Source organism: Typopeltis vanoorti, chromosome 5 (genome assembly GCF_054136105.1).
Source record: "Typopeltis vanoorti isolate ZY-2024b chromosome 5, IOZ_Tvanoo_1.0, whole genome shotgun sequence".
Taxonomy (NCBI): Eukaryota; Metazoa; Arthropoda; class Arachnida; order Uropygi; family Thelyphonidae; genus Typopeltis; species Typopeltis vanoorti.
Window position 1 is genome coordinate 154,968,904 of NC_143553.1, and position 125,606 is coordinate 155,094,509.

Genomic DNA, 125,606 nt, shown 5'->3' on the forward strand with positions numbered 1-125,606 from the left:
GTCTGCTGATTTCGTCTTCAGTGTTCGAACCCACGCAAATCTGGAAAAACAATCGATGCATACAAGAAGGAAACGCACGCCTCCATTCTATTTTGCATGGGATGACATATCTGCCAACTCGCATTGAAAAGTGTGTAAAAGTGTCGGGACTTTGATTTGATTGCGTTTAAACTTTCTTCTAATGGGTTTATGTCTCACATAAGTAGGCTGTGTTGCTAACCAACTTTTCAAGGTTTCATGTGGCAAATTTGTATGTTTCTGTAAAGCTTTGATACTTTCAAAACTAACTACTGTATTAGGATTATAGTAGTCAGCTAACTTTTCCATCACTAACAATAGGTTTTTTTCTTTGCAGATGAAAATCAAGAACCATCGCAAAGGTGGTAGATGTTTATTATGGTACTATTTATACTTATGTATTTTGAACTGTCTATTCTCATATGGGAAGCAGTATCAAAATCACCCAATTGCACGTCTCATCAAAGAAATGTTACGAGAAGAAAAACATCACATGCATTAGTGATATCTGTTGATTCCTATTTCTGCATATTACATTGTAAATACTATTTGTGAAATAAATATGTAAACTTAAATGAAAAAACGTTTTCGTTGATGTGTTATGCATATTTAAGTAAGATTCACAGTGAATTCACACACAATATATTTATTGAACTTTAATATTTTAAATTTAGACAAATCAAAATATTTCGATGAATTATGAATAAAATATGAATTCGAATATGAATAAAGTATATGAGGTATGGGGAAAAAGTGTTTGAAGGACACCAGCATATAATTAAATTATTCAAAAAAGCCTAAACACTGCTGCCATCACGAATCTACTCTAAGAAATCCACCCTTTAACAGGAAAGAAATACCCCAAAATCTATTGGAAAATTAGTACAGCCATCAATAGAAAACCAAAGACAAAACATGATGGATGTGTGTCAAAAACATCGCGCACAATTCCATAGTCAAACCAAAACACCATGTGATATCACAGAGAGGCATGTTCCCCAGAAATTTCCAAACACATAACGTCACGATTCCTTATCTCTAAAAACACCCACAATGTTTTTGCGAACCCAACACACCACGTGATGTCCCTGACTGAAGTGGGGCTGCAACGAAATTCCAAACATTCCAAAATTTATCTTATCACTATCCATCACCCATAATGCCATATGAAAACTATTTACTTATCTACGACTCATAACAATATACATCCAGGACACTGACCTCACTTCTCCCCATTCACCCTACCCCTATTTTGTTCATAGTATTGCACCAATCACTACACGAATCCTTATCCACTAATATCTTCCTATTCCATTCAAAACAATAACGTCACTTATTTACAACTAACAAATGACGTCACTTATCTACATCTGATAATAACAAACATTCATGACACGATTCCTTATCTTGATCTTGTTCAGAGTGTCCCACCAATCACGACACGATTCCTTATCTCTAAACATCATCCATAATTCCATACGCCAACAAAAACAACGTGACCTTACACATATAAATGGTGCCCAGAAAAATTCCTAATATTCATGCTCAGGATGATGTCATCAGCTCAACAACCAATCACGTCATGATACCTTATCTCTGAACATCACCCATAATTCCATACGCCAACAAAAACATGACCTTACACATATAAATGGTGCCCAGAAAAATTCCTAATATTCACGCTCAGGATGATGTCATCAGCTCAACAACCAATCACGTCATGATACCTTGTCTTATCTTGATCTTGTTCAGAGCAACCAGAATACTACTGAGGTATACAAGATGCTAGAGAAATCTTTTTCGAAAACAAGAATATATGAAGTGAAAAGAGAAGTTAGGTCTATATATATATTTAAGTTGTAAATCAGCAATTAGAATTTGAAGGAGGTTCAGGAAGATGATTTAATGTAAAATCATAGGTAAGAAGAAGATGCAAAGTATCTTCACTCTTATTCATAATCTAGATGGATCACTGAAAGAAGGCGGCTTTAAATATATTACAATCGGAGATGTCACAATTAGTTCTTTGATTTATGCAGACTAGTGCAAGTCTATAATTCTGACTAAAATGAATAACAGCTGTTAAAAAATTGGGCAGGAAAATCAGCAATAAAGACCAAAACTATGAAAATATGTAGGAACATAGAAAACTACTTTCATTGGAGAAGAACAGGTAAAGCATTTCAGCTATTAGGAGCAGTTTTGTGAAGATGACAAATCAAATTTGGAAATAGATGACAGAATAAGCAAATGTGATATAGCGTGGAGTCACTTGAATAAATTTACGTGGAATAAGAGAAAAATTAGTGCGTTTATATTTCCACAAGTGAAGAAAGTCGACTGTAGAATTTTGTATTTTACAATATTAGACTCTGTTCATTTTGTTGTTATTGACAATTTATATACTTACAATTAAAGACTGGTACGATTGATTTAATTTAAAGTTATTTTAATTTAAAATCTTAAATATGATTTAATATATAAAATATGAGTTTGAACTAAAAATATTTTTAGTTTACTATTTTGAATAAAATAAAATTTCAAATAACCCGTATTGTACTGTAAAATGAATAATAGTTAAAAAGATACTGTCACATGTTTCCCCTTGATCTGCGCCAGCTTATAGCCACTAATAGATTAAATACTTCAATACTAATTTATTCGTAACATAACGAGTATTCACTTGCAGTAATGAAGTCACTTCAACTAATAAAGAGTGCAATATGAATTCATTCATTCATGGCAATATGAACCTTTATAGCCACGAAGATGATATTCATGATAGATAACAGAAAAAGAGAACATGTTAGTAAAATCGATGTAATTTGTTATGCTGACAAGAAGTTTCTGATTCTCTTAGATAACCAATTTCTTTATGCTGTGGTACACTTAAAAACAGTAAAGAGGCATTCGGAGTTTCCTTGGGGAGTATTATCAGTAAAACATCTGCAATTAGTTCTGATTTCGTTAATAAATTAATAAATTCTATGCCACAATTTTGTGTCCTATTTTATGTTTATCACTGCAGTTTTTATTTATTGAGATGCCAAACAGTTCAGATAAACGGCGCCTTAATCTAATAACAGCTTATCAAAAGTGGAGTTCCTCAAGGCTCGGGTCTAGGAACTACTTAATTTCTGATCTATCTATCTATCTGTCTAAGTCGCGACGCTGAAGTGTGCAGACGTGTCCAAGGTCGCTCTTGCCTAAAGTTGTATTTTGTGTGGTCGAATACGTCAATCAACTTCAAGATTTATACCTACATAATCGTAAGCACCTAATCTATCGCGTTAAAAAATTAGTTTTCTAAATTTGTGAAGCTAGGAAAAGTAATATTAATTTTTAAATTTTAAAATCTTCTTTGTTCGTGTGCTTATTGTTACAACGGTATGCCTTCGAGAACCGGGAATTTGTGATAGCTTGCGTTTCCCCTTATTCGCCCGAAGCAATGGCCAGTATAAACCACAGCATATCACCACCAGCAGCAGCCAGTCCACGCCCGAGCTCAGCAGGAATCGGTCAAAGGTCGCAGAATTCCGATCAAGGAAAAGACGCCAGCCACAGCTCCAGAGAAGGAAAAGACATCAGTCTCAGCCCCCCGGACAACAACGGACAAAGGTCAGTACTCTCTGTCTCCTATGCTAACATTGTAGCTAATACTTCCGCACGAATTAATACTACTGCAACAACGACCACCGCGCATACAAACGTTCACCTAGCCAACCGCTTTTCCCGAGATAACGGAATTGTAATTTTAGCAATCGAAAATACCCCACTGGAAAAGTATCTAGATGCAGTAGCCCAACATGTTCCCCCAAAAAATATAACTCACATTTCAAGAGTTGCCGGAACCGTACAAATGTACTTTAACAACGCATCTTGGTCTGAGACATTAATTGAAAAGGGAATAGACATCGGAGCATGCCACGTGAATGTCTCACCAATCGCATTTGCTCCCACAAAAGTAACAGTGTCAAATGTCCCACCGGAAATAAGCCATCAAATGCTTCGCGGATTACTATCAAAATACGGCGCAGTGACAGGTAAAATCCGAACGTTACGCGCCTCTACAACTAGACCTGAATTCGCGCACATCAAGAGCTTTAGAAGACAGGCTCTAATGCACTTTGGCGACAATACAATCGGCTCCATACCCAAAATAATCAACACAGAAATAGACGGAGTACCCTACACCTTTTATATTACTGTTGCTGCTCAGTGCTTTTACTGCCACGAAGAAGGCCATGTAAGGAAGTTATGCCCGTATATACCCAGAAATGAGAAACCGGTTAACAATACTACCAGCCCTAGCGGATTAGAGAATCAGAAGCAGCAAGCAGCCAACCCCAATAAACAGAGCATCCCTAACAAACAACAAAGATCTCAAGGAAACAGCTCTCAGTCCAGTACTGAGGAGACAAAATCAAGTGGTAGCACTAAAGAAACCCAACTTTCGAAAGAACCTCCACCAACATCGATTAAAAGCAATCCTAGAGAAAAGGAAACAGAACACAGACAACTAACTAACTCTGATAAAGATACAAATAACGAAGAGGAGCAAGAAACAAAAACGGAAAAAAAAGTCAAAGACAAACGAGTGCAGCTGCAGCAGGGAATCTTTGCCTCCAAGCATTCTGGAACCCTCCCAACAGCCTGTAGAGGGGGATGAAGAGATCGAGCTTCTTGAGTCCTCAGATGATGAAGAGGAAACTGGAAATGCAGGTCTTCCTCACACCGAAGGCCCACTTATAAGTGAGCAGCTTCAGAGCTTTCTTAAAAAAGTTCGAGGCTCTTCACAAAAACTGCTGACAGCCTAAGACTACACTGCTGACATCAGTGGCCTTATCACCCAGCTGGAAGAATTAGGAACTATTCTGGCAGGAAAAAGAGGGAGAAAAACCACCAATCTCAGGAAAAGGATATACTACCTGATAAACGGGCTTGAATCCCAGCGGCAGCGTAACTATCCGTAAAGGAAGTGAGGATTACCGCACCAAATAAAACTAAACCATAAAAATAATGAGCACCTCAATAAACCTTCTCTCACTAAACGCTAGAGGATGTGCCACACAACTACGAAACAGGCTGGTCCTGCAGCATATCCTTGCCCACCGGCCAGAAATAGTTATGCTGCAGGAAACAAACTTCCATTGCAACAGCAAAGCTTCATATCAACACTGAAAGAACTGGCCTTATACCATGCACCACTGTCCTGCCATACACCTTCATGGATCTGGAGTCAGCATCGGAATTCAAAACAGCGCTCTAAAAGTAGAAATAATCGATACCTTTCCTGGGTGTGCAATATATGCACTCATTACAACTCAGACAGGAAAGAAAATATATATCATTAACATATACATCCCACAAAATGACCAGCTTGCAGTGCAGGTACTGGAGTTTGTGCTAAACCACTTCAGCAAGGTCAATGACTACATCATACTGGCAGGGGATTTCAACTGCGCTCTGGATCCTGCAATGGACAGACAGCAATGCCAAGAACATCGACACTCACTAGCTCAGCTTCTCCAGGATGTAATAAATGACTACGAGCTGACTGACACCTTCAGACACTTGCACCCACATGAAAAAATTTTCTCCTGGAGAGCCAAAGGTGGTCCTACCAGTGTCCTATACCAGGCACGGCTCGAAAGATAATACACATCGATGCACACAATACCCTACATCAGGAGAGTCACATACCATTCATCTCATGCATCAGACCATGATTCCATCCTTCTTAACATTTGCTTTCCTGGACACACCAGATACAAAGGAGGAGCATACTGGATATTTAACAACAGCCTACTTAAAGGATACAGAATATCTCAGAACCTCTAAAATCTATATCGAAACTCTCATCATCATCACCACTCGGAAATTGATCTTCACAATCAATTTCCGAGTGGTGGTCGCTTTTTAAATCCAAAGTTAAGGTATTCACCCAAAAATATAGTCACCGAAGAAATTTGAATAAGCATTCAGCCCTTAAAAATTTGCAACAACAACAGCAATTGCATCATCCAGAATCTGAGGAATACCAGTCCATAGAAGCCACCATAAGCTCACACCTAGACCACTCTGCAAGAGGAGCACTAATAAGAGCACGACGCAAACATATTAACTTCGCAGATACCCATACAAAGTATTTATTTTCACTAGAAAAACGCCAACAAGAGTGCACCACTATATCTGCTATTAAAACAGATTATGGAAACATCATAGAAAATCATGACGAAATCCTCTTATATACCTTGCAGTACTACAAAAATTTGTACCAAGCCAACCCAACATCTATGGAGGTCACGAATATAATTCTGTCCGATGTGAAAAGACTCTCACCACCAACAAGGAGTAACACAGAACTCCCCATCACGTTATACGATCTGAAAGCTGCCTGCACCTCCTTACCTAAAGATAAATCTCCTGGCATAGGCTCACCACTGAATTTTATCAGTCCTTCTGGGAACAGCTTGGACCTATCCTCTACAGAGTATTTGTCGAAGCGAATACCAATGGCTTTCCACTCAATATGACAACATCAGTTATCAAACTCATTCCAAAGAAAGGAGACGCGACGAAACTAGGAAACTGGAGACCCATCTCTATCACAAACACCGACTGCAAAATTATATCCAAAGCCATTGCCAACAAACTTAAACCCGCTATGAGCGAAATAATAAATAGGCATCAGAGCTATTCCATCCCTGGAAGATCTATTCACGAAAACTTACACCTCATAAGAGATCTCATAAGCATAGCGAACAACAACAGTGAAACAATGGGTCTTGTAACACTAGACCAAGAAAAAGCTTTCGACCGCGTTGAACACCTTTACCTCTTCAACTGCTTGAAAGCATTTGGCTTTGGCTCAGGCATAATTCACTCTATTAAAATGTTGTATGCCAAGGCACAGTTTTGCATGAAAATAAACAACAGGCTTACCATAACTGCACCATACAGCAGAGGTATTAAACAAGGCTGTCCACTCTCCGGTCCTCTTTACGCAATTGCCATCGAACCCTTTTTGTGTAGACTCAGCATGCCGCCCTAAACTTCCCTACCAAACCATAACCCTGACAGCATATGCTGATGATATTACAATCATAGCCCGCAAAGAAGAGGACTTCCATAACATACAAATGGCATACCAACAATATCAGGCAGCTTCAGGAGCCAAACTAAACACATAAAACCATAGGACTATGGTGTGGCAAATGGAAAAACCGAACCGATTCCCCAATGTCTGGTACCTGGTCCACAGAGGGAAACAAATACCTGGGGATTTACCTAGGAAACACACCCTCTTATGTGGATAAGAACTGGAAAACACTAAACAAGCGTTTCATTCAAGTTCTAGGAAAGTGGGCAGCAATACGAGCCTCTGCCTCCACAAGAGGGAGAACAATAATCGTAAACCAAATAGCCACCAGTGTCCTTTGGCATACACTAAAGATTCTTACGCCACCAGTGCAATTCATCAAACAAATAAAGTCAACCATATATCGATTCATATGGAATAAAACAAACTGGCTTTCCTACTCCCAGCTATGTACTTCTCTCAAAGATGGAGGACAAAAGTTGGTCTCCATTGACAACAGGATAACAACGTACCGCGCTCGATTTCTCATAAATGCCCTACAACAGGAAATATCACACAAATGCACCATTGAGTATATTTTCACTTCTGCCACTAGAGGTCTCTCTCTCTCTCCACCACCTTAAGAATGACAACAGCTCAAGTGCCTGTAAATTTAACAAACTTCTACAAAGATGCCCTTCGACGATGGAAGAAGCTAAACCTCCAGCACACAGTGAAGGCAGAATCCCTACCTGAAATCCTCATGGAACCCATCTTTCACAACACGATGGTAAGAAGCCCGATCACTCAGAAAGAATTTTTCTTTCCTCCATGGAGCTGGCGAAACGTGAGCATCTTGGGTGACATTCTTTCTCCAAGCCTCACCTGGCGCTTTCCAAATTCGCTCGAAAACCTGGAATATGGGAATGAGTCTGAGCAGATAGACACCGTAAAGGCCGCTTTTCAAGCCGCTATGCCTGATAGCATAAGAGAAGTGGGGCTTAGCCCTCCAAACTCAGAAGTTTTGGCGCCTATCTTTCTGATAAAAACTAATAACTCATGGGAGAAACTTACACCCAGCACACCAACAAGATCTACAGCACACTAACACAACAGTCGAACCAAAGCACTTTGTTGGAAAATCCTGCATCATCTGATCTAACACTATTTCAATGGAATCTACCATACCGCACAAGAGCCATCAAACCTGACGCAGATATTCAGTGGAGAATGTGGCATAATATATAACCTACTCCTACTATATTACGAAAATTTAACTCAAACGTCTTAGATAACTACCTCTTCTGCTACCAATTAGGAACGGTCCGGCATATCTACATGGAATGTAATGTTTGGAATTTCCGTGTGGGCAAGTGTGTCACTGGCTTCAGTTGTTGTGTTTTGGTTCGCGTATGGGATTATGGATGATGGTAGAGATAAGGATTCGTGTTGTGATTGGTGGTGCACTAGTGACCAGATGAAGATCAAGATAAGATAAGGAATCGTGTCGTGGGTGTGTGTTCTTTTCAGAAGTAGATAAGTGAAGTCATTTGTTATTTGTAAATAAATGTCGTCATTTGTTATTTGAAAATAAGTGACGTTGTTGTTTTGAATGGAAAGGGTGATATTTGTGGATAAGGAATCGTGTCGTGATTGGTGGGACACTAGTGACAAGATGAAGATCAAGATAAGATAAGGAATCGTGACGTGAATGTTTGTTATGAGATGTAGATAAGTGACGTCATTTGTTAGTTGTAAATAAGTGACGTTATTGTTTTGAATGGAAAGGGAAATATATTAGTGTATAAGTAATCATGTTGTCATTGGTGGACACTTCTGACAAGATCAAGATCAAGATAAGATAAGAAATCGTGACGCGAATGTTTGTTGTTATTGATTTTGGAATTTCTCTGGGCCCCCTTCTGTCAGAAATATCACGTGGTGTGATGGGTGATATTTAGAGATAAGAATCGTGACGTTATGTCTTTGTGCGGTATTTTGGTTTGGCTATGGAATTGTGGGCTATGTTTTGAGATAAGATATCTTTGAATTTTCCCAGGGTGACACTTCCGTCATTGTCGTCTGTGGGAATTCTTAGAGTAAGTCGTGATGGCGGCAGTCTTTCGAGCTTTTCTGAATAATTAATTATATACTGATGTCACTCAAACACACATACTTTTTTTCCATACCTCATCTGTATTTTCTTCTATATTCATATTCTAATCAAGTTCATATTTTATTCATAATTCATCCGGATATTTTGATTTGTCTAAAAGTAAGATCTTAAAGTTCAATAAATAAATAAATAAATAAATAAATAAACAAATCGTGTGTGTGTATTCACGGTTATTTCAAAAGTGTTCTTACTTAAACATACATACATGACACATCAAAGACACTGTTTGTTCTTTTAAGTTTACATATTTATTTCACAGATATTATTTACATATGCAAGAAATAGGAATTGAATTTACATATATCACCAATGCAAATGGTGTTTTTCTTGGCATAACATTTCTTTCACATACACTTTAGACATGAAAACTCGCTAATGTGTCCATGTTGGTACTCTAATATACCCTGTGATTATTCTTATGAAAACAAAAAACAAAAAAAAAAAAACGTTCAGTTTTAGAATTACGTTTACTAAAAACATACGACCACTGATTATTGTATTACAATTATCAATTGTTATGTTTAAGTTAAAATTCACTTACATTTCTTTCCAGAATGAGAACATATTGGTACTAACTAGGTTTTCTGAATATTCCAAATTGTTGATTTTTAACATATATTCACAGCACAGAACACAAACACAACTCTGAAATCCATTTGACGTTTTCATTATAGGTTTTACTTTTAAAATTCAGTTAACTACATATTATAACCAGAATAACTGAGTAAAATAAATAAATTGTGTGTGAATTACTTTCCCACACTGTTAATTTTCATTAAGCTAGTTTGTAGATAACTGAGTGACTCATTTCCGGTCAGCCAGTCATCGTTCTTTTCTTAGCCGTATGTAGCGCTTACTTCAAAGGTAAAATATTTCCAGGGTAGTGTATTAGTCAAGCTTTCATGTGAGTAATGTTTACAATAGTATTAGGTAGCAAAGATTTGTAAATGACCTCATGTGATCTTTGAGACCTAACTTGTTCGCATCCCTTCCTATCCTACACATATTGCACTCAAGCTTAATGTTGTGACTAAGAGTTTTCGAGGTGTTACTCTACTGATGGGTAGCAAAGGTTCGTAATTTGACCTTGTCTGATCGATGAGAACTAAATTATTCATTGTCACATGTTGTGATTATTGGTTTTCCATTGGTTCTGATTTTTTCCCACACTGTTAGTTTTCATTCATTAACTTTGTTTCTAGATAACGAACAAATAAGACTTTTACTTCAATGAATCAAAAAAAAAAATTCTCTGGTTACTTTGTGGCATGAAATTTCACAAGGAAAAAAAAAATGTTATCTTCTTTCTTAAATTTGTATAACACATCTACGACACCCAATTTGTTCATTTAATTTACACATTTTATTGAACGAAATATTATTTACAAATTGTATTTACTGAATCTAACAATACAGAAAATAAATAAATTGAAAAATACATCAAAGGTTCTTCCATGGTTGTGGAATTACCATCGTATGGTTTTGACAATGTGATTCTCATCTGAAAGTTAATTTTCATTTGGTGGTTGTTTGTTGGGAATTTATTACTGTAGTAGTAAAATTAAGAGTTGCATATTTATATTTTCGAATCCAATACGTATACTTCAGAGAATTATTAAAAGCACAGAATCTTTCGTTATGTTTCCAAAAGCATTTAAAAGTACACATTATGTTTTCACGTTTTGGGCATCCAATTTCATTTAAATCAAGAACAGGCCTCCCTATTAACTTCGTTAATGTTTTTGATTTTTCTCTTCCTTTGGCAAGTAATATATGATATTTGCATGTTGATTCTATCATCCAATCTCTTAGTTTGTCCAAAGCTAGTGAACCAATTTCCCACTTCAGCTGATGGTTATATTTTATTAACCAAGAATTCTGTTTTTTAACTCTTTCAGGTAATTCTTTCCAACTACAAGGTGATTTTGTCACTGCATATCTTGCACTAAATCCATCAGAAATACAAATTTCTTTAGGAAATAAATTTGAACTGCTATTCAACAAAAATTTTACATCAATTATCCCAATGATAAGTGAAAATTCGTATTTTTCACCCACTGTCGATTTTTCATAATCGTTTTCCTTCATTCTTCTTCTTCGATTACTTCATATGGCACCACAAATAAATAGTTATTTATTATTATTTCACTGATTATTAGCTCTGATCGTATACTTTATGGTAACTTTCGTTTACAAAATTCTAAACAATTAGAACTTTTCACAAAGAAACTTTCAATGAATTTGTGGCTCACCCATTATTTTTGCATTACCAAACACAAATCACAAAACAGCAGCTGCAGTGGATGAACGATTACCTTAAGTCCAAACTCACTCGACTCTCTGGTATTTCCTTATAGTACTGTTTACACTTACCATCCCCTATCCTGACCGTTCCTTCAAAATGAACCTTTGCGCAGATGACTCAACGACATGTTTTCACATGCTGTTGGATATACTGTTGGTGTGTTTTTATCTTACTTTGTGTAGGGAAAGGTAAAATTTGTATATGTGTTATCTGTAGAGTACTAACATTTTCTCTATGCCAAACTTTAAAGAAGTGTTAAAGTCACGTTTTGTTGGTTTAATTAGATGCTTCTCTCTTTCTCTCTCTGTAAAATAACCAAATTCTAACAGTTTGGATTTTCAATAACTTTTTTGGGAAAAAAAAAAAATTTAAAAAACTGGTTTTTTATGATAACTTTTTAGGAAAAAAACGCGTTTTTTATGAAAACTTTTTTGGAAAAAAAATAAAAAAACGCGTTTTTTTATTTTTTTTATTGGTTATTTTACAGAGAGAGAAAGAGAGAAGCATCTAATTAAACCAACAAAACGTGACTTTAACACTTCTTTAAAGTTTGGCATAGAGAAAATGTTAGTACTCTACAGATAACACATATACAAATTTTACCTTTCCCTACACAAAGTAAGATAAAAACACACCAACAGTATATCCAACAGCATGTGAAAACATGTCGTTCAGTCATCTGCGCAAAGGTTCATTTTGAAGGAATGCTCAGGGTAGGGGATGGTAAGTGTAAACAGTACTATAAGGAAATACCAGAGAGTCGAGTGAGTTTGGACTTAAGGTAATCGTTCATCCACTGCAGCTGCTGTTTTGTGATTTGTGTTTGGTAATGCAAAAATAATGGGTGAGCCACAAATTCTTTGAAAGTTTTTTGTGAAAAGTTCTAATTGTTTAGAATTTTGTACACGAAAGTTACCATAAAGTATACGATCAGAGCTAATAATCAGTGAAATAATAATAAATAACTATTTATTTGTGGTGCCATATGAAGTAATCGAAGAAGAAGAATGAAGGAAAACGATTATGAAAAATCGACAGTGGGTGAAAAATACGAATTTTCACTTATCATTGGGATAATTGATGTACAATTTTTGTTGAATAGCAGTTCAAATTTATTTCCTAAAGAAATTTGTATTTCTGATGGATTTAGTGTAAGATATGCAGTGACAAAATCACCTTGTAGTTGGAAAGAATTACCTGAAAGAGTTAAAAAACAGAATTCTTGGTTAATAAAATATAACCATCAGCTGAAGTGGGAAATTGGTTCACTAGCTTTGGACAAACTAAGAGATTGGATGATAGAATCAACATGCAAATATCAAACATTACTTGCCAAAGGAAGAGAAAAATCAAAAACATTAACGAAGTTAACAGGGAGGCCTGTTCTTGATTTAAATGAAATTGGATGCCCAAAACGTGAAAACATAATGTGTACTTTTAAATGCTTTTGGAAACATAACGAAAGATTCCGTGCTTTTAATAATTCTCTGAAGTATACGTATTGGATTCAAAAATATAAATATGCAACCCTTAATTTTACTACTACAGTAATAAATTCCCAACAAACAACCACCAAATGAAAATTAACTTTCAGATGAGAATCACATTGTCAAAACCATACGATGGTAATTCCACAACCATGGAAGAACCTTTGATGTATTTTTCAATTTATTTATTTTCTGTATTGTTAGATTCAGTAAATACAATTTGTAAATAATATTTCGTTCAATAAAATGTGTAAATTAAATGAACAAATTGGGTGTCGTAGATGTGTTATACAAATTTAAGAAAGAAGATAACATTTTTTTTTTTCCTTGTGAAATTTCATGCCACAAAGTAACCAGAGAATTTTTTTTTTTGATTCATTGAAGTAAAAGTCTTATTTGTTCGTTATCTAGAAACAAAGTTAATGAATGAAAACTAACAGTGTGGGAAAAATCAGAACCAATGGAAAACCAATAATCACAACATGTGACAATGAATAATTTAGTTCTCATCGATCAGACAAGGTCAAATTACGAACCTTTGCTACCCATCAGTAGAGTAACACCTCGAAAACTCTTAGTCACAACATTAAGCTTGAGTGCAATATGTGTAGGATAGGAAGGGATGCGAACAAGTTAGGTCTCAAAGATCACATGAGGTCATTTACAAATCTTTGCTACCTAACACTATTGTAAACATTACTCACATGAAAGCTTGACTAATACACTACCCTGGAAATATTTTACCTTTGAAGTAAGCGCTATATACGGCTAAGAAAAGAACGATGACTGGCTGACCGGAAATGAGTTACTCAGTTATCTACAAACTAGCTTAATGAAAATTAACAGTGTGGGAAAGTAATTCACACACAATTTATTTATTTTACTCAGTTATTCTGGTTATAATATGTAGTTAACTGAATTTTAAAAGTAAAACCTATAATGAAAACGTCAAATGGATTTCAGAGTTGTGTTTGTGTTCTGTGCTGTGAATATATGTTAAAAATCAACAATTTGGAATATTCAGAAAACCTAGTTAGTACCAATATGTTCTCATTCTGGAAAGAAATGTAAGTGAATTTTAACTTAAACATAACAATTGATAATTGTAATACAATAATCAGTGGTCGTATGTTTTTAGTAAACGTAATTCTAAAACTGAACGTTTTTTTTTTTTTTTTGTTTTTTGTTTTCATAAGAATAATCACAGGGTATATTAGAGTACCAACATGGACACATTAGCGAGTTTTCATGTCTAAAGTGTATGTGAAAGAAATGTTACGCCAAGAAAAACACCATTTGCATTGGTGATATATGTAAATTCAATTCCTATTTCTTGCATATGTAAATAATATCTGTGAAATAAATATGTAAACTTAAAAGAACAAACAGTGTCTTTGATGTGTTATGTATGTATGTTTAAGTAAGAACACTTTTGAAATAACCGTGAATACACACACGATTTGTTTATTTATTTATTTATTTATTTATTTATTGAACTTTAAGATCTTACTTTTAGACAAATCAAAATATCCGGATGAATTATGAATAAAATATGAACTTGATTAGAATATGAATATAGAAGAAAATACAGATGAGGTATGGAAAAAAAGTATGTGTGTTTGAGTGACATCAGTATATAATTAATTATTCAGAAAAGCTCGAAAGACTGCCGCCATCACGACTTACTCTAAGAATTCCCACAGACGACAATGACGGAAGTGTCACCCTGGGAAAATTCAAAGATATCTTATCTCAAAACATAGCCCACAATTCCATAGCCAAACCAAAATACCGCACAAAGACATAACGTCACGATTCTTATCTCTAAATATCACCCATCACACCACGTGATATTTCTGACAGAAGGGGGCCCAGAGAAATTCCAAAATCAATAACAACAAACATTCGCGTCACGATTTCTTATCTTATCTTGATCTTGATCTTGTCAGAAGTGTCCACCAATGACAACATGATTACTTATACACTAATATATTTCCCTTTCCATTCAAAACAATAACGTCACTTATTTACAACTAACAAATGACGTCACTTATCTACATCTCATAACAAACATTCACGTCACGATTCCTTATCTTATCTTGATCTTCATCTTGTCACTAGTGTCCCACCAATCACGACACGATTCCTTATCCACAAATATCACCCTTTCCATTCAAAACAACAACGTCACTTATTTTCAAATAACTAATGACGACATTTATTTACAAATAACAAATGACGTCACTTATCTACTTCTGAAAACAACACACACCCACGACACGATTCCTTATCTTATCTTGATCTTCATCTGGTCACTAGTGCACCACCAATCACAACACGAATCCTTATCTCTACCATCATCCATAATCCCATACGCGAACCAAAACACAACAACTGAAGCCAGTGACACACTTGCCCACACGGAAATTCCAAACATTACACACCCATGAAGCCATGCACACAATGACGTCATCAACCAATCACGTCACGATTCCTTATCTTATCTTGATCTTGATCTTGTCACTAGTGGCCGCCCTACTACTCACCAAGAATGGAATCCACGGAATCAACTCCTGGCTGAGCAGGGCTACTGCATTATAATCCACTTTCCAGCATAGAAGTGACACCTTTACCCCCTCTCCCAAGAAAGGGGGAAGAAAGAAGGATTGTTGTGGTTAACAGTGCGAAAATTAATCAGCTAGCACTCTCATGTAAATAGATAATATTGTGCAATAGTAACTCCTATGTTCTTATACAGTATCATGTTAAAATAACTCTTAATGGCTTTAATTTATTTAAAAATATATATATATATATATATATTTTTTTTTTAAAATACTTTTAAAAAAAATGTAATTAGCCTTATAAGTGACTTCGATGTAACATACCTCAACAAGAGTATGAGCATGTAACCTCTCTGTCTGACTGCAGAGAACCAAAAACAGGTTAATCCTGTATATAAGATTGTTATGTTCACAATATTAAAAAAAAAATCTATCTATCTATCTATCTATATACAGTGTGTTCGGGATAAATTTGACATATTTATAATTAATTATATTTTTCCGTAAGTTACATGTATTAATACACACTTCTCTTCATTTAAAAGTTCGGTCCCTTCTTCATTCATATACAAGATGTCAGAAAGGATGGATAGCTGGAACCCACCTGAATCATGGAAGAGAATAACTTGTATCATGATGATTCGTGCCCGCCATCAAAATAAGGATATTACGACTGCTGCCCAATGCTCCCTGAATACAGTAAAAACAATCAGACATGAACTAGAGACTTGCAATTGTGACTACGAGGATGTAGCAAGAAGAAAGATCCCTAGCAGACGATCTGATTGCGTTCGTACAGCAGAATTCCTCGCAAATCTGCAGGAACAGGTGTTGAAGAACCCTGGCATTGGAATTCGGGCTTTGTTCATGGAGTTGCTAACTGTAGTCAAGCCCTGGATAACAAGGGTAGGCAATGGTAGGCCGTATGTATGGCAGCAGGATTCGGCCCCTTGCCACACCTCTGGGAAAAGTCAAAAATGGTTGTCTGAAAATTTCTACGACTTCACCAGTCCAAATGTTTGGCCTCCAAACTCCCCAGACCTTAACCCCATGGATTATTTTGTATGGGGCGCAGTTGAAAAAGACACCAATCGCACTTCCAGTAATACAAAAGCCCAGTTAATGGATAAAATTAAAACAGTTTTTGCGGCCCTTCCCAGGGAGACTGTAGCATCAGCTTGTTCGAGGTTCCGAAGCAGAATTGAAGCTGTGATCGATGCTAATGGTGGTTATTTTGAGTAAATCTTGTTGATAGTATTGTAATTAACTCTGCCTGTAATGTTTTTTTGTCAATTCATTAAATTTAATAGATACAAAGAAGATTTTCTTTTTCCTTACGAAACTGTCAAATTTATCCCGAACACCCTATATATATATATATATATATATATATATATATATATATATATATATATATATATATATATATATATATATATATATATATATATATATATATATATAAAACGACCGCTGTTCAACGGAATTTAAAGGGAACCTAATCAGCTTTTGCTACATCAATACTTTTCTCATCAATCAAAATTACCATTCAGAAAACTGAATTTACGTATTTGAACTGAGCGGGCAGAGAATCAATCCAGCTAATTAAATATCATATCATACCACTTCCTTCAATCCCAGAAGTGACTATAGTTGCGAAAGCATTCCAGAGGGTCCACACGCACCAGTATTTGGGCATGCACCTAGATCATAATTTAAAACGGAAAACCTATAATCAGGCAGTTATAAACTAAGGTACATTGCATAGATTGCATAATAATATTAAACGATTATTATCTCCTAAATTTTTATAGATCCTATATATTATGCAGTGGTATATTCAGGAATTCGGCAAGGAATTTTTAGCTGTGGAAGGGATAGTTGTGGAAGGCACAAAAATATCCTTGTCAAATTACACAGTCTACACAACAGAATATTAAACAAAACCTTCAGTCTTAAACTTCGTCCGCCACAATATCAGCAGGCATACCTTTATAGCATGCTTATCTGTTACATCAAAATAAACATTGGATAAGCCTCAAAGATCAGCACTATTGAAAACACCTGCGTTCGATTCCCGTCAGTGAAGTCTTTATCTGGTCTCTTTCGACGAAAGGGGAGTTAGTCGGTCTCATACGTAGGTAGGGTTTTTTTTCAGCCCGAAACTCGGGTTTTTCGGCCCCCGAAACAGGCAAACCGGTTAGTAGAACACACGCAATTTACAGACAAGAATACTTATATTGGGGTTAAGCTTCAAAAAAGGAACACTGTTATCAGACATATAAATACAAAATTAATAACGGAAAACTCACGTAAAAAGATTTTTTTAATAGTATAATTTTCGCCTGTGTGTCACAGGCATCTTCAGTACATTTTAAGCTCAAATAAAACAATAACTGACAATTTCAAAAAGTGCCACCGAAGTATGGTGTAAGGTAACTTGTTAGGAAATTTATTCACCTTTTTAGTTATCTTACACCAGCTACTTAGGTGGCGCTTTTTGTAATTATCAGTTATTATTTAATTTGAGCTTAAAATGTACTGAAGATGCCTGTGACAACAGGCTAAATTATATACTATTAGATAATCTTTGTACGTGAGTTTTCCGTTATTAATTTTGTATCTATATAGTGGTTATCTCCTTCTATTCGTATTACGGTTAGGAAATTCAAGGATACTTGGAAGGCTATGGGCGCTTAAATGCCTGTTAAAAGCCACTGATGACGATGATATATATATATATACACGAGTATATAATGAAATAAGTATTGTCATTTCTCAAAACATTTATCATATTAGTGAGCAAAGTAATTAAGTTTCTGTCATTAAATTGTTATTATTATATATTAAATTAAGTAATACTACACACACACAATGACACACATGAATGTTGGACGGATTATTTGATCCCTTAGATTTATTATGTAGTACCATAGAGATCACACCAAGATGGGGTGCGATAATCAGCGTAGAATTTTATAGAAAAAAAGCAAAATATATATAAAATAAAAGTAAATAAAGTAAATAAAATAAAGTAAATGTAATGCAAAAAGCAGCAAATACAAAATTTGTGAAACAGTAATACTATATTAAAATTTTATCAAAATATCATTGTACTTATGTACCCTGTATATTTACATATACAATATTATGAAAGGATGATGCATTTAACCTCCATACTATGTACCTGTACTCTCATCAGTATACCTACGCATAATACAAACAGCAGAATAAAAAATGCATAACAAACTATTTCGAAAAGAATTTTCGATTTTTAAACTTCTACATTATTAATAATAAACGAAAATGAAATAAAATTGCTATTTTTGAAAAACAATTTTTAATTACAGTATGATTATTGGAGAAAACAAAATAAAAAATACTGCGTAATAAAGTGTCACATAATTAATATTCCTCTTTCATAATCAGCCATTTCGAAAATATACACTTTCCTGATGAGGTTGCAATCCCTAGACAAGGCGTTTTCTCTTGCACAAAGAAAGCTGTAACCAGGAGTTCGTTAGCTTGTCTGACAACTCAGTCACGAGTGTCTATATAGTTCGTTTCTTCCCTCAAGGCACAGGAAAAAACGCAACGCACTTAGAAGCCACAGCTCTTTTCATCCTTACGGTGTGTTTTACAGTGCGTCATTTCAAGAATATTCTCTGTAAGTAAGAAATGCTCTCTCTTTTTTATATCAGATTTCTAGTACTTTAGTTAAGAATTAAGATAAATCCGGGAAAAGAAAACTAAATTTATAAACGGATAAACCTTAGATGACGATATTCGAGCTACTGAATTAAGCTTTCACCGATTCAAACTACATTGAGCTCAGGAAATACATCTGACGAATGAAAAATTGGTTTGCGAACTCGCGTGGCTTTACAAAACATAACGAAAATGGGTTTTTACAGACCATTACAAACATCCCCTTTTGGTTTCTCCCCGATTCAAATAACCCTTATTTATTCAAATCAACTCTGGATAGAGCATTACTGTTAATAATATGGAAGAAGTGTTAATTCACGTGAAGACAGAATCGAGTTTCGACACACACTAGATTATATAACCTCAACCAAAATAGGTAGGTAAGTGATACATTTGCAGGATGCAGTTTTCACCGCATCCTGCAATGAAATATTATTTTATTCTCCGCTAAAACGATGCTCACATCGAAAGCTTTAGTCACTTTTGTCAGTTATCTCCAACAGCTCTCATCGAAATGCATGTTTAAGCGACTGCTCACTCAGACTCGAATTATACAATGTCTAGTTTCATACATTGTGTAGTTAAATAAAAATAATTCAAGTGCAGAAAGAAAAGACAAACAAACGATTGCGTTTGTCTTTTTTCTTTTCGCAGCTTAAAACAGGTGTTGTCAATGAAGTTTGGCATTGGAAAATAAATTGCTCCATTCTTACTGATTGTAAAAAGTAAGGCTTCGTTCGACAACAAAAGAAGAAAAGAAAACTTGCAATTTGGCTATTAGTATTTTCCAGCACCGCCAGAAAACGACGATCTTGAAGGTATGGATATTAAAAACATAGCGCCATGTTTCAGTCGGTATCGATGACGACCTTTTGTTTAAAAGTAGACAGACCGGAATATTCGACTGGTTTTTCACTGAAGGTCATCATCATCATTATCATGCGTGTGAAGGATGTAGGCCTAGTATGGCCTGTTCCGGTCTTAGAAGTCATCGTTGAATCGTTTAAGAGGATGTCCTGGTTTTCTTTTTCCTAATGGCTTGTACTTTAAGGATTGTTTTGGTAATCTTTCTGTTTTCATTCTTTGAACGTGTTCCATCCATTTATGTTTATATTTTTTAATTTTATCTATTAATGGTTCTTGGTTTATTCTTTCATAATTCCTCCGTTTCTTTTGTGATCAAATAGGGTATGCTTTGCTTTGCAGTTTTCCTCATAAACGTCATTTCTGCTGTTATTTATTTATATATTCACTGAAGGTAAATCAGTTTTTTTTTTATGTGCATGTGGTGCAAAATTTTCTTTCCACAATTTTTATATACTGTTTTAAATATTACAATAACTGAACGAAGCTATGTTTGCAAATATTTTATTTTTCGACTTAACCCAGCCCATGATCAGCTGGAAACATGAAACCTCGTGATTCCAGTTAGCGAATCATAAAATCCAAAAATGCCTGCACTAAACAAAAGCAACTTTACAATAATAATTGGGGTCTTATATACGAATACGATTTTGGTAAGGAGGTCCAGAAATTCATTTTGGACCTCAAAATCGTGTTCTGATTACGATTTGGTTTAAACACCGCAAATATCGCACCACTCCTTCAGAGTCTGATGAAAAGCCACACCTTTTCTGATAAAAGGATTGTCTACTTGTGAAATTTTCGTTTTTATCAGAATACCTCAGATAAGTTTCGTTGATTAATGATTTCTGGGATTTTATTTTGTCGCTTTCGTAAGAAAATAGGGTATACGTGTGAATGTGTGAATAAGTTGACAGCTTGTTTGGAGTTCACTCCTTTTAGATTTAATAGCTGATATCATGCATATTATTTTCTATAATGTAGGTTCTGCGTGCAGTGTTAGTACAGAGTGTATTAATATTTGCTTTCTCTAATATTGTTACATACAATTTATATATATATATATATATATATATATATATATATATATATATATATATATATATATATATATATATATATATATATATATATATATATATATATAAATTGTATGTAACAATATTTCTATTTAATTTTTTTATTAAACGTTTACGAAAGGTGAAGCAATACCAAGTAATTCTTTATCCTTGGTTTTAATCCTTTTTTCCAAGTAAGCAAACAGACAAGTAAGTCAAATTTGCGCCTGAACGTGGTTCAAGACTTGTGGTGGTGCAACACAAAGGCAACTATTGATGGTGCAACACCAAAACAACTCTTGGTGGTGTAACACCAAGGCAACTCGTGGTAAAGATGGATTAAGTTCTGATCACTTTCCTTAGTATTTCCCATAAATGTAAAACATCTCCTAGGAGATGTATGATGTTATACATTATGGGTGGAGATCACTACACTGACCGGTTTCAACCTTTATTGAGGTCTCGTCGGTGAGTAGGCAGACCCTGAAATGCCAAGGTTTAAGTAATACAGAGCTTATCAATTTTACATATGCAAGTTGCCACAAGGTGCTTTGACCTTATTAATTAAGAATCTCCGGATGAGAGAAAGATGTGAGAAGTTTTTTACCTTGGGTATAACATATGTTAAAGACACCAAGTTAATCCTTTTTCATAAGTAAGCAAACAGACAAGTAAGTCAATTTTGCGCCTGAACGTGGTTCAAGACCTATGGTGGTCGTGGTGCAACACCAAGGCAACTCTTGGTGGTGCAACATCAAGGCAACGTTTGGTGGTGCAACACCAAGAGTTGCTTGGGAAAAAGGATAAAAACCAAGGTTATAAAATTACTTGGTATCTTAACATATATTATACCCAAGGTAAAAAACTACTCACATCTTTCTCTCATCCGGAGATTCTTAATTAATAAGGTCAAAACACCTTGTGGCAACTTGCATAGGTAAAATTGATAAGCTCTGTATTACTTAAACCTTGGCATTTCAGAATCTGCCTACTCACTGATGAGACCTCAATAAAGGTTGAAACCGGTCTGGATAGTGACCCACACCCATAATGTATAACATCATACATCTAATAGGAGATGTGGTTTATATTTATGGGAAATACTAAGAAAAGTGATATATATATATATATCAATTTACTATCAATTTTACCTATATATATATATATATATATATATATATATAGGTAAAATTGATAGTAAATAGTATATATATATATATATATATATATATATATATATATATATATATATATATATATATATATATATATATATATATATATATATATATATATAGAGAGAGAGAGAGAGAGAGAGAGAGAGAGAGAGAGAGAGAGAGAGAGAGGACCACATAGCCTATAAAGGATGCGGAGAACCGACTAGGGCTTCTGATCTAATATCCAATCCACACTTTCTCGTGGTGAACCCTGTTAGGTATCAACCTGGATACTGAACGAACCAGGATGGGTTGGTAAATTGTATTCTTATTGGCTTAAACCAAAATATAAAATAATGATTCAACATGACAGGATATCAAACCGGCTGGGGCGTCGCCCGATTCAATAAGATCCCTTTGTTTACGTCAGGGAACTAGGGTGAACAGCGAAAACTCAGCTACTGGATTAAATCCTAAAACACACCCCAGTTCAACATCATCAGAGTTCAAGATCGGTACTATCAACATTAGAAGCCTGAATGACAAAGAAATCGAGCTGGCTGAGGAATTAGATGGGTACCAGATCGACATAATAGGGGTGACTGAAAAAATAAAGACAAAAACTGGTAAGATATTTCTGAGTAATAAATACAAAATGTTATATTCAGGCAATGGCAGTCAAGGAAAAGAAAGAGCACCCATAGTATTGAACACTAAATACTAGGCTAATCTTCTTAAATGGCAGGAACTCTTAAGTAGAGTGATGTTAGCAAATACCAGAATGAGGAAAACTGAAAAATGAGACATATTTGTGCCTATGGTCCACATAAGGTTCCACTGAGGTAGAAGTGGAGGAATTTTTTGAGGCTTTAGAGATAGCAACTGACACCATTAAAAATGAAAAATTGGTCCTTGTTGGGGATCTAAATAGCAGAGCAGAAAATTATTGTCAGACATACAAATATATTTGGGAAAATTTGCAGAAAAGAGGAAAGCTAATAATAATGGCAAATACCTGTTGGATTTCTGCTCAGGACATGGAATGGATTGGTTATTACTAACGCAATGTTCCAACATAAAAATGTGCACAAATTCACATTGAGAGAAGAGGTAAAAAATAAGAAAAGTCTCATTGACTATGTTATTGTCAGTTTGATGAAGATAAAATTGCATTTCATATTGAAAAGAACATTTAAGAAAGTTTTAAAGCGAATAAAAGTTGAGGAGTTCTCGATGGGAACTGAAATACACGAACATTATTGAACAACTCACTAAAATACACGAACACTATTGAAGGAAAAATGATCGAATTTGAGAACAGGACCCAAACCTTAGAGATTTACTAGCAAATCCTGAAGAAAATATTGATTGATTAAGCCAGAGAGGCATGTGGTGAGGTTGTCTGTAAGGATAGAAAAATCAGAACTTCATGGTGGACTCAGGAAGTAAAACAGGCATTGAATGAAAAGAAGAAAGTATATCAAACGATCCTGGCAAATAAGTCAACTTGTGCTCTTAGAGAATACAGAGACAAATGTAAGAAAGCTGAACGCTGTGCAAAAGTAGCTAAATAAAAGTCATGGTAGTACTTTGGTAAGAACTTAGAAAATAAATATCAAGAAGGTGCAAGATATTCTGGAGGTTGTTGAAGTTCATAAATGGAGGAAAGAGTGCTGTAAAAAGGAATTATAGGTTATAAAAGTGACATTAAAACAGGAGAAAAAGATATCCTTGACGAATGGAGTAATTACTTCGAAAAATTGCTAAATGAAACAATCAGTGACAGCGCACTGGTAAAAAACACTCAACAGCATGCAATCAGGAATACATGTCCTTACTTGAATTAGTACAAGCCATCGTAAGCCATAAATGTGGCAGCTGTAGTAGATGATATTCGACCCGAAATGCTGAAGTATGGAGGTATAAACGTTTTACAGTGGCTGCACTGCATAGTTCAGAAGGCCTAGACAGAGGGACGATTTCCAGATGGTTGAAAGTAGAGCTTGTTTTGTACTCATACATAAAAAAGTGAATTAAATCTAAATGTGAGAATTACAGAGGTATTTCTCTAATGAGAGTTCCTGGTAAGATTTATGCAAATATAATTGAGAAACAGTCGAGAAAGTGAAGGATTGTGGAAGAGAAGTTTGGTGAAGAACAAGCTCGATTCAGGTAACACATAGAGGCTGTCACTGTCAGATTTTCATTTTACAACAAATTGTTGAGAAATAATGGGAATATAATGAAGATCTGTATTTAAGTTTTGTCGATCTGGAAAAGGCATATGACATATTGCCATAAATAAGGAACCAAGAAAAAAGAATTTTGGCATTTGTAAGAACTTGTTACAGGAAGATTCTAAGAATAGGATAGGTACAGAAAATCACAAATGAAAAGTTTTATCAGAAGATATAACCAAAAGAGATTCTAATGCAGAAGATTATAAAATGGACGCTGCGATTATTTGGATACATCTGTAGAATGAGTAAGTACCGGAAGATAAAGACATTTATATTTGATATTGTATGGTGTAAACAGAAGAGGCAGATCATCCAGAGAATGGATAGACGACATAAAGGACTGGTGTGGTATGAATGTACAGAAACTGCGACACTGCACTGGACAAAAAAAAAGGTGGAAGAAGATGGTGAATGAGGCATTGAACACCAGCTGGCAGTGAGCCCATGGCTCATGATGATGGTGATGAAGGTGCTAAGAGAGAAGCTTTTCAAAACGCTACAGTTGTATGCAAGTGGCTCGCAAATTTTTCTCAAATTTGCGAGCCACTTGTTCTTCTTCTTTTATAATCTTGTAGCACTAGAAAATACCACCGTGGAATGTATACATTCTACTATAATTTGCTACTTTAAATTCATATGGAATTTCTGATAACTATGTAAAAAATAATTTCATTGCATTTTGTTCTGATGGAGCTAGTGTAATGTTAGGAAACAAATGAGGTGTTACAATCAAACTTCTACAAACTTCTACAAAAACGATTCGATAAAAAACATTAAAGAAATAAATCATTTTGAAATATTTATGGATAAATTATATGTTTTTTATCATCAATCACCAAAAAATCAACGAGAATTGAATACGATTGCAAAGGACCATGGTATCGAAATTTTAAAGATCGGCGTGTGTTTGGACCACGATGGGCAGCATTCAGTTTACGAACGGCTCTTGCTTTGAAGAAATTACCGAGCTTTATGCAAGCATTTTGCATCGAACGATAAATATAAGGACTTTTTAAACCGACTTCTCAATTTGGAATTTTTAAAAGATCTAGCATTAATGATTGATATCCTACAGGAATTACCATATATCTGGCAGAAGTTCTACAAAGTCGCAATATAAATATTATAAGGGCTAAATTAGGCCTTTTTTTTTTTTTTTTTTTTGCTCGACGATGTTTTTTTGCCCGACGATGTTTTTTTGCCCTTTGTTAAAATTTCCATAGCTCACCACTGGTAATGTATGGTGTTAGTGGCGCATTATATCAAGCAATACGTAGTCTTTATTTGAGTTGTAAGTCGGCAGTTAAAAATTGAAGTACAGGAAGATGGTTTAATGTTAAATCTGGTACCAGACAAGGATGCACATTACCCACTGTGTTATTCATTATCCATATGGATAACATTATGCCATTTTGAAGGAAAGTGGTATTAAACCTGACATTAACATCCCAGTTTCAAAATTGGGGATGTTAATGTCAGCGCTTTGCTTTAATGCGAATGATGTCATACTTCCGCATAAATGCGCTAGAAGTCTGCAGGATTCCCTGACTAAATTGAATAACGTATAATAGGTAAGGTATGAAGGTAATCAATAACAAGAAAAAAACAATGAGAATAGGCAGAAGCATTGAAATTATTATCTGCATTTAGAACCTATAGAACAAGTGAAACATTTCAGCTACTTATGCACGATTTTTAGCGAAAATGGTAAATTAAATATGGAAATAGACAACAAAATCAAAAGCTCCTTTGATTACTTGTTTCGGGTCACACCACACCCGACAATGTACTGAACTGTTTTCAGTAAATACACGGAAGTTGAATTCTGATACAAGCTCGCAAAAATTATCTTCGATAAAAAGTAACAAGAAATCCATGCATATGATGACGTCTCCTGTGAAGGAAATGATCACGAATAACGCTAGCAACTAGTGTGCTTCAAATAATCATAAAGCCAAGGAAAATATTCATCGACGCATTTCAGTTCAGTTAAGTTAACATGAAATAATTTTTTAAACGCGTATAATTAATGGTGCTTGCTGAAAATTCACAAAAGTGCAGGTGCCCACACAAGTAAAAGTAGAGATTCTAAATAAGAATGAATGTGAAAGGCAAATTGATTTCTTGCCGTATGATTTACGTGTTTATTTTCAAATGCAACTTGTAGCATTTCGGTTAAGTAATTTGAATGTACTGCATGCGATGAAAGCCAAAAGCGTAACAGCTTCTGTTTATGCACATACACAACTTAAACCTTTGCCATTTAAGTTATTGTAAATGTAATTAACGATTCGTGTAGTCAGTGTGATACACACTTGATCACACGAGGAATATTTTTACAGCATCAATTAAGATTAAACGCAAATATCCTAGATCACTCAACATACTCCATGATATTTCGCACTGAAGGAATGAGGTTGGTACGATAAATGTGCAGCATTACTTGCGGTTATTACACAACTGCCTAAAGGAACAAAAGTGTGTGCTTAGATTTTGAGAGAGTTATTGATTTTTCATTCCCTCTAGTTCTTCCAGCCATTTTGTTCTGCTTTCAGTTCTTCCGCGTTTTCTACTTTCTCCATTAAATACAAAATTAATGATGGAAAATCTCACGTGAAAAGATTTTTTTTTAACAGTATAATTTTCGCCTGTGTGTCACACACATCTTCAGTACATGTTAAACTGAAATTAAACAATAACTGACAATTCCAAAAAGCGCCACCTAAGTAGCTAGTGTAAGATAACTATAAAGGTCAATAAATTTATATAAATTTTTTTAGGAAATTTTATTGACCTTTTTAGTTATCTTACACTAGCTACTTAGGTGGCGCCTTTTGGAATTGTCAGTTATTGTTTAATTTCAGCTTAAGATATACTGAAGATGCCTGGGATACACAGGCGAAAATTATACTATTACAAAATCTTTTTACCTGAGATTTTCCGTCATTAATTTGTATTCATGTCTACTCATGGCATTCCCATACTAAGAGTTACTTTCTCCATTGTTTCCAGCATCTTGTCTTTCTGCTGAAAGTAAGCTACGATTTCTATTCTGAATAGTCGAGGAACATTTCAATTAAAAGGGTATCACCTTTTAAGTATGTCCGGGGAGGGAAAAAAAAAATTCTACAACAAGACCAAATACATTGCATATCTAATTATAAGAATAGGCTAGGTCGTAATTTATTATGTCTATACGCAAATGCCAGCAGCATTGGAAACAAAGGGTTGAGTTTGTTGCTTTATTGAATACGATGTGGCCTAAGATTGTTGGCATTTAGTGAATCCTGACTATCAGAATCAGATATGGTAAGTGGGATCGAGTGTAACTGATATACCATTTTTAGAAATGACAGAAGACATAGGAGAGGAGGACGAGTGCTGCTAATGATATCAAATGACTTAAGACCAGTTAGGGTAGAAATACAAGAAAACAATGTTGGTAACAAAGTCCCATGTAGCGACGAGTTTGAGCCTATTTAGTGTGACGTGGCAGTTAACAGAATGAAATATATGGTGGGATGTTGCTACATACCTGGCGGCTCAGTTGTAAGGACGAATAAATTCATCGTCAATTTAGCCTTATGGGTACCACTCGAATGATCATTATGGGTGACTTTAATTTTCCAAACATTGATTGGGTAGAAGAGAAATCTCATAATAAGAACAGGAATTTATTGAATTGTTGGAGACAACAATTCAATAAATTGAACAGTTCAGCTGAATTGGCTAGGCCTTTAATATATTTGTAAAACTTGAGTCTCAGCTCAGGAATGATACCATAGGAATGGAAGGAATGTATGATAGTTCCATTGCACAAGGGTGGTGCAAATACTGAGTTGTCTTACTACCGACCGATTAGTAACTCTGTTGTGGTAGCGAAGATTTTAGAGAAGTTGGTAATAACTCGCATTCAGGAATGGGTAGACAAGCATTCTATACTATGCAAGGAACAGCATGGGTTTACTGAAGGAAGGTCATGTCTTAGCAATTTGCTCATATTTTATAACAATGTTACGGCCGAGTTGGATAAAGGGAATGGATACACTATGATAATGTTGGATTTTTCTAAGACATTTAATAAGATACCACACGACAGGCTGTTGCGTAAACTGGAGAACATGGGATTGGAACATAATCTATTGACTTGGATCAGGGGATGGTTGACAGACAAATATCAAAAAGTGGTATACAGTGGGTGTGAATCTGCCAGATGTAAGGTAACCAGTGGTGTATCTCAGGATCAGTCCTCGGGCCATTATTGTTCAATCTATACATTAAAGAGATCACGCAGGGTCTATCATCAGATTTTTAATTGTTTGCTGATGATGCGAAGATAGGCAGGGAAATCAGGGATGCTACTGATATTCAACAATTACAAAATGATTTGAATTGACTGGAAATCTGGACAAACGAAAATGGCTATCTGTTAGTGAGTGTAAAGTTATGCACTTTGGCGTGATTAGAGTTCCAGCGGCATATTATATTAGCGGGGTTATGCTACAAGAAACTGAAGAGGCAAGGGATCTTGGTGTATTGAATAAGTATTTAAAATTCAAAGGTCACATTGCAAAAGTTGCAAATACAACTCAGAGGATAATTTCTATGCTGAAGCGAACCTTGACATGTAAGGATAAGGAAGTAATTTTGCCTCTTTATAAAGCTAGCTTTGATAAGACCACACTTGGATTATTGTGCACAGATTTGGTCTCCCGGGTTCAAAGGGTGCAAAGAAGAGTTACAAAGACTATATGTGGATTATGGGATTTGGATTATGAGGACAGATTTCGAGTATGTGGATTGCAGACTCTGGTTAACAGGAGAAAGAAAGGTGATATGATAGAGGTCTATAAACTTTTGAGTGGGTTTTATAGCATTTTAAATGATGAAATGGTTCGTTATATGGAAGGCGGGGAGAAAACACGGGGGCATCCATGGAAGTTAAGGTTTTTCTCAGTAAAGAAAGGAATAAGAGCTAAGTTTTTCTCCAAGAGAGCAGTAAGTGAGTGGAATACTTTGCCTTTAGGAGATAGTGAGTGCATCTAGTGGAAATGAATTTAAGGGAAGGTATGATAGCTGGGATGGGTAAATTACCGCCTCTCTCTATGAGTCCTTGACTCACTGGAGGTCTCAGATAATAATAAACAGGAGCGACGATTGCAATGCCTTCCAAAGTCACATTTCTCAAGCTTTGGATCTTCGCATGTTGACGGTCATTTAGAATATACCAATAAAAACATCTTTACTTCGTATGATTTCATTTTTATATACATCCCATCTGATAAAGCAATTCTGATTATTTTTGTTGAGTAGCCGCGCCATGAGTTCTGAGGCTTCAATATCATGCGGGAAAGCAAGCAGATCTATTCGGGCATGTGACGATCCCAAGATCACACTTTCTGATATGGAAAAAGCTGCTGACGAACTTAAGGAGAATCCAAGGACAAGAGACAAACAAATCAACAAGCTCAAGGACATGTTGGCAAGTGAGTAATTTTATCAAAATGTTTTCCTTCAGGTAGATTGCTATGCAAGCATATTTATTAGGTGATTCATTCTTGCTTCTTTTTGTCTCAATGTTAGGTCCCATGTTACTTTTTTATCTCTCAGATGTGTTCATCATTTGGAACATTGCAAAATTACGATTTAAACACTGAAACAGACATTTTAATACTCGAATATCCGTTTCGGTGGTTAAATTATAATTTTGTTTAGCATTGGTCATTGGCGGCTTTTACATAAGCACTGCGACACTGCAGCATCCCCAAGGAAAAAACGAAAAAATAAATTTTGTTTGTGTTTATAAATAATAACAATGAATACAATATTATATAAATGCAATACAACATGTTAAAGGTTACAGCTTATGTTTCGACATTGACTGAATAGTTAATAATTGGATTTATTCGACGAACGCTCTAGATTACGAAACAAATGCACTGCGATCTAACGCATTTTCGGAATTATCGTGCTTGGTTATTTGCTGATAGACTCGCCGATACTCTTTTGCACTTATCACTGCACGTAAGCTCGTTGAGAAATGTCGCTGCAGATAAATTATACGCTTGCGCACTTTATTTCTGTGGAAAAATAGAAGTATGGATCTTATTTTCAAACAATATTTTTAATAAAGCAAATATTTGAATATGTCAATTTACGTATTAACAAATTGGTTACTAATTAGGATAAAATCGATTATTTTTCTTCTTTTGTATATGCAGCACCCCCCACTTAAAATTTTCACCGGCCACCACTGGCATTGGTGTAACTTAATCGCCATATAGATTCATATTCGTTCTTCAGAAGTTACGTAGCTCAATTTGTTTGTATGGGGTTCTTTGGTTGGAAAGAGCTCGGTTTGAATCTCGTCCATCACTTAAAAATCTTTATTACGGCTTTACAATCAGAAAGGGAGGCAGCTGGTATCATACGCGGGTGTTTTTTCCTCCCGGAAATTTGGATGTTTCATCCCTAAAAAGGAAAATCAGTCTCGTGAACACACAAGTACAGATATAAAATACTTGTCCTTGGCGGATAGATCAAAGGAATGGCATGCTGGCTGCATTAATTGCTTGTAACCTCTAACGAGGGGACTCAACTCTTCTTGGACGGACGAGAATTTGATGGAGGTGTTCGTTTCTCTCTCTCTCTATTTTTCCAATTGCTGATTAGGATTGTTTGGAATCTGGGAATCTGGGCAGAAGGAGTTCATGCTATGAGGGTAGCGTACTATATCTGCTAATTGCTTGTGTTTTTCTTGACGGTTTGTCTGTTTTTTGGAGGTAAAAAACCTACTACTTTTGTACGAGACCAGTTAACTCATCAAAACTTATTGCAGACTCTGGTTAACAGGAGAAAGAGGGGTGATATGATAGAGGTCTATAAACTTTTCAGTGGGCTTTATAGCATTTTAAACGATGAAATTTTCGTTACATGGAAGGCGGGGAGAGAACACGGGGCATCGATAGAAGTTAAGGTTGTTCTCTGTCAAGAAAGGGGTCTGAGCTAGGTTTTTCTCGAAGAGAGCAGTGAGTGAGTGGAATAATTTGCCTTTTGGGGTCGTAAGTGCATTTAGTGTGAATGATTTCAAGGGAAGGTATGATAGCCGGGTTGGATAATTTACAGCCTCCCTCGATGAGTCTTTGACTCCAGGGAGGTCTCAGATAATAATAATAATAATAATAATAATAATAATAATTTTTTTTTTTTTTTTTTTTTTTTTTTTAACATTTTATTATGTCTCAGTATAAATTACATACAATAATAATATTTACAATATTTAAAATAAGGTTTATACAGAATTTTTGAATTTAGAATATAATAATAATAATTTTTTTTTTTTTTTTTATAAACGACTTATTTGTTTTTGTTTTTACAATGAAAGTGATAAGGTTTACTATCACACAGAGTATCTGCACACACACAATGAAAAACATATTATCTTTTTTGTACAGTACGAAAATTTGATATACAAAATGCAGTGTACATTTTATAAATATGAGTATACATTTTTTTTTTAAACTAGCTAAATATGGATTGGCATCAATGTGCACTCAATTCACGATACAATGCAGTAATGCAGCGTACACTCACAATTCAATAGTAATAATAATACTTTTTTTTTTTACATTTCATTATGTCTCAGTATAAGTTACATACAATAATAATATTTACAGTATTTACAATATGGATTATATACATTTTTTTTTTTTTTTTTTTTTTTTTTTTTTATGTCTCAGATGAATTGCATACATAGTTGCTGTAGTAATTATATGTATATAATATTTATAACGCATTACAAGTGTATAACAGATACTTGCAAGTTAGTAATTTTCTTCCTCGAAGCTTAGCAGAGCTTATCTGAGGAAGATAATAGATGACAGAGGGTGATGGTTTTATGGTTGTGTTCCTATAGTGGTCACAAGCCAGGTGTTGATTTTACTGTTTGTTGGTACATGCTTAAGACTTCGACTGCTATTACAGTTTAACTTTTTTTTTTTTTTTGTGAAAATAGGGTTGGATTTAGACATGGTGTGTTTGTTGCTTTGTGTTCTTGTAGTGATAGTTTTTGGAGAGGGGGGGTTGTCATAGGTTTTTTTTTTTTTTTTTTGTGTGTGTGTGTGTGTGTGTGTGTGTGTGTGTGTGTGTGTGTGTGTGTGTGTGTGTGTGTGTGTGTGTGTGTGTGTGTGGTGGGGGAGAGAGAAACAGGAATTGCTCTAATTTTCATTCTCACTATAATATTTATATAGTGCCTGTTTCAGCTCTCTGTATGTTCCTAGGTTTCTGTTGTCGAATGGCAGTTTGTTTATCATGTCAGGTACGTAGAAGTTTCGGGTGGCTTTGCCGTGGTGATTGTTGTACTTATATGTTATGTAGTTTATTGACTGTGGTCTTGTTATTTGATATGTTGTTCTGGTTACTCTATATGTTGGACTGTAGTAGTGTTTTAACATGACTGTGTAGTGGCGTAATTGTTTCACCTTAAATATTTTGTGTTTTGTCCATGCTTCGTGCATAAGAGTGGGTTGTTCCCAGAATATCAGTTTTATCATTTTATCTTGCAACCATTGTAGCCTGTTAAGTCTGTAGTCTGCGCAGAATGCGTATGATGTGATTGCATATCTTAAAATGTTTTCACATAATGCTTTATAGATTAGTATTTTTATGTGGGTTGGGGCAATGTCTTTTAATCTGTATAGTTTGCTTGCTATTATCCTAAGCTTGGTATGTAGGTAGTTTGTATGGCTATTCCAACTTTGATCTGCATCGAAGTGAAGTCCAAGGTAGCGTGTTGTTTTCACCTGTGTGATGGTTGTGATTTTAGGTTCTGCACTTTGTGTATAGGAGGATGAATGTTTGATAGTGAGATATTTTGTTTCTATGGGCAGGGTTTGGGGGTTTTTGAATATCATTAGCTTTGTTTTTCCAGGGTTTATATATATGCCGTTTTCGGTTAACCAGTTAGTGATTTGATTGATGTCGTGTTGCATATTTTTGTAAGCGATATTTGCATAGTTGTGAATGGATACTATGGCCGTGTCGTCTGCATACTGGAAGATTTTACTTTTTAGGGGGAGTTGGCTTATGTCGTGTGTGTATATGTTAAATAGAATGGGAGATAGGACAGCTCCTTGCGGTACTCCACAGGTTACTTGTACCTCTTTGCTGTGTGCTGATCCTATACGTGTGATGTGCTTTCTGTTTTTCGTGTATGCTTTAAACCACTGGAGTAGACGACCTCCAATTCCGATATGGGTAAGTTTCGTTAACAAGGTTTTATGTGTTAGTGTGTCAAATGCTTTTGTTAGGTCAATGAATACCACTAATGTTATTCTGTTTTTATCCAATGCAGAGTTTATTAGATCTGTGAAATCTTCCAGGAGTGTTGCTGTTCCTTTATTTTTTTGAAAGCCATATTGTGTTTTGGGTATGATTTGAAATTTTTCAACGTATGTGGAGAGTTTCTGATGTACAATGCGCTCCATGATTTGGTTGATTACAGGCAGCGTGGCGATAGGTCTGTAATTACTTATTATGTTTCTTTTTCCCTGTTTGTGTATGGGTGTGATTAGTGCAGTCTTCAGTGTTTCAGGTATGTGTCCCGTTTCGAAGATTTTATTTAACAGTTTTTGTATAACTGGGAGTAGGTCGGTTGAGTGTTTCTTGATGTCTTTTGGTCTGATTCCGTCTATCCCCGGTCCTTTGTTAGGATTAATTTGTTGAATTGCCAGTGATAGTTCTTCTTTTGTTACTGTGGGGAACCACATCGACTGGGTTGCTCGTGGACCTTGTGGAGAATGTTCGTGTGTGTGAGGAAAGGTTGTTTCTTGTAGCTTTTGGACAGAGTTCACGAAGTGCTGATTAAAGTTGTTTGCCAACTGTTTGAGGGATTTGGGGTCGCAGGCAAAGCTGTGTTTTATTGTTTCTGTGGCAGTGGTTCTGTGTATATTGTCCAGCATTTCATTAATCAGGTGCCAGGTTTCCTTTATGTCGTTCTGTGCTGTTGTTAATTTGTTGCTGTAATAGTTTCTTTTTGCCGTTCGAATCTGGGTTGTTAGGAGATTCCGTTTTCTTTTGTATTCAGTTTTTAAAGCGATATTGTTCGGTGACTTCTTAAGTTGTTTCCATAGGGCATCTTTTCTTTGTATGTCTGTTAGTATGTTGTCTGTTATCCATGGATTTTGTTTCGTTTGGAGGCGTATTTTTATTTTTGTTAATGCTTTGTTGTATATTTTGTTAAATGCAAGTTTAAGATTATTATATACAGCTTCAGCAGAGTCTAAAGATGCTATCTGCATCCAGTCTGTTTTTCTGATTTCATCGTTCACTATTGCTTCGTTTACAATGCTATGATACTGTTTTGTAGTCTCAGTGATTTTTATGGGTTCTGGTTCAGTGTGTAACTGCAATGCTGTGAAATAATGGTCTGCTAGTTTGCATGTTATGACGGCTGCTGTGTGGCTGTTTGGAGGGGCCCTTATATTTATATGATCAATGCAGGTTGAGGTTGTTGTGTTTCCGACTATCTCTTCTCGTGTATACGACTGTATGGATGGGGTTATGTTGTATGCCGATAATAGGTCTAGGTATTGTTCTGTGTTGTTATTTATGTTCCTAATGTTTATATTAATGTCTCCTATTATTATCAAATATTTTGAGATGCCTACTTTCGTGGCTGAAAGCCATCTGTTTAGTTCTTCTAGGAATTTTGTGGTGCTTAAGTTGGGTGGTCTGTATATTGCGTTTAATATCACGGAGTTTTCTTGTTTGATGTTTTTAATTTCGATGCATATGTTTTCTGCGTATTCTAATTTATAGTTTATTTCTGTTACTTCTAGTTTATGTTTGGTAAATATTATTATACCACCGCCTCGTTTTGTTTGTCTGCAGTGTTTGTGTTGTTGGAAGTGTGGCATTTGGTAGGAGGATGCCTCTTCGTTTGTCGTAGATACTTCAGTCAGTATTAAAATGTCTATTTCGTCTATATCTTCCTTCAGATAAGCTTGCAGGGTCAGCCAGTATTTTTGAATGCTTCTGATGTTGATGTGGAGAATAGATAGTCCTTTTTTGGGGATTGTCAGTTGTTTCCATTCTGATATTGATTTCAGAATGTGGCAATTATCATGTTCCGGGGTGATTACGTCTGCTTGATGGTGTGCTTCCATGTTGGTTGGGATGCTGGTCCTTCTTTACGAGTTGTCAATATTCCTTTCAATGTGACAGCCTGTTGAGGTCATCTACGGATTTTATTTCGATTGGTTTTGAGTCTTGTGTCTTTCTAAGGAATATTTTGCTGTCTCTTATCCATATAAACTGGTAATTGTTTTCTGTTTTTACTTTCCTTGCTTGGTAGAATATTTTCTGATAGTGTGGAGTAAGGTATTCAGACAAGTATATTGGGGTGTTGTCGTGGTCTCCTTTCAGATCCTTTACTACTGGATTTTTAATCTTGCTAGCTTTTATAAGCGTAGTTTTTGTTAGGCTGTTGGTGAGTCGCACTACGACGGGAGGTGGACGGGTATTATTTTCTCTTTTCCTTTTTTGTGGTAACCGATGCACTGACTATATAATAATAATAATAATAATAATAGTACTTGGTTTATACATTAACCACAAGTCCTTATTTTTTACAGAGCAGAAAGACTTCGTTTCAAGAACTGACAACAATTTCCTTTTGGCTTTTCTACGTGTGAGAAAGTATGATGTCCAGAGAGCCTTCGACTCGATCCTACTGTATTACAAGATACGATCGAACATCCCGGAGTGTTTCAAGGCATCCGGACTTGATGAAGTCCGTTCTGTGTTCATGACGAATTGCATTACCGTCATGCCATGTCGTGCACCTGATGGACAAACAATAATTATTGCACGCATGGGTAAGTTTCTACTTCTTACTTTCGCTTCATGTAAAATACGATTCACGTGTAAGGTACAGTTTCGTGTGTAAAATTTAAAAATTTAAATGCTATTTAACTACTCTCTTTTATTTTGTTCCAAGGCCTTATTAATGTTATGAACCTTTTCTGTACATATTAGAATGTCTCCCGTGATTTTATTAAATTATTATATTATAATAATATAATAATATATAATATGTATATTATATAGATGTACATGTGCGTTTATATAATGATAATGCATTACATAATTTTTTGTAACTGTATGTATATCGTAACCTGGACAAGCTGCTGCTCTTAGATTTATAGATATGATTGTTCAAACGTTTGTACAATATGAAGCTTAAATTAAAAGAATTTTAATTAAAAATTATTTATTATCTCAGCAAAATTTTGGTATGATTATTGTACGCAAGTTGAAATAAAAGGTTATATCTTCAATGCCTCTAGCAGATTATGTCTTAACTTTAATTGACGACTTTTTTCGTCAGTTAAGACATAATCTCTCTCTCTCTCTCTCTCTCTCTCAGCTATGTAAACTGCTACGAAAGATGTTAAGTAGTGTCTTTCAGATTGGCACATGCTTGATTTTTCATTTTGTTCGCTCTACCGAAATGCTAGTTCTACCTGTAATAATTCGAGCAATTTAACAGCTACGAAGCGTAACATAACAGGACCTGTGGCAAGAGAAATATTCACTCACAATCAACCCTTGAATGTCATTTTCGAAGCCACTAACTGGAACTCACTTCTAAAGCAAAAATACAGTGAACATCTGGAAACTGAGATGAGATTTAACTGTGCTATTCAGGTCGTCCTTGAACGATCAGCATCTTCTAGTTTACGGTTGTATGAGGGCGGATCTGTCGGATGATTGCGCACGTTCATTAATCCAATCTTCGAGCTCGTGACTCCATGCATTCTGGAACATGCAAAGATTTATTATTTGATAGTATGCTAGCAGAGCTAATCTCAGGTGGTATAGTCACTTAAACAGAATGGCAGAGTAGAGATTAGCAAATTAGTGTTCTCTGCCAGGTTGGCAGGAAAAAGACCCAGAGGAAGACCAAGATATAGGTGGATCGATACAATAAAAAGTGCCTTACAAGATAGAAATATAAGATCTGATAATGTTGGAGTCTCGACAAGTAACAGATTGATTTGGAGGAAACTTATAGGACGTTAGTAATGATGTAAATTTTTCATGTAGTACTATCATATCCTGTACACGCCTTGAAGCTGCATGTCAGGAATTTGATGATGATGATGATGATGATGATAGCATGTTTTTAGGCATTGAACAGCATAAATACGAAACAGTAATTATATTATACTGTGTAAATTCTGTGGATTATTTGGCAGAATTACTCGGGATCTACTTTGTTTCTCATAACTCTTTATTTTCAAATATTTTTTATATTTTTTTTTATCAGAATTGCTCTTCTGGAATTATACTGAAATATTTGCTTGAAAGCGTCTTGGTTTTCTTTCGGCAAGCAGAACAAACTGCACAACCATCGTACACATTGAACTGAACCAGCTACTATATATCACACACACCACTCCGTTTTATCCTTGTGAAGGATGAGCAGTTTAATAAATGACAATGCTTCTGTAATTTATTAAACGTGACTAATGAGAGGTAGTTTAATTATTTAATGTTAATTTTAATTAGGAAATGCTAGTCTGTGTTGCAACTGGAACCTAATCGTTTGTACAGAAATATTTTTGTTATGAAATCAAGATGTAGAAAAGGGTCGTCTGATCGTTCACACCGTATAAGGTACACAGACACTTTATTATTGGAAATCACGAGATAATTTCGTTAATAATGTTATATATGAGATCAAGAGAAAAAGTAAACAAATTTAATAAAAAAATAAAAAAGTAAACTGTTTTATAACCTTTCTCGTTTTGTGACAATTACAGATTAAGCGATTATATTCAAGATAACTGCCAGCGATCCAAAAATGTTTGAATCCAATTTTACACAGTAATTTTGTACATTATCTGTCAATTACATAATCATATTATTATATTATATTATCTTCGGTAATATGTTATTTTGTTGTTATTTTTTAGGTGCTATTGATCCAGTCAATCATTCGCTAGCCATGTTTATACGAACAGGATTACTGTGCCTTGAATGGTGTCTAAAGTTTGAACCTTGTACAATCAACGGATTTCGTTGGGTTAATGACTATAAGGACTTTTCCTTAAGCCACTTAAAACAGTGGTTTCAGGTCGGCTTAGCTACGTCTGTTTTCCAGGTAGTTCAGGTAATGAAGACATAGAAGAAATACGACAAGACTGTAATATAACGAGTTTTTTTGTTTACTTTTTTTTGTTGTTGTTCTGTTTTTACGCGGATTGTGAAAATGCCGTAAACGACTCAAATTAAAAATGGGTATATCATGTGATAATATGATGAATTGATTAAGAAAAATTCACTGAAACGAAATCCGTTAGTTGAGTGTAACAGGTATTTCTACCCTTCTGTAGAAACCAGTTTATCACCTATACTGTCAAAATCGGGAGAAAAATTTTGATGTCTGTGAATTTATGCATTTATGGTTGTAGTTTATATATTTATTTTTATAATTTAATAATATATTTATCCCAACTTTTGTTTCTAATATATTTTGTTTCTCTTCACTGTTGTCGTCCTCCAGTTATATTTCATTTCATCTTCTAGTTTCTTTGAGAAAAGCGACGTAATGAATGCTGTTCTTTTTACTTTCGTTTCTTTATCTTGATTTCATCACTCCATATTAGAAATCCTTGTTTTGTTTTCTTTTCCATACTTTTCAGTTTTTTTCCCTAGATTTATTTTTTATCTTTTATGTATAACTATTTTTATTGTTATACATAAAAGATTTTATTGTTAAACATCAGGTTTTTCTATTCCTTTTCTGTTTCTTCTATCCGTTCTGTTTCATTTAAGTACACTGTTTGGAAAGACGTCGAGGAACAACATAATGTGAGAACCAACTAGCCATTGCGCCCAAATTAATAAGATGTAGAACCTCATGTTTCAATGATGATTGCAGCAGTGCTACAGAGCATAATTTCCACACGCCTACGATGCCGATCAATGGAAATTTTGGAACATTCTTCCTCTAGGCATGTATTATGGTCCTGGATCGTATAGGGCGGACGTTCTTTGACATCACCCGATGCTCCCGTTCATCCCACAGATATTCAGTTGCATTGAGATCAAGGATCTGTGGAGGCCAATCAAGTGTGTTGACGATCATGTCCATGAACCGCGCAGTTACAACAGCGTCCTTATGAAATGGTTTGAGATAGATAGATAGATAGATAGATAGATAGATAGAGAGAGAGAGAGAGAGAGAGAGAGAGAGAGAGAGAGAGAGAATGAGCAGACAACGCCCTATAGACAACGTCACAAAGTAGAAAGCATTCTATTGTCCAGAATGTTCACATACCTCTCGGAGTTGAAAAGTCGTGAACTTCATAGTTGGAGATACGCACTCTATTAAGATACAATAATCGGACTTCGCCACACCCACACCCATCCATCCGATTGGTGGAAGGTGTAACGTGATTCTTCTCTCCATAACACAGCTTTCCAAGCCTCCACATCGCAATATACACGCTCTATGCGCCACTCAAGATAACGCTGCATGATGGCTTAGGTAATGTGGAATTGCATATTTCGGTCCAACCACTGAAATCCATGTTGTGAGCCTTGGTTCTGAGTAGATTTGTGCGGATTCGTGGTCCAGTAGATTTATGGAACTCTGCATTCAAAGTGTAGGCTGACCAATGACTGTTTTTGCATATAATCCTTGTTAGCAGTCTACCACGTTTGGTGAGTGTGGTGCATCATCAACTTCAGGTAGCGCTTGCATTTCATCTGTTGATTTGTTTGTTGATAAATACAGTATGAGAAATAATATGAAAAGCTTGTTGAAAAAAGTGAGAGTGAAGAGTGCAAAAGTGAATATCTTAAGAATATTCGAAGATATGATAAAAATGAATTAAGGACAATGACGCTGATGATTTGATACGTAGATTGAATGTAGAAAGATTGGTTGCGAGTATTTGGATGTGTGTGTGGGGAGTGAGATTGATTTAAGAATGGACTTTTATGAGAGGACCTGCCTACACTTGAATATTGACAAGCAGAAAAGAAAATATTTGAATGAGTTTGCTATCAGAAGACTGAAAATATTATTAAATGGTATGAGATCTAACTCTCTTTCGTGCAGATTTTCACCATTTCTCAGAGAGTTAGATTTCATACCATTTAATAATATTTTCAGTCTTCTGATACCAAACTCATTCAAATATTTTCTTTTCTGCTTGTCAATATTCAAGTGTAGGCAGGTCCTCTCATAAAAGTCCATTCTTAAATCAATCTCACTCCCTACACACATCCAAATACTCGCAACCAATCTTTATGCATACAATCTACATATCAAATCATCACCATCATTGTCCTTCTTAATTCATTTTTATCATATCTTCAAATATTCCTAAGATATTCACTTTTACATTCACTTATACAGATATCTTACTTTAATTTTTTCAACAAGCTTTTCATATAATTTCTCATAGTGCATTTATCAACAAACAAATCATTAGTTCCTACCAAAACCACAATCTCTTTTCTTTTCTTTTCTGTTTTCAATTACATTCGTTGATTTTTTAAATTATTATTTTAGCACTAAACAAAATCGAAATAATTTTTCAGCCATCAAACTCATGATGTTTTATGATTGAATCGCGTACTATATTATATAGTATTTTAATTGATTATAATCGATTTTACCTACATCATTTTATCTACGTGATACTTACCTGAATCAATGATTTTTTTTTTGTTTCTTCTGTTGCTGTTTATTCTTCTTTCCCTTCCGATGACTCTCTAATTGCTTTTCAACCTTTCCCCAAAATCTAGAGTACATATCTAGGCCTTTTATTCACTTTAGGGAATAGGCGTGGTGCTTTTAATCCTTTCTAAACTTTTTGAGACTAAAGGGAAATCCAGTCTTCACCGGTAGCCAAACCAATAATTGACATACTTTCTTGTATCCAGTACCAGTTTGAAGACTTCTCTATCAAGATTAACTTAATAAAAATTTCGCTTGCCATGTGAGTGTGTATTGATGGACGAATGTGTGGATTTCACTTGAATTTATACGAGTTAAGGCTATGTTTTTTTTTTTTTTTGGGACATGCTATTACAGAACCTCTTATACTGACCGAACTCTGAGAGTTCGTTCAGTATAATAGGTTCTCCATGAGCAATTGGAAGTTGATATTTCCTTCAGGGTTTTTAAGTGATATGTCGGTGTTTTGCAATGGAAGATAAGTTCTTGGTTACTGAATTGACTAATTGTGCCTTTTTATTTGCTCAATAACGTTTCCCATGCATATAGAAACGTGAGAATTCAGAAGAAATGAACAGTTCATTTCAAAGAAAACGAAAATGATAAAATTATAGCTGAGAATAGTTATTTTGGTAACTATTAGAAATATATACGCGCTTACACAAGAATAATGTTTAATTTGCCAAATATTTCGGTCTGAATAGTACAGACCATCTTCAGTGGCTACATAGGAATAGTTTTAAAAAATAAGGTGGAATACGAACAATTTATCATTCACACATAGAACGAGCTGCGTGATGTCACATCGCTAAGTATTAGAAGAGTAAATATTTTTAAAGTCATAATTAAAGGTATTAATTCAGAAATTCATATAACAATCTTAAATAACATTAGACTAATATAGGAAATTTACATTAAAACAAATTAATGTGTTATCCTAATTAAACTTTCTCAAATTTTTGATATAGATATACCGTCATTACGATTCAAGTTAGGACGTTGAAGTAAGGCCTCCACACTTTCTTTAAATAAACGTTCAACGTTGTAGCGACATCTGTGTAGGAGGAGAGTCTTGGACCAAAGGATGTTGTGGCTTGTTTCTAATCCATGCTGAGGTAATCCAGATTCTAAGGTTTGTTGTGTTGAATTGATGCTCTTGAATTCTTTTTTCTATAGACGTCCAGTTTGTCCAAAGTAGGAAAGATTACAGTTACAAGGAACTTGATACACACCAGGTAGAGACAGGGTTGAGCGTTTATCTTTAGATGAAGGAAAATGGGTAGATAATTTGTTAATAGTGGCTGTTTAATTATATTTCTTCAGAATTCTTGAAATTGGTTCTGAAATCCCAGAAATGTAAGGAATTGGAACTCGACGTATTGAATCTTTGCTGTTCTGTGTTGCATTGTAAGAATCGAAAAGATGTTGTGTACTCTTTTCGGAGAAGCCATTCAGTTTCATATGATGTTTGTTAGTCGAGAGTTCTTTCTGTAATAAACGAGAAGTTGAACAATTCGTTTTAGCTCGTCAGATTAAACATTTTTTGATTCCTGTTTTTTGACAAGGGTGATGAGCAGATTCTTTGAGAATATAACGACCTGTGAAAGTTGGTTTTCTGTAAACTGTTGATGTAAGAATACCTGAAGGTGACCGGATGAGAAGTACAGGGTGTTCGGGATAAATTTGACATATTTATAATTAATTATATTTTTCCGTAAGTTACATGTATTAACACACACTTCTCTTCATTTAAAAGTTTGGACCCTTCTTCATTCATATACAAGATGTCAGAAAGGATGGATAGCTGGAACCCACCTGAATCATGGAAGAGAATAACTTGTATCATGATGATTCGTGCCCGCCATCAAAATAAGGATATTACGACTGCTGCCCAATGCTCCCTGAATACAGTAAAAACAATCAGGCATGAACTAGAGACTTGCAATGGTGACTACGAGGATGTAGCAAGAAGAAAGATCCCTAGCAGACGATCTGATTGCGTTCGTACAGCAGAATTCCTCGCAAATCTGCAGGAACAGGTGTTGAAGAACCCTGGCATTGGAATTCGGGCTTTGTTCGTGGAGTTGCTAACTGTAGTCAAGCCCTGGATAACAAGGGTAGCCAATGGTAGGCCGTATGTATGGCAGCAGGATTCGGCCCCTTGCCACACCTCTGGGAAAAGTCAAAAATGGTTGTCTGAAAATTTCTACGACTTCACCAGTCCAAATGTTTGGCCTCCAAACTCCCCAGACCTTAACCCCATGGATTATTTTGTATGGGGCGCAGTTGAAAAAGACACCAATCGCACTTCCAGTAATACAAAAGCCCAGTTAATGGATAAAATTAAAACAGTTTTTGCGGCCCTTCCCAGGGAGACTGTAGCATCAGCTTGTTCGAGGTTCCGAAGCAGAATTGAAGCTGTGATCGATGCTAATGGTGGTTATTTTGAGTAAATCTTGTTGATAGTATTGTAATTAACTCTGCCTGTAATGGTTTTTTGTCAATTCATTAAATTTAATAGATACAAAGAAGATTTTCTTTTTCCTTACGAAACTGTCAAATTTATCCCGAACACCCTGTATGTCTAAAAATGATAACTTGTTGTCTTTTTCAATCCCCATGGTAAACGTTATAAAGGGTTAATAAGGAATTGATACTGCTTAAAAAGGAAGGTAAGGAGTCTCTGTTGTGAGGCCACACAACAAAGATGTCGTCTATATATCTAACCCAAAAGGATGGTTGAAGGAATATGGATGAGAACAGGACTTCTTCTTTAAAATGTTTACTTTAAAAATGCTAACTCTTCTAATATCTAGCGATATGATATCACGCGGCTCGTTCTATGTGTGATTGACCAGTTGTTCGTCTTCCACCTTGTTTTTTAAAACTATTCCTGTGTAGCCATTGAAGATGTTCTGTAATATTCTGACCGAAATATTTGGCAAATTAAATATTATTCTTCTGTAAACGTGTATATATTTCTAATCATTATGTCACAAGTATCGTTAAAGAGTCATGATAACTATTAACGAAAAATATAAATGTTGGTGATTCTTCTGACACTAATCATATTGCATTTCTTTTGTAGAATGGTCTTCCTATTCGTCACAAGAGTTTCCATATTGTGAATAACACAGATCTCTTCGAAACCTTTTACAAATGTGTTATTAAACCACTGTTCAGTACGAAACTAAATCAGAGAGTAAGTATTTTTTAAATTGATGATATATTTGAAATAAGAGAGAGAGAATTGTTATTGAATTGCGCTTAATGTGCACAAACCAAACAATAAATATAATATTAACCCCTTAACGTATCAATTAAAAATCAAAAAGCGGTCGTTTTTCTGCAGTTTGTTTAGGCGCTTTTTGGGCGAGGGTGATTTGCTAGATCAAATTCATCATTGTTTGAAAAAGAATGATGAATGTGTGCAAACGCAAACGAAATAGCCGATACACGCCGTTGGCAACTTTTCCCGGCTGAAAGGAAACAGGCACAAGATTGTCTAGCGTCTATATTCGGTTGCATTTATATGTGAAACCAAAATTCAAAATCAATTTTGGTGCAATAAACAAAATCACAGACGTCTTTGTATGTTAAGGGGTTAAATGAATATTTTTGAGGGATGGTAGATTTGAAATGTGGTCTGTGGCTAGTTTAATATGATCAATTCAGTTTTTGTGGAAACCATTCAGATCGACTTATTACATAACTGCAAAGATGCAGCAAATAAATCAGATATTCATGGCGGTTCATTTGATATTAAAAAATACTTTGTCTTTTTTAATAATCGAAAAGCCGACAGAGAAATACAACGACAGGATTTTTCATCAATTATAACTGTTCTTTGAGAAACGATACGTTGTTCGAAATGCGACAACTGTTTTCTTGCATCTTCTGAAACGTCTCTGTGAGTGATCGTCGTTCTCATTAGAATTGTATTCAGTACCCCCAGGCAAGGAGTGGGTTTTTATTTTTAAGTTAGCCAATCTGAACTCATTTCATCCGGAGTGGCATGGTCTTTCTACTCTCCGGACAACCTAACCAGAAAATACACTCAATTAACAGACTTGCTGACTGAATTAACTATACTATCTTCACCGATACTTGCAACCAGTATCCGTTCAAAACTCATGGCGGAATCTGATTATAACGCTTTAGTTGGAAGTCACGAACGACAACAAAGAGGGCAACTACAACTGCAGAACTCAGAAATTTTTTAAATTAAAAATATCTGACCAAAGCAGGAAATGCGTCACCTCATTTCCGTTAATGATCGAATGCAGTACCATTTTTCATATGTTCGTGTTTATTTTTCATGTATTTTCTTCATAATAATTACAGTGTGTGCAAATGGTTTGCTTAAGGGTTCAGCAACAAAAAACCTAGAGGAGACCTCCTCATAGCGTTTAGGTAATGCGGAGAAACATATAGCGCTTCTGAACTAATGTCCAATCCTATATTCCCATGGTGCGTAACATGAGTACGTAACACAAGGTAATAAACGACACAGAATGGAATGGAAATTTAGGACTTAGCCTACCAAACTGTACTCTCTGCTGACTTAAACCGGACATAAACATGGTGGTTAAACATAATGAGATTTCATAACGGCTTGGGTGTCACTTGTAAAACACGACCACGTTTTTCGTGATGGACCCGGTACGAACAGTGAAAATCCAGCTACGGATGGAAAGCCAATGTCAGAAGAAATGAACATAGGAGCAGCAATGGAAGGAAATTCGAACTTGCAAAGGAACTAGGGAAAGTTCCACGTGGGTGGGTATTATCAAGAATGGGAAAATTAAAAACCAGGGAGAAAGTGCTAATTAATAAATTTATAATGTTATATTCGAGCAATAATGATCAAGGAAAGGAGAGGTCAGGGACTGCATTTAATACCAAACAAGAAGATATAATTATCTCATTTGGAAGCCATTTCCAAGTAAGAATTATCTGGCGACATTTCAAAGTGGGGAAAAGGACAATAAAATTTATTTTTGGCTATAGTTCCACAGAACGTTCATCTAATGAAGAGGTAATCAGAGAAGACAGCTGACACAAGGAAAACAGAAAATCTAGCACGTGTTAAGGAGATCTAATCGACAGATATGTATATTGAACATCTGTGGGATCAACTGAAGTGTCAAGTGAAGTCAAGGGACCTCTAGTACCTAATTAGATGTCTACCGGAATAACGGTCCAAAATGCCCATTCTCACTATCGGACGCTTGGTGAAAGATTGTTGCATTGTTGCACTGTAAGATTGATGCAGTTTTCGGAGCGAAAGGAGGAAAATCTCAACAACAAATAAAAACCATCAAATATGCGAAAACGTTTGATGGTTTACCTCGCTTAATACGAAATTAATCGATTCCAACGTGAATGCATACAAAAATCTGATGCGAGGTAGTTATATTTCTATAAGAATATTTGTTTGGAAAATTTGCTTTAGAATAAGTGCATGAAATGAGATTTAACAAATACAAAAACATTCTGTTACTTAGTGATCTACATTATTAATATTTTTATTCATTCTCTTTGTTCTTTATATATGTATACATATGAGTATTATTTATTTTTACGCTTTTTAAATTATATACTTCAAGGCCATTTTTCAGAAGAAGTATCTTTTGCTGCTTACGTACCGATTATCAGACTTTAGGAAAAGCAGCATCCTGTAAATATATTAACTGTGGTACAATATACTTAGTGTTAATTTATTTTGTAAAGACATTAGTTCTGTCAGTGTGGTGTGATATATTCCTCCCCAGCTTAATATACCGTACTCCGTATAACAGTTTGCATCCAGGCGAAATATAATATTCTTAACATTGTCACAGTTAAGAATCTCTTTAAGACGAATACTCATAGTGTAGAAATCTTACTCTGTTGCTTACTTCTATAATATGTGGTTTAGAGATTAAGTTGCTGTTAAATTTTAATCATAAATAAGTTATAATACTCATATTCTTGTATCTGAATGCATTTACAATTTAGATTACTTTTACAATTTTATTTATACAGAAATACAAGGATTAAAATTGATTTTTCTAATAGGAGTATTTCTGGTTTTAAAAAGTTTAATGTTTTTTTCTCAGCATGAAAATTTGTTTAGATGAAATTAGTTTACCTCTATTTTCAGATCCGTATCGACCATATTTTGAATTTCATTTTATACAATTTGCAGTGAAAATCGATGCAGTGTCATATGTGAAGATTCTTATTTTATTGGTAGATGTAGTTTTCACTAGTCATTGATGTGAATTACAAATAATACTGATCCAAGCGTTTCCATCCTTTTGCAGAACCATTTCTTTGCGCTGCCCCTAAACACCTCCCCAAACGGGTAGCGGGCCCATTGATGAAGTTTCCTCTAGCAGAGTGCTGAGGAGTGGTGTCTAAGGGAGACTGTAACATATTTTTCGAACGGGTCCCTCTGCCTAAAACCCGAACGCGTCCCTTGGTAACCCGCGCGACGGACGATTCGGTATAAACATCTTTTAATGGCCTGATCATGTTACAGTGTTTGATAATGTCCTGTTAGCACAAGACGAAATGACATAGAAAAATAGGAAAGATTCCCTTCGAATACTCTAATAGCATTCGAGGGAAGGAGCAAGAAGAGAAGAAAGAAAGAATCAAGGGAGGAAGAGGAGGGACCAGTCTACAGATAATATAACAGATGTATATTACATGAAGTAATTCATGGTCCAGCATCAGCTACCTCGGGTTTGCCACACCCGTACTCATTAAAGTGAGCCCCTGAGGAAGAATTTTGCAGGTGACATTTCCTCCAGGTTCAAAGAGATTCCCAAGCATACTGCAGATGTTGAGGAGGAATGGAAGCTGTTCAGAACAGCTGTCACTACCTCTGCACTCTCATGGTGTGGCAGAAAGCGGCTCGGCGTGGCAACAGGCAGCGAGAAAAGGACACCTTGGTGGAACCAAGAAGTCCAAAAAACTGTCCGGGAAAAAAAGGAGTCCTACCTAACTTGGCTTAGAGTCAGGTCACCTGAGATGCGTTTGCGGTATGCTGAGGCACGAAAAGCTGCTGCTAAGGCAGTAAAGACAGCAAAGCAGAAGGCTTGGGAATCCTTTGGAGAAAGATTAGATTCATCCTATGCAAATGCAAACAAACTATTCTGGCAGACCATCCGCCGCCTTCAAGGGAGGAAATCGTGCACAGCAAGGGTAATTAAAGCCTCTGATGGTGCACTTTTAACAACCGAGAAGGATATCCTCCACAGATGGATGGAATACTTTGAGAGCCAATACTTTGAGAGCCTTCTTAACCCGGGTAGCCCAGCAGTTATGGACATCCAAGAGGTGCAGATCGGGGCAATGACTAGTCTCACAGCAGAAGAGGTCCATTTAGCAATAAAATCGCTAAAATCGGGCAAGGCTGCTAGCGATGATGAAATTCGGCCCGAAATGCTAAAAGCCTTAAATCGAGACGGTGTTCTCTGGCTGACTCGAGTGTGTCAGGCTGCTTGGATATCTGGGCGAGCACCAAAGCAATGGCAGACAGGCATAATAATACCAGTCTTTAAGAAGGGAGACCAGAAGGATTGCAGTAACTATCGCGGCATCTCTCTGCTCAGCCTGCCTGGGAAAGTGTATGCTAAGTGCTTGGAAAGACGGTGCAGCAGCATAGTTGAGTCAAAGTTCCAGGAAGAACAATGTGGCTTTCGTCCTGGTAGAAGCACAACTGACCAAATCTTCACTTTATGGCAAATCTTTGAGAAATCTTGGGAGTATGCCAAGAATGTCTACACATGTTTTGTGGACTTGGAGAAGGCATATGACCGGGTTCCACGGGATAAGCTTTGGCAAGTAGTACAGGAGTATGGAGTGGATGGTCAACTATTAGCTGCCATCAAGTCCCTGTATGAATGCCCAGAGTTTTGTGTCAGGGTAAACAGCACAAAGTCTGAACCTTTCACAGTCTCCGTTGGCCTCCACCAAGGGTGTGTTTTGTCAACTCTCCTTTTCATAATATTTATGGACTGGGTTGATAGACACAGCCGAGGCAGTGAGTGTGTCAGAATTGGAAAATGTAGCATTGGACGTCTGCTTTTTTGCAGATGACCTAGTTCTGCTTAGCTCTTCCACAGATGACCTCCAGCGGACCCTGGATAGGTTTGTAGCTGTTTGTGCAGACGCCGGAATGAAGATCAGTGTGGCCAAAACTGAAACATTTGTGATCTCAAGACAACCATCCCAGTGCACTCTAAATGTAAGTGGAGTCCCAATGAGACAGGTGGAGAAGTTTAAATACCTTGGGTCCATATTCACGAATGATGGAAAATGGGACGTAGAGCTAGATACTCGAATTGGCTTAGCAAGCTCAATATTGCTGGAGCTTGGCCGTTCGGTAGTATTGAAGCGGGAGTTAAGCCAGAAGGCAAAGCTGGCTGTCTTCAATACAGTCTATGTCCCCATCCTCACCTATGGTCATGAGAGTTGGGTAATGACCGAAAGAATGCGGACACGAATCCAAGCGGCTGAAATGAGGTTCCTTCGAGGGGTTGCGGGGATGACAAAAACTCGACAGAGTCAGAAGCTCTGCAATTCGGGAAACCCTCAATACTCAACCGCTGCTTTTCCGTGCTGAGAGATCACAATTACGCTAGTACGGGCACCTGGTCAGAATGCCACAAGAGAGGCTCCCTCAGCAGGCCCTCTTTGCCAAGCCAGAGGGTGGGGGGCCACGAGGAAGGCCAAGGACTCGCTGGATAGATTATATCCAAAACCTTGGGTGGACACGTTTGGGAATCCCACCAGAACACCTGAGCTTGGTGGCAGAGGATCGTGACCATTGAAAGTACCTCTTGCAGCTTTTGCCCCCACAACCCAATTAGGAAGAGTTGGCCTTGAAGATGTATGTGTGTGTGTATGTACTGATCCAAGCACAGAACTTGTGGGACACTGGAGTTTAGCTGTACGAAACTGCTGCAGCCGTTGCTCATGTTTACTGAGGATTCTCCAATTCCTATAATCTCCAGTTTTTTAAAAATAAACTATCATGAGATACTTTGTCACAAGCTTTCTGGAGGTGCTCGTTACTTAGTTTCTGTCTTAATCCAGACCGATTCTTGGAGAAGTAGAAGTTTTTTCTCCAATAATTTACTAATCCTTTACTAATCCATGATTTTACTAATTTATTCCCTGTTTTATCGCACTATAATATTTAAGATAATTTCTGCATCTTTTTATTTTTTAAGAATTGTATAACTACATTAAATGCTGTCGATAACACTACAGTCATAGTCACTAAATATTTCTGGCAAACTCGCACAACGCCGACATTAATTGCCGGGAGCAGAAGACTTTTGAAGTCTCATTAAAATATTTTTTATTTCATCCTCAGCAGTAGGAAGAAAGTACATGGAAGAACTCTCATTTCTTTTAAGAGTGCAATTTACTGATGAGGTATTAGAGTTCTTTATAGTATTTTCATTGGCCAGTTGGAAATAATAATTAAAATTATCTTCTAAATTTCTTTCACTGTTTAAATTTATATGATTCCCGTTATTATTAATATGTCTTGGAAATGACTGTTCTCGAATAATTTCGTCAAATTTATTATTTACGAATATCCATTATGTTCTTGAGACCTTCTAGCTATATAAAGAAACAAACAAGCCAAAGCAATAATATGTTTTGGCTTGGGTTGTTTGTGCGTTATGGAGCCGGTGGACTGCGTGAATGTTCTTTTCATTAAAATCAACTTGAATGTTATGCTACTTGTTGCGACAATTCACATGTTAAAAGTCTTATCGATATTCGTATTTTATCAGAGTCTTATCGTCCTTTTCCAAGAGTAGAGCAAAGAGATGCATCAATCTTTATGCTACTTTATTCATTTTGTTCGAGTAGGTCTGAAGGATATTGCAACTGTTATTGACAATTGTAGGATTTGGTGATTCATGTACAGTTTGACTCTATCTACCCTATATATATATAAAATGATAAGCCTTTTAATGTCACGTTTTTATGTGACGTTTTTTGAAACGTTTTGAAACTACCCTGAGAGTGTCGAGTCTTCAAAATTCGATTCATCAGAATTCAAGGAGAACTGGCCTACCAGTCCGGAACTCGGGGGGTTGGGCGCCAGTGGGGAGTAGCCGCCTAGTAAGAAGTATACAATTGTAATTTTTATTACATTTTAGTGTAATTGATAACTCACGTGACACAACTATATAAACACAACTACATTAATAGTAATAATTCTGCAACTCCGTATGAGACCTCACATTTCACTTTACAGTTGATGAGTGCTCTTTACCCTATGGTACTGATTGACTTTTAATGTAAATCGATATTATTTTTTCGTTTGTAGATGAATTTTCACGGAACTGACTGGAACTCCTTACACCAACACATACCTCCTTCTTATTTGCCTCCTGAGTATGGCGGAACCACAGAAGCTATCAGTGGAATACAACTGTATGAAAAGATGGTGGAATGGAATCCTGAATATACTTCGTTTTCAAAATATGGTTATCCAACCTGGAAGAGCGGCAGTGATGGTTCAGAGTTTGGTCAGAAAGAGGTCTCAGAACCAGTACTCAATGGGTATCGAAAGATGGAAGATACGTAATCTCAAACAAACCTTAGTGAATACACCATAAAGAATTCCGTCTGGATTTGCCCTGAAAAAGAAGAAACACAACAACAACAGTAAATAACTCAATATTCTCCATTGTACCGTTTTCAGAATGAGATATATTAGTAAAACAGATTCTGATTTCTAAGTTCACAATGACCACTGTGACCTCTTAGAAATCCCCAATATTTGTTAAATTTTATTTTTATATCGTTCTTTGTCTTTAATGAGATATTTCATATTAGAAGTTTTATTATATTTCATTGTTTGTAGATATTCGTAGAATACATTGTTACTATCATTGTTTTTCATTAAATGTTTCCTGTTTTACGAATAAGCAAGCAAAAGATTAACTTGGAGATTTTCATGTCGAGGTGTATTAAAGATTCTAACAAATATGTGCAGGACTTTAAAATTGTGATTGGAAATAATATTGTAATTGAATAGCATGATTAGATGACTGGTCACTTTAAACCAGATGTAGATAAGATAAGGAGAAGTGACGTCATTGAGCTGAAGTCGATAAGCGACGTCATTGAGTTGAAGTAGATACGTGACTTCATTGAGGTCATTCAATGAAGGACATTGAGATGTAGTTTCGTGCCATTATTGTAGTGGACATCTGTGATGTCATTTATATCGTGGATGCATGAGTTGTATGAGTGCCCTCTTTTTGTTTGTTTGCAGAGGAGCATTATGGGTAAAGGCTTAAGTATGGAATTCTGGGTGATGGTTAGAATATGGAATCCTTGGAATTTCCTGGAGACACATCTCTCTACAACGTCACGATATATCTTTGATTCGAGTGTGGAATTCTGGGTAATGGCTATAGTATAGTATTCTGGGATGTGGTCTGTTAACCCCACTTCTCGATGACGTCATGTTATGTCTTTTGGTTCGAGTGTGGAATTATGGGTAATGGTTTGCATATGGAACTCTGGATGATGATTAGAGTATGGAATCCTTGGAATTTCCCTGGGGGGAAAACATCTCTCTGTGACGTGACGTTGTGTCTTTTGGTCCGAGTGTGGAATTCCGGGTAATGGTCAGAGGGTGGAATTTGGGAATGTGTCCTGATGCCGCCATCTGTCAGTGACGTGAGGTGAGCCTTTGGTTCGAGTGTGGCATTATGGGTAATGATTAGAAATTGGAATTCTGGGAGGATATTTGGTCAAGTGTTGGTACTTTGACTCGATTGTGGAACTATGGGAGAATATTTGTTTATAGGTGGCAGCATGAGTTTTTCAATATGAGTGTGTGGTATTTCATTCCTAATTTTGAATATGGGAATTTTTAGTTTAGAGTCAAGAGATAGCACCAGCAGTAATTATTTCTTTACATTCACGTCTTCCTGTCATTAGGTAGCACTTAGTTATTAATTAGTTAATTATTTTAGACATAATTTAAAATAATTAACTACTGGATAACAGTGGTGTTCCACCCTCACCCAACATAATCACACACACATACACTCACATTCGTTTTTACGTTTTCTTGTGAATAGGTAGCAGTAGACATTTTTATAAAATAATCCATTATTGGAATATCAGTTTTTCCCATTTTTGCATGCAGAATTAACCATAAATCTATATGTTTATAATTATCTTATATATATATACATAAAAGTCATGCAAATGTTTTGATTTCTCTATAATGAACAAGTGCTTCTATGTCATGTTTAACATCTTAAAAAGTTCATTACTTTTTTTCCTCTAAATAAATGTTAACTTTAATAATTGAGCAAAAAATTTTTTGCTCAATTATTAAAAAGTAATGAACTTTTTAAGATGTTAAACATGACATAGAAGCACTTGTTCATTATAGAGAAATCAAAACATTTGCATGAGTTATGTATATATATAAAAGATAATTATAAACATATAGATTTATGGTTAATTCTGCATGCAAAAATGGGAAAAACTGATATTCCAATAATGGATTATTTTATAAAAATGTCTACTGCTACCTATTCACAAGAAAACGTAAAAACGAATGTGAGTGTATGTGTGTGTGATTGTGTTGGGTGAGGGTGGAACACCACTGTTATCCAGTAGTTAATTATTTTAAATTATGTCTAAAATAATTAACTAATTAATAACTAAGTGCTACCTAATGACAGGAAGACGTGAATGTAAAGAAATAATTACTGCTGGTGCTATTCTTCCAGCACACAAGACGATTTCTGCCTTGTGTGCTGGAAGAATATTTAATTTTGAAATTGTTTGGAATATCTTTTTGCAAAACATTTTTTGTTTACACTCTTAACATTTTTGAATGAGATTAATAATAAAAATCCATCACTCACTGTTTTTTGTGTAACAATACAGCACAATACACAAGACGATTTCTGTCTTGTGTGCTGGAAGAATATTTAATTTTGAAATTGTTTGGAATATCTTTTTGCAAAAAATGTTCAACCTCGTCTAGTGATGGATCGATGATATTTGCTATCTATTACGACCCATTAAACATCATATTTCCTGACAGTTTTTGATATATTATTGTACCTCAAAGGCAGCGTTTCTCAAACTTTTTGCCCTTGCAGAACCCTTGAATCAATATCCATGTTATAGGAACCCCTACATAATAATTATTACATATCATTGTTAGTATCTTTCTTTATTATTTATGAATTTAAAGATCATTAGGAAAACAAATAATAAGTGCTAATTTTCAAAATAATTAGATAAATCAAAGTAAAATGTCATATAAACAAACATATATGCCAAAGAATTGTTCGTTTTGACACAAATATGAATAATAAAGTTCAATTTTTTAATGGGAAACCTGTGCTTGTCTTTTGGTACACAAATACTTAATTCGTGATCGGATTTTAGATAAACAAACACGGATTTCATCTTCAACAGAAAGGAGACGATTTCTGTATTTGCTCTTAATATTTGTCAAACAAGAAAAAGCTTGCTCACACATGTAAGACGTTGAAAATTGCAGCAATATATTTCTTGCTTTCCTATGAATAGTACGATACTCTTCTTTAACAGAAATCCAGAACTTGTCCAGGAATAGGTCAGTAAATCTCGTCTTGAATGTACGACCAGATTGCAGCCCACAAAGTTCTTCCTATTCACTTAAAATCAAGTTCTCAGGATGAGCAGAAGATTCCGAGTATGGATCTCTCACCCAATCAGACATTTGTTTTGGAAAGGAAGGAAAATAATGTTCGAAATTTATCATCAGTTCTTCCAGGTGGGTTGCTATAAGACTTGAAATTTGATGATATCCTTCTTTACTTTTAAGCTCCACGATTAATTGAAACATATCAAAATTCCCTTTTACAACATGATTTTTCCAAAGATTCAGCCTTCTTTTAAATCCAAGAATCTTGTCACTTGAAGTTAATATATTTTCTCCAGGGACTTGCAGTGACTTGTGTAGCATATTAACGTAATGAAAAATGTCGGCTAAATAGGCTAGCATCTGCATCCACTTTTGATCTTCAAAACACTTGGCAAAATCTTGTTTATTGTTTTCTTGAAAATATTTTTGCAATTCATCTTTTAGCTCAAACAACATATTTAGAACTTTTCATCTACTTAGCCACCGGATTTCTGTATAGAGCAGAAGATTTATATGCTCTTTGTCGAGATTTTCACACAGATGTTTAAACATTGTACTCACCTTTGTTAAATGAAGTTAACCATTTCTGTGGAATCATCGAAAACGTTTTTCAGTTCATCTCCAAGAGATTTTACATCTCTTGGAGATGATCTTACATCTCACCACACTGTTTTATTCACTTCTCTGTGAATAAAACAGTGTGGTGAGACAACATCAGAATTTGTTTTTTTTTTACATGAGAAACAAAACTTATTATGGAGACAACCATGGATGGAGCACTATCAGTACAGATGCCAATATTGTTCTTCCAAGAAAGACCTTTTGTTTTCAGGTACGAGGATAAATATTGAATATATGTATTCCTCTGCTTGTCTTTGGTAATTCGTTTCAACAGAGAAAGGTTTCTTGAATTTCACCCTCATTAACAAATCTTACAAAAGCTGCAATGTGACATTTATTGGTAAGAACTGATGACTCGTTAACTCAGATAGAAAAACTGCTATTTTTCAGTTTATCACACAAAACCTCCTCGACATCATTTGACATATCATGGATACGTATACTTATCGTACTGTTTGAAAGTGAAAAATTTTCAATTTCTCGTACTGCATCTTGTCCCAGCATTTTACCCACTATAATTTTACATGCTGGCATTAATAGGTTCTCACCAACTGTATGACGTTTCCTTTTCTGTGCAATAATTTCTGCTACCAAATAAGTTGCTTCCTGAGCCTTTTCACTGACACTGAATTTATTCACGAAAACTGCACTCTGGTTCTTTCGAAATTGCAATAGCGTTTATTTTCCATATCATTGTGATTTTGTGGCAAATTTCTCGTCTGTGGCAAACAATTTTCAATTTTGCTGGAACCATTGTTGTATTTGAAAGTTGTTTGCCACAGACGAGACACAGTGGAAGAGGACAATCTGGATCAAAAGTTAATGAAATCCCACTGATAAGTAATTTCCATTGTAAAGACGAGCGTATTCGTTTTTGTGTTTGTGAGGAATTCGCTATGAGATTCTAATTCTTCATCACTAGCCTCTTCAGAATTGTCTGGATTTTTTCTCTTCAAAAATTTCTAAATTTTAACGGTTAGAAATTTCTATAAAATAAAAAATGTAAAAAAGATGATAAATCAAAATTAGTCTAATAAAAGTTAAGCAAAAAACATGAAGAAAAACAAAAGAAATACATGGGAAAACGGGGGGAGAGAGAGAAAACGGAACAACTCCAGTATATGGTGGTCGTTGTTGACATCGCCAGAGCATTATTGCGCGATGTAAACATAGGATACTATTGGACAAGGAAGGAAACGGAAAAACAGATTTGCTCTATATAATTCCCTAGTAAACTAGCATTGTAATAGAAAATGTAAAAAAGATGATAAATCAAAATTAGTCTAATAATTGTAATAGTCACCATTCAGAACAAACTATCAATATATCGAATTGAAAGTGGGAATATATTTTCACGTAGGTTAGCTAACAGTAGTTGCCGCGTAACTCAAATTAAATTAGTCTTGACACAATAAAAATACTTAATATGTGCAACACTATCATTAAAGGTATTAGTTGTTTTTTTAAAAAAAAAGGTTAAATTAAAGGGCAAAGAAAATTAGTTTATAAAACAGATTCAGTTATGTTAGTAATATAATATTTAGCAAATTAATAAAAATATAATAGAAAACGTATAATAAAAAAGAAATTAAACAATCATGAAAAATCGGGTGGCCCCACGTCAATGCATAAGTACTAAATAATTAACGTAACATAATTTAATAATAGTAATTAAAGATAATTATTATTTATTTTAGTCTAACTTTTATGAATACATAACACCTAAATGCACAATTTGTAACGATATAACTATAAATTGATGAAATAACAAAATTCGATTGCTCAAACTATCGACTGCAACTTGAAAATAAAGGAGTAACCTTCGCAAAAATTACGATCACCATAAAGTGGAGTTCAGCCGAGAAAACATACAAATTTTTCATATTAATGAGTGAATACGTACCTACACGCTAGAAAACATAAGATTAATAAGAGTCTGACTGCACTTCTCGCGATTCTTGGTTCCGCTGTCTCATAAGCGACACTAGCTAGTGCTAGAACTAGCTCCAGTTTATGATGTTTTCATAAAAGGTTCACATCGTCTGAACCTCAGAATCATTCTGCTGACACAAAATTCATTCTGTCAAGGAACACATTTTCGGGCAATTTCTGTCAATAGACACTATGTTATTGCATTTAAAAATCGTCGAGACTCATTACAAATTTCTCATCTTGCTGTTCAAGTGTCTCCAGAGCGCTTGTGGGGTACTAGTAGACATTTATACCACTCGTATTTAATTTTAGACTTTAGACAGGAAACACCAGATATTTTAAGCTTTCCCTCACGAATTTTGCTGGAGAAGAACCCAACATAGTGTGTTTACCAGAATGGTTGTTTGACTCAAACGATATGCTTATCCCATCAAGTACTTATCTCATTCCTCTGCCAAACAGGTAAATGACGCTCTAAAACACTGCACCTTCTGCAAAATCACAACGGTTTGTGAAATCAGCACAAATGTTACTTCTGGCAATATTTTACTAAGTAATCACCAAAAGCTGTGCCTATGAAGGAAAAAAAAAGAGCCCAAGCAACAAATCTGTTCCATTCACTACTCGAAGAAAACTGGTTTTACAGCACGGTGGAACACTGCTCCCATTTTTATGTTCCCAATGTTCCCATCAGGATTTATTGAGTTCACTTATTAGAAAATGAATGTTGTGTTTAAAACATTTACACTTCTACAACCACCAGAGCAGTGTGAGTTGTACAATATAGATGATGAAATGAGCACCATTTTAAAAAAGGCTAATGACAATCCAGATGAAAAGGTCGAAGCATATTTAAGTGTTCTGCAGAACTATTTAGGCTTGCAAAACCAACTGGCTCACACAGAAGGAGAGCAACAGGAGCCGCAGCAGTCACATTTGGAAAAAAAGTACCCGTGTCCCACAGTGTACAAACAGAATACCCCCTCCCTTTCCCATCTTGCATCATCGGTCACAGCCAATGAGGAAGACGTTTCCATTCAACACCCCATTCACAGGAGAGGTCGAAGAACCAATGCCAATTTCATTTTTTTTCTCCCCGAAAACTGCGTGGGAATAAGAAACTGGTGTGATAAAAATGGTAAGTGAAAAAAAAAATGTTAAATATTTTTTTACTTTCAGTAAATGATCTGTTTACAGCATAGGTGACAACAACATAAATTAAAAACAAATAATTCGAATAGCATTTGATAATGATATTTCGCATAGAAACTCCACATCATATTAATATTAAAAAATATACAAAGTGCAAACAACATACGACAGATTCCTTAGCTTGTACAGGTGCTCTATTATAATGCCATATATTAGTGTTGAAATTCAGAAAGTTAGCAATGTCGTTTTAGGGTGGACGACCGAAGCCATCGAACAAATCGCCATGTTTATCTTTGATATGGATAGCTTGGCAATGTTGACCTGGCAATCAGGTAGGATCTGTGTTCATGATGAACATCGGCTGTTGTTGTCTGATAGGATGAAGTGGCAATTCATCATGAGCAGAAACTCCTAAAGCCACTTTTCTTGTGCTGGGTTCTAACCCTAGTATGCTTACTAGTTGTTCAGTGTTCATAGTCCAGTATCATAGAACGACCCTTTGTAATGGATAACGTGCATTCAAATTCTGCATAATGAACCACTGTGATATTTTCAGGAAGAGGTTGAGAAAATGTAACTTCGAGGCACTCACTTCCTGTTCTTAACAGGCTGACATATGGAGTAACAGTATTTTGATTATATTTGACCTATCTGGCGATAGGTCAAATCCATAGAGAACGCTTCCCTTACGAATTCGTCATAAGAAATATCATTAGCACAGTCTCTGTTCCACTTGCCGAGCGATGTGAACAGTGACATGAAGCATCTGCTGTAATGCCCTTCTTCGTAGTTCGGAGTCAATGGTTGCAAGTGATATTGAATACCATCAGCTATCAAAACGAGATAGTTCAGATTGAAATGATGAAAATTAAATTGATTTCTGTTAAAAGCGCCATTAAACCCATCACTAGTGACCAGTCCAATAATTAATCTAAATGGTATTTCACCTATATACAGGTTGTCTCCTGTGGTATCTGACATACCCTTGGGAATCGAAAAATAAGACACTTGCACTCGATTGATAGGATACATTATTTTTGACTTGTCTAACACAGACAGTTGAGCCAGTTGAATCTTTGGGTTTATTTTGACTTTGCAGACAAAACGTGTAGCCTCTCCAATCATATCTAATCAAGGACCGGTCTTGATGCTTGATATCAGTGTATTTTCCCAACCATCTCGACATATTTTGATTTGGTAATTCAGGTTTGTTGTAAACATATCGCTAACATTAACCACGTCATCTTTAACAAATAGCTCGCTTGTCAGTTGACTGCTTTTAGCATCTCTACCATAATTTAGCAGCTTTTCAATGTAAGCACTATAAGATATGTGTCTGATGCCACATTCGCTAGTTTGTGTTGGAGGAAAAAGTCAATTTGACTGAACAGGTAATGAAGAAAATTGTTCACGACACCAGCTGAAGAATCTTCAGTAGGTTTACCATCGATGTCAGTGATCCACACACGGATGCATAGATATGGTTTTTCCCAAATCCAGGTATTCTTCAGACGTACCTGGTATGCAAAATTCCACGGGAACTCCACTATCAATACTCAATATTGGTCGGTATGTGACATAAGAATTTCTTTCCGTACAAAAGGTGACCTGAGCGTGGGGAAAAAAATCTAACTCTGAAATCATATCCTCAGCAATAGATATCATCTCAAATGCGCTTTTTATTATCCGTCTTCCTCTTCTCGATTCCTTGACCTCTCTGAAGTAATCGAGTCTGAGATTTATCAGCAATGGTTTTCCCAGGTTTTGATGCTGCATGAAGGCGTGACGTAGAGCCACCCCTTAAAATACATCTCCTATCATTTGCTGACCGGCTTTTAAGGTTTGATGACTGACAAATTGAGCTGCCAGTTGTAAAAGTGGACTTAAAAAGGAGAAGGCACTTCTGAAAATACTACCTAATCCATACCCACACTGTATTGGTAGTCCCGCAAATACTTGCGGGACTACCAATTTATTACAACCAGAAGTGTAATTTAACTATTGTCTTACCACGACGAAAGTGAAATAATTCGCCACTGTCAGAACGAATTTCAATGCTGATTGAGTGATATGCTTGCGCTCGTAACGGATAATAATCAGGGTGATCATAAACAAAGGAACACTTGGTGTGCACATGTATCACCAACTATCGGCTCTTGGATTAAATCGGAATAAATAAAATATGTGGCTACATCCCTCTTTATATCAATCGGATATTTCCCAGTGATTGTGCCTTTCACTAATTATGCCTTATACCAATCTGATTAAAACCCAGCAGAAGGCCCAACCCTGGGGACTCCTTGGAAAACAAAAAGTAACAATCTTTTGGGACTGTCAGAGAAATGGTGTTGTTTGGGTTCTTTTTTCTGATAATCACAGAACTCACATCAAACACAGCTTGAAGAGGTTCAGAGGGTGATTTGTAAATGCCATGGGGAATCTTGTACACTTGGTAAAATCGTTCTTTAGACTTTTCGAAAACATTATTTCCTCTGATGTTGTCGTCGATGATATTGACTCCACCTACTCATATCATATGAAACTCATCGTAACCGACCGGATAGATGTTATTAAATTTTCCAGGAAGAAGAATTTCGGCAAGCTCAACTTTCCAGTTACCATTAAGTCTCATCCCGTGTGGTAATTCTACTTGAAATTTCATTTGGGTGTTAGTAGGAAACATCTTCATACTGGCATTACTGGGAAGGGTTAAGTAAAACACCTTCACTACGAGATCAAGAATTATATGAGGAGGGATAACCAAGCCACTTAACAAAATACTGAAGCTTTCCTTTGTGCTTTCGCTGCCTAATAACTCGTTCAATTAGATACACGTCTTTAGGAAGTTCATTGGTTATATCAGCCTTTTGCAGTTGGGTTCATAGAAAGTTTCCTCAGCTATCTACCCGTTTTGACCGCGGACTATATATATTACTGGGTTTTTATTAATAACTTGTGAACAATTATCGTCTCCAGACCCCAGAACCCTTTTCTAAATTTGTAGATATCATTGCATAAACCCACACTATCACCTATGTGAAATTGGTAGGTTCCTCTTGGGTTCCATACAAATATTTCCGAACACTAATCTCCTAGTGAATGTTAACTTCTGAAGGAGCCATACTGATCGTGCGATGTGGAGTAAGATTATAAGTACGTAAAAGGGTCAGAAATACTTTCGTATAACTTGTACGTTTAGTATATGTCATCTATTCGAAGATCTTTGTTTTCAATGTTCTGAAAAATCTTTCTGCAATGGATGCTTTCATTTTGCTCCTGGTCGTGTAGAAATACATATTATGGTTCTTAAATAATGCATGAACTTTCTTATGCAAAATTCTTTTCTTTGATCTTTGTTTATGTAACACGCCACTTATTTAAAAATAGACTCGAAAGCATTAATAACTGCGTCTGTTGATTTCTTTAGTGTTCAAACCCATGCAAATTGGGAAAAACATTCAATTCAAACAAGAAGGAAACACACTCCTTCATTCTCTTGCATGGGACGCCATATCGGCCATTGAGAAGTGTGTAAAAGTGTCGTGACTTTGATTTGATTGCCTTTAAATGTTCTTCCAATTGGTTTATGTCTCACACAACTAGGCTGTGTTGCTGACCAAATTTTCACTGTTTCATGTGGTAATTTGGTATGTTTCTGTAAAGGTTTGAGACTGTCAAAACTATCTACTGTATTAGGATTATAGTAATCTGCTAACGTTGCGATCACTAGCAATAGGATTTTTTCTTTGCAGGAGAAAATCAACAACAACCGTCGCAAAAATGCCAGCTGATTATTTTTATAGTACTACTGCTCATGTTGTGTGCTGTGAAATATGTATTCTCCTATGGGAAGGTGTATCCAAAATAACCAATCGGATATCTCATCAGTGAAATGTTACAACAAGAAAAAACCATGGGAATTGGTGATGTCAGAAAAAACCATATTTCGTATGTTAGATTCAGAAAAATACAATATTGTAAATAATATTTCAGTCAAACGAACTGTCTCTTTGTAAACTTAAATGAACAAATTTTGGTGTTGTTGATGTGTTCTCCATGTTTAAGTAAGACCACATCTAATTTTGAAGTCATTGGGAATTCACACAAAATATTTCTTTTTATTTTTGCTCAGTTATTCTGGTTAGAATTTGTAATAAAGTTAGCATTTAATCAGGAAAAAACTAATGAACTTTTTAAAATGTTACAACAGGTATAGAAGCACTTATGTTATGTATATAGTTATATATATAGTTATGTATATATATAAGATTAGTGGAAACATACAGATTTCTGGTTAACTATGCATGCAAAAACGGGGAAAACTGATATTCAGTATTTGATTATTTTAGAAAAATGTCTACTGCTACTCGTTGACAGCAAAACGTAAAAAATGTGAGTATATGTTTGTGTTGTGTGAGGTGAGGGAGGAGGACACCACGGATATTCAGAAGTTAATTATTTTAGAAAATGTCTAACTGCTATCTAATGACTAGAAGACGTGAATGTAAAGAAATTATCACTGCTGGTGCATTTTTTGACTCTAAAATAAACCTTCCCATAGTAAAAATTAAGAATGAAATACCATACACTCATATTGGAAAACTCGTGCTTCTACCTATAAACAAATATTCTCCCATAGTTCCACAATCGAGCCAAGGACCCAACACTTGACCAAATATCCTCCCAGAATTCCAATTTCTAATAATTACCCATAATGCCAAACTCGAACCAAAAGTTCATCTCACGTCACTGACAAATGGCGGCATCAGGGTACATCCCAAAATTCCACCCTCTGACCAATACCCAGAATTCCACACTCGAACCAAAAGATACAACGTGACGTCATAGAGGAATGTTTCCCCCCATCCAGGGGGAAAACATTTCTCTGTGACGTCACAGGGAAAAATCCAGGGAAATTCCTAGGATTCCATACTCTAACCATCACCCCGAATTACATACGCTAAAAAGTACCCATAATTCCATACTCCAACCAAAGACATAACGTGACATCATAGCGAAATATGTCAACTGGTATATTCCAAAGATTCCATACTCTACAAACGCTCACACAATACATCCCTGATGCAAATGACGTCACAGTTGCCCACTACAATATCGGCACGAGACAACATCTCAAAAATAATGTCACTTATCTACTTCACCTCAATGACGTCAATTATCTACTTCACCTCAATGACGTCACTAATCTACTTCCGCTCAATGACGGCACTTATCGACTTCATCTCAAAGACATCATTTATATTTATCTACATTTTGATCTGGTTTCAAATGACCGGTTATCTACTAGCATGTATTATTGAATTTCTATACAATGATAATAGCGATACAGTTTTAGAACCATGCGGGAAAAATTTATTGTAATAATTATGGTTATTGACCACTAGAATACGGCAATTATCTAGTAGTTGCAGATATTTTGCTATATTGGTCTGAATTGTTATAACTTATTTTTATAATATAAAAATAATGTTATGATATATTCGATATTAATTTTATAATCAATAATCCCAAGTTAGTAAACATATTTCAAACATTATTTCAAAGCCGAATGTTTGTAGAAACTATTAAACTTTATTAAGATAAGGTGAGAGCTTACGAAAATACAATCCTCAGCATCTCTGAGTTGCGTTAGCTTGCACTGCGTAAAAGGAAACATGAACGCTGTCCAAGCGTTCATATATTCGCCTTTTATTAGGGCATTTGGTAAAGGTTTCACTGACCTGACAGGTGTTTGAACGGGTTGATTCTCTTCAGAGAACAGGCCTGTTTATGTGCAGGGGTTGTCTCTCCAAAAACTTGCACGATTCCTCAGATCACACAACAATAAGCGAACTGAAGGATAATTAACTCAGCATCGGCTCTGCTCAGTGACAGGCTCACCCTACCACAGAACAGAACTGCTCATATTCCAGGGAAAATTATCGACCGTTGCAGCCCTAATACAGACCAACCACCTCAACGGAACTAAACCACGGATGCTCAATAACTCGCCCAAGACCTGTTTATGTGCGGGAGGTTTCTGAAGAGAATCAACTAGTACGAAACAGCTGTCGGACCAGTGACTTTATAAAATGCACTAATAAAAAGCCGAATAGATGGACGCTTCGAGCAGAGCTCATGGCTTTCAAGTAGTGCAAGCTAAGGCAACTCGAGGATTGTATTCTCGTAAGCTCTTAGATGCACTCACGAGCCTTTCATAATTCCTACAACCATTGGGCTATGAAATCATGTTTTATCTGGTATCCATTTTTATCTGTGTAATTTTACATCGCAGAAATAAAGCCTTACCGCTCTTCCATTATTAATTGCGAATAACTCCTGAATACTTCCATAATTATCTTGTATACATAATGCGATTTCATTTGGTTTATTTCTAATTCACTTCGAAATAACTGATATGTGAAAAACGAGTTTTGAATGTGCGCACAGTACTGTATTTACAGAATAACAATGGAAACGTATGGACAATCTGAACGTTAGCAGAATTGTAGATCGGTACATCATCACGAAAAGGAAGTCCAACTGCCAGAATAAAATACCAGATGGATAAAATTCATGTTACTCAGAAGATGGAAACTAAGAAGCTGAGGTCCTGCTAAATAATACTCATAAATAGAGATTGTTATATACGGGCAATGGTGATGAATAAAAGGAAGGAGTAGCGATAGTATTCAATTCCAAATACCAAACACCGATTGCATGATATTAATAGGCAGTTTCAGTACAACTATGTAAGCACTATGCATAATGAGGAATTGGACAATGAAACTTGGTTGTTCCTGTTTTTGACACCCTGCCCTAAACTGACAAAACATGGAACTTTGTCATGCAATTACATTGCTTCAATAAGCACGGCGATGATCTGACACTAGTGGCGAAATTCATATCTGCCGCAAGAATTGACAAACATCGATGCCTAGGGAAGGATGCGAACTTGCAATCTACCGGCTAGTAGAGCACACGCAATTTACAGAAAAGAATAGTTAGTAGTTAGAATTATAGGAGTCAACACCTTATCCAAGGATACTTAGCAGGCTTTGGGCGGTTAAGTGCCTGATAAAAGCCACTGATGATGATGATGATGATGATGATGATGACACCCACTGATGATGATGATGATGACGCACGCCCCCACCCACTCATTCCCCCCACACAATGTTATAAAAAAGCGTTTGATTTAGTACTGCAGAGATGGATTTTAAAATGAATAGAGCTATTTGGTATTAGCGAAAACATAAAAAACAATTTGCAATCCAGCATGAAAAATTGGAAAACAACGTTGGTTTTGAATAGAGAAGAAATTTGAGAGGTAAACATAAAAAGGGCTTTCAAGGAGACTCATTATTTCTTCTATTGTTTATCTTGACATTGATCCCCTTAACTAGATTTTTAAATAAAAATACTCATGGTTATCAAACTGCGCAAAAAAGTGCAAAGATATCTCACCTTTTATACATGGACGATCAAAAATTGTACGCAAAATCAGAGAATGAACTCGCATCACTGCTTAATACTGTGCACATATTCAGTCAATATATATCAATGGATTTTGGCGAAGACAAATGTGCAACTGCTGGAATAACAAGAGGAAACTTTAAAGATCTGAACGAAATCGAGCTACTCGATGGTGAAAAAATCAAAGCAATAAACTTCGAAGACAACTACAAATATTTTGGAATTTTAGAAGCATCAGAAATTCTGCACAATAAGATTAAAGAAAAAACTAGAGCAGAATATATAATACGACTAAGGAAACTCCTTAAGGCAATGTTTAATGATGGAAATTTGATAAAATCAATTAACACATGGACCATACCTGTTCACAGATATTCAGCAGGCATTGTTGAATGGACCCAGCTAGAGGTGGAGGATTTAGGCAGAAAAACTAGAAAATTAATGACAATGCACCATGCCCTCAATCTTCGCAGTGACACTGATATGCTCTATCTATCCGCAAAAAAGAGGTAGAGGATTATTACAAGCAAAGCAAGTTATTGAAGAAGAAAACGAAATCTGAATGATTATCTCCAGCAAACATTGGCAAAAGTTCTAAATGAGGTAAAGAAAGAGGGTTTATTTAAACCCATGGAGATAAAATTGGAATACAAAACCAACCAAGTAAAAGTGAGAACTGAAAGATAAAAAAATAAGGCATAGCATGGAAAATACCTTCACAGCATAGACAGTGCTGACTGCAAGGTCACCTGGTAATGGTTGAGAATTGGGGCATTAAAGAAAGACACAGAATCAGTCATTTTTGCAGCACAAGTGCAGCCATTAAAACCAATGTTATGAAGGCAAAAACACAAAAAATTCCAGAAGACAGTATTGAGTACCATAAAATGCATAATAACGTAGCTAAGATAATTCATTGGCATTTATGTAAAAAGTACCCGTTTAAAGTATCTAATGACTATTGGAAGCATAAAGTTTACCAGAAAGTGATTGAAAATAAAAAAGCTAAAATACTCTGGGATTTCAAAATCCAGACTGACAAAAGCTTGGAATGTAATACACCCGATATCACAGTGGTTGAGAAAAAAAAAACTGAAAACAAGGGTGTTCGGTTTATCGAAATATTAGTACCAAGAGATAATCGGATTGACGACAAAGAAACTGAAAAAATTACAAAGTATCGCGAGTTGCAAGTCGAAGTTGAACGAATCTGGCAAAAGAAAGCGAAAGTTGTTCCCATAATAATAGGTGCTTCAGGCGCCATTCCTAAAACATTGAAAAAAGCATCTAGAAGACCTCTAGTTAGATGGATTAAAAATCGGGCAGCTGCAAAAGGCCGCTATGTTTGGCACAGCTTTCATTTGCAGAAAGTATTTCCAAAAATCATAGGCCCTTGGGTAGGGCTCGAATTAGTGGAATATAACCAGCCCTTTCTTAAGACTGAGGAAGCAAATCAAGCTTTGATGAATATTATATATATATATATATATATTCAATAAGTATTCAAAAGCAAAATAATTATTAGGCTTTTATCATTAAATTGTTCTTATTAAATTAAGTAATACTCAACATCTTGGTAGGATTATTGATCCCTTACATTTATACTGTAGCACAATAGAGTACACGGAAAGATATTATTATTATTATTATTATTCCTGATACCTCCAAGGAGTCCGAAGACTCATCGCGGGAGGACATCTACAACTGTCTCTACACCTAACCGCTACTACGAATCATCTCCATCAACGCCATCTACCGCCCACCTCCAACACCACCACAACTAGTAAGTTTTGTCTGTAAATTGCGTGTGTTCTGAAGGGCCGATTTGTATGTATGCGGGATGAAAAACCCGAGTTTCCGGGAGAAAAAACCTTGCTACCTTCGTATGACATCGGCTAAGTCACCTTCAATTGAAAAAGTCCGCATAAAGATTCCTCCCGTCGCGACGAGAATCGAACTTAGGCCTATTCCAATCGAAGGGCGCAATGTACCGTCGTTCTTCCAATTGCGCTGCGGAGGCGCTGATCAGCGCCTGATATATTTTGCGATGATCAGCGGAAAATTTTGTAGGAGAAAGCAAAATGTATAGAACTGAATAAAATATGTAAATATAATGTAAAAAGCAACATAAATACAGAATTTGTGAAACAGTAATGTTATATTAAAATGTTATCAAATGTACAGTTTATATTTACATATGCAATATTGTGAAACGAAGAGGCATGTAACCTGTATATTATGTACAGGTATACTAATGAGAATACAGGTACATAATATACCTGTATTCTCATTAGTATACTTACGCATAATGCAAACAGCAGATATGGATAAAAAATGCATAACAAAAATTGTATTTTGAAAAGAATTTTAGACCAATTTAATCTAATGCAATTTTCAAACTTCTACATGATTAATATTAAAAAACGACTGAGAAAAATGAGAAACAAAATGCATTTTAATTACAGTATGATTATTGGAGAAAACAAAATAAAAAATATTTCGTAATAGTGTCACACAATCAGGAAAGAGTATATTTAGAAAATATACTCTTTCCTGATTGGGTTACAATTCCTAGATAAGGCGTATTCTCTTGCACAAAGAAAGCTCTAACTGAGAGCTCGTTAGCTTGTCTGAGAGCTCAGTCACGTGTGTCCTCATAATGCGTTTCTTCCCTCAAGGTCCAAGAAAAAACGCAACGCACTTTGAAGCCACAGCTGTCTTCTTCTTTACGGTGTATTTTACAGTGCGTCTTTTCAAGAATATTCTCTGTAAGTAAGAAATGCTCTCTCTTTTTTTTCACATTTCTAGTACTTTAGTTAAGAATTAAGATAAATCCGGGAAAAGAAAACTAACTTTATAGACGGGTAAATCCTAGATGGCGATATGCGAGCTAACGAGGTATGCTTTCACCGCATGTCGGAACGATTGGCTCTTTCTCAGAATCGATTAAAACTACAGTGAGCTCAGGAAAAAAATCTGGCGAATGCAAAACTGGTTTGCGAAGTGCGCGTGTGATTTTACAACGGATAACTAAAATCGTTTCACACAGACCATTACAAACATCCCCTCTTCTAAACTAAGATAACGAATATTCTATGATTTACATCATGGGTTTCTCTTAAATTGAAATACTCCTTATCTATTCAAAACATCTACCGGTGGTTCATTATTGTAAGTATAGAAGAAGTATTGTTTCATGCGCAAAAAAAGACTCTAGTTTCGAAACACACCCACACCCACACTGGATTATACAACTGCAACCAAAATTGGTAGGTAAGTGATACATAAGCAGTTTTCATCGCATCCTGAAATGAAATATTATTTTATTCTGCCCTAAAACGATGCTCACATCGAAAGCTTTAGTCACCTTTGTCAGTTATCTCCAACAGCTCTCATCGAAATGCATGTTTAAGCGACTGCTCACTCAGACTCGAATTATACAATGCCTAGTTTTATACATTGTGTAGTTAAATAAAAATAATTCAAGTGCAGAATAAAGGAAAGACAAGGCATTTATCTTTCGTCTTTTCGCCGCTTAAATCAGATGTTGTAAATGAAACTTATATTGCAAAATAAATTATTTCATTCTTATTGATTGTAAAAAGTAAGGCTTCGTTCGAAAACAAAAGAAGAAAAGAAAACTTGCACTTCGGTTATTAGTATTTTCCAGCACCGCGAGAAAACGATGATCTTGAAGTTATGAATATTAAAAACATAGCGCCAAGTTTTAATCAGTATCGACGACGACCTTTTGTTTAAAAGTAGACCGACTGGAATATTCGACTGGTTTTTCACTGAAGATAAATTCTTTTTTTTTTTTTATCTGCATGTGGCATGAATTTTTCTTTCCGCAATTTTTATATATTGTTTTAAATATTAAAATAAGTGAATGAAGCCATGCTTGAAATGTTTTATTTTTCGACTGAACCCAGTCCGTGATCAGCTGGAATCATGAAACCTCTTGATTCCAGTTAGCGAATCACAATAACCCGAAAATGGCCATTCTGCCCGCAACCTGCACTAAACAAAAGCAACTTTACAATAATAATTGGATCCTTTATACGAATACGATTTGGGTAAGAAGGTCCAGAAATTCATTTTGGACCTCAAAATTGTGTTGTGATTACGATTTGGTTTAAACACTGCAAATATCGCACCACTCCTTCAGAGTCTGATGAAAAGCCACACCTTTCCTGATAAAAGGATTGTCTACTTGTGAAATTGCAATTTTTAGCAGAATATTTCAGGTAAGTTTCATTTTTTTCGGCATACTTGGTGCTGTTGATTAATGATTTCTGGGACTTTATTTTATCGCTTTCGTAAGAAAATATAATATATGTGTGAATGTGTGAATAAATTGACAGCTTGTTCGGAGTTCACTCCTTTTAGATTTAATCGCTGATATCATTATATTATTTTCTATAATATAGGTTCTGCGTACAGTGCCAATACAGAGTGTACTAATATTTGCTTTCTCCGAAAACTTAAAGCCACACTTTATTATCTAGTTGGTACAGATAGAAGCTACACTAGCCAAGTTTTCACTGTGATAATGAAAGCAAGTGTTGGAATTAACAGAAGTTATCGACGATTTTTTTAATGCTATGTTATGAAAGTAAATTATAATTTAGTGCAATTTAATTACAAGGATTTCTAAAATACAGAATATATTCTGATATTGCTCCGAAAAATATAAAATCCATTATCTTCAAGAATATTCACTCAATCTTCGAATATATATATAAATTGCATCTCGTGAGGCACCCCGCTAGGTATCAACCTGGAAAATAAACAAACGAGGATGGGTTGGCAAATTGTATTCTTATTGGCTAAACCCAAAATATAAAAGAATATTACAGGATATCATGCCTGCTGGGGCGTCGCCCGATTTAACAAGATCCCGTTGTTTACGTCAAGGAATCCGGGTGAACAGCGAAAACTCAGCTACTGGAACAAATCCAAAAACACACCCCAATTCAACATCATCAGAATTCAAGATCGATACTATCAACATAAAAAGCCTGAATACCAAAGAAATGGAGCTAGCTGAGGCATTGGACAAGTACCATATCGATATAATAGGGGTGACTGAAACAAAAAAAGAAACAAACTGGTGAGATCTTTCTAAGCAATCAATACAAAATATTATATTCCGGCAATGACAATCAACGAAAAGAAGGAGTAGCCATAGCATTCAACACAAAATACGAGGCTAGTCTACTTGAATGGCAGGCAGTCTCAAGTAGAGTGATGTGGGCAAATATCAGAATGGGGAATTGGACAATGAGACTTATTTGTGTCTATGGTCCCACAGAAGGTTCTACTAAGGTAAAGTGGAGGAATTTTTTGAGGCTTTAGAAAAAGCAACTGACACAATGAAAAAGGAAAAGTTGGTCTCTGTTAGAGATCTAAATACCAGAGCAGGAAATGATTGTCATACATACAAATATATTTGGGAAAATTTGCAGAAAGGAGCTAAGCTAATAATAATGTCAAATACCTGTTGGAGTTCTGCTCAGGACATGGACTGGTTATTACTAACACGATGTTCCAACATAAAACTGTGCACAAATTCACATGGAGAGAAGAGGCAAAAATACGAAAAGTCTCATTGACTATATTATTGTTGAAAGTGATGTTTTCTTCCTGGTGCACGACATTAGCGTGTACAGAGGATTTGAAATTGGATGTGATCACCATTTAGTCTTGAGAAGGAGGATAAATTTGAATTTCATATTGAAAAGAACATTTAATAAAGTTTTAAAGCGAATAAAAGTTGAGAAGCTCTCAGATGGGAACTAAAATACACGGACTTTATTGAATAAAAAATTATAGACTTTGAGAACAGGAACCAAACCTTAAAGATTCACTGGAAAATACTCAAGAAAATATTGATTGAATCAGCCAGAGAGGCATGTGGCGAGGTTGACTGCAAGGATAGAAAAATCAGAACTTCGTTGTGGACTCAGGAAGTAAAACAAGCGGCGAAGGAAATGTAGAAGTCATATCAAAAGGTATTGACAAATAAGTCAACCTTTGCTCTTAAAGAATACAGAGACAAATGCAAGAAAGCTAAACACTGTGTAAAAGTAGCTAAACAAAAGTCATGGGAGTGCTTTGGTAAGAACTTAGAAAATATATATCAAGAAGGTGCAAGATATTCTGGAGGTTGTTGAAGAAATTCATAAATGGAGGAAAGAGTGCTGTAAAAGGAATTATAGATGATAAAGTTAACATGAAAATTGGAGAAAAAGATATGCTTGAAGTATGGAGTAATTACTTCGAAAAATTGCTAAATGAAACAATCAGTGAAAGCACAATGGTAAAAAACACTCAACAGCATGCAGTCAGGAATACATGTCCTTACTTGAATCAGTACAAGCCATCATGAACCATAAATGTGGTAGCTGTACCAAATGATATTCGACCCGAAATGCTGAAGTATGGAAGTATAAAAGTGTTACAGTGGCTGCACTGCGTAGTTCAGAAGGCCTAGACAGAGGGACGATTTCCAGATGATTGAAAGTAGAGCTTGTTTTTTACTCATATATAAAAAGGGGAATTATATCTAAATGTGAGAATTACGGAGGTATTTCTCTAATGAGATTTCCTGGTAAGATTTATGGAAGTAAATTTGAGAAACAGTTGAGAAAATGCAGAATTGGTGACGGATGTGGAAGAGAAGCTTGGTGAAGAACAAGCTGGATTCAGGATACATTGAGGCTGTGAGTGTCAGATTTTCACTTTATGATAAATGGTTGAAAATTCTTGGGAACATAACGAAGATCTGTATTTAAGTTTTGTAGATCTGGAAAAGGCATACCACAAGTTTTCATAAATAAGGAACAAAGAAAAAGAATTTTGGCATTTAAAAGAACTTGTTACAAGAAGATTCTAAGAATAGGATGGCTACAGAAAATCACAAATGAAGAGATCTATCAGAAGATAGAACCAAAAGAGAATCTATTTGGTTCTATACGCTGCAATTATTTGGACACATCTGTAGAATGATAAGGACCGGAAGATAAAGACATTTATGTTTGGTATTAAGGATTGCGTAAAGAGAAGAGGTAGAGGATACAGAGAATGGGTTAGACGACATAAAGGGCTGGTGTGGAATGGATGAACAGAAACTGCGACACTGTGCATTGGACAAAGAAAGGTGGAAGAAGACAGGGAAGGTGTCATCGGACATCAACTGGCAGTGAGTCCATGGTTCATGATGATGATGATGATGAAGGTGCCAAGATAGAAGCTATTCAGAACTCTACAGTTTTATGGTGTCAGTGGCACATTATATTAAGCAATACCTAGTCTTTATTTGAGTCTGCATGATTCCCTGACTAAATTGAATAACGTATAGCTTATTCAATTTAATACAATGAAAATAAGCAAAAGCATTGAAAATATCATCTGCATTGTGAATGAGAACTTATAAAACAAGTGAAACATTTCAGCTACTTAGGCAAGATTTTTAGCAAAGATGGTAAATTAAATATGGAAATATACAACAGAATCAACAAAGCTCTTTTGATTACTTGTTTCGGGTCACACCACACCCGATAATGTACTGAACTGCTTTCAGTAAATGCACGGAAGTTGATTTCTAAGACAAGCTCGCAATATATTCGAGAAAAAATAATCAGAAATCCATGCGTATGATGACATCTCCGGTGAAGAAGATGATCACCAATAACGCTATCAACAAATGCTTCAAATAATCATAAAGCAAAGGAAAATATTTATTTAAGCATATCAGTTCAGTTAAGGTAACATCAAATTATTCTTAAAGAAAGAAAAGACCCGTATAATTACTGGTGCTTGCTAAAAATTCACAAAAGTGCAAGTACTCACACAAGTATAAGTAGAGATCTTCTAAATAAGAATGAATGTGAAAGGCAAATTGATTTTTTGTCGTAGGATTCAGGTGTTTATTTCCAAATGCAACTTGTAGCATTTCGGTTAAGTAATTTGAACGTTACGCAATGAAAGCCAAAAGCGTAACTTAGCTTCAGTTTATGCACATACACAACTTAAACATTTGCTATTTAAGTTATTGTAAATGAATTAACGATTCGTGTAGTCAGTGCGATACACACTTCATCACACGCGGAAAGTAAGTTTTTTACTACATCAGTTAAGATTAAATGCAAATGTCCTAGATCACTCAAGACAGTGAATGATATTTCGCACTGAAGGAATAAGGTTGGTACGATAAATGTGCAGCGTTACTTGCGGGCGTTACACAACTGCCTAAAGAAAAAAAAGTGTGCGCTTCGATTTTGAGAGAGTTATTGATCTTTCATTTCCTCTAGTTCCTCGCCATTTTGTTCTGCTTTCAGTTCTTCCGCGTTTTCTACTTTCTTCATTGTTTCCAGCATCTTGTCTTTCTGCTGAAAGCTAAGCTACGAATGCTATTCTGAATAATCGAGGAACATTTAAATCAAAAGGGTTTGACCTTTTAAGTATGTCTGGGGAGATTAAAGAGAAAATTCTAGAACAAGACCAAATAGAATGCATATCTAATTATAAGAATAGGCTAGGTCGTAATTTGTTATGTCTATACACAAATGCCAGCAGCATTGGAAACAAAGGGGTTGAGTTTGTTGCTTTATTGAATACGATGTGGCCTAAGATTGTTGGCATTAGTGAATCCTGACTATCAGAATCAGATACAGTAAGTGCAATCGAGTGTAATGGATATACTATTTTTAGAAATGACAGAAGAGATAGCAGAGGGGGAGGAGTGCTGCTAATGATATCAAATGACTTAACACCAATCAGTGAAGAAATACAAGAAAACAATGAGGGTAATAATGTCCCATGCAGCGATGAGTTTGAGTCTATTTGGTGTGAAGCGGAGGTTAATAGAATGAAATATATGGTGGGGTGTTGATACAGACCTGGCGGCTCAGTTGTAGGGGACGAAGAAATGCATCACCAATTTAGCCTTATGGGTACCAAGCGAATGATCATTATGGGTGACTTTAATTTTCCAAACATTGATTGGGTAGAAGTGAAATCTCATGATAAGGAAGAACAGGAATTTATTGAATTGTTGCGAGACAACTTTCTCAAGCAGGATGTGAAAGAAGGAACTAGAGGTCACAGAGTGTTGGATTTGCTCATAGCTTCAGAAGGGATCTCTGTCAAGAACATTGCTATTTTACCACCAATTGGTGAAAGTGATCATGCTGTTCTTTCTTTCTTGGGAAGTATCTACTTTTATTGACGCTCCGATTAAAATAGGTTGCATGCTGAACTGCAAAGCAGGAAATTGTGATAAATTTAGAAAAATACTATCTTTGGTCCCATGTTATCAGTTACTGAATGGAAAAAATGTCCGCAACGCAAAAATGCTTGTATCCAAATGTATCCCCAGTGTTCGATGAACAAATAGGTCAGGAGTGAAATGGATGTGCAGCCTTATTAAGCAAGAGATCCACAAGAAGGAGATGATGGGAAAAGAATATCATGAGAATAAGAGTGAGAGGAGTTAGGAAATATAAAAAGCTCAGGCCAGAACAGTAACGAGTATTGTGAGAAAAGCTGAAACGGAGAATGAAAAATTTTAGTTTGGCCATGCAAGCTATAATCAATCCAAAAGAATTTTATCCTTATGCCGCAAGCAAAAGAAAGAATGAATGTGAAAGAATAACCTTATTGAATGCAGATGGTACACGAGTGTCGGAAACTAAGGAGATTGTTCAGTTAATAAGTGCTTACTTTGCTAAGATATATTAACCAGTTTTATATAGCATGGTGCACCGTGTAACTTCTACGTTGGATGAAGAGTTAGAGGTTCATGGAAATGAGGTCGAATAGCTCTTGCATAACTTGGATAAGAATTTTCCAATAGGAACTGATGGAATATCAACCCGTCTGCTAAAGGAATATTCAGCTGAATTGGCTAGGCCTTTCACACATTTGTATAACTTGAGTCTCAGCTCAGGAATGATACCATAGGAATGGAAGGTATGTATGATAGTTCGATTGCACAAGAGTGGTGCAAAAGCTGATGTGTCTGACTACCGACCGATTAGTAACTCTGTTGTGGTAGCGAAGATTTTAGAGAAGTTGGTAAGAACCCACATTCAGAAATGGGTAGACAAGCATTCTATACTCTGCAGGGAACAGCATGGATTTGCAAAAGGAAGGTCATGTTTTAGCAATTTGCTCATATTTTATAAAAATGTTACGGCCGAGTTGGATAAAGGGAATGGAAACACTATGATAACGTTGGATTTTTCTAAGACATTTAATAGGATACCACACGACAGGCTGTTGCGTAAACTGGAGAATATGGGATTGGAATATAATCTATTGACTTGGATCAGGGGATGGTTGACAGACAGATATCAAAAAGTGGTATACAGTGGGTGTGAATCTGCCAGATTAAAGGTAACCAGTGGTGTACTTCAGGGTCAGTTCTTGGACCATTATTGTTCAATCTATACATTAATGACATTAAGCAGGATCTATCATCAGATGTGCAATTGTTTGCTGATGATGCGAAGATAGGCAGGGCAATCAGGGACGCTTCTGATATTCAGCAATTACAAAATGATTTGAATAGAATGGAAATCTGGACAAACCAAAATGGCTATCATTTTAATGTTAGAAGTATAAAGTTATGCACTTTGGCGTGATTAGAGTTCCAGCAGCATATTATATTAGCGGAGTTATGCTACAAGAAACTGAAGAGGCAAGGGATCTTGGTGTATTGAATTTAACGTTTAAAAGTAACATAGCAAAAGTTGGAAATACTACTGAGATGATAATTGCTATGTTGAAGCGAACTTTGACATGTAAGGATAAGGAAGTAATTTTGCCTCTTCATAAGGCTTTGATAAGAACACACCTGGATTACTGTGCGCAGATTTGGTCTCCCAGGTTCCAAGGGGATAAAGAAGCAGTAGAAAGGGTGCAAAGAACAGTTACAAAGATTATATCCGGATTATGGGATTTAGATTATGAGGACAGATTGCAGGTATGTGGATTTCAGACTCTGATTAATAGGAGAAAGAGGGGTGATAATAGAGGTCTATAAATTTTTGAATGGGTGTTATGACATTTTAAATGATTAAAGTTTTCGTTATATGGAAGGCGGGGAGAGAACTCGGGGCATCCATGGAAGTTAAGGTTGTTATCAGTCACGAAAGGGGTAAGAGCTAGGTTTTTCTCCCAGAGAGCAGTGAGTGAGTGGAATAATTTGCCCTTAGGGGTAGTGAGCGCATTTAGTGTAAATGAATTTAAGGGAAGGTATGGTAGCTGGGATAGGTAATTTACAGCCTCCCTCGATCAGTCCTTGACTGCTTGGAAATCTCGTATAATAATAATAATAACAACAACAATAATAATAATAATAATAATAATAATTTTTATTGTTCTTTCAAATATTTACATATGTACAATGATCATCTATTCAGTATATTCTGTAAAGTCTTCCAAGAGAGATGTTGTTCCCTTATTTTTCTGAAAACCATATTGTGTTTTGGGGATAATATGAAAGATCTCAGTGCATGCTGTGAGTTTCTTCAGTATGATCTCCTCCATAATTTGATTGATAATTGGTAATGTTGCTATGGGTCTGTAATTGCTGATTAAATTTCTTTTTCCTTGTTTGTATATGGGTGTAATTATGGCGGTCTTTAGCATATTTGGATTCTGTCCTCTTTTAAATATTTTATTTATTAGTTTTAGTAGAATAGGACTTAAACTAGTTGCATGTTGCTTTATATCTTTAGGTCTGATACCATCTATTCCTGGGCCTTTGTTTGGTTTGATATAATGAATTGCAGAGAGAAGGTCTGCTTCTTTTATGGTCGGGAACCATAATGTCTGTTTTGATCGCGATTGAAGTGGAAGGTCTTGTTTTGTGATTGGGGGAATATTTCTGTGAAGTTCTTGGATGGAGTCTGCAAAGTATTGGTTAAAGTCATTTGCTAGTTGTTGGATAGGTTTTGCGTCTTTCATGAAGCTGTGTTTTATGGTTTCGGAGGCAGTGGTGTTGGGAACAGAATCTAGCATCTCATTAATCAGATGCCAAGTTTGTTTCATGTTGTTTTGTGCGGAGGTTAGTTTGTCTCTGTAGTAGCTTCTTTTTGCATTTCTGATTTGTGTTGTAAGGCGATTCCTTGTTATCTTATATTCAATTTTTAAAGGTGTGTTATTTGGATATCGCTTTAATTCTTTCCATAAAGTGTCTTTTGTGTGTATTTCTAGGATTAAGTTTTGTGTTATCCAAGGATTTTGTGTTGTTTTTGAACGAATTCGGATTTTCTTTGTAGCTTATATATTTCCTCCAGTGTGAGTTTAATGTTGTTGTATAAGATATCTGCTGAATCTGATGTCAGGTGTTTCTAGTTTGTTTTTCTTATTTCGTGGTTGACTATTTCTTCGTTTATTATTGTTTTCTGTCGCTTTTCTTCTGTTAGACATTGCAGGGATATTGTCTTGGTGTGCAGATTTAGAGCAGTGAAGTAATGGTCTGCTACTTTGCACTTTATGACTGATGCAGTGTAACTATTTGGTGGTGCTCGGACGTTTATATGATCTAGACAGGAGGCAGTGATAGTATTTCCGAATATTTCTTCTCTAGTACATGATGTTATTATTGGTATTAGATTATACATTGATAGTGTGTCTAGGTATTGTACAGTGTTGTTCTGGTTTTCATTTGCAATATTTATGTTTATGTCGCCAATTATCATTAGGTGTTCGGTTGAGCATATTTCTTGGCTTGAAAGCCAGCAATTGAGTTCGTGTAAGAATTTTATCATAAACATTTAGGTTTGGTGGCCTGTAAATAGCATTTAGTATTATGGGATGCTGTGTATTCGTGGTATTAATGATTTCGAGGCAGAGGGTTTCATCATGTTGAAACTGATAGGCCATTTCTTTTGCTATTAATTTTTGTTTCATAAATATTAGTATTCCACCCCCTCTTCTTGTTTGGCGGCATTAGTTATGGATACTTCTGTAAGAATCAATATATCAATAATATCAGTGTAATTCCTCAGATAAGCCTGTAATAATAACCAATGTTTTCGGATGATTCTGATGTTAATATGCAAGATTGTGAGACCTCTCGCTTGTACTGTATTTTGTTTCCATACATCAAGAGATTCGAAAGTACAATTACTGATGTATTCTGGTGTAATTACATCTATCTGATGGTTCACATTCATTTTTGTTGTGTTGAGATCTTCTTATTGAACTAAGTTGGAGTCTTTTGTTTCACTCTGGCAACTTGTCTATATCTTCCGAGCTTTTTATTTGTATAGACTTTGAAGTCTGTGACTTTCTCAAGAATATTTTGCCGTCTTTGATCCATAAAAATTGATACTTTTTCTGTTTTTTCCTTTCTTGCTTGGTACAAAAGATTCTGATTGAAAGGTGTTAAATACTCAGATAGAAAGATTGGCGTATTGTCTTGCGATGCATTTAAATCCTTGACTACTGGTATTTTCAGTCTGCTGGCTTTTATGAGATTGTCTCTTGTAGCCTTGCTTGTCAAACGAACTATGACTGGTGCCGATCGTGGCGAACCTTGTTTTCTGTTCTTCCTGGGAAACCGATTTATGGTCTGAATATCATTATGCTGTGGGGTGATGTCAATTGCATGGCCTAACTTTAGAACTACGTCTCTGAGATTTTCTGTGGATTCAGTTTCTGGAAGACCGTTTATGACAAGGTCTTCTTTATGTTGTTGTTGGTTTAAAACTTCGTATTGTTGTTTCAGGGAATTAAATTCTTGACGGAGTTCCGATGTGTCTTTTATCAATTTGTGCTGCCTCTCAGTTAATGCGTTAATGCTGGTTTTAATGTCTTTTACCTTTTGTAAGACTTCTTCGACTTTTGAATTATTAAATTAAACAAACTCTTCATATTCGCTAATTTTTTTGTTATTTCTTTATTCTGTTTATCAAATAGTTCTTGGACAAGATCTACTAACCTGGCTTTTATATTTTCTATACCTTTTTCTAGTAATAAATTAACGGAACTCAAATTATAAGACTCACCTGTGTGTTGTTGTCTGGTCAGTTCATCGCCCGATTCTGCCTCCGGCATAATCAGTTGCGTCGTGGGTGGTGACGTTTCTTAGTTCTCTCTACAGTTTAGGTACTTCCTTTCTTCTCGTTTGCCATTGGATTTGCGTTGCCAGGTTGTTTCAGAAAGTCCGGAACATGTAAAGTGAAGATTCCTATAGCATTTCCTGCAGGTTATGTAACATCCGTCGGATGGCAATTCCTTCTGACACTTGTTGCACTTCATGACTCTCCTTTCTTACTTTGGACAGCAGCAAAGATGGCGACGTCCTTTGTTCTGTACTCGTTAGCAACCGCGGTGTACGCTTCAATTTTTAGCACACTGAGATTTTGGATTCCACTTGGCCGATTTCGATGAATTATATGTCACTGTCTTCAGCGTGACAAGTAGAGTTTCTTTATGACACGTTTAAATTGAAAACAGGAGTTAGAACCGCATTGAAACTATAAAAACGGGACGAGCGATACGACCATGCAACCGTTCGTATGCCTACACAGCGCCCTCTATATGCGCCCTCTATAATAATAATAATAATAATAATCCCCCGAAGGAACACGGCCTTGTCGTAGCGGTGGGGTTTGCGTGCTTCAGTGATGTTTGAGAACTATTCAGCACGGCCAGCAGGACCACCCTTGTCAGGCAGGTCTCAACTGAGGAGCCAGACTAACAGTGTTCCATCCCTCATCTTAAGGATCCCCAACATATGAGGCAGTCCTTGATGACCCGGGCGTTGACTGATCAAAGACTGCATCAGATGTTGGGTATCCTGGGCATCAGGCAACAAGTGGGCTACAGGACCCAGCTCTCTTTGCTGGACAATCAGGACAGGAAGATGAAAAGCGACTGGAAGAAACCAAACGTAAAAAATGGACTGTAGAAGAAAACAGAGACATTATGAAATGTTTTTACAGATCAACGCCAAAAACACGAGGTTTCAGGAAGCGTATGCATTTAATTTGGAAACAAAAGTTCCCAGAATCTGCAATAACAGAACAAAGACTTATGGACCAAAAGAATTTCATTTTCCGTAATAAAATATTTACTGAAATTGAGCTGCAAGAGTTACGTAATAAACCAACAACTCCAGTAACAGAAACTCATCAGAAAGTAGCTATATCAAACTTTGGAATTCAACTCAGTAAACATCAAGCTGATGACATACCTCAGAATGTTTTGACAGAAGGGCAGTGTAAAATGAAGTCAGGGATATTGGAACATATGAACTCCATAAATGATCGTATACGACTACCACCATTAAAAGCTCTACAACAATCTAAGCTAAAACGGCTCCTCTTAGACGCAAATGCTGTAATTACAACCATCACAACCAACAGTATAAAGTTAACAAATCAGTTTCTATACAGCACAGCCTATATCATTTCAGTGAAGCTTGGTTGCAAACCCAAAGAGCAAACGCCGAGGATGAAACAATCTGCACCATAGAAAATCCGGTTAGAACGAAAGGTTAACAGGCTTCTAGCTGATCTAAGCAACTTCAAGTGTTTTAAAGAAGGACGGTTGAAAAATAATAACATCAAAAACAAACTTATTAACACATATAATTTGGCCAACAAAACAATTGCTGAAGTTACCGAAGAGCTAAAACAAAGAATTACAGCGATTGCACAGAAAATTAAAAGATATGAAGCAAGAATAAACCAATATGTACAAAATATGAAATTTCGACAGAACCAACGTCTGTTCTTCCAGTCTCTCCAGAGAAATACAAATGCAAACTATCATTCACCCGGGAAAGAAGACACACTCAAATTTTGGAAGTCAATCTGGGATAATCCTATTGAACACAATAAAGATGCTTCATGGATTAAGGAAATAGAATCAGAAATGAAACAAAAACAAATGCAAAATGTCATTATCACTAAAGAAATGGTCAGTTCTCAAGCTAGAAAATTAAAAATCTGCAGCGCACCTGGCAAAGACGAACTACATGGATTTTGGTTAAAACGTCTAACCAGTCTACATGATCGAATGGCAGAACAATTTAATTATTTGTTGCAGTCTGGTTCAGTCGAAGACTAGATGATATCTGGGCTCACTTTTCTCTTCATTAAAGATAAGGATAAGGATGCAGACCCAAGTAACTATCGTCCAATAACATGCCTACCAGCTACGCTTAAGATGTTCACTGCAATCATAGAAAATTCCATATACCGTTATCGGATAATCAGATTTATCCGATTGAACAAAAGGGAAATTTTCAAAAATCTAGAGGAACAAAAGACCAGATCCTTATTAATAAAATGATTCTCAGAAACTCAGAAAGACGAAAAACTAATTTAAACATGCATGGATAGATTACAAGAAAGCATTCGATTCCCTCTCACACTCCTGGATCCTAAAATCACTAAAAATATTTGGAATTAGCAAAAACATATGTTCGTTTCTGGCTACTGCTATGAAATCATGGAAAACAACATTAATAGCGAATAATGAACGATTTGGAGATATCAGCTTTAAACGTGGAATTTTCCAAGGTAATTCCTTGTCACCATTGCTCTTCAACATTTCTTTGATACCTTTGTATATGATTCTGAAGAAAACAAAACTTGGATATGAAATTCCTAAATGTAATATTAAAATTTTCCATCTGTTGTATACGGATGACTTGAAGTTATATGGAAAATCGGCCCAGCAAATAGACTCTTTATTGAACACAGTTCGTATTTTCAGTCTTGACATCAAAATGGAATTTGGTTTAGATAAATGCGCAATTTTATCTATTGAACGAGGAAAAATTAATGACACCAGCAATTTTAATTTTGATCAAGAGAAATATATAAAGGCAATTTCAGCTGACGAACACTATAAATATCTAGGAATATTAGAAGCCAATGATATTCTCCACTCGAAAGGTAAACAACAGGCAGCATCAAAATACATCAAAAGAGTTAGAAATGTTATGAAAACAAAACTAAATGGATTAAACAAAATTAGAGCAATGAATTCTTGGGCTATACCAGTGATCCGATACACAGCTGGCATAACAAATTGGGCAAAAGACGACCTGGACAAACTAGACCGCAAAACAAGAAAACTAATGACTATGCATCATGCATTATATCCACGAAGTGATGTTGACCGGTTGTACCTACCGAGAAGAATAGGTGGGCGGGGTCGGCTGCAAGTGAGACAGAATGTGGAAGAAGAAGAAGAAATTGGTTTAAGAAATTACATCGACAATAGCTCTCAGCCAATGCTTCAAGCAAAGGGACTTCTAAAAGCAACAGGAAACAAATCCGATTACAAAAATGAACAACAAAATATACGATATGTGCACTGGAAAAATAAACCCTTGCATGGCTAATTTCTTCGAGATACTGAGGACAAAATTGACGTGAACAAGACATGGCAATGGCATTCTAACAGCTCAAGAACAAGCATTACAAACTAATGCAATCAAAGCCAAAATTTGCAACATCAATAATAACAGCAAATGCAGATTATGCGATCAGAAAGATGAGACTGTAGAACATCTAATCATTGCCTGCAGCAAAATAGCTCAAACTGACTATAAATACCCCATGATAAAGTGGCCAAAATAGTTTATTGGCATGTATGCAAAAAATATGGCTTTCCTACTTCTGATAACTGGTGACAGCATAAAATAGAGACTAGATTGGAAAAACGAAACAGCAAAAATTCTCTGGGACTTTAGAATACAAACTGATCGGCATTTGGAACACAATACACCTGACATCACATTTATCGAACATCAACAGGTTTGGATTATCGATATTACAGCACCCAGTGATAACAACATTAACAACAAAGAACTGAAAAAAAAATACTAAATATCGAGATCTGGCAATCGAAGTTGGCCGACTGTGGTTTAAACACATCAAAGTCATCCCAATAATTATCGGTGCACTTGGTGCAACTTCAAAGAAGCTGTCCAACTATTTACAGCAATTAAAATCCTTGAAGTGATATGACCTACAAAAAACAGCATTACTTGAACAGTCCTTATTTTACGACGCTACCGGACGGACTATTCTTAGATTCTTGGGTAGAATCTGAATTGTTCTGAATCACCAGTCAAATTTTTATTTATATGATATCTTGTTTTGACCGTATATCAGTTATGTGAATAAAATAATAATAATAATAATAATAAACAGTAGCCTTGACTGCAATGCCTTCCAAAGTCATATTTCTCAAGTTTTGGATCTTCTCATGTTGAAGGTCATTTAGAATATACCAATAAAAATGTCTTTACTTCGAATGCTTTCATTTTTATATACATCCCATCTGATAAAGCAATTCTGTTTATTTTTCTAACTTTTAGAGTAGCTGCGCCATGAGTACTGAAGCTTCAATATCATGTGGGACAGCAAGCACTTCTATCCGGGCATATGACGATCCCAAGATCACACTTTCTGATATGGAAAAAGCTGCTGACGAACTTAAGGAGAATCCAAGGACAAGAGATAAACAAATCAACAAGCTCAAGCACTTGTTGGCAAGTGAGTAATTGTATGAAAATCTTTTCCTTGAGGTAGACTGCTATGCAAGCATGTTTATTAGGTGATTATTAGGTGATTCATTCGTGCTTCTTTTCGTCTCAATATTAGGTCCGTGTTACTTTTTTATCTCTCAGAAGTGTTCATCTTTTGGAACATCGCAAAATTACGATTTAAACACTGAAACAGACATTTTAATGTTCTAATATCCGTTTCGCTGGTTAAGTTATAATTTTGTTCAGCATTGGTCGGTGGTGGCTTGTACATAAGCACTGCAGCACCCCCAAGGAATAAACGAAAAAAAAATAAATTTTGTTTGTGTTTATAAATAATAACAATGCTTACAACATTATATAAATGCAATGCAACATGACAAAGGTTCTGCTTATGTTTCGACATTGATTGAATAGTTAATAATTGGATTTTTTTAGTTACTTAGTCACGTTTTAGTCACTTTTAGTCACTTTAACGCTTTAGATTATGAAACAAATGCACTGCGATCTAACGCATTTTCGGAATTATCATGTTCGGTCAATTGCGGATAGACTCGCCGATATTCTTTTGCACTTATCACTGCACGTAAACAAGTCATTCCGACAATGATCGTTGAGAACTGTCGCTAGAGATAATTAATCATATGCTTGCGCACGTTATTTCTATGGCAAAAATAGAAGAACGGATTTTATTTTCAAATAATATTTTTAATAAAGCAAACATTTTAATATGTAAATTTACTTATTAATAAATTGGTTACTAATTAGAAAAAAATGAATTATTTTTCTTATTTTATATATGCAGTATCTCCCCCCCCACTTAAAATTTTAACCGGACGCCACTGGCATTGGTCTAACACAGTGTTTCTCAACGTGGGGTGTACGCCCCACAGGGCGGCAATTTGAATATTTTGTGGGCAATTAGAAAATGTACACGTACATATTTATATTATACTTTTTCATAACTTGGCTTACTATTATGCTAGAGGAGCCATCAAAATCTTTGAGACGTTGAGGTGGGGAATGATCCAAAAAACGTTCAGAAACACTGGTCTAACATAATCGCGAAACCGATTCATATTCGTTCTTCAAAGCTTACATAGTTTTTTGTTTATTTGTTTGCATGGAGTTCTTTGTTGGAAAGAGCTTGGATTGAATCTCGTCCATGACTTAAAAAATCTTTAGCATGGTTTTAGAATCAGAAAGGGAGGTAGCTGGTATCATACCCGGGTGCTTTTTACCTCCCGGAAATTTGGATTTGTCATCCCTAAAAACCGGAAAATCAATGTGGTGAACACACGTGCACAGATATAAAATACTTGCCCTTGCGGATAGATCAAAGGAATGGCATGCTGGTTGCATTAATTGCTTTTAACCCCTAACGAGGGGACTCAACTCGTCTTGGACGGACGAGAATTTGATGGCGGTGTTCGTCTCTCTCTTTTTCTATTTTTCCAATTGCTGATTAGGATTGTTTGGAATCAGGGCAGAAGGAGTTCATGCTATGAGGGCAGCGTACTATATCTGCTAATTGCTTGTGATTTTCTTGACGGTTTGTCTGTTTTTTTGGAGTGAAAATATCCTACTACTTTTGTACGAGACCAGTTAACTTCAGATGTAAAAACTTATAAAGTTTCATTGCTTCGTAAATGTGATTCGAGCGGAGGTCATTTTATTCGACGGTCATCGGCGATAACTGACTTCCGAAACATCCTTATGCTCGTATGCTGGCCTATTTAGCACAACATATTCCATATGAAATATTATTATTTCCGAACTACGGCAGAGATCAATGGAAAAGAAAATGAATAGGAAAATGGAAATTATAATTCTCCCACATTGCAGCTGGGAAACAGTTGATGGCCACCATGTTGGACATGAGTTGTTTTGGTGTTGTTATTGCTCAACTTGAAAGACACAATCTCGGAAAGTACATATTTTTTGCTCATTATTTGGACATGTTAAAGTTTCTCAATTCACTACACTTCTTCATTCATTCCTTCTCTTCGGACTCCATCTAAAGAACATTAATACACTGAGCGTATCTTGAAAGGTGAAAATATTTATAAACGAAGATACAAGGAAGTTATGTAATTAATCTTATTTAAATATTCGCATGATTAGGAATGCTTGCTGACTATATCTATCCAAGAAAAACAGCCTAGAGTGATTCGATATTTTGTTTATGTAAAGGTAGAGCTGACACAAAACGTCTCAGTCTCTAGTTACATGAATGCGCAATAACACACGCACACCAACCATAATATTCACTAGCGAATATGCTGGCGTAAATAAATTGCAACTAGCCGGTAGATTAGTTTGTTTGTCTTTTGTCTTGTCAGAAAAATCTTCACCTTTCACAAATAACGATCATCATCGTTAATAAACAATATTTTAAAAAAGGCTTGTCAGAAAAATCTTCACCTTTCACTCACCTTCTAAGGTGAAGCTTCCTCTCATTTGGTTTTCCGGTTGTTTACGAGATTCTTTGCTTCCATGTCTTACGTTATTATGGACGGTCTGGAATAGCTGCTCTTACCCGTCACGAAGATCATAAATTTTATACCGAGTACCATGATTGTGAATTATCGGGGCTGGTTGAACTTGCAGTATCTACCAAACACACAGTTCTCTAGAATACAACCAATATCCTTCCTAACAATAGGTTTATTATGGAACGTCTTAAAAGGTAACTTCTGAAACGTTAGTTCGCTGCCCAAACTTAAATAGACCTGATAGTCTAAGTTCATCTCTTTAACGAGGTGATAGTACTTTTTCAATCTGCTGATCTTTCTTATTTACTTAGTCTTATAATTTGAATATTATTGAGTCTTTTTACCTTACTGAAACTAATATGGTGGCAGTTTTCAAATCTTTCTGTTATGTAAATAATTTTTATTCTGTTCTATTTCTTTATTGAAGATTGCTGTAAAACAAAGGCGAAAATTTTATAATTAAATTTCTGGATTTTTTAAGCGAAACTTTCGTCTCTGTTATTCTTAGTATGCCAACTCATGGTGTTCCAGATTTTAAACAGAACTCTTTCAAATTCTGGAAGTGCTCTTCCAGATTCTTCTGACAATGTTAAAATTTACAGTCGACTCTCATTTGAGTGTCTTCCTGTATGAATAATACAAAGGTGGCATTAATTTTTGTCCTGGAACATTTGATTGTTTTTTCCGCAAAACAGTCGCGCTTGCTAGAAGAACACATACGATTATCATCAACGATACTGTGGAGAGATCAACTAGCGAGAGTTTTAATATTGATTTTAGCCAGAAGTTTTATCCGTTACTTAATGAATAGTCGTCCTGGTTGACTGAATGGTTAGCGTGTGTGTGCTCTAAAGCCAAAAGACTGTGGGTTCAAATTTTGCCTAGGGCATGGATGGTTCTGGTTGTCTTCACCTTCATACAATCATTCTCATACAAATATATTTACATTTTCCCCATATCGAATGAATCACCGTAGAAGTGGACCTAACCCTTCCGCAATGACCATGAAAGGCTGATTATCATCATCGTTAATAAACAATATTTTAAAAAAGGCTTGGAATAAGGACGCCGTTTCTTTACCTATGTTTTAGTTTTGTTACGACCATGGGTTGTTCTACAACAGCCGATGTTGTATAACAACTCTTGCTCTAAAAAGCAAGCGGTAGTTTGATGTTTTCATTAAAGTGTTCGGATCGGTTAGAATAAACGACTCCTTGTACTATATTACTAAGCCCCTAGGAAAATATGCGTCTACTCGATTAAAAAACCAAATGCAAATCACTGGGTGTTTGGTTTCCGGTGATAGGCGATTACAAACTATAATCCTCCACTTGTTAAAAACTAGCATTGGGCTATGTGCCTTATTGGATGCCCACTCTCAATAGAAAAAGCTATAAAAATGCCAATTATATTCTAAAAATGATAACTATTATAATAGTGCTTGGTTTATACATTAACCACAAGTCCTTATTTTTTACAGAGCAGAAAGACTTCGTTTCAAGAACTGACAACAATTTCCTTTTGGCTTTTCTGCGTGTGAGAAAGTATGATGTCCAGAGAGCTTTCGACTCGATCCTACTGTATTACAAGATACGATCGAACATCCCGGAATGTTTCAAGGCATCCGGACTTGATGAAGTCCGCTCTGTGTTCATGACGAATTGCATTACCGTCATGCCATGTCGCGCACCCGAGGGACAAACAATAATTATTGTACGCATGGGTAAGTTTCTACTTCTTACTTTCGCTTCACGTAAAATACCTTAAAGTAAGATTTACGTGTAAGATTCAGTTTCGTGTGTAAAATGCAAATATGTAAATGCTACTAAGCTACTTTCATTTGTTTTGTTCCAAATCCTTATTAATGCCATGCAACTTTTCTGTACATATTAGCATGTCTCCCGTGATTTTATTAAGTTATTATATTATAATAATATAATAATATATAATATGTATGTTATATAGATGCAGTGGCGTATTTGGGTTATAGGCCGTATAGGCCCGGGCCTAGAGCGGCAAATTTTGATTGGCGGCGGAAATTTTCGGGCTCTCATTTTTGTAATTATATTTATATTAAGAATTTACGATATAAATAGGTTATGCATGTAAATCAACACGTTCATTAAATATCGGGCGGCTGCACTTTCGGCGGGTCTAAAAGCGGGAAATACCTAAATACGCCACTGTATAGATGTAGGGGAGAGTTGCCGAATGCGTACCGGTTGCCTAAATCGTACTTTAGGTATTTTTCATAAACCAATTAATATAAGCTGTATCTAGCGGCTGGCACATAAACTAAATGACTAATCTGTATTGTAGGAAATAAGTTGAGAGGTTACATTGTGATTTTCATGAGTTATTAAGGTCGAAAAAAATCAGGTAAGTTCAATGTAAATTTTGACTTTATTTATATAGATGATATTGATCAAATAATAACATTTCAAGGTACGTTACTAGAGTTTTGTTGATACTAGACTTGTTACATTGTTTTAAATATTTGTTTTATAAAAACCATTTAAGGTTATGTTAGTTTTTTAAACGAAATGCATAGTTTCCTAAATCGTATCACTGAAGTGTTTCTAAAATCGTATTGGTACGATTTAGGACATTACATGTACATCTTTATTATTTTGAAATTTAGAGGCATTAAATTTGGCACGTGCAAATGGCGTAATCCTTGTATAGTTTCCAGGACATACCACACGCAGATTACAGCCCCTGGATGTTGGTGTGTTTGGTCCCATGCAAACATACTACGAACAATCTCTTGACCAGTGGATGACAAATCATGCAAGCCCAAAACATTACTCAGTATGATGTAACTGAAATAATAACTGCAGCTTATTATAGAGCAGCGTCTGTTGGAAATGCAGTGAATGCTTTTAAAAGTAGTGGATCCTGGCCAGTTAATCCTCTCGTTTTTGGTGATGCAGATTTTGCTTCTAGTAATCTTTTAACACATGAGGAAAATGTCGAAAAAAATTCTCAAAACGATATTGCGTTTTCCGAAAATGAGTTAAATGAGACTGAAACTGAAGATCCTCAGGTTGCAATTGAATCCAACACTGTAGAAAATAATGAGATTGATGAATCAAAAGAGAATATTCAACCTAGTTCTTCTTTAAAAGTTCCTATTGCCGAAATATCACCGATTCCAACAAATACTAGTAAGGACCGACGAGCAGCTCAACTATCAACCGTGCTCACTAGTAGTCTTCATAAAAAATTAATTGATGCTCTGAAGGAAAAGAAACTAGCAAATATTGATTCTATGAGCAAGACGTTGCAACATCTAAAGAATTGCGTCCAAAAGACTTTGAAAACATCGGAGTTTTGATAAAGTTCATTTTAACGCTCCATCAACAAGTACCGTTCCAGCAATTAATACATCTATAAATGAAGAAAGGGTGGTTCTGTTTCCTTTGTCGACAAGTACGTTTAGAAAATATGATTCAATGCATTACTTGCAAATTATGGGTTCATGAAAGTTGGTGGTGTACTGAAAGAGGACAAAACATATTGCTGCCCCAAAAGTGATTTATAAAAATCCCTAAACGTTTTGTAATTTCTCAATTTTTTTTATAAATAAATTGACGTTCTAGAGTAAGTTTCATATTATTGTCATTTCCTTATTCACAAATATTAGGTACGATTTTGGAAACAGACCAGTACAATTTAAGCACCGAGTTTTCTAAATGGAACCGATTGCAGGGTCATAAAAACGTTTAAAACACTTGCAAGAAAGGAAAAAACGTGCTAAAAATACACACATCATATGCATAAGGAATCAATTCGTAGAAACAAACATGACTTATCATTTAAAAGCATTTTGGGCAATAAATATGTCAAAATGTCTTAAGCAGTACGATTTGGGCAACTCTTCCCTACATGTGTGTATATATAATGATGATGCATTACATAACGTTTTGTAACTTTATGTATATCGTAACCTGGACGAGCTGTTGCTCTTAGGTTTACACATAAGATTGCTCAAAATGTTCTGTTATAATATGAAGCTTAAAATAAAAGAATTTTTAGTTAAAAAGTGTTTATTATGTTAGCAAAATTTTGGTATGATTATTGTACGGAAGATGAAACAAAAGGTTATGTCTTCAATGCCTCCAGCAGATTATGTCTTAACTGAAGACGTTTTTCAACAGGTTTGCCTATTTCGGAAGATGGAAAACACGCTTTTCCAGGAAGAGCGGCTCTCCCCCCCTACGTAAACTGCTACGATAGGTGTTAAGTAGTCTTTCAGATTGGCACATGCTTGATTTTTCATTTTGTTCGCTCTACCGAGATGCTAGTTCTACCTGTAATAATTCGGGCAACTTGATAAGCTACGAAGCATAACATAACATGACCTGTGGCAAGAGAAATATTCACTCACAAGTCAACCTTGAATGTCATTTTCGAAGCCACTAACTGGCACTCACTTCTAAAGCAAAAATATGGTGAAGAACTGCAGACGGAGATGGGATGCGATTTAACTATGCTATTCAGGTCGTCCTTAAAGGATGAGCATCTTCTAGTCTACGGTTGTATGGGAGCGGATCTGTCCGATGATTGCGCACTCTCACTAATTCATCTTCTAGAGCGTGACGCCTTGCATTCTGGAACATGGAAAGATTTACTATTTGATAGTATGCTAGCAGAATTAATCTCAGGTGGTATAGTCACTTAAACAAAATGGGAGAGGAGACATTAGCAAAATAAGTGTTCTCTGCCAAGTTGGCAGGAAAAAAGACCCAGAGGAAGACCAAGATATAGGTGGATTGATACGGTACAAAGTGCCTCAGACGATAGAAATATAAGATCTGATAATGTTGGAGTCTTGACACGTAACAGACGATTTGGAGGAAACTTATAGAACATTAGTAATGATGTAAATTTTTCATGTAGTACTATCATATCCTGTACACTCCTTGAAGCTGCATGTCAGGAATTTGATGATGATGATGATAGCATGTTCTTAGGCATTGAACAATATAAATACGAAACAGTAATCTATAAGGGATCTACTTTGTTTCTCATAACTATTTATTATCAAATATTTTTTATATTTTTTTAACCAGAATTGCTCTTCTGGAATTATACTGAAATATTTGCTTGAAAGCGTCTTGGTTTTCTTTCGGCAAGCAGAACAAATGGACAACCATCGTACACATTGAACTGAACAGCTACTATATATCACACACCACTCCGTTTTATCCTTGTGAAGGATGAGCAGTTTGATAAATTAAAATGCTTCTGTAATTTATTAAATTACTAAATTAAATTAAATTAAATTAAATCACGTGACTAGTGGGAGGTAGTTTAGTTATTTCATGTCAATTTTTAATTATGCTAGTCTGTGTTGAAACTGGAACCTAATCGTATGTACAGAAATATTTTTGGTATGAATTCGTGATGTATAAAAGGGTCGTCTAATCCTTTACACCATATAAGGCACGGCATTTATATTGGAAATCATGAGATAATTTCGTTACTAATGTTATATGTGAGTTCAAGAGAAAAAATAAAACAAAACCTGTTTAATAACCTTTCTTGTTTTGTGACAATTACAGATTAAACGTTTATATTCAAGATAACTAACATTGATACAAAAATGTTTGAATCCAATCCTGCACAGTAATTTTGCACATTTTCTATTAATTACCTGTTAATTATATTGCCTTCGGTAATATGTTTTTTTCTTGTTATTTTTTAGGTGCTACTGATCCAGTCAATCATTCTCTAGCCATGTTTATACGAACGACGTTCCTGTGCCTTGAATGGTGTCTAAAGTTTGAACCTTGTACAGTCAACGGAATTCGTTGGATTGGCGACTACAAGGACTTTTCCTTAAGCCATTTAAAACAGTGGCTTCAGGTCGGCCTAGCTACATCTGCTTTCCAGGTGGCTCAGGTAATGAAGACAGAAGTAGAGACAAGATCGTAAAATAACGAGTTTTTGTTTACTTTTTTTGTTGTTGTTCTGTTTTTACGTGCATTGTGAAAATGCTGCAAACGACTCAAATTAAAAATTGGTATATCTGTGATAACATGATGAATTGATTAAGAAAACTTCACTGAAACAAAATCCGTTAGTTGAGTGTGACAGGTATTCCTACCCTTTTGCAGAAACCACATGTTTATCACCTATACTGTCAAACTAGAGAGGAAAATTTTGGTGTCTGTGAATTTATACGTTTATTGTTGTGATTTATATATTTATTCTTCAAACATAATAATATATTATTCCCAACTTTTTTTCTAATATTTCTTCTTTCCTTTTTCACTATTGTCGTGCTCCTCTTATATTTCATTTCATCTTCTAGTTTCTTTGAAAAAAGCTGTTCTTTTTACCTTCGTTTCATCATCTTGATTTCATCACTCCATATTAGAAATACTTGTTTAGTTTTCTTTTCCGTACTTTTCAGTTTTTTCCCTAGATTTATTTCTTATCTTTTATGTATAATCATTGCAAGGTTTTTCTATTCTTCGCTCTTCTGATTCTTCTATCCGTTCTGTTTCATTTAAGCAATGTTTGGAAAGACGTCAGTAGTAGTCCGGTCACTAGTGACCAAATGCTATCGGTGGGCGTGGCTTCATGAGTGAGGAATGTCAGGAATTTCCCAGGGGGCACTTGTGTCAATGGCTTCAGTTCTTGTGTTTTGGTTCGGGTATGGAATTGTGTGGGATTTTTTTGGTTCGCGTATGGAATTGTGTGGGATTTTTTTGGTTCGCGTATGGAATTATGGGTGATGGTAGAGATAAGGAATCATGTCGTGATTGGTGGGACACTTTAAACAAGATCTAGATCAAGATAAGATAAAGAATCGTGACGTGAATGTCTGTTGTTATGAGATGTAGAAGTGACGTTATTGTTTTGAATGGAAAGGAAGATACATTAGAGATAAGGAATCGTGTCGTGATTGGTGGACACTTCTGACCAGATGAAGATCAAGATAAGATAAGGAATCGTGACGTGAACGTTTGTTGTTGTCAGACAAATATCAGTCACGTCATTTGTTAGTTGTAAATAAGAGACGTTGTTGTTTGAATGGAAAGAAAGATATATTAGTGTATACGGAATCGTGTCGTGATTGGTGGACACTTCTGACCAGATCAGGATCAAGATAAGATTAGGAATCGTGACGTGAATGTTTGTTGTTATTGATTTTGGAATGTTTGGAATTTATGGGCCCCCACTTCTGTCAGAAACATCACATGGTGTTTGAGTTGGGCTATGGAATTGTGAGCAATGTTTTTGAGATAAGATATCTTGGAATTTTCCCAGGGTGACACGCATCCGACATTGTCGTCATGTTTTGTTTGGTTGTCTAATGATGGGTGTACTAATTTCCAATTCATTATGGGGTGTTTCTTTCCTGTTAAAGGTGGAAATTCTTAGAGTATGTCGCGATGACGGGTGTGATTAGGTTTTCTGAAAAATTTAATTAAAATAGTGTCCTTAATCACACACACAAACGAACACACACATACACATTAGACATGAAAAGTCGCTAATGTATCCATGTTAGTACTTTAATATGTATCATATCATTATTCTTATTAAAAAAACTATTTAGTAATAGAATTACGCTCACCAAAAAACATACGAACAGTGATTATTGTATTACAATTATCAATTGTTATGTTCAAGTTAAAAAACCCCCAAAAAACTTACATTTCTTTCCAGAATGGGAACATCTTGGTACTATCTAGGTTTTCTGAATATTCCAAATTGTTGATTAACATATATTCACAGAACACAAACACAAGTCTGAAAAGAGATTTCACTTTTTCATTATAAGTTACTGTGGGTAACATATATTCACACCACAAAACACACAAAACATAGGAGTTGAAAGATATTTCTGTAAATAACCAGAAAAGCAAGTGGACTACTCAATTTATTTTAGTATCCGATTGGTTCTCTGTATTAATTCTTTCCCACTGTTGCCCAACCTTGGTGGGAAAGTCTATGTGCCATTTTGTTTAGGGTAAGTGTTATTTCCGGTTTTGAATTCCGATTGCTGTTAGAGTATGGAATTCTGACAAGTGAAATTATTATATTTTTTTTCCAAATTAATTGGTTATTTCTGTATTTTACTTTTAAAGGTCATATTCTAACAGAATAACTGAGCAAAATTAATTCTGAATATTCCAAATTGTTGATTATTAACATATATTCACAGAACACAAATACAAGTCTGAAAATGCTGTTCACTTTTTCATTATAGGTTACTGTGGCTAACATATATTCACACCACAAAACACACAAAACATAGGAGTTGAAAGATATTTCTGTAAATAACCAGAAAAGCTAGTTGACTACTTAATTTAGATTACTATCCGATTCTTTCCCATTGTTGCCCAAGCTTGGTGGGAAAGTCTATGTGCCGTTTTGTTTAGGGTATGTGTTATTTCCGGTTTTTAATTCCGATTGCTGTTAGGGTATAGAATTCTGACAAGTGAAATGATTTTTTTTTTCAAATTGAATGGTTATTTTCTGTATTTTACTTTTAAAATTCAGTTTAATTACATATTCTAACAGAATAACTGAGAAAAATTAATAAATAAATAAAATGTGAATTTATTTTACAACACTGTAGAATTCTCAGTAAGTCTTATCTTAAAGATATCTCTCTTATCCGGTCGCCAATTTGTTGTACCTAAGTGAGAAATCGCGTGTGTGTGTGTAGTGACGTGATGGTTTAAAATATCTAATGGCTCTGTAAAATAACCAAATTCTAGCAGTACTGTAACATTTCAGGTGAAATCTTCTCCACTAAAATTCTGGTTATTAATTTAATATACCTGATTTCTTTTGCTTCCAACAGTTGACAGTTTCTTGATATATTTGAGGGCTTGCATGAAGAAATGACTTTTAATTCACTGAGTCAAAAAAATAAATAAATAAAATAAAATAAAAAAAATCTGGTTAGTTTGTGGCATTAAATTTTACAAGGAGAAAAAAAAATGTTATGGTCTTACTTAAATTTGTATTTTGACTGTTGTCCTCTCACCCTGACTCTTTTTTTTACAGTAGGGATATTTATATATTTTAACACAATTATTATATTAGATATTCTTTTCAACACAACAAATAATTATGTATTCTTATTTCAAATGAATATAGTTCAGAAAGAAAGAAAGAAAATTGTTAAGAAAAAAATGTTTACCTTCAAATAACTATTTTGGAATTACAGCAAGCAAGAAATTTATCACCTTTTCAAAGTTTTGAAATTCCTACCCATATTGTTTTCATCATTTGGTATCCTTTAAATGAAGAACGGTTCTGGCTATAAACTTTGTTAATGTTATTGATTTTCTATTCCAATGGCGGTCATTTTTTTTCGATACATTCATGCTGGTTCCTTGTTATCTGCACGCTATGATACCGTTTTATTTTCTACAACAAACGTTTTAAGAGTTTAAGTAACGTGATTGGCTAAAATATCAGCTGTTTGTCTCTGTAAAATAATCAAATTCTAACAGTCGTTTTGTTAGAATTTGATACGACTGCTTTTCTAGTCTGGTGAAGGTATCTACAGATGTAGTAACAAATTGTCACTTATCAGTTCATTTTTACTTTATTCACAAAACTACAAATACGTTATTTGGTATGGTCTCTGTTTTTAATTCCCCCGTTACTAGAATGTACGGGTGGTAAAGTTTTGAAATAAGTTTCGACACGCAAGAAAAATAAAATGTTTACCTTTAAATAAATATTTATGATCACAGTAAGCAAGAAATTCATCAGCTTTTCAAAGTTTGGAAATTCATATCCATATTATCAAAATGAAAAGAAAGAAAGAAAGTTAGAAAGAAAGAAAAATTGTATAGAAAAATAAAATGTTTACATTCAAATAACTATTTATGATCACAGCAAGCAAGAAATTCATCAGCTTTTCAAAGTTTGGAAATTCATACCCATATTGTTTTCATCTTTTGGTATCATTTAAATGAAGAACGGGTATGGCTATTGATGATTTTGATTTTTCTCTTCCAAAGGCGAGTATTATTTGATATATAGATGTTGATTCATTTGTTATCTGCATGCTACGATACCATTTTTATTTTCTACAATAAACGTTTTTAGAGTTTAAGTAATGTGATAGGCTAAAATATCAGTTGTCTCTCTGTAAATAACCAAATTCTAACAGTCGTATTGTTTGAATTTGCTACGACTGTTTATTTCTAGTCTGGTGAAGGTATCTACAGATGTAGTAACAAATTGTCACGTTTCAGTTCATTTGTACTTTATTCACCAAACTACAAATATGTGTTGTCAAGTTTTGAAAAATAGAAAAAAACTTTCGACTGGCAGTGATATATTTTCAAACTTTTATCATGTACAAATATTTGAAAAGAAAAGAAAAATGTACCTTCTTTTCTTTTTTATATCAAGCTTTTTTAAGAGTTTGGTAACGTGATGAGTTAAAATATCTGCACTCTGTAAAATAACCAAATTTTTATCTTACTTTGTGTTGGGAAAGGTAAAATTTGTATTTATGTTATCTGGAGAGTACAAACCTTTTTTTTCTATACCAAACTTTAAGAGTTTAATCACGTTTTAGGTAAAATTATCTTCTTTCTCTCTGTAAAATCACCAAATTCTAACAGGTAGGATTTTCGAGTATGCGAAAGAAATGTTTACAGATAACTCAAAAAATGTCAATAGGTAGCATTAGACAAATTTCTAAATAATTAATTACAGGATATCAGGTTTCCCATGTTCCTGGCATTGATTTCGTAGTAGTGATTTTTTTATACAATAATTAAACAGAATTGCATTAAGGTATAAAGTTATGAATTTAATTATCAAATTCCAAACTGAATAACTGAGTAAAAATTTCACTGTGGAAAACAACAACACACATCTTTGTTCATTTAAGTTTTACAAATGCTTATTTTATTTTGCTGAAATATTACTTAGATAAAAATTTGGTTATTTTACAGAGTGCAGATATTTTAACTCATCACGTTACCAAACTCTTAAAAAAGCTTGATGTAAAAAAGAAAAGAAGGTACATTTTTCTTTTCTTTTCAAATATTTATACATGATAAAAGTTTGAAAATATATCAGTGGCAGTCGAAAGTTTTTTCTATTTTTCAAAACTTGACAACACATAGTTGTAGTTTGGTGAATAAAGTACAAATGAACTGAAACGTGACAATTTGTTACTACATCTGTAGATACCTTCACCAGACTAGATATAAACAGTCGTATCAAATTCTAACAAAACGACTGTTAGAATTTGATTATTTTACAGAGACAAACAGCTGATATTTTAGCCAATCACGTTACTTAAACTCTTAAAACGTTTGTTGTAGAAAATAAAACGGTATCGTAGCGTGCAGATAACAAGGAACCAGCATGAATGTATCGAAAAAAAAATGACCGCCATTGGAATAGAAAATCAATAACATTAACAAAGTTTATAGCCAGAACCGTTCTTCATTTAAAGGATACCAAATGATGAAAACAATATGGGTAGGAATTTCAAAACTTTGAAAAGGTGATAAATTTCTTGCTTGCTGTAATTCCAAAATAGTTATTTGAAGGTAAACATTTTTTTCTTAACAATTTTCATTCTTTCTTTCTGAACTATATTCATTTGAAATAAGAATACATAATTATTTTTTGTGTTGGAAAGAATATCTAATATAATAATTGTGTTAAAATATATAAATATCCCTACTGTAAAAAAAAGAGTCAGGGTGAGAGGACAACAGTCAAAATACAAATTTAAGTAAGACCATAACATTTTTTTTTCTCCTTGTAAAATTTAATACCACAAACTAACCAGATTTATTTTATTTTATTTTATTTATTTATTTTTTTGACTCAGTGAATTAAAAGTCATTTCTTCATGCAAGCCCTCAAATATATCAAGAAACTGTCAACTCTTGGAAGCAAAAGAAATCGGGTATATTAAATTAGTAACCAGAATTTTAGTGGAGAAGATTTCACCTGAAATGTTACAATACTGCTAGAATTTGGTTATTTTACAGAACCATTAGATATTTTAAACCATCACGTTACTACACACACACGATTTCTCACTTAGGTATAAAAAATTGACAACCGGATAAGAGAGATATCTTTAAGATAAGACTTACTGAGATATCTACTGTGTTGGAAAATAAATTCACATTTTATTTATTCATTAATTTTGCTCAGTTATTCTGTTAGAATATGTAATTAAACTGTATTTTAAAAGTAAAATACAGAAAATAACAATTCAATTTGAAAAAAAAAAAAATCATTTCACTTGTCAGAATTCCATACCCTAACAGCAATCGGAATTCGAAACCGGAAATAACACATACCCTAAACAAAACAGCACACAGACTTTCCCACCAAGCTTGGGCAACAATGGGAAAGAATTGGATAGTAATCTAAATTAAGTAGTCAACTAGCTTTTCTGGTTATTTACAGAAATATCTTTCAACTCCTATGTTTTGTGTGTTTTGTGGTGTGAATATATGTTAGCCACAGTAACCTATAATGAAAAAGTGAACGGCATTTTCAGACTTGTATTTGTGTTCTGTGAATATATGTTAATAATCAACAATTTAGAATATTCAGAATTAATTTTGCTCAGTTATTCTGTTAGAATATGAACTTTAAAAGTAAAATACAAAAATAACCAATCAATTTTGAAAAAAAAAAATAATAATTTCCCATGTCAGAATTCCATACTCTAACAGCAATCGGAATTCGAAACCGGAAATAACCCTTACCCTAAACAAAACGGCGCATAGACTTTCCCACCAAGGTTGGGTAACAGTGAGAAAGAATTAATACAGAGAACCAATCGGATACTAGAGTAAATTAAGCAGTCCACTAGCTTTTCTGGTTATTTACAGAAATATCTTTCAACTCCTATGTTTTGTGTGTTTTGTGGTGTGAATATATATTACCCACAGTAACCTATAATGAAAAAGTGAAATCTCTTTTCAGACTTGTGTTTGTGTTCTGTGAATATATGTTAATCAACAATTTGGAATATTCAGAAAACCTAGATAGTACCAAGATGTTCCCATTCTGGAAAGAAATGTAAGTTTTTTTGTTTTTTTTTAACTTGAACATAACAATTGATAATTGTAATACAATAATCAATGTTCATATGTTTTTTGGTAAGCATAATTCTAATACTGAATAGTTTTTTTTTTATAAGAATAATCATATGATACATATTAAAGTATTAACATGGATACATTAGTGACTTTTCATGTCTAATGTGTATGTGTGTGTTCGTTTTGTGTGTGTGTGTGTGTGTGATTAAGGACACTATTATAATTAAATTTTTCAGAAAACCTAATCTCCCCCATCATCACGATATACTCTAAGAATTCCCACCTTTAACAGGAAAGAAATACCCCATAATGTATTGGAAATTAGTACACCCAGCATTAGACAACCAAACAAAACATGACAACAATGTCGGATGTGTGTCACCCTGGGAAAATTCCAAGATATCTTATCTCAAAAACATCACCCACAATTCCATAGCCAAACCAAAACACCACGTGATGTTTTTGACAGAAGGGGGGGGCCCGCGAAATTCCAATCATTCCAAAATCAATAACAACAAACATTCACGTCACGATTCCTAATCTTATCTTGATCTTGATCGGGTCAGAAGTGTCCACCAATCACGACACGATTCCTTATACACTAATATATCTTTCTTTCCATTCAAACAACAACGTCACTTATTTACAACTAACAAATGACGTGACTGATATTTGTCTGACAACAACAAACGTTCACGTCACGATTCCTTATCTTATCTTGATCTTCATCTGGTCAGAAGTGTCCACCAATCACGACACGATTCCTTATCTTATCTTGATCTTCATCTGGTCAGAAATGTCCACCAATCACGACACGATTCCTTATCTCTAATGTATCTTCCTTTCCATTCAAAACAATAACTTCACTTATTTACAAATAACAAATGATGTCACTAATCTACATGTCATAACAACAGACATTCACGTCACGATTCCTTATCTTATCTTGATCTAGATCTTGTTTAAAGTGTCCCACCAATCACGACACGATTCCTTATCTCTACCATCATCCAAAAATTCATACGCGAACCAAAAAAACCCCACAATTCCATACGCGAACCAAAACACAAGAACTGAAGCCATTGACACATGTGCCCCAAGGAAAATTCCTGACATTCCTAACTCATGAAGCCACACCCACCGGAAGCATTTGGTCACTAGTGACCGGCCTACTAATGACGTCGACGGACAACATAGTGTGAGGACCAACCAGTCATGGCACCCAAATTAATAAGATGTTGGATCTCATTTTTCAATGATGATCGCAGCAATCCTATCAGCTCACTTTCCACACCCATACGATAGCGATCAACGGGAATTTTGGACCATTCGTCCTCTAGCAAGTATTGTGGTTCTGGACCGATGTGGGGCGGACATCCTTTGACATCACTCGATGCTCCACTGCATCCCACCGATGTTCAGTAGCATTGAGATCAAGGATCTGTGGAGGAAAATCAAGTGTATTGATGTTCATGTCCGCGAACCGAGCAGTTACAGCAGCGTCCTTATGAAATGGTGTATTGTCTTGCTGAAAGAGAGACAATGAGCAGACAACGCTCGAGAGACAACGCCACATAGTAGGAAGCATTCTATTGTCCAGAATGTTCACGTATCTCTTGGAGTTGAAAATTCGTGAATTTCATAGTTGGAGATACGCACTCTATTAAGATACGATAATCGGACTTCGCCACATTTGCACCGGTCCATCCGATCGGTCGAAGGTGTAACGTGATTCGTCTCTCCATAACATGGCTTTTCAAGTTTCCAAGTTGCAATATACATGCTCTATGCGCCACTCGAGATGACGCTGCATGATGCTTTAGGTATTGTGAGTTTGCATATTGCGTTCCGACCACAGAAACCCACGTTGTGAGCCTTGGCTCTGAGTGGTTTTGTGCGGTTTTGTGGTCCAGTCGATTTATAGAACTCTGCATTCAAAGTGTAGACTGACAAATGGCTGATTTTGCATATAATTTTTGCCAGCAGCCTACCACGTTTGTTATCAACTGCAGATAGCGCTTGCAATTGACTCCCTGCGGTTTTATCTCAGTATGGTATGGTGTTAATATCATGTTTAGATTGTTCACCTGGGATTGCCCAAATTTCCAACAATTTGCCGAACAGATAAGCTTGCAACATGGAATCGTATCAGAACGCCTCTTTTAAACTCCGCCAGTTCTCCCTCACGCAGTCATTTCACCCGAACACGGTTGCATTGGCTTGAGAGCATCATATTCCTCCAATTTTGAGTTGTCATTAGTTTGTGGAGCATGTTTCTTTTCAAACTTATCACTTATCTTTCCATGCAATCGTTGTAACCCTTCTGGGCTACTCCTTATAATTTTCATAACTACCATCATCCTTATGCACGCAGTATTCCTTCCACGTGATATGTTTCTTATGAATCTATCGCTTAATAATATTACACATCTATTTCGTTCCTACCCGATTTTGTTTCGACGTCTAGGGACACACCGATATTGAATCATTTAAGTATATTTAAATGCTTCCATGAACTGCCAAAGTATCCTTTCCCTCTAGCACCCGATAACATCGGAGAGAACTTAGTATACTCTTTAGTTGTTAAAAAGCTCTTGTTTAGAATTTCAGCAAGTAACCTTTTCTAGATGGGACACTCATAAACGTAGCCACTTCCCAAGACAGTGCAACATGGTCACTGCCACCAACCGGAGGCATAATAGTAATCTCTTTAACAAAAACTCCCTCTTACGCTATAAGTAGATCTAACAATCTTTGAGCTCCCGATTTTTCTCATTAGATTTCATGAGATTGTATCTATACAATCAATATTCGGATAATTAAAGCCACACATGATGATATTCTTTTCTTACCAATCATGTCTATTTCCTTATGTATTTCGTCGTTACTAGCAACCAATCCACAAGATCTGTTACAAAAACTCGCCGTGTAGTTTATATTTATGGATTCGACTCACCCTAGATGGCTTCAGATTAAAACTCCACATTAAAAATTATTACTACTGTTGTTGTTATAGCTTTACACGTAGCTGGAGTCAAATCATCCAGTATCATTAGAAGCACCTTCGCCTCCTCGTTTCCTTTCTGCTTTTATCAATCCTAAAATTGCTGTACCCACTACACTCGATACTAGTTAGTATATCAACATGTTAATCAAGGCAACAAACTCTGCGCCTTGGTTTCTGATACTGTAGTGTTCGTCCGCACACCTAATAAGTTACTTGTGTGCTTTTTTGCATATTCACATCTGTTATCTGTTAGTTGGACAACTCGTAGATCTATATACTTGTCTAATACCTTGCTTATGCTAACATCTTTACTCCTGCTTAATAAGTAGAGTTTGATGAACACAATCACTTTTTCTCCATAATCGTTTCCATGATAATGCGCATTCCTCTTTTAATATATGTATATAAAAGTGTCTTTCTTTCGTGCAGATTCTCACCATTCCTCAGAGAGTTAGATCTCATACCATTTAATAATATTTTCAGTCTTCTGATACCAAACTCATTCAAATATTTTCTTTTCTGCTTTTGAATATTCAAGTGTAGGCAGGTCCTCTCGTAAAACTCCATTCTTAAATCAATCTCACTCCCCACACACATCCAAATACTCGCAACCAATCTTTCTACATACAATCTACGTATCAAATCATCACCATCATTGTCTTTCTTAATTCATTTTTATCATATCTTCAAATATTCTTAAGATATGCACTTTTACACTCTTCACTCTCACTTTCTTCCAACAAGCTTTTCATATCATTTCTCATACTTTATTTATCAACAAACAAATCATTCGTTCCTACCAAAACCACAATCTCTTTTCTTTTCTGATTTTCAATTACATTCGTTAATTTGTTTTTTTATTTTATTTTAGCACTAAACAAAATCGAAATAATTTCTCTGCCATCAAAATCATGATGTTTTATGATTGAATAACCTACTATATTATATAGCATTTTAATTGATTATAATCGAGTTTAACTACATCATTTACTTACGTGATACTTACCGGAATCAATGATTTTTTTGTTTCTTCTGTTGCTGTTTATTCTTCTTGCCCTTCCGATGACTCTCTAATTGCTTTTCAACCTTTTCCCAAAATCTAGAGTACATATCCAAGCCTTTTATTCACTATAGCGAGCAGGCGTGGTGCTTTTAACCCTTTCTAACTTTTTTGAGGCTAAAGGGCAATTCAATATCCACTGGTAGCCAAACCGATAATTGACACACTTTCATGTATCCAGTACCAGTTTGAAGACGTCTCTATTAAGATAAACGTAACCAAGATTTCGCTTAACGTGTGAGTGTCTAGGACGTGCTATTACAGAACCTAACCTACTGACCGAACTCTAAGAGTTCGTTCAGTATAATAGGTTCGCCATGAGCATATTGGAAGTTGATATTTCTTTCAGGGTTTTAAGTGATATGTCGGTGTTTTGCAATGGAAGATGAGTTACTGTTTACTGAATTGACTAATTATGCATTTTTATTTGCTCAGTGACGTTTCCCATGCATATAGAAACGTGATAATTCAGAAGATATGAACAAATTATTTCAAAGAAACGAAAATGATCAAATTATAACTGAGGGTAGCTATTATGATAACTATTATCGAAAAATATAAATCATGCTGATTCTTCTGGCACTATTCTCATTACGTTTTGTTTTGTAGAATGGTCTTCCTATTCGTCACAAGAGTTTCCATATTGTGAATAACGCAGAAATCTTCGAAACCTTTTACACATGTGTTATTAAACCACTGCTCAGTACGAAACTCAACCAGAGAGTAAGTATTTTTTTTAATTAATGATATATTTGAAATAAGAGAGAGAGAATTGTTACTGAATTGCGCTTAAGTTGCACAAACCAAACAATAAATATAATATTAAATGAATATTTTTGAGGGAAGGTAGATTTGAAATGTGGTCTGTGGCAAGTTTAATATGATCAATTCAGTTTGTGGAAACCATTCAGACAGAGTTATTATATAACTGCAAAGAAGGAAGAAATAAATCAGATATTCGTGGCGGTTTATTTGATATTAAAAAATTACTTTGTCTTTTTTTAATTCGAAAAGCCGAGAGAGAAATACAACGAAAGGATTTTTCATCAATTATAACTGTTCTTTGAGAAACGATACGTTGTTCGAAATGCGACAATTGTTTTCTTGGATCTTCTGAAACTTCTGTGTGAGAGATCGTCGTTCTCATCAGAATTGTATTCGTTCCCCCCAGGCAAGGAGCGTTTTTTTAAAAAGTTAGCCAATCTGAACTCATTTCATCCGGAGTGGCATGGTCCTACTCTCCGGACAACCTAACCGGAAAATACACTCAATTAACAGACTTGCTGACTGAATTAACTATACTATCTTCACCGATAATTCCAACCAGTACCCGTTCACAACTGCTGGCGGAATCTGATTGCAACGCTTTAGATGGAAGTCACGAACGACAACAAAGAGGGCAACTACAACTGCAGAACTCAGAAATTTTATCAATGAAAAATATCTAACCAAAGCAGGAAATGTGTCACCTCATTTCCGTTAATGATCGAATGCAGTACCATTTTTCATACGTTCGTGTTTATTTTTCATGTATTTTCTTCATAATAATTACAGTGTATGCAAATGGGTCGCCTAAGAGTTCAGCGACAGAAAACCTAGAGGAGACCTCCTCATAGCGTTTAGGTAATACGGAGAAACATATAGCGCTTCTGAACTAATGTCCAATCCTACATTCCCATGGTGCGTAATATGAGTACGTAACACAAGGTAATGAACGACACAGAATGGACTGGAAATTTAGGACTTAGCCTACCAAATTGTACTCTATGTTGACTTAAACCAGACATTAACATGGTGTTTAAACCTAATGAGATTTCATAACGGCTTGGGTGTCATTTGTAAAACAATCGACCACGTTTTTCGTCATGTACTCGGTACGAACAGTGAAAATCAGCTACGGATGGAACAATAATGTCGGAAGAAGTGAACATAGGAGCAGCAATGGAAGGAAATTCGAGCATGCAGCAGAACTAGGGAAAGTTCGACGTGGGTATTATCAAGAATGGAAAATTAAAAGCCAGAGAAACTGCTAATTAATAAATTAAGAATGTTATATTCAAGCAATGATGATCAAGGAAAGGAGAGATCAGGGACTGCTTAACTGGAAGGCATTTCCAAGTAGGATTATATGGGAACATTTCAAAGGGGGGAAACGGACAATACAATTTAGTTTTGGCTATAGTCCCAGAGAACGTTCGTCTAATGAAGAGGTGCAAAACTTTTCGAGTAATCGGAGATCTAAACGACAGATCTGTATATTGAACATCTGTGAGATCAACTGAAGTGTCAGGTGAAGTCAAAGTACCTTTGACACCTAATTAGATGTCTACCGGAAGAACGGTCCAAAATTCCCATTGTCACTATCGTACGCTTTGCGAAGTATGCCCTATAAGATTGATGTAGTTTTTGGAGCGAAAGAAGGTCTATAACTTATTAAGGTGGGCGCCATGGTTCTTTGCTTCTCACTCTACTGTGTTATATACAGTGTGGATCAAAATTCTGCGTACAAACTTTGAGGGGAAGTAGAGAACATCAAAATCAACCATATTTACACATAGGAAAGTATAACAGGAAACGCCAGCGGAAGGTACTAACAGGGACACGAAGATACAGAAATAACACAAGGCAGTAAGTAGTGTAAAAAACTTTATCCAACTACTGTTGAACAGTTCAATAGTAGTTGGATACATAATATGGTAAACGAGGTGCATGTCTACCATCTCAGTGTTCGTAAAACGACGCATGTTCTTCGTGCGACGTAGAAAGCTTGAATAAGGAAGCCCCAATTGCTCACCTGGAGCGCTGGCGAACAGCTCCACTTATCACTTTCGGGTTGCGTTTCCGGTCATGCTTTCCTATTTGAATATTCTGATTGGTTGATTTTGATGTCCTCTACCTCCCCTAAAATTTGTACGCAGAATTTTGAACCACCCTGTATATACTGCTTGAAAAGAAATCAACGATTTACATAAATAATTTTTATATACTGTGTTATAAATTTATTTTAAACACACACACACACACACACACACACACACACACACACACACACACACACACACACACACACACACACACACACACACACACACACACACACACACACACACATATATATCAAAAAATCTCAACAACGAATCACAGTGAAACATTTTCCTTATTTGCATGCGAAAATGTTTGAGGGTTTGCTTCGCTTAATATGAAATTATTCTATTCTAACGTGAATGCATACAGAAAAATCTGATGAGAGGTACTTATATTTCTATAAGAATGTTTGTTTTGAAAATTTGCTTTATAATAATTGCATGAAATGAGAAATAATATAATATTATATATATATATATATAATATAATATAATATATATATAATATATATTATATATATATATATATAATATAATATATATATAATATATATATATATATATTATATATATATATATAATACTCATATATATATATATATATATGAGTATTATTTCTTTTTGCGCTTTTTAAATTATGTACTTCAATCCCATTTTTCTGCAGAAGTATCTTTTCTACTGTTTTTACCTATTATCAGATTTCACTTTAGGAAAAGCAGCATCCTGTAAACATATTAGCTGTCTAAGTGGTAATATATACTTAGTGTTAATTTGTTTTGTAAAGACATTAGTGCTGTCAGTGTGGTGTGATGTATTCCTCCCCAGCTTAGTATACCGTACTGTATCATTCTGTTATCATACTGTTTGCATCCAGGCGAAATATAATATTCTTAACATTGTCACAGTTAAGAATCTTTTTAAGAAGACTCATACCGTACACATCTTACTCTGTTGCTTACGTCTATAATATGTGGTTTACAGTTTAAGTTGCTGTCAATTTTTAATTCTAAATAAGTTATAATACTCATATTCTTGTATCTCAATGCATTTACAATTTAGATTACTTTTTACAATTTAAATTTCATTTATAGAGAAATACAAGGATTTACACCTATTAGAAAATTGATTTTTCTAATAGGTGTATTTCTGAGATTAAAAAATGTAATGTTTTATTTTCTCAGCCATGAAAATTTATTTTGATGAAATAAGTTTACCGCTATTTTCAGATCCGTATCGACCATATTTTAAATTTCATTTTATACAATTTGCATTGAAAAACGATGCATTGTTGTATGTGAAGATCATTTTATTAACAGCTATAGTTTTCAGAAGTCGTTGATCTAAATTATAGATAATACTGATCCAAGCACAGAACTTTGGGAACACTGCAGTTTAGCTGCATGAATTGCTTTAACCTTTGCTCGTGTTAACTGCGCATCCAATAATTCCTATAATCTCCAGGTTTTTTTTTTAATAAATATCATGAGATACTGTATCATAAGCTTTCTGAACGACTACAAAAAATAGTAAACTTTGTGTTGATTATAGGATAAATAAATTAATTTTGTGAATTTCAGCAGCGCGTGTACTGTAGTTTCTGTGTTAATTCACACCGGTTCTTGGAGAAGTAGCAGTTTTTTCCCAAATAATTTACTAATCTATTTTTTACTAATATCACTCGTATTTTAGAGCAACCTGGTAGTAGGGAAATCGGACTATAATGTTTAAGATTATTTCTGCATCTCTTCTTTTCTTTTTAAGAATTCGAATTACCACATTTAATCCTGTCGGTAACACTGCAGTCATAGTCACTAAATATTTGTGGCATTAATGCCGACATTAATTGAGCGGAAAAGAAGACTTTTGAAGCATCATAAAAATTATATTTTATTTTCCCCACCAGTAGGAAAGTACTACATGGAACTCATTTCTTTTAAGAGTGCAATTTACTGACGAAGTACTACTACTCTTTATATTATTGTCATTGAACGCTTGGAAATAATAATTAAAATTATCTTCTAAATTTCTTTCACTGTTTAAATTTATATGATTCCCGTTATTATTAATATGTCTTGAAAGTGACTGTTCTCGAATATTTTCGTCAAATTTATTATTTACGAATATCCATTATGTTCTTTAGACCTTCTAGCTATATAAAGAAACAAACAAGCCAAAACAATAATATGTTTTGGCTTGGCTATTTGCGCGTTATGGAATCGGTGGACTGATTGGATGTCCTTTTCATTAAAATCAACGTGAATGGTATGTGAGATATAGTGAATAATCTCATACAAATTTTCATGTTGCTCTTGAGAAGCACGTACTAAAAAATTCCCAAATTTCTGTTAGCTGTCTGTTCACTGAGATCATCAACAGTTTGATTAAGCTGACGACTTAATTGTAATTAATAAATACTTATCAATTATAATTTACAATGAATATTTGGATTTGTTCTTTTATTTCTTCAGTTAGTCAAACTGTAATGAGTAGAAACTCAGCTAGTTTGACAGATGAGTAGTAAAAGTACTTTTTATTACGTTTATCCGAAGTCTCAGATTACAGTAGTTAAATTAGCAACAGACTGGTCTCATGGCTTAGTGACCCATTGTTTGCTAGGGCTGGTCGGCAGTGGATTGTAGTCCTCTTTGAAAAAAGTACTTCGTCACCATGTATGACTGCTCACCAAATTTTCATGAATTATATTTCCATTTCTTTCGTTAATGTTTTGAAGTGACTTTCACTCAGACCTACACTGTAAAATGCTACTTATTGCGACAATTCACACATTACACGTATTAGAAGAGTCTTATCAACAGTCTTCTTTTATCAGTCTTATCGTCCTTTTCCAAGAGTAGAGCTAAGATAATCATCTCTCTTTATGCTACTTTACTCATTTTGTACGTGTAGGTCATAAGAATATTACAACTGTTATTGACAATTCTAGGATATGTCCGCGCGGTTAGCTTAGTTGCTTTGCGCTTCGCAACCATATTCCTGGGGAAGGAGTGTCCCAGGTTCGATTCCCGTCGAAAATGTGAGGAAAATGTGAGGAACTATCGGCCATAGCCAAGTTAGCCGGTCTTGGGCGCGAGCAGTTAGGTTTTTTCCGCCAGTTTATCTGGCGTTTTTCATCCTGCAAGCAGGCAAGCCGGCCCTGTGAACATACACTACTACAGTCAGAAATATAACCCCCCCCCCCAGAGGCAGGCTAGGCGACATATCGGTTGGGGGTAGTACTAACATGACGTTGCATCTAAGTAACACGCGGACCCTGCATAGGAAGCGGGAATAATGCGTAGTGAAAGAAGATTGACAATTCTAGGATTTAAAGATTCATGTAGTGTTTGGACAATATAAGAACTATACAATTTAGAATTTATATTACATTTTATCGCACATGACATATCTATATAAACAAAACTACATTTGCAGGAAAAATTTGCCAACTCCGCATGAGACTTCACATTTCACTTTACAGTTGATGAGTGCTTTTTACCCTATGGTACTTATTGACATTTTATGTAAATCGATATTATTTTTTCGTTTGTAGATGAATTTTCACGGAACTGACTGGGACTCCTTGCACCAACACATTCCTCCTTCTTACTTGCCTCCCGAGTATGGCGGAACCACACAAGATATCAGTGGAATACAACTGTATGAAAAGATGGTGGAATGGAACCCTGAGTATACATCGTTTTCTAAGTATGGCTATCCAACCTGGAAGAGTGGCAGTGATGGTTCAGAGTTTGGTCAGAAAGAGGCCTCAGAACCAGTTCTCCATGGTTATCGAAAGATGGATACTTCGTAAAGAAATCCATCTGAAGAACCCTCAAAAAGAAGAAAAACAACAACAGTAAAAAAACTCAGTATATTCTCCATGTATACCGTTTTCAGAATGAGGCATATTAGTAAAACAGATCTGCTTTCTAAGTTCGAAATGATCACTGTGGCCTCTTAGAAATCCCTAATGTTTGTGGAATTGTAATTTATATATTGTTCCTTGCTTTTAATGAGATATTTCATATTTGAAGGTTTATTTTATTTTGTTATTTTTATATATCCTTAACACACATTGTTACTGTCAATTCCTTTTCATAAAATGTTTATTGTGTTACGGATAAGCAAGTAATGGATTAACTTGGAGTTTTTCATGTACAGATGTATTAAAGAGACGAACAAGCACGTGCAGTACTTAAAATTGTGATTGGAAATAATTTCCGAAGTAAATAACATTTATTATTGGAGTTCAATACAATGATAATAGCGATCCAGCTTTAGAACTATGCAGGAAAAATTTGTTCTAATAATTATAGTTATTGACCACTAGAATACGGCAATTATCTAGTAGCTGTAGAGGTTTTTCTATTTTAGCATGAATTGTTGAAAATGATTTTTACAATATAAAAATAATGTATTATATATTCTAGATTATTTTTAAAACCGATACTCCCAAGTTTGCAAATATATAAATTCTTGTATTACCCCTGAAACCTAGGTGACACACAAATGACACACCTGAAGCTTCTTCAATATCCTATTTACATACACCATTACTTTGGATTAATGAAAAACAAGGGCCGAAAATACTACCAGCAATTTCAATGAGATGAGCAGAGGTAACTGAGATCTTTCGTGTTCCATAATCTTATTTGACAGATATTTTGAATGCCATAGGCAAAGTGGATACTAGATCCAACATTATTTCAAAGCCAAATGTTTGTAGAAACTATTAACGTTTATTAAGTTAACCTGAGAGCTTATGAAAATACAATCCTTGGCATTCGCCTTTTATTAGTGCCTTTGATAAGGGTTTCACTGGCCTGGAAGCTGTTTCGAACTGGCTTGTTCTTTTTAGAGACTAGGCCTGTTTATGTGCAGGGGTAGTCTCTCCAAAAACTTGATTGATTCCTCCGATCACACAACAATGAGCGAATTGAAGGATCATTTGACTGCTCAATGACAGGCTCACCCCACCACAGAGCAGAACCGCTCATATTCCAGGGGAAAGTATCAATCGTTGCAGCCATAATACTGGCCGCCACGAAACGGACCCAAACCACGAATGCGCAATAATTCGCCCAAGGTCTGTTTATGTGCGGGAGGTTTCTGAAGAGAACCAACTAGTTCAAAACAGCTGTCAGATCAGTGAACTCTTTATCAAATGCGCTAATTAAAAGCCGAATAGATGGGCGCTTTGGGCAGCGCTCATGTCTTTTAAGTAGTGCAAGTTAAGATAACTCGGTGATGCCAAGGATTGTAAGCTCTCAGGTCAATTTACGAAACTTTCATAATTTCTACAACCATTCGGCTTTGAAATAATGTTGGATCTAGTATTCACTTTTACCTATGTAATTTTACATCTCAGCAATAAATCCTTCTGGTTCTTTCTTTATTAATTATGAATAATTCCTGTATAGCTGAATATTTATCTTGTAATCAGAATATGATTTCGTTCGGTTTCATTCTAATTCACATCGAAATGACAGAATATGCGAAAATGAGTTTTGAATGTGCAAAATGCACAGTCCAATATTTGCAGAATAGCTATGGAAATGTGGACATTCTGAACGTTAGAACAATTGTACATGGGTGCATCATCACAAAAAAGATAAACTGAAAGGAAGTCGAACTGCTAGAATAAAATACCAGATGGATAAAATTCATGTTACTCAAAAGAAGAAGAAGAAAACTAAGAAGCTGAGATCCAGCTAAATGATACTCATAAATAGAGATTGTTATATACGGGCAATGGTGATGAAGAAAAGGAAGGAGTAGCGATAGTATTCAATTCCAAATACCAAACAGGGATTGCATGATATTAATGGGCAGTTTGAATACAGCTATATAAGCACATTGCAAAATGAGGAATTGGACAATGAAACGTGGTTGTGCCAGTTTTTGAAACCCTCCCCAAACAGACAAACATGGAAATTTTTCGTGCAAATACATTGCTACAATAAGCACGGAGATGATCTGACATTGGTGAAATTCATCTCTATCGAAAGAAAATGACAAACATCGATGCCTATGGAAGGGTTCGAACTTGCAGCATGTCCATTGGAAGCGGATGCAGATGCTAACCAGGCCATCAAATTCGCAGGTTCTACCAATACTTGTAATTGGATCACATGATTCCCAGAGGGCTAATCAGTGCACCCAGTTTGCATTCATCTAGAGTAAACTTTTCTTTCTCAGTTCCCGAGTCACTCGAACCCTGGCAGAGGAAAGTATCTTTTTTTTTCTCCTGAAAACTTGATTTTTTGCCCTTCATCTGAAATATTAAATATAAAACTCATACTGTTACAAACATGAATGCGAATGCTAGGGTTTATAGTAACGAAATAATAGGCGTCAATATTTCCGTTTTTTTCTTCTCTCTCTCTCTCTCTCTTTCTCCTGAAAAGCCTTGGTATATTGTTACTTTGGACTCACTAAGGAGAAATCTTCAAGGATGACAACTGCCTGCACATTTGCCTTTAAAACGTTAATTAAAGCCACAGTACCTGTTTCTACTCCCTTGTGGAATAAATATGAATAATCTCATTGTTGGTAGAGCAACAAGAGCAATTCGAATAAGTGACACTGTGAAAAACATCAACAGAGAGAGCTTTAAAGAAACGTGGCATAAAAAACCTAGAAGTTGAGGAGGCTCTCAGAACAACAATAATGTTGTTCGTATTCTTATAACTGAACGAGGTGTGAGTGTAATTGGTCCAATGCTGAAAAATAATTCAGAAGCATTAACCAATAAGTTTGATCATAGCGAGTATAAAGTAAGAGATTGTTGATGCTACAATGATAATCGTTGTTTAGCATTAAATTAATAAAACATATGGAAAGAAAGACAGCACTAATGTTGTAAGTCAGTGGTTCTTAACATTTTCAAAGTAACGGAACACTTTTCATTATAAGAAAACTTTGGGGAACACCAAAAACATTAGGGTCATAAAACTATCAATAAAAATATGCATGGACTTCCTGATATAAAAATTGAACTTATTTTAATGAAATATTTGAGCTTTTCGCCTTTCACAGATTTCAGGTCTAATATGTGATATAGCTCTTCTCACCTTTTTGTCAATATTAGTAAGTCTTTCATGCTTTTTATTTTTTATATTGTTTAATATTGAGAAACAGAGCTCACACAAATATGATGTTGAAAACTGTAACAAAATTTTCAGCGCTCTTGTGGATAGCTGAGTATTCGGCTTGACAAAAATCCAAAATTCCTCAAGAGTTATCTCAGGGAACTTCATTTTTAAAGTACGATCCGTTGACAAGGTAACTAATTGTGCTTCTTTTTGTAACGAAAATTCACAACTCGATGTATTAACTGTGCCAAATGATTTCGTATCCATTCATATTTGTGTGTATTTAAGGAAGGAAAGTAACTTGAAATATTTTCTTCCAATATTATTAATTGTTCTGTTATAACGGAAATAATTCCATCGACATTTTTATTCAGAGTAGTCAATTACACTCAGAATGTCATGTGACATCTTTCATCGGCGGAACACTTATAACAACTAGTTCGCGGAACACCGGTTAAAAACCACTGTTGTAAGGGAATAACAGAAATCAATAAAACTGCCACTCTCGCTTTACAAATGTAGTGCTAATGAGACAAATCAGTTCCCACAACAGAAGGTTATATGTTTTTTAAAACATGCCCCACTTCTTGTATCAAAGAAAGCAGTGGGTGACATCTGAAATTTTTAAGAATTGGTTTATGATTTCTTTTTATGTTGTGCCCATACACAAGAGGTTGGTTGATCAACTATAGTACATTAGTACCGTGTATGGGTAGTGGGTTGGAAAAGAAGGAACTTCTTTACATTTGATTTAAATGATTGTAAATTGTATTCCTTGGGAAACACAGCAGGGGGGGTAGACAATTCCGCAGTGAAGTAGTTGCAGGGATGAAGGAGGAGGAAAATAAACTTGTTCTGTTTGTTTCAGGTGTACTGTGAAGGGATGTTGAGCAGCAGTGACCAGTGTTCCAACAAGCTTAGTACTGAGTGGAGTAATTATTGATGTTATTTCAGATGAGCATTTCCCATGGAAATATTTGTAGAATATATACATGTATATATTGCAGAAACCACATGTCAGTGCGAAAGTGGGGGGGGGGGGGGAGAGTTGGTAAGAGATGGGTCATTAATAAGTCTAATTACTCTCCTCTGTATTAAGTCAAGCATTTTAAGGGAGCTTTTAGGGACCCACCCCATATGTGGGAGCAGTTCATTAGCTGGGGGGGATTTGTGATTTGTATAATGTTAATAGCTGTTCAGGGCTGAAGTGACGTCTTGAGCGAAAGAGAAATCCTAGTTTTTTTGAAGCTGAGGATGCAATGGTTGTGATGTGTTTATGCCAGGAGAGGTTTGATGTGAGGGTAATTCCAAGAAGCGAGATCTCAAACTGTATGGAAATTTGGGTATCGTCAAAAAGGATACTGAGAAAAAATGTTTCTTTTTTATGGTAAATAGGAGAGAACTGGTTTTATTAGCATTGAGATTGATGAGGTTATCCGAACCCCGTTGTAGTATATCTTGGAGATCGGAACCGAGGTTGGTGGTGGTTGATGTTTTGTAGGTTGAGGTGAGTTGTGTAGGGTAAGGTTTATCAAATGAAAGCGAGGAGTGTAGTGTGCTGTCGTCTGCAAAACTATGCATTGTGTTGGAGGTCAACTGAAATAGGTCGTTGATATATAGCTGGAAGAGGGTTGGAGAGAGGACAGAACCTTGAAGAACCCGAGCATTAGTTCAGTGGTGAGAGGATAAGGAGCCATCGATCACCACACATAGTGAGCGTCCAGACAGAAAGCTGGCAATCCAGCTACAGAAGTCCTGGGTCTGGGTGAGACCAAATGATGGTAGTTTGCTTAGTAAGCCTTTGTGCCAGACCCAGTCAAAGGCTTTGGATATAACTAGTGCAACCACTTGAGATTCGCCAAACTTCTTCATGTCATTTGTCCAGAGATGGGTGACATATGTGAGCAGATCTCCTGTTAATCAGCAGCTACGGAATCCATACTGGCGGTCGTTTATTAGGTGGGTGTCTTCACGGTAGTGTAGGAGTTGGGAATTGATGATTTTTTCCCATTACTTTAGACAGAACTGAGGCAAGCGAGATAAGGCAGAAGTTGGATGGCAGTGACTTGTCACCCTTCTTGGGAGTGGATTTAATATAGGCCAATATCCAGTTTGCGGGATAGATTCCAGTGAGTATAAGAGTATATATGTGAGCACATGTGGAAACAGCATTCAATAGCTGGGTGGATTTGTGATTTGTATGTATTTGTATGTATTTGTATATAGGCATCATAGGATAGGAGTCAGTTCTGGTGTGCAAACTTTCAAGGCAATTGAGGGATGCCATCAGGGCCAGGAGATTTTTTTGTGTGTAATTTGGACAGTATTTTTCTGATCTCTTCCTGGTAAAAGGATATAGGGGGAATTGTATGTTGGGTGTCTGGAATGGTTGGGAATTGCAAAGATAATGGAAATCAAGGAACATTTACTGGTTTGCGACAATTGTGAAGCACAGCAGAAGACATGCAGGTAATGTTTTTTGTTATTAATCGAGAAGGACAACATGACGTCTGCTGGGTGAAGTGTTAGCGGGTTGGGGCGACGTATTAGTTGCATTTGGGTGTTTCCCCAGGCTAGTGTGCGAAGCGGTGATGTCCTTTGTATCCTTGCGGAGGAGAAAGGGAAAGAGCGCAGAGGTGGAGATGAGACCGGTGACAGAGGAAAGAGATACGTGTTCGTTGACCATGGATGCTTCCACGATCGCATATGGGGATGATTTTTGCATCTCGTAGCCCCGAGGTTTCTCTATCACTGGCGAATGTGTCTATTTTTTGGGGATTGTGGTGTAGATTTGTTATGTACATGAGATTTTGTGTGGGGCGTGGAGATCAATAGATGTTTGGTTTTTATACTATTGATTCTATATGTTGGGATTGGGTTTTGAGCAGGAGTGTTCTCCCCGTGTTTATTGTTTCTTGGAGAGAAAGGTATAGTAATTTGGTTCGTACAAAGAATTTTATTTTTGTTTAATTTTGATGCTCAGTCAGGCTGTTTTGATGATCTTTATAAACAAGTACTATGCATGCGTATTTTATTTCTTGGAGGAGATTGGGTAGTGAATTAAGATTCGAATTGATTTATTGAGGATGCAATGACTTTTCTATAGGAATAACAGAATATTAGTCAAACTGTAATTGAATAATAAGTTTTATTTATTTTATTGATGTACAGATGCATTGGAAACTGATTTCTTGAGGATTTAATGATTTGTCTATTAGAGTATCATGGACATGAACAAGAAAAGACCCAGTGTAAAATACGGAATCAAGATCAAGTGAACCATATAAAGAAAAAAAACTCACACACACACACACACACAGACACAGAAGCACACATTACATTAAAGACAAAATAAGCATATGGACATATTCAACACCTCCTTCACAGGGGGACGCAAACAGAAGTGACGTTTCAGAAAAGGAAACTGTTAACGTCTTCACAGAAACAATCCTTCTAAAATAAACACCCGCTACAATTAGAGAAACAGTCAGCCAACTAGAGAAAAACGAAACTTTCAAATCTACTCTTAAAATGAAAAACAACAAGATAACACATCTTTGAAAAAATAAAATCGGCAACATCATCATCAAATAACAAATTGTAATGCATGCAGGAATTCATTCCGACAAACCCTACAGAACGCCGAAAACAATGTCAGCCAATTAGAGCAAAAGGAAATATTAAAATCTACTCAAATAATGAAAGTCAAGAAAAATATATCTGTAAAAAAATACCGCAGCTACAAAGAAATACAAACATTACCTTGGACTGGGAGAAAATTATTCTGCACGAGTAGGGAAACAATGCCTATATTTCCTGCTATTTGAACCCTGTTGTGGAGAAAAGCATCTGTTCTACGTGAATATATAGATATTTTTAAAGACCAGCAAGTTCTGTATTTAGCATGTCACTACAATAAAGAGAAAAGCAAGATAATTCATACCATTTTCACAAAGAATAAACCTCCTCATAAGAATTATAGTGCCTGACTAATAAAAAAGAGGTCTATTAGAAATAACAAGAGCAGCACATGTGCATACCTTGTGAATTTCTCTGCCTTACTTTTCTGATCTTTGAACTCAAACACTTTTGTAATAAATTACACCACTTCACATATGTAGACACATCATCATCATCATCATCATCAAATTCGTGACATATACCCTCAAGGGGGAGGTGTACAGGACAATATGATAGTACTACATGAAAAACTTATATCATTACTAACTTCCTCTCAACAATTTTCCTCCAAATCAATCTGTTACCTGTCAGTACTCCCAAATTATATTTCTGCCTTCTAAGGCACTTTTTACCGTATCAATCCACCTATATCTTGGCCTTCCTCCGAGTCGTTTTCCTGCCAACCTGGCAGAGAACATTTGTTTTGCTTAATCTTTCCTCGCCCATTCTGTTTAAGTGACCATGCCACCTGAGATTAGCCCTACGAACACGTTCCTGGATGCTAACAATGTCAAGTTCTTTTCTGATAACCTCGTTTTTAATATGATATTGCCATTGATGCATCTATTCACGCCCCTAATCTTTCTCAGGACTTTCATATCTGTGGACTAGTCTTTGGACAAGTGTTTTATTTCTAATCCAGCTCTCAGATTTATTTTATTTTATTTAATTTTTTTTTGTATTTAACAATACACAATACAATACAAAGTTTATTATTATCATCACGTATACTAATAATATTTATAAATACGTATCATGTTTATAAATATACAATTCAAGTATTACTATCTATTTCTGTTGGATTTTACTTGGCCGGAAAATTGTCCGTAAACATTTTCGCCGTAAGACATTTTTACCGTAAAAATTTGAACTAACAATCTGGTGACCTCATCAACCAACTTAGAGGAAGGTAATTTTTTTAAAATTAAGCTTTCTAAATGACAGTCGGTGAGCATTGTCACTCTTCTCAACCCTGGAAATCTAAAGTTTTTTAAAAAATGGCAAACTTAAAATCATTAGCTACTAGTTAACAAATCTCTTCTGGGTCTTCAATTGCCGATATTTCATCAAATGTACGAAACAACATTTCATCTCTGATATCGGTTTTAGCAATGCAGCCCCCCATCCCAACTGAAAGAAGTGGATATATAATTCCAGATGAGTATAAATTTCTATAAAATGGTGAGCAGTTTTTATTATACGACAGCGGCAGTGAAGATGATGAAGAGAGAATTTTAGTGTTTGGTACAGAAGCACTTTAAATGACCTTGAAGATAATAAGGATTGGGCATTCGACGGTACTTTTAAATGCAGTCCAAATATACATTATCAGTTATTTAGGCTACATATATTAATAGGAAGTATTAGCATTCCACTTCTTTTTGCTTTCATCATCATCATCACGAACCATGGGCTCACTGCCAGTTGGTGTCCGATGCCTCCTTCACAATATTCTTCCACTTTTCTTTGTCCAGTGCACAGTGTCACAGTTTCTGTACACCCATTCCACACCAGTCCTGTATGTTATCTATCCATTCTCTGAGTGGTCAACCTCTTCTGTTTACACCATCCATAATACCAAACATAAATGTTTTTATAATGAATTTAGTTTAATCTTTTATCCAAGTGTAAGCAAACAAAGTTCGCGCCTGAAAATAACTTCAGTACTGAGGTAAGGTAGTGCAACACCAGGCTACTCCGAGCAAAGGTGGACCAAGATGTCATAACTCCTTGTCTCAGTATCTCCCATAATGCAAAGCAAATCTCCTTGTGGACATGTATACTGCTATGCATTAAGGGAAGGGCCACTACCCAGACCGGTTTCAACCTTTATTGAGGGAGATACTGAGACAAGGAGGGAAGAGAGCTTGGTCCACCTTTTCTGGGAGTTACCTGGTGTTGCCATTACCTTACCTTAGTCCTGAAGATATTTTCAGGCGCAAACTTTGTTTGCTCACACTTGGATAAAGGATTAAACTAAATTCATTATAGTCTAACCAAGTGAAAAATAAACTTTCAACATATTTCTCTAAATCCAGAGTAATTCAATAATAAGGTGGTACACCTGTTGGCAAATCCTATGGATAAATATGACCTCTCCTATTATTTCTACCTTCATCTCCAGATTTGGGTCTGCCTACCCTTGACGAGACCACAATAAAGTTTGAAACCGGTTTGGGTAGTGGTCCTTCCCTTAATGCATAGCAGTATACATGTCTGCAAGGAGATGTGTTTTGCATTATGGGAGATACTGAGACAAGGAATGATGAGAGCTTGGTCCACCTTTGCTCGAAGTTGTCTGGTGTTGCACTACATTACCTCAGTCCTGAAGATATTTTCAGGAAAAAAACTTTTTTTGCTTACACTTGGATAAAGGATTAAACTAAATTCATTATAGTCTAACCAACTTCCGGCCCTCAATCATTCTGCAGATATATCCAAATAATAGCAGCTTCCGTTTTATAATCTTCCGCATTAGATTCTCTCTAGGTTGTGTCTTCCGATAGAGCTCTTAATTTGTGATTTTCTGTACCCATCCTATTCTTAGAATCTTTCTGTAACAAGTTCTTTCAAATGCCGAAATTTTTTTTTCTTGATTCCTTATTTATTACCCATGTTTCATATATATATACAGTACACCGCTAAAGATGCATGTTTCCAGCTCTATTAGTTCTGTTTGCAGGCTAATCACTTTACTTATCCAGATGTTATCCACGGCCTTCCGATTTCTTCTTCCCTTTGCAATCCTGATCTTTATTTATTTTTTACACTCGAAATCATACGTCAGTTTACTTCCCAAATAGGTTAATTGTTCTACATTTTCTATATCAATTATATCCACTTGTGTCTTTTGTTTCATGTTCTCACCAAATACCATTGTCGTCGTTTTTTCCAGGTTCATAACAAGTCCAAACCTCTTTCCTTCCTCATTTAACAGTTTCAGTGTATTTTGTAGTTCTCTTTCGTCTTCTTTAATAATAACAATCTCACCTGCAATCTCAGATTGTTAATTACCATCTCAGGCACTGATATTCTTTATGCATCTTCTTCATTTTATCCATTATTCTTTCTAAATGTGCGATGAAAATGCTTGGTGATATTGGGTCCCTCTGTCTAGAACCTCTGCTTGTTCTAAACCATTTCCCCAAATCATCACCTATTCTAACTGCTGCAACTGTATTCTGATCTTTTAATACGGCTATTAGTTTTTTCGGTTAGCCTAGCGGCTGTGCGCTTCGCAACCATATGCTCGGGGAAGGAGTGTCCTAGGATCGATTCCTGTCGGTGATGTGAGGAGCTCAAGGTTCTTCCTCAGCCATAGCCAAGTTAGCAGGTCTTGAGAGCGGGCAGTAGGTTTTTTCCGCCAGTTTAGCTGGGTTTTTTTCATTCCGCAAGCAGGCAAACCAGCCCCGTGAACACACACACGGATCAGTCATGAATACCTCCATTAGGGATGCAGCAGAGGAGTGGCGTGCCGGCTGCATTATTTAGCTGTGATTCCTCATTGGGAGGAGACCCAACCCGTCTGAATCAGATGGAAGGCAGAGATAGATAGATAGATTAGTTTTCTATCAATTCTATAGGATTCTAGCACTCCTAATGTCACTTTCTGATCGATACTGTCAAATGCCTTCTGAAAATCAACAAAGCAAGTATATATGTTTTTGTTTTTATCTCCTAGCTTTCACTGTTATTAACCGCATTGTCTGCTGAATTGTAGTTATATCTTTCCTAAATCCTGCTTGCCGTCTGCAAGGTATTATTATTATTATTATTATTATTATTATTATTATTATTATTATTATTAATATTATTTTTGTTCCGGGCAACTCCAAGGAGTCGACAGACTCATCGAGGGAGGCCATAACATCATGTCAAGAACAACTATTCGACATTCACACAGTATCTATCATACCTTGCCTTGAACTCATTCACGGTCGCAGCACCCACAACAGACTCTGGAAGCTTATTCCACTCATTCCTTACTCTCCAAGTAAAAAACCTAGCTAACACCCTTATCAACCACGCTCTTGCCCAGCTTCCATTCATGGCCCCTAGTCCTCCCGCCACCAGTCATATTTTCAAAAATATCTTCTGGATCAATCTTATAGAAACCCTTCAGTAATTTGAATGTCTCAATCATATCACCCCTCCTTCGCCTATCGACCAATTTCTGCAACCCACAAATCCTAAACCTATTCTCATAAGGTTCATTCCACAGACCTGCTATCATCTTGGTCACTCGTCTCTGGATCCTCTCCACTTCCTCCCCATCACGAAGAAACCCTGGTGCCCATAACTGGGCACAGTAGTCCAGATGGGGTCTTATCTAGGCTCGATACAGAGGAACAACAACTTGTTTGTATCTGCATGTTAAAGTATTTTTCAGAAGCTAAGTGATTTGGTGAGCTGTTTTAGTCACTTTTGCAATGTGCCCCCTAAACTTCAATTTCCTCTCCACCAACACTCCCAAATCCCTGGCCTCATCAATCTCCTGGAGTACGATTCCACCAATGCGATATACTACTGCTATTCTTTTCACCCCAAAGTGCATAACCTTACACTTTGGCATATTAAATTGACATCCATTTTTCCTAGCCCAGTCCTCCAAACTATCCAAATCATCCTGTAAAATTTTGACATCCTGTGCACTCATAATTGCTCTACCCAACTTTGCATCATCAGCAAACAAGTGAACACTTCCTCTCAAATCCTTTACTATATCATTGATGAACAAATTGAAAAGCAGTGGTACAAGAACAGAGCCCTGTGGCACTCTACTAGTCACAAGCCGTCGTTTAGACTCCACTCCTGAATAAACCACTCTCTGGTATCTCTCCTTCAACCACCCTCCTATCCATCTCACCAACCCTATATCTATCCCCGTCTGCTCCAGTTTACTGATTATGGTTCTATGTGGTATCCTATCAAAAGCCTTGCCAAGGTCCAGTAGTATTACTGTAAACCCATTACCCCTATCCAGTTCAGCCGTCACTGTGTTATAAAACGTGAGCAAGTTACTGAGGAATGATCTACCCTTCACAAAACCATGTTGTCCCCCATACAATATCCTATTTTCATCTATCCAATCCTGTATTCTTTTCTTGACTAATTTCTCTAAGACCTTGACAATGATTCCTGATATGCTAATCGGTCGGTAATTTACAACAGCAGTCTTGGAACCACCTTTATGCAGTGGAAGGTATGCTTAATTGTGTTCCCAATCTTTCTGTCAATATCATCATCATCATCACTTTACCAAAGTGACTTGTCAAGGCAATTGTTCTATAATATTTACATTCTAGCTTATTTCCTGTCTTGTATAATGCCACTAATATCGATTTCACCCACTCCTCTACCACTTTCCCTTCTTTCCATACCACATTACATAGTTGGTGCATTTCTGTAACCATACTTTCTACACCATATTTAATCATTTCTGCAGTGATGTTATCGTTATCAGGACTGTTGTTGTGTTTTAGCCATCCTATTGCTTTTTCTACCTCTCCTCTTAAAACGTCCATATCATACTCATTACCCGGTGGTGATATCTGCTTCAATTCTTCAGTCAGTTTCCCAACGCTATCTGAATCTATTTTTTCTTCATATAACTCACTACAGTATCTAGTCCATCGCTGCACAATTTTATCTTTATTCATCAATACTGTTTTTTTCATCTTTAACTGTGGTCTGCTTTGGTTACCACCTTCTATTAATGGTTCTAATCATTTTGTACACCTTCCTAGTTTTACGCTCTCCATAATGCTGTTCTATATTATTACATTGGGCTTCTATCCATTTCATCTCATCCATTCTGACGGCTTTTTTCACCTCATTACCCTTTCTTCTATATTGCTCCTCTATTTTTTCTGATGTATCCCTTCTTATCTTCAACATTCTTTTCTCTGAACTAACTTCAGTGTTTCTTGTCAAATCCATTTCTTCTTGATGTTCTCTTCTTCTTCTGGTACTGTTTCTACACCTGCATTTTCTAACGCCTTTATTACTCCTTTCACTCTTAGATTCGAGGTTTCTTTACGTTTTTCCTCTAACACTGTTCTGAACCTTCTTCCTATTTCTGCTTCACTTATTCTTGCTGTGTCTCTTCGTTTCTGATGAAGGGCTTTATATTTTCTTTTTAATTTCAAATTGATGTTTGCAATCACTAAACTATGATCCGAATCTATATCTGCCTAGAAAGGTTCGACACTGCTGTACTGATGTTATCCATTTTCTTTTAATCATAATCATATCATTCATGTTCTTGGTTTTCCCATCATTTAATCGACACCTCAATTTTCTATACTCCATTTTCTGGAATCGTGTGTAACAGATCATCATCGCGTGGTGCACAGCAATTCTAACATTTTTTCACTCTTTCATTTCTTTCTCTGAAACAATATTTTCCCATTACTCTTTCCCAACCATCATTATCCGTTCGTACTTTGGCATTCCAATCTCTTGCGAACACCTATTTAGAAGATCTGGAAGTTAAAGACATCTTTTCTTATCCTTTAAAACCAAGAATTTGGAATAGATATATTGTTGTCATTTTCATGATTTGTAGCCATGGTCTTGAATGTCTCCTGAACTTCCTAGAACATCTAAATAATCAACATGAGAACATAAAATTTACGGCTGAGTTTGAAGCTAATGGTTCTCTTCCTCTTTTGGACATCAAACTGACCCGTTACTCAGAGAAATTAGAACTCTCGATTTACAGAAAGCTACCCACACCAACAGACATCTCCATAGTCAATTCCATCATTATCCTCTTCAAAAGTTTGGAATCATTTCTAAACTAAGACACCGTGCTCGCTCTCTTCTTGATGACGAGGCAGAACTTAATAAAGAATGCAATTTCCTCAGGTCTACTTTTCAACTAAATTGCTATTCACAAAAAACAATTGACAAGTTCCTATTAAATCCACCCGCTCACAATGGATAGAAAAATGGATAGAGCATTTAAATCGAATGGACAACAGCATACCACCGAAAATATTATACAAATATAAACTAAGTAGAAAAAGGAGAATCGGAAACCAAGAAAGAGACCGGAACAGGCCACCTGCCCTAAAATCCATGTTAGGAAGAAGATATATATATATATATATCTTCTTCCTATATATCTTCTATATATATATATCTATATATATATATATAGAGAGTGCCACATAATTAATATTCCTCTTTCGTAATCAGCCAAATTCGCATCAAATGTACTCTTTCATGATTGGGTTA

The 125,606-nt window shown here is 35.6% G+C and overlaps 2 protein-coding genes across 3 annotated transcripts; both read left to right on the top strand.

Annotated features, from left to right (window-relative positions):
• The first annotated feature begins 29,978 nt into the window (after positions 1 to 29,978).
• Positions 29,979 to 52,020, top strand: LOC150106964 (alpha-tocopherol transfer protein-like). Its single transcript, XM_090393519.1, has 4 exons — positions 29,979 to 30,144; positions 36,292 to 36,534; positions 38,638 to 38,834; positions 51,760 to 52,020. The coding sequence occupies exons 1-4, from the start codon at positions 29,979 to 29,981 to the stop codon at positions 52,018 to 52,020; spliced, it is 867 nt and encodes a 288-aa protein (XP_090249645.1).
• Positions 52,021 to 68,922: 16,902 nt separating this feature from the next.
• LOC150106965 (alpha-tocopherol transfer protein-like) lies at positions 68,923 to 111,488 on the top strand. 2 transcript variants are annotated; one of them, XM_090392848.1, is made up of 6 exons: positions 68,923 to 69,053; positions 84,644 to 84,821; positions 88,787 to 89,029; positions 93,017 to 93,213; positions 105,056 to 105,169; positions 110,861 to 111,488. In XM_090392848.1, the coding sequence occupies exons 2-6, from the start codon at positions 84,656 to 84,658 to the stop codon at positions 111,119 to 111,121; spliced, it is 981 nt and encodes a 326-aa protein (XP_090248974.1). In that variant the 5' UTR covers positions 68,923 to 69,053; positions 84,644 to 84,655; the 3' UTR covers positions 111,122 to 111,488. The 2 variants fall into 2 exon arrangements, with proteins under 2 accessions (XP_090248974.1, XP_090248975.1); XM_090392849.1 differs by having other exon boundaries at positions 88,792 to 89,029.
• Positions 111,489 to 125,606: the final 14,118 nt, after the last annotated feature.

What these genes read in the sequence shown, in the direction of transcription:
- LOC150106964 (XM_090393519.1), top strand. Translation starts at nt 29,979, where the DNA reads ATGAGTTCTGAGGCTTCAATATCATGCGGGAAAGCAAGCAGATCTATT. An exon ending in GCTCAAGGACATGTTGGCAA is followed by an intron (nt 30,145 to 36,291) that starts GTGAGTAATTTT and finishes TATTTTTTACAG; the next exon opens with AGCAGAAAGACTTCGTTTCA. An exon ending in AATAATTATTGCACGCATGG is followed by an intron (nt 36,535 to 38,637) that starts GTAAGTTTCTAC and finishes GTTATTTTTTAG; the next exon opens with GTGCTATTGATCCAGTCAAT.
- LOC150106965 (XM_090392848.1), top strand. Translation starts at nt 84,656, where the DNA reads ATGAGTACTGAAGCTTCAATATCATGTGGGACAGCAAGCACTTCTATC. An exon ending in GCTCAAGCACTTGTTGGCAA is followed by an intron (nt 84,822 to 88,786) that starts GTGAGTAATTGT and finishes TATTTTTTACAG; the next exon opens with AGCAGAAAGACTTCGTTTCA. An exon ending in GTACGAAACTCAACCAGAGA is followed by an intron (nt 105,170 to 110,860) that starts GTAAGTATTTTT and finishes TTTCGTTTGTAG; the next exon opens with ATGAATTTTCACGGAACTGA.